Genomic DNA, 144,179 nt, shown 5'->3' on the forward strand with positions numbered 1-144,179 from the left:
GGGTAACACTGTAGAAATGTATCGAATAAAACATAGGGGGTAACACTGTTGTTTTTATCAAATGAAACATCAGGGGTGACACTGTCTTTTTTCTTTGGTCGTCATGAAAAAAAACATAAGGGGTATCACTGTTGTTTTTTATTGGTCGTCATGAAAAAATCCATAAAGGGTAACACTGTCGATATTTATCCATTAAATCCTAGGGGGTAACACTGTCGTTTTTATCAAATGAAACATGAGGGGTGACACTGTCGTTTTTCTTTGGTCGTCATGAAAAGAACCATAAGAGGTAACACTGTTGTTTTTTATTTGTCGTCATGAAAAAAAACATAAGGGGTAACACCGTCATTAATTATTGGTCGTCATGAAAAAAAACATAAGGGGTAACACTGTCGATATTTATCAATTAAAACATAGGGGGTAACACTGTCGTTTTTATCAAATGAAACATGAGGGGTGACACTGTTGTTTTTCTTTGGTCGTCATGAAAAAAACCATAAGGGGTAACACTGTTGTTTTTTATTGGTCGTCATGAAAAAAAACATAAGGGGTAACACTGTTGTTTTTTTATTGGTCGTCATGAATAAAAACATAAGGGGTAACACTGTTGTTTTTTATTGGTCGTCATGAAAAAAACATAAGGGGTAACACTGTTGTCTTTTTCAAATAAAATATAAGGGGTAACACTGTCGTATTTTGTTGGTCGTCATGAAAAAAAACATATTTGAAAATATAAATAAATTGTCCTTGTCAAATAAAATATAGAGGGGTAACACTGTTGTTTTTTATTGGTCGTCATGAAAAAAACATAAGGGGTAACACTGTTGTCTTTGTCAAATAAAATATAAGGGGTAACACTGTCGTATTTTATTGGTCGTCATGAAAAAAAACATATTTGAAAAAAAAAGAAAAATTGTCCTTGTCAAATAAAATATAAGGGGTAACACTGTTGTTTTTCATCAGTCATCATGGGAAAAAAACATAAGGGGTAAAACTGTCGTTTTTATCAAAAGATACGTAAAGGGTAACACTGTCGTTCTTTATCTGTCTTCATGAAAAACCCATAAGAGGTAACACTGTCGAAATGTATCGAATAAAACATAGGGGGTAACACTGTCGTTTTTATCAAATGAAACATGAGGGGTGACACTGTTGTTTTTTATTAGTCTAAATGAAAAAAACATAAGGGGTAACACTGTCGTTTTTTATTGGTCGTTATGAAAAAAAACATAAGGGGTAACACTGTTGTTTTTTATTGGTCGTCATGAAAAAAACATAAGGGAAATAATAGAAACACACACATACATTTTAATGTCATGTATATCCTCTTTATTGATGATTGATTATTGTGTATTGTCATCGCCTCAGTGGTGCAGTGGAGTGCACTCTGCCTAACCCACTGGAGACCGCGGCTCAATTTCTGTGGAAAACACAATATCTTTAATTTTAAACGTGATGCTTTCATGTCTATTGCACTGTCAAGTATAACCTCAAACACAACTAAATTGCAAATCTCAGTGGGATGTGGAGAGAGCTGTGAGCTAACCCCCTGGTGACCGGGGTTCAAGTCCGGTTGATGTCCTCTGTTGGAAGACTCTTATTTCTATTTCATGCGAATTATAAAGTCAAGTATAACCATTGTGATGAATTTTTTTGGTGTCTTGATGGTGCATTGATTAGTACGGAGGTTAAAACTCTAAACAGCTCAGGTTCGGATCCCCGCAAAGACGTAGACAGGGGTATAACTGTTTTTTTTTATTGGTCGTCAGTCATGAAAAAAAACATAAAGGGTAACACTGTTGTCTTTGTCAAATAAAATATAAGGGGTAACACTGTCGTTTTTTATTGGTCGTCATGAAAAAAAACACAAGGGGTAACCCTTTTGTTTTTTATTGGTCGTCATGAAAAAAAACGTAAGGGGTAACACAATAAAATATAAGGGGTAACACTGTCGTTTTTTATTGATCGTCATGAAAAAAAACATAAGGGGTAACACTGTTGTTTTTTATTGGTCGTCATGAAAAAAAACACAAGGGGTAACACTGTTGTCTTTGTCAAATGAAACGTAAGGGTAACACTGTCGTTTTTTATTGTTCGTCATGAAAAAAATCATAAGGGGTAACACTGTTGTTTTTTATTGGTCGTCATGAAAAAAAACACAAGGGGTAACACTGTCGTTTTTACCAAATGAAACATGAAGGGTGACACTGTCGTTTTTTATTGGTCGTCATGAAAAAAAACAGAAGGGGTAACACTGTTGTTTTTTATTGGTCGTCATGAAAAAAAACAAGGTGTAACACTGTTGTTTTTTATTGGTCGTCATGAAAAAAACATAAGGGGTAGCACTGTCGTTTTTTACTGGTCATCATGAAAAAAAACACAAGGGGTAACACTGCTGTTTTTTATTGGTCGTCATGAATAAAACACAAGGGGTAACACTGTTGTCTTTGTCAAATAAAATATAAGGGGTAACACTGTTGTTTTTTATTGGTCGTCATGAAAAAAACATAAGGGGTAACAATGTTTTTTTTTATTGGTCGTCATGAAAAAAAACATGAGGGAAATAATAGAAATACACACATACATTTTAATGTCATGTATATCCTCTTTATTGGATATACATGACATTAAACATTGACACATGACATTATTTATTATTCATGTCTATTGCACTGTCATGTATAACCTCAAACTTAATTAAATTACAAATCTCAGTGGGAAGTGGAGAGTGCTGTGAGCTAACCCCCTGGAGACCGGGGTTCAAGTCCGGTTGATGTCCTCTGTTGGACTACTCTTATTTCTATTTCATGTGAATTATAAAGTCAAGTATAACCATTGTGATGATTTAATTCGGTGTCTTGTTGGTGTATTGATTAGTGCAGAGGTTAACACTCTAAACAGCTGGTGTTCGGATCCCCGCAAAAACATTGACAGGGGTACAACTGTTGTTTTTTATTGGTCGTCATGAAAAAAACCACAAGGGGTAACACTGTTGTTTTTTATTGGTCGTCATGAAAAAAAACATAAGGGGTAACACAATAAAATATAAGGGGTAACACTGTCGTTTTTTATTGATCGTCATGAAAAAAAACATAAGGGGTAACACTGTTGTTTTTTATTGGTCATCATGAAAAAAAACTCAAGGGGTAACACTGTTGTTTTTTATTGGTCGTCATGAAAAAAAACACAAGGGGTAACACTGTTGTTTTTATCAAATGAAACGTAAGGGTAACACTGTCGTTTTTTATCCGTCGTCATGAAAAACCCATAAGGGGTAACACTGTCAAAATGTATCGAATAAAACATAGGGGGTAACACTGTCGTTTTTACCAAATGAAACATGAAGGGTGACACTGTCGTTTTTTATTGGTCGTCATAAAAAAAACATAAGGGGTAACACTGTTGTTTTTTATTGGTCGTCATGAAAAAAAACACAAGGGGTAACACTGTTGTTTTTTATTGGTCGTCATGAAAAAAAACATAAGGGGTAACACTGTTGTCTTAGTCAAATAAAATATAAGGGGCAACACTGTTGTTTTTTATTGATCGTCATGAAAAAAAACAAAAGGGGTAAGACTGTAGTTTTTTATTGGTCATCATGAAAAAAAACACAAGGGGTAACACTGCTGTTTTTTATTGGTCGTCATGAAAAAAAACACAAGGGGTAACACTGTTGTCTTTGTCAAATAAAATATAAGGGGTAACACTGTTGTTTTTTATTGGTCGTCATGAAAAAAAACATGAGGGAAATATTAGAAATACACACATACATTTTAATGTCATGTATATCCTCTTTATTGGATATACATGAAATTAAACATTGACACATGACATTATTTATTATTCATGTCTATTGCACTGTCATGTATAACCTCAAACACAATTAAAATACAAATCTCAGTGGGAAGTGGGGAGTGCTGTGAGCTAACCCCCTGGAGACCGGGGTTCAAGTCTGGTTGATGTCCTCTGATCGAATACTCTTATTTCTATTTCATGCGAATTATAAAGTCAAGTATAACCATTGTGATGAATTTAATCCGTGTCTTGTTGATGCATTGATTAGTTCAGAGGATAACACTCTAAACAGCTCAGGTTTGGATCCCCGCCAAAACGTTGACAGGGGTACAACTGTTGTTTTTTATTGGTCGTCATGAAAAAAAACACAAGGGGTAACACTGTTGTTTTTTATTGGTCGTCATGAAAAAAAACATAAGGGGTAACACAATAAAATATAAGGGGCAACACTGTCGTTTTTTATTGATCGTCATGAAAAAAAACATAAGGGGTAACACTGTCGTTTTTTATTGGTCGCCATGAAAAAAAACATAAGGGGTAACACTGTTGTTTTTTATTGGTCATCATAAAAAAAAACTCAAGGGGTAACACTGTTGTTTTTTATTGGTCGTCATGAAAAAAAACACAAGGGGTAACACTGTTGTTTTTATCAAATGAAACGTAAGGGTAACACTGTCGTTTTTTATCCGTCGTCATGAAAAACCCATAAGGGGTAACACTGTCGAAATGTATCGAATAAAACATAGGGGGTAACACTGTCGTTTTTACCAAATGAAACATGAAGGGTGACACTGTCGTTTTTCTTTGGTCGTCATGAAAAAAAACGTAAGGGGTAACACTGTCGTTTTTTATTGGTCGTCATAAAAAAAAACATAAGGGGTAACACTGTTGTTTTTTATTGGTCGTCATGAAAAAAAACACAAGGGGTAACACTGTTGTTTTTTATTGGTCGTCATGAAAAAAAACATATGGGGTAACACTGTTGTCTTGGTCAAATAAAATATAAGGGGTAACACTGCTGTTTTTTATTGGTCGTCATGAAAAAAAACACAAGGGGTAACACTGTTGTTTTTTATTGGTCGTCATGAAAAAAAACATAAGGGGCAACACTGTTGTTTTTTATTGGTCGTCATGAAAAAAAACATAAGGGGTAACACTGTTGTCTTTATCAAATAAAATATAAGGGGTAACACTGTCATATTTTATTGGTCGTCATAAAAAAAACATAAGGGGTAACACTGTTGTTTTTTATTGGTCGTCATGAAAAAAAACACAAGGGGCAACACTGTTGTTTTTTATTGGTCGTCATGAAAAAAAACATAAGGGGTAACACTGTTGTTTTTTATTGGTAGTCATGAAAAAAAACATAAGGGGTAAAACTGTTGTCTTTATCAAATAAAATATAAGGGGTAACACTGTCGTATTTTATTGGTCGTCATAAAAAAAAACATAAGGGGTAACACTGTTGTTTTTTATTGGTCGTCATGAAAAAAAACACAAGGGGTAACACTGTTGTTTTTTATTGGTAGTCATGAAAAAAAACATAAGGGGTAACACTGTTGTTTTTTATTGGTCGTCATGAAAAAAAACATAAGGGGTAACACTGTTGTCTTTGTCAAATAAAATATAAGGGGTAACACTGTCGTTTTTTATTGATCGTCATGAAAAAAAACATAAGGGGTAACACTGTTGTTTTTTATTGGTAGTCATGAAAAAAAACATAAGGGGTAACACTGTTGTCTTTATCAAATAAAATATAAGGGGTAACACTGTCGTATTTTATTGGTCATCATAAAAAAAACATAAGGGGTAACACTGTTGTTTTTTATTGGTTGTCATGAAAAAAAACACAAGGGGTAACACTGTTGTTTTTTATTGGTAGTCATGAAAAAAAACATACGGGGTAACACTGTTGTCTTTATCAAATAAAATAAAAGGGGTAACACTGTCGTATTTTATTGGTCGTCATAAAAAAAAACATAATGGGGTAACACTGTTGTTTTTTATTGGTCGTCATGAAAAAAAACATAAGGGGTTACACTGTTGTTTTTTATTGGTCATCATGAAAAAAACCACAAGGGGTAACACTGTTGTTTTTTATTGGTAGTCATGAAAAAAAACATAAGGGGTAACACTGTTGTCTTTATCAAATAAAATATAAGGGGTAACACTGTCGTATTTTATTGGTCGTTATAAAAAAAAACATAAGGGGCAACACTGTTGTTTTTTATTGGTCGTCATGAAAAAAAACACAAGGGGTAACACTGTTGTTTTTTATTGGTCGTCATGAAAAAAAACACAAGGGGTAACACTGTTGTTTTTTTATTGGTCGTCATGAAAAAAACATAAGGGGTAACACTGTTGTTATTTATTGGTCGTCATGAAAAAAAACACAAGGGGGAACACTGTTGTTTTTTATTGGTCGTCATCAGTTTTTCTTATTTTTTTTGACCTGTATTCGTGAATGTATTTTCTTTGTTGTAAAAAACTGTTGTAAAAAACTGTTGTTTTATTGGTCGTCATGAAAAAAACCACAAGGGGTAACACTGTTGTTTTTTATCGGTCTTCATGAAAAAAAACATAATGGGTAACATTGTTGTCTTTGTCAAATAAAATATAAGGGGTAACACTGTCGTTTTTTATTGATCGTCATGAAAAAAAACATAAGGGGTAACACTGTTGTTTTTTATTGGTCATCCTGAAAAAAACCACAAGGGGTAACACTGTTGTTTTTTATTGGTCGTCATGAAAAAAAACACAAGGGGTAAGACTGTTGTTTTTTATTGGTAGTCATGAAAAAAACCACAAGGGGTAACACTGTTGTTTTTTATTGGTCGTCATGAAAAAAAACACAAGGGGTAACACTGTTGTTTTTTATTGGTAGTCATGAAAAAACACATAAGGGGTAACACTGTTGTCTTTATGAAATAAAATATAAGGGGTAACACTGTCGTATTTTATTGGTCGTCATGAAAAAAAAACATATTTGAAAAAAAAACGGTTCCCGGGCCATTCATTCATTCGTTCAGGGGGCCCGTCGGGAGTCGCGGGAGACGCGGGAGTGCCGTGTCCACGGCCGCGGTGCCCAAGGTCACGGTGCCCGGGCACGACGGGGCAGCTGGGAGTCGCGGGAGTGCCAGCGCCGCGGTCACGGTGAATGAATGTTCAATCCAACCATATCTTCCTCAACTCTTTCTTCTTGGCCAATAGATCGAGAGATATCTCTGTCAAAGTTCAAGTTGCAGTAGGCCTACCTAGCACATGATGTCACCGCTTATCTGATCAAATCTGTAGTCTGTAATCTGAATGCCACTAAATCCTACACAGTGCATCTTTGACCAAAGTATTTTAATCTCTAAATAAAATAAATAAATATGGGACTCTCTGGGACATTGGAATGACTAGGGATGAATTTAAATAGCATAAACAAACGCAAAACAAAATAAAAAAAAATGCCACATCGTTTTAGTCGGTTGTAATGTAATGTGTGTGTTTATTGCTGGATATTTCATTTTTTCATTAAATATAGCTGCTAGGTGAACCTTCAGAATTCCATGTAATAGTAACTGGTGATCCGTTTGGCTGGCTCGGACACACATGGCTGGCAAGAGGAGCAGCTGGGTGAGCCGGGCTGCCAGGTGTAAACACAGGGAGAATTTAGGGCCAACACAGAACAGCACAATCCACCATACTAAACAAATCATTGTGTTTGTCTCTGGTATTTTATATATTTATAATTTACCAAAAATTACAATGATGTCAGCAACTTGAATTGAATAAGACAATGTCGTTTTGTCCCCAGAGCACCGCTAAGGCGTCAGAGTGTGACCTTGCAGTAGCGTGGAAGGCTACTATGGGCACAAATGGGTGTAGTGATTGCCGTTTCATTTTTCATTAAAATAATAATACAGCCTAAAACACTTCATCGTTATAAACGTCTCTTGGTGACACATCCCAGGTCCTTTTAATCATGATCAGAACCCTTCGCGGTCGCTAAGTCCCTCGACGAAGATTTACACTACAAATCTCACAACCATACAACATTTAAAATGTAAACAGTTGTTTTTTGCGAAATATATCTATAAAGTTTAAAACATAACACACACACATATACAAAAAAATCAAAATAAAAGAAATGACAAACAAATAATAATAATAAAATATATGTATATCCAAAGAAAACACATACTTTTATCAGCCTACTATATTAAATGCACATTTTATATAAAATATCTTTCCTCTTTTTTCGTATGTAGAAATGTAAATATATGCGACTTTAAGACTGACATTTAGAGAGTGTATTAGAATTTAAGAAGGTAATCAGGAATCTACTTAATGCATATATTTTTTAAGCAGGCTCATTTATCTAATCCTGTTTGTTCAGGAAGTCGTGGCAGACTAGCCATTAATGTTTCAGGACAGCAAATTGAGTTTCTGCAATTCATTAGTAGTTTCACGTCCCCTCTGCCTTTGGTAGGCCTACTGCATATTTCGCACGGCGGCCATTTGGAGAGCAGGTGGCCGTACCCTACGCCTAGGGTACGATACTTGTTGACCCAGATAAATGGAGCTGCAGCTGCACGCAGGTGGAGCAGTGCCAATACGTCATTTGCCTGTATGTTGTGTAAGGATTACAGACATATATTTAGGGGGGAGTTTTAAAACAATCAAACACAATTTATTGATAAAATCCAACTGCATCAATCTGTTGGATTGATAATCTATTGAACCTTTCTCCTTTGTTTTTATCACAAGGTGAGGTTTGGCAACCCACAGAGCCACTCTTGTCTATTTACATACCTGAATTGCAGGAAGTATAATCATGCCTCCAACTGTATAATATCCTGCCTCAGAGCTCTTTGACAAACACATTAGAGGGAAAAAAAAGAGTGATATCTGATAAAACATTTGCATCAGGAATCTTTGATGGTCATCAATCATAAAGGATTGATATTTGACTCATAAATCAAGTACTGGTCGGGCTACAATAATTGTATAACAATCCTTAGTGTTCTAGTCTTAAACAGCTTTAATCTGAACAAAATAGTATGCCATATAACAGCACTGTAATGTGTATGCACCCTTAGGAAGGCTTTTTCCTGGAAACGTATTTTTTCTTGTTTTGTTTGTAAAGGTAAAATAATTCAATGTCAGAACATGAAGGTTGCAGAAATACTAGTTATACGGTTTCTTCATTTTTCATTGTTGGTGAATTGGCAATGTGAGAACTACGACATTAGACGGATGCGTTTGCCTCTGGAAAGCTTTAAGTGGCTTCATCATGGAGAAAAACAATGACAGGACGCTGTGGGAGGCCCAGCGAGGCTCGGCTGAAGTTCCAGAGACAAACTCCAGGATAATTTCCAGTGTCAAAGCTCTTCATTCTCCTTCTACACAGAAACAAAACTATTACTAGATCAATTCTCTTAAGGAACAGACGCCGTCTCTTACTACCACGGGCTGAGAAGTAAAACTCAAACAAAGTTGACATATCTTTCGCCTCCAGTGGTTTCAGTACATTGGTGAACCTCAACGATTTCAGGGTGAGCCCTGTCAAGGGAACCAAGAACTCTGCCTCAAACCTTAAGAGAAACACACACATAATAAAACAATACAAATCAAATGTTTTATGGATGAGTTCACCCTTCCCCCACCTCAGGTTTTCCCTGATATATAAATTCATAACTGACCCAATGCCGGGTGCATTTGTCCATCTGTAAAGTAATCTGCTGCAGACTGGACCAGGAATATCCACTCCAAGGAGTAGATGTACCTCCGAGTTCCTATCTTACTCAAGCTGTTCTGCATCTGTGATAACATAGTGGACAGTCTCAGCTCCATGTTTCTAAAAAATAAAAGTATGCCAATAGTCAAAGCAATAGGCTATACATTCAAACTTGTTGCCAGCAAGCATTGCAGGAGGCTGGTTCAAATATCCAATATCTCCCAAAAACTACAAATCTGGTGTGAAAACTTTTTGAATGCATGGCTTAGTGACAAGGCTTCTAAAAAAACAACATGGCCTTTAAGTTGCAATGCAATAACTTTTCAATGAAGAATCTGTCTCTGTTTCCATCCCATGAGGCAGGAGGTTGAGTTTTACCTCAAAGCTCAAGAAACAGACGCGTGGATAAGAAAAGAAAAGAAGCGTGGATCAACTCCACCATGAATTATGCACACGGTCAGCATCCTCCTTTCCAAACCATAAAGGACACAGAAGGGCAGACGAAGGACACACTGGCCACAATCTACACACCTGTTAATCAATACTATGCATTGGTTAAACCAGCCATGATCACACACACACACACACACACACACACACACACACACACACACACACACACACACACACACACACACACACACACACACTCTGAGTAATCTCCGACATGGCAGCATGGATCACCATCCTAATGTTCAATTTTCCTTCAATCTCTAGAATAAACTGGTCTCCAACGTCATCATCATGTGTCCTGGTTATAGAGGAGCACCGAAAGCAACCTAGGTTGAGTGTGGCATCCACCTAGGCAGCAACATCAACAGCCTATTATTCTCGGGCCTGTCAAATATATTTGAGAGCTGTATAGCAATCATGAGCAGCCACAGGTATTACCTGGTATTACCTCACTGTCTAAATAAAAAATCCCATCCAGTTTTGCTCCTTTGTCATTTAATTTCTCTTTCAATAAGAGATGAGATCCACTTTGCTGAGAATCTTCAAGACAGTTTAGTTTTTTATAAAAACACATTTTAAAATTTCAATAAATAAAGAGAACTTGAAGGTTTCCGGATAAATATTCAAATGAAAGATAAATAACAAGGATTTACATTCCTCAAGTGTTCTCAAAATTTGTTGAAGAGGATATGTTGCAGGGGACCGGTGATGAAGAGATGAAGAGATGGTATAGGGGACCAGTGATGAGGTAATGACACAGGGGACCAGTGATGAGGTGATGATGCAGGGGACCAGTGATGAGGTGATGGTGCAGGCAGGGGACCTGGGATGAGGTATCGGTGCAAAATACACACAAACAGATAAACAAGTTAATATACATGATAACTGAAATATTTTTTAACTAGTTACAGATAATGAAATTGTTCTATATTACTTTTCTAGTAACCTGTCCCACTAGTGTTGCCATCAGGACAACATTGAGGGTTGAAACCCCTTCGATGTTGTGGTCCTCAATGGACCCCGACAGTGTGCTTCAAGTGCTTTTGGTTGAAACTGCTTCAAGACCAGAACCAGTCTGGCCATTGTAAGAATAGAGACAGGAACTGTAACTGTCAACATATTCTTCACAAAGGGCAACCTCAGAGCAAAACCTTGTCAGATATCAACTTCTCAGAGTCAAAGGTGAATACCCGAACAGATTCAAACAACAAGAATGTCCTCTGTCTTGTTGATGCTGTAAAGTTTGCCATTTTTTGCAAGGTCTGAAAAAATTATATTACAACAGAGCGACATAAGGAGAATAGAAATGATCTAGAATGATCTCTAAAATGATCTAGTCTTAGCCTACTGCTCAATTGGAGGTGAGAGAGGTGGTGAGAGACCACCAAGCCAAAGCAGCAGGGACAGAAGAGAGCTGTTCAGACTTAGGGGTTAAGGACACTGGTCCTAAACAGTTAAAGCTGACTCAATACCCTCATACTCAGTTTGGCACACAAAAAAGACAACAGTGGTTCAAAAGTTTCAGATGGCTGGAATACTCAGCTAGACAAAATGCTGCTTTCTGCTTTCCTTGTAGGGTCTTTGGCAAAAATGTCAGAAAGGATGCACTTGTTGATGATCAAATTTCAAAAACATGAAACAACACAGTCACAAACATAAGGACAGTATGGTTTGTTGGAACAGCTACAAAGCAAGCCTGTCAAAAGGTAATGTTGTAGAGCAGATAGAGGCAGCAAGTGCCACTGAAATCAGTGAAAGAAGGGAGTACCTAGAGCGTATTTTGGCAGTAACCTGCTTCTTGGGGATGCAAGGCATAGCATTCAGAGGTCATGATGAAGCGGATGAGAGTCACAACAAAGGCAATTTCCTAGAGTCCATGGCACTTTTGGCCAAATTTGATCCCTTCTTGCAGTGATACACAGCCCCTTCAAACACCACATACCTCTCATCTGATAGCCAAAAAGAGATGATAGAGTGCTGTTCACAAGAACTAACAGAAAATATCATCAGTGAGATAAAGGGAGCCAATATGTATGCCATTATGGCTGATGAGGCCAGGGATGGAAAGACAGAACAGTTGGCACTCTGTGTTAGGTACGTATCTGTTGAGGGTGCTGTCAAAGAAAGGTTCCTAGCCCTTACAGAGGTGTCACAGTTTAATGCTACTTCGATAACAGCTGCAATTGAAAATCAGTTGGTAAAGAAGAGAATTCATCAGTTGAAATGTGTGGCACAGACCTACGATGGGGCAGCTGTCATGAGTGGGGATGTTGGGGGTGTACAAGCCCATTTAAAAAAAAAGCACCCTGAGGCAATTTATGTGCATTGCTATGCACATGAGTTAAATCTTGTTTTATGCCACACATGCAAAGCTGTCTCTGAAGCCACAGCGTGCTTCAACATGCTGGAAAGTCTCTATTCTTTCTTTAGTGTCTCCCTTGTAAACCACCATAAGTTTGTAGACACTCAAAAGAAGTTAGGGTTGCAGCCAAAATAACTTGTGCAGTTGTCAACTACACGCTGGGCATGCCAGCTTCATTCTGTGACTGCAGTGATTGATAATTTGCCTGCTATCATTGAGTGCCTCTCCACAATCAAGACACCTACAGCAGTTGGTCAATTCTCCTCAGTGTATTTGCTGATGGTTTTCCACACTCTCCTGTCAGTAACAGCAGGATTACACAGATACCTACAGAAGGAGACCATTGACATTGCCCAAGCAGTGACATACAAAAATGCAGTGACTGACACCATGAAGCAGAAACGCAGTGATACCACTGCTGCAGATCTTTACTCCAGAACAAAAGCTATGTGTGAGGCAAACTAGATAGCAGTCTTAGAATCATCCTCAGGACAGAGGCGCAAGACAAAAATAATGGATATGTTGTTGAGTCAACTTGTGGGGTAGGCAGTGAAACCTATGGCTCCTCAGAGTCTGAAGATCTCAAGAGGAAACTTTTGTTTCCTTGTCTGGACCGATTGATCTGTTAACTTGAGAGGCGTTTTTCTGGTGTGAATGAGGAGGTACTCAATGGAATTCAGGCATGCAGTCCAACCTCAGGCCACTTCTTGTCTGAGCCTCATCTGACAGCACTGGCTCTGCATTACCATATTGAACTTAAGTCAGAGGAAGTGATAATTGCAAAAAACTTTCTGAAAAAAACTTGCCTTGACAATACGAGCTAGCAGCTGTACATGTGAGCGGTCTTTTAGTGCCTTGCGTCGGCTCCATACATGGCTCAGGAGGACCACAGGCCAAAGCAGACTCCAGCACCTAGCTGTGATGTCCATTGAGAAGGAGTTGCTTGAAAGAATTGAACACCAAAGGGTCATTGACAGGTTTGCCACCCTCAAAGTTCGGCGACATAGATTAACTCTCCCAAAGTAGAGTGTACAGTATTACCTGCATACATGGAAGAGCCAAATGGGGATTCAGGGGAAGTACTATCAAAGATTTCCCTCTCTTTCTTTTTTTATATCTTTAATATCTAAGTATTTTCAAGACCTGGGTAAAGTAGATTTTTTTTACTTTTTGGGTTTACCTTCTTTTTTTTGTTCTTGATGTGAAGCTTGTTTTATGAAAGTTCAGACAGGTGTGCAACCAAGTAGATTAGAGATGGCCATTTGTAAATAATTTGCAGAAGATGACTTACATTTTGTTGTCCAAGTACCTGTTACTTTGTTCAATGACATAAAGTTGAATCTAATCTAATGACTGTTGATACAGAAGGAGGCACATGGAGTTAACGGTCAGTAAAACCAGCTGAATGAAGAGGGTTTTGTGTTTGTTACAGGCGGCTGTGTGAACTGTCACAATAAAGCTGGTTTTCTGGAAAGGGCTCCAAAAAAAGAAAAAAATCTTTTGAGTTAGTTGAACCAATGTTAAAATGATAAAGTTATTTTTCAATAGACACATTTTTTGTTTTTGTGAGAAAAAAGGGTGGGTGGTGTTGCAGTGGGGCTCATTGAGTGCTCAGCACCCCTAAAGCTCTGACCCTAGAATCGCCCCTGGTTTGAACGAAACCAAAAAAATCGCTGGTGTGGATAAAACCGTCAAACTCTGGTGCGGACCAACAGTCGGGCCGAGACCCAGCCGGAGAGTATTCTCGGTTCGCTTCCAAACGAACGCCTCGGTCCGATCCAGTGCTCAAAATCATACGCCTCTTTTGACGTAACAGTCACCCGCTCAGCTGTGCGCCTTATGGAAATCAGTGTTTGATGAGCGCCACGGTAATTCCGAGATTAATGTCGGACTGTCAGTTGGAAATTAGTCGTGACTCAATATGGGGCAAAGAGGAGACGTCTGATATCCAATAGACATTCCGTCTCCTCTTTGCTCCATGTTGAGCCACGACTAATTTTAACCCGACTGTCACGGCAGCAGGTAGTATGCAGGAAACACACTTACAAATTCCGATGCATTTAATACATTCTGAGTCAGGATGAGGGAGAAGGACTTCGACCGGTCTGCAGATCAATGTAGGCCTATATCACGCTGTATAACCATGTTTGATTACTTTCACCAGCGCTTCCCCCCACCCCCCTTTTTTTTATTTAACGCTTTACCCCGCCCCAGACCTTTTTGTCCAATGATTAAACGATCTTTGCACATATGTGGGTTTGTTGTCATTTCTGCAAAAATTGCAATGTGAAAAGGAACCGCACCAAACCAAAAAGAATATCATTTTATTTTGGTCCGGACCAAAGAGAGCGAACTAAAGGACTTTCCTGGTGTGAATACGCCCTTATTAAAGTACTTTCCTGGCGTGATTACGCCCTTAAATTACCATATTAATTTTGGATATGTCACCCAAATTACCATATTCATTTTGGATGTGTCATCACCAAAATGACCATATTCATTTTATATAAGCATTATTAATGATACACAATGACATTTGGAATTGTGTAAGTTGATTTAACAATGTGTTTCTAGAGTGGCCACTCTAATACAAAGGTTTGATTTTAAACCTTTAGAGAAATTTGTATAAGGTCGTTGTTGTCCAGACGTTTTATCTTGTTCCCATCAGCTACGGAACTTTCTGCCCAAAACGCGTTAAAATTAAATTTCATATTGTTCGAATCATTATCTAGCTGAAACAATAACTCACTAACCCTTCCACACCTAACCCTAACCCTAACCCTAACCCTAACCTGTAAACCTGTAAACCTTACCATAACCCTCCATAACTGGGTTGATTGGCTAGCAGAAAAACCCAGTCAGCTGGCCTAGGTCCAGAGAGGGGGAGCTGGACTAGGTCAAGCTCCGCCCATCTGGCTGAGTGAGCCCCACTTGGTTTTAGCGGAGGCGTAGTCTACTACCAGTACCGGAAGACTTGCGCTAGGTGAACACTTTGGCACTGACCTTGGTTGCAGAGATTCAGAACTACTAAAGATGCTTGCCTCAAGTTTTAGGGACTGCAAGGTAAGTTTTGTAGCAAATTGGGTAAAATGGCATGTGTGCAGATAACTTTTGAAACGAAACCCAACCTTCAACATCATTGGACTAACGTGTACAACTTCAGAACGAAACATAACTATAAAGAACGGGCAGTATTTGGATTCATATACTTTGTATAGTACTGCATAGAGCTAAGCAGATAGGAAATCGAGAAATGATCAGAAACTCTATGTGGGCTCATCAAGGTAAAGAAGTATTTCCTCTGCAACTGGAAACGACCCGACAAAATGAAAAACAAAATTAGTCAAATTAAGAAATTACTAAAATTACCCCATTCCTCCTTTTTCCCATGTAGGCTATGGATAGACCAGTGGTTCGCAAACTATGGTAGCCTACGCGTACCACTGGTACCACTTTCGATTAAAAACAATACTATCAAATACTAGTAGGCTACGATGGAAATACATGTACCAGGAGATCATGTTCTCACTTGATGTGTGTGTATGTGTATGTATTTCCTTGTCTCTGTTCTAGTTCTACGACTTTGTACAGCTGACAACAGCTAAAAATAAATAATATTTTTTTATTTATTTTTTGCTCTTATTAAACGGTCGATTATCAAACCAGGACGATATATGATGAGGTGCAGTTCTAGACGCCGAGCAGCATGCATGCGCGTTATTGATTGATGTTGGAGAAAGTTTGTACTTTACCCATGGTTGTATAATAACAGTGCTTTACAAGGCTGGTTATCACCAGCCTTGGGTAACAGCGAGGTAGAATGTCAACAATCCGCACGGTTGCCTTATATAGGTTGTTTACTGGATGAAACAAATGTCTAAATCCAAAACAATCGTTTGTGTGTGTGTGTGTGTGTGTGTGTGTGTGTGTGTGTGTGTGTGTGTGTGTGTGTGTGTGTGTGTGTGTGTGTGTGTGTGTGTGTGCTTGTTTATCCTGTGTAGCTTCATTACCCAATGAAGCCTCACCAAGCCAAAGGGTCTAAACAGTCTGACTGTCACACTCCAAAAATAAATCATAATGTAACATAATAACCATCCAGGATACATCATATTTAATATGGCCGAGGCCTACGGTCGACTCTATGTGTCATAATTTCAGTCTCCGAATAAACAGTGAACTTTGGAATTCAAACGTCGAGCAAATCATTGGCACAAACAGAAAAAAACAAAAAATGCTTTTACAAGTGGTAGTCTATTTTCTAGAGTCCACACACACACACACACACACACACACACACACACACACACACACACACACACACACACACACACACACACACACACACACACACACACACACACACACACATACATACAAGCACCCAGAGACCCCCTCTTAATGTGACCCCCCAGTATTTGTTTGAACAATCCCTCTGTAATAAACGATAATGACACACACATGGGGCTAGACATCCACCAGAAATCGCAATAGACCTAGTCCTGTATTTTTCTTACAGCGGAATTCTTTGTGCAAAAGGATAATCTCTGACCATCTCTGTTGGGACAGGCATGGAAGGATGAGGGTCTTCCATTGACAACAAGCAGCAATGAGGCCTGCAAAATGTATGACGCAATACTCTCTCAGGTATCCGATCTCCTTTCAGCCACTCATCCTTCTGACACACACACACACACACACTCACAGTTAATCAATGTCATTCTGTATCCAGTATGTGACCTGGCGTAATGATGAAACTTTGGGCGGAATATCAGGCTGCATGACTGCAATTAAGGAAGCCGATCCAAATTTTGGTATGTATAAATGCGTTGCAACATATGTGCAAAAAGAATCTGCAGGGTAAATTAATTCCTGGTGTCATTCCCTGTTTAAATCATCATCAGTCCACAGATGACTGGCCCGGAGATCTGACCCGGGACCGGGTCTGTTTGAGTAATCGGTTCTCTAACAACGGACCCTTTCCCCTGCAGTCATGGGCCATGTGATGACCACCGGTCTTCAGCTGGTGGGGACAGACAGCTCTATCAGGCTCAACCAACGCCTGGCCAGTGCCGTGAAGACCACGATGGAGCTGGCCGCAGCTCAGGACATCACGCCCCGGGAGAAGCTCCATGCCCAGGCTGTGGAGCACCTCTCCGTCGGGTAGGAACATGGCTAGGCTGTGAAGTTGGATGGTCGAATAAACGTGGTTCCACTTGTGATTTTTAGTTAATGCTGTTGGCAACACAATGCCAAACTAGCAGGAATCATTTTGAACATCTTCAGATGAGAGACAATGCTGATATTGTTCAATCTAGAGCGTTTGTATTGTGCACTGATACTTATGGAGAGGCCTTATATAATATTTTAGTAAATAAAGCATGGAATGGCAAGGATGTTTAAATGTCTTGCGCGGAAACAAATACGCTTGTGAGGAAAATACTTTGTGTATTGCTGACACAATTATTCTGAACACACAAACTATGTGTGTGTCTCTCTCTCTGTGTGTGTGGGAATGGTTTGGTGGATGTAACAATTACAATTTGGGGGGTTGTTGAACTTGAAATGGGACTGCAGCAAAGTATTTTAATGCAGGAACAATAAGGGGTGATGCTAGGAAGGCATCATTAACATACTGATTATCTTCAATGGCCATATTTAATTAGGAAAGCAGCCTCAGCAATTGGCAAATAGCGACTACAGTTAACAGTTAGCATAAGATGAATATAGATTTGGAATTAAATGTACAATACACTTATGCTAGGTTATCATACTTACAAATGATACACACAATAGAAGGCCAAACATCCGTTGTGCGGTATATCTAGCCCTGGGTCACATAGTGAGGTCGACTGCATATAGTCCAAACAGTTGCCCTTATCTCAGTTGTTAACTGGGTGAAACAAACATCTTAATCCAAAATAAAGCAATTTTTCCATTCTTGACTGCCGTACAAACATAGTGGTGCAACATGGCAGGGTCTGTAGAACGTAACGTTCTTATGAATAATATATAACATTTCGGCCAAGCCCGGTCCGCTATGACCCCAAATTCTACACACTGCACCTTTTAAACACATCAAACGTCTCCTATGCCTTTGCTCATTTTTTGAGATTGTGCCAACCGTAGCTGGGTGCATACCTGGAACCCGTAAGCGCTTAATGTCCTTTGTGTAAACATCTTCGTTCTTGAACAATGGAGGGACTTAAAGGCCGTCGCTTTCTCCTTACAGGAACTTTCCTAAAGCATGTAGTGTATGGGAAAGTATTCTGGTGGAGCACCCCACGGACCTGCTGGCCCTGAAGTTTGCTCATGACGGCTACTTCTTCATGGGTGCCCAGGTTCAGTTGAGAGACTCTGTGGCCCGGGTCCTGCCTCACTGGAAGCCACACATCCCTCTGTACAGGTATTCACTCACCTGAGGCTATCTACACCCAAGTGCTTCAAACGGGTGACGTAAATACAATGTCATCAGGTTATACGATGATGTCCAATTATTTAGAAGGCTGTAGTCCGATAGCACTACCGCCGCAGGACTTACGTGGAATTTTTTGTTTGTCTTGACAAGCCCTGCTTATAGAGGTTAACATCTATGACCAATTGTTGCTATAATAAGTTAATCATGTATGTGTATTGGCAAGGAGTCGCAAATGATGTAATCATGTATTGACACCAAATCCAATTCACACCTGGAAGACGGTGCTCAGTATGATGGAAAAGTCTGCAGGGAGACAAGGGGTGTGAGATGAAGCTCCTGCAGGTCGATTGTAATGTAATCATCATATTGACTAGTTAAAAATGAAAGCACGGCGCTGTTCATTCATTCGCTCTCATTCGCTCAATCAACATTGTGTTGCCTTAGGGCCGTGGTGCCCGGAAAAAATCGATATGCCCCCTAATTACCACAGAGTGAGCTCTCATGATGTCAGAAATTGAGGCGACGCATTGAGATTTCCGGTGCATAGTGTGTAATGCGATTGGGTTTCCTCTGTTTGTTAGCTACCTGAAAGGCCTGTACTCCTTCGGGTTGCTGGAGACTCATTTCTATGACGAAGCAGAGAAAGTTGCCAAAGAGGTAATCACTGTCCTCTTCATTAAATCCAATGTTTCCATCCCCACTTCGTTTCCCCCCATTATCATGTTAATTAAAAACATTAAATCGACTTCCTTCATGTAAGCTGTGCAGCATTAGCTTTAGCACTTGCTAACTTCCCTCTAGTGTACATTTCAAAAGTAGCAGATACTAAAAACTCTATTTTCAGCAAGCTGCACACTACAATATATTTTGTATAATTTCTAGTTATTTTCAGAAGAGCGTCTGCTAAACGAATTAATGCAAATGTGCTTGATCAGGGTCTGGAGATGACGAGAAACGACGCTTGGTGTGTCCACTCTATGGCCCACATTCATGAGATGAAGGGCGAGGTCGACAAGGGGCTCAAGTTCCTGGAGACCACCGAGACGGACTGGCAGGTGTGTTCCCCGCCCTTTCCTTCGTCCATCGCTTCCTTCTAATACTTCCTACTCCCCAACCCCGTGCTGAATAATATATCCTCCACATGGAGAAGATTTAATAACATCTTGTGTCAGGAATGTTTCCAAAGTGTACTTGTGTGTCGAAAAGTTATTCATCAGAGATATTTATTTGCTTATTTGTCCAGGGATGCGACATGCTGGCCTGTCATAACTACTGGCACTGGGCGTTGTACTATATCGAGAAGGTAATAAATATAATGAGTTTGCTCAGTCAAGCGAATAGATTGCACTCAAATGCATTGCAGGGTCTCTTGCTGATTGGCCCGGTGTCCCATTAGTCAGTTGAAAGGTACGGCGGATTGTCACTAATAGATCCAAACAAGCTATCTTAAAGGGGTGTGCCATGTATTTTATTGCGGCTAATTCCGATTTATTTATCATTTCTGAATTTCTCTCCTCATAGGGAGACTATGAAGCTGCACTGAGAGTGTTTGATAATAAGGTCAGTTATTCTTTATATTTTCTTTTTCTGTCTATGCACCTCTTTTTGCTCCACACCCATATCAACATCAACTTTGCTACGGATAAGAAATAAATGCTTAATGGTGTTTTATTTTTTCCTTGTTATTTTTTTCCTCGGTAAATGCTAGAATGTGTGTTTTTTTAGTATCCGTACATCGTGTGTCGTTAGTGGTTGGAGGCTCACATGGCCTTTTTCTTCATGGCAGGTGAACAAAAGCCTTCAATCTACTGGAAGCATGTTGGACAAGGTGGACGCCTGCTCTCTGCTCTACAGACTGCAGATGGAGGGTGAGGCCCAATCTGTTAAACCTGGTAATCATCTGTTAACCAGGTGTAACTGGTTACACCTGGTTAAACAGTCCACCTTAAGACGTCCTGTTGACCCTGGTTGTCATGGTGTCTGGTGCAGGTGTGTGTGTGAAGGACCGATGGCGTGAGGTGGTCCAGACCACGCTGTCTCACACCGACGACCACGTGACGGTGTTCAACGACGTCCACTTCCTCATGGCGTCTCTCGGGGCCAAGGAAGGCGACGCCTCCCAGCGCCTGCTCGACGGGCTCCGCGACCTGGCCCAGTAAGCTCTGCTCCATCATCTCCCCTCCCTTCCCCACCGCAAAACCGCCCCCCACCCCAACCACAACCACCACCACCACCCTTTACATAACTGGCCTTCTTTCTGCCTCCGCGCTGTAGACAGGAACGAGTGCTGGCGCGTGATGGATTAAGGCAAAAAAATCGTCCTGGATTCAGAGCTGCGTTCTGTCTCCCCCCCCCTACCGTGTCTGAACGGCGGCCGTTGTGCTCGCAGCCGCCGCTGGCCCATGTTGGTGTGCGTCTTGGTGCCTAAAATGTGTTCTGACACACTGACCACAGCCTGTCCGCCCCAGCTGTCCTGTTCCGTTCCCCACGGCGACAAGACTCTCGGAGAGAAAAGCTTGTTCTGTTATGTAATGTTACGGAAGGGGCAGGGCACAGGGGGGCAGGGCACGGGGGGGGCGGCGCTTCCAGGGAGTAGGACGTTTTTACAGTCATCAGGTAATGGGGGATTCCTGAAAATGGACTGCAGGGGCTCTGCATTCATTGAATGGTTTGTGTGCTAATAATACATTATATTTTTTATTCTATCCATAATATACCATGTTTTACTGTGGTAGCGTTCGATGTTGTAAAACTGTTTTATATAATCCACGTTTAGCTCTAATTTCACTTTACATATCCTTCTTTGCAGCCTTGGGATAGAGGCATCTTTGAATAGGGATAATCCTAAATGGCTTTCCAAGGCTGAATATTCAGCGTAATGCCAGAGATTCCATGCATCATCCTGCCTCTGTCACTGTCCTCTTTCAGTGCCTTTTTACGTGTGCCATGGTGTGATTCTCCTATCCTGACAAGCATGCAGACACCTTTTCTACTTTCTTTTTACTTACATTTTAGTTCTCTGAAACCTAAGAAATAGGGTCCTGAACAGCGGGCGTAACTGAAAAACGAATAAGACATTTCGGTCATTATTATATAAATTAAGGGATATTCCTTGCATAATAACAGCACAGCAAAATTTCAGAAACTAACATTAGCTTGCCAACGTTCTGCGAGCTACAATAACCCTGTTACCCTGTTAAGTAATAAGATACCCTCAGTTAACAAGATAGCAAAAATAAGAATTCTACTACAAAATACAAATAATAAATAATTTGCCTTCAAAAGTTATTTATTTACTTCTGCATTGACAAGGTGATACTAGCTTAAACATGTTTTGGAATTTCCTGGCTAATCTTGCATCTCTATGGAAAAAAAACAACAAGATTTAGCTCCCAGAGCATTCTATCCTGGGTTGTTCATAGAGTGTGGCTGACGCTACTCAGTTGTACTATGTTTGGAATGTGTTCCCATCCATTGCAATGAATTTACCTTTTTGCTGGAGTAGTAGGCCCTAAGGTTGTTTTCAGAAATTAGTCAAAGCAAAATATATGGTCAAACCCATAGTGTTTCCATTTTATTGCGGAGGCAAACAACTGCATCTTGCATTCTTCTCCGGTAACCAGACACCTAGTCGTGGATTATCCTTTGCATGCGAAAACGATAAAATGCGTATAAAGCTTTGTTTATCCTATAAGAAGCATCCAGCAGAGACTACACAGTACATATGTTTAAACAACATTGCTCCTGTGCTGAAACTACACCTAATTCTGTTGATGCTGTCCCCCCCTCCACAGAAACCCAGGGGACAGTTACCATCACCAGCTCTCCATGAAGCTGGGCGTCCCCATGTGCCAGGCCATGGTGGAGTATGACCAGGGCAACTACAGCCGCGCCGTGGAGCTGCTGCAGCCCATACGCTACCGCCTGAATGAAATAGGCGGCAGTGATGCACAGGTGAGGCGAAAGGCCAGGAGAACGAGCGGGATGGGTGTGTGTAGACCGAACCGCAGTCTGGGTCGTGCTAAAACATATTTTTTGTATTTGCGACCATTGAAATCGATTGTTTCGGTGCAGTCACCAGGTATTGTATGTTGAGGGGATTTTTATTCCCCCTAAGTGTACACACAGCTTACAAAACATATACAGTGCTCAAGGGAAAGGGAAAGGGTCTTGCCTTGTTTTGTTAATCTTCTCATGGAATTGTTTACTGTGGCTGCAGCGGGACGTGTTCAACCTGCTGCTCATTCAGGCAGCCATGAAGTCCAGCGACAAGCACCACAACAAACTGGCCAGGTAATGACTCCAGCACCATCTGCAATCGTTCCTCCTTTTAGATTCATGCACATAGTGACTCTTATCAGCGGCACGGTTTGTTTATAAGAGGCTGTCGAATATATAGGAAGCTTAAAGAGTCGTTGTTAATTTGCATACACACACACACATACACACGCACAGATAAAAAAGGGCTCGCGCTCAAACTCACACCCATTCCCTGTCATGTTGTATTCTCACATCGTGTCCACATAACCCCCATCGTCTCTCTGTAGTATTATTATATTTTATCCATCATTGAATGACATGTGCTTTTTTTTTGTTCTTCCATCCGGAAGGCCTCACAGGGGAAGGATTGAAGATGTCCATTGATCTCTGTGTACTCTCCCTCTCTTGCAGGTGCCTGCTGATGGAACGAGATGCTCAGAGAGATAGCTCCCCACTCACCACTCGTCTGATCCAGAGATCCCATGCACTTCACGGCTAGGATGCAACGCACATTCCCATCCCCATCCCAGCGCTCCTTTCAAAAGGCATCTACATTCCCTCCTATTAATTGCTATGAAGGAAGTAAACAAGGAAACCCTGATGTTGCCAGTGAACCCTATCATCATGCTTTTTCTCTCTTTGTTTTTTTTACTTCTATGATCATGAACATTGTAGTTTGTGTGGCACATTTCACATACAACGTCTGTCATTGTAACATTCAACGTCTGTCATTGTCGGCTCTCTGGCCTCTGTTTAGGCAGAGTCCTAATGTTGGGAATTGGTATTATATAACCAGGAAGGAGGGGAAATCAATTGAAATGTAACTAGATACAAAATACTCACACATCCTCACAAAATGTATCCAAATGAAATAAATCAATCATTGTCAGAGCAAATATAAAATGAATAGATGATCAATGTATTCTTACTAGAGCTGTCAGTTAAACGCGTTATTAACGGCGTTAACGCAAATCAAATTTAACGGCGTTAATTTTTTTATCGCGCGATTTTTTTCTTTGGCTCAAAACAAAGAAGCAGTAGCCTGACTGCTATGTTCAAATGACATTTGTTCAAAGCAGTCGTTTAATTGCACTATAGGCTCTTTTTTTGTATCGTCCTGTTTTGATCAGTGTATATGCCAATGTTGTTATCAATAAAAAATCATTTGCACAAGGCAAGCCGATGCACTTCACCATGTTGATAAGAGAATTAAAATGAGAAGAATTATGGGACAAAAAAATCAAGGGATATTTAGCATAGAAAAATAATTCGCGATTAATCGCGATTAATTAGAGTTAACTATGACATTAATGCGATTAATCACGATTAAATATTTTAATTGCTTGACAGCTCTAATTCTTACAATGCATACAATAATAATGTATCATTAAATTATAATTATTCTAGGAGTTTGTGTTGTTCAATTGTGCCTACAGGCTCCACTGTTATTTGCAAATATTATTTGGCAATAACAGTGGAACCTGTATGCCCAATTAAACAACACAAACACTCTGTATATCTGCGTTAATTATGTTGCTTGAAAAACAACATTTCAGATCGTGTTTATGTTCAACAGCAAAGGGACACAATGCCAATCCTACCCTGCGCACAGCGGGCAGTAACTGCTCTTCCTCTCTCATCCCCATCACCTGCCTCTTTCTTTTTATCTCATTTTCCTCAAAGCTGAGCTTTGATTGAAAGCTTCTGTTCATTTTCTTCTGTGTCAGTGACTAAAGTAAACAGGGGGTAAATTGATTTTTAAATGCAAATGTCGCCGTCCGCAGACTGAATAATCGTATAATGAAAATGCACATTTATATGGGTACCTCATTTTAACATGAATTTCCCACCTTTACACACACAGAACTGTAAGGAAAGCATGGTCCATCTTCAGGAAAGCAGGGGTCAATCTACCATTGGATGAAATTAATATTAATTCAGTGAAACTATTTAGCCGGCATCATGATGGACGGTCACCTTTTAAAGCAATGCGACTGCACAGGAGCTATTCCTCGGATAATGTCTGGGGAAGAATTACAGGTAGTCCACTCACTGCTAAAATTCTGAAGTTACTTCATCTGTATCAAGCATTGTATTGATTGAGCTACCTGTCCAATTTGTGGACATAATCAAGGAACTAGCTCCGTCATGAGTAATGATGACATCAAGATCATCCACTCCGCCTACTCACACACAAGATCCTTCATGCAGTCCATCCACCTACCCACGCACAAAATCATCAGAGGTATGCATCCCTATCCAGGAGTTGTTGAGCTTGTGCTCAATGGGATATGCTCTCAGTGTTTCCCCCAGTAAATGTCTTAGTCAAGGTGGTCAAGGAGCGGGGGGTGGGGTCTCCCTGGTTAAATTCAATTAAAAAAGCTTGATGTCACGACCATTGTTGTGAACACCGATGCATTATTGATCTTTATTTTTACACCTGATGGAAGTATGTTTTCTTTCCCTACGAGAGTTTTCTACTTTGTTAATGCATAATAATTTAAAAAAAAATAAAATAAAAAATAAATAAAAATATAGATATATATTTTTTATTTATTTTATATACATTGGTAGTCAAGGCGGGACCCTATTGTTGATAAGGCGGCCGCCTTAACAACACAGTGCTGGGGGAAACACTGGCTCTGTTTGCTAATAGTCCAATAGGAAGAGGGGGTCCCCTGTAGCTTTAAAGATAAAGTAAGGAAAACTATTAAGGTCTTGCCTCCCAAACATAATGGTATTTCACTGAACAAGTTATGATGAGTGATAACCTACAAAACTATTGAATTATGAATCATACCCATACAAATTAAATGTTTTCTCATATCATTTTCAATCACAATGTTCAAGTGGATTGAGATGGTCATTTGGATCATTCAACATGTCACAGTGGCGTACTTTACCTCTGCTACTGTTTGAAAAGTTGAAAGTGCTCCGACATCGCCAATATAATCTGCGTCTTGACAAGGGTCCAGTCTGTTTTGCATATTCGTCAAATTAGAAAAAATATAGCTACTTCAACCCATGTCTTTTGGTAAACCTAAGGTAAGTGGTATTTCTGTAATCCATAATACTACCATCCAAAGAGGTTGTTCTCTTAAGGGTTAAAGCTGTTAAGATGATGAGTAAACCACGTTTTCAGAGTAAGTTAATTCCCAGTGTCATTCTCTATTTAATCATCATCAGTACACAGGTCACAGGTGAGCATAGATTCCTTTGATCATATCCGTTTTTGCAATTGGCCTTTAAAACTGACCCTGTCCAGGAGTCATGGGCCATGTAAGCACTGGGCTGAAGCTGGAGAGAACGGGTAAGACCATCAGACCAACTACTGTTGTCTGAGAATCTAGAGCCTCCCAAGACACTCTTAGACAAGTGGACACGCTTTTGAAGAAAATACTGAATCCTGACACTATCCAGACACAATTTTTCTCAACATACAATCATCGGCCGGATCCAATCGTGTTCATAAAAAATAACTTACTTGAAAATAAATATCAATTTTGTATTGCGCATGAAGCTCTCTGCATGTGTCACTGAGTTTACAATGGGCCGCCTGGCTAACCCAGCTGCTCAGCCTCACTGGCAATGTGTGTCTCGGCAAGCCTGGCCAAATGGCTCCCCAGCTCACCGCCACATGGCCTTTCCCAACTTGACTTGGTTCCAGCCTCCCTCCCTCATACTCCCATAGTAAAACGTTAGTGTTGAAGAGAACCCAGACTGACATAATAGACGAGCATCGAGTCTATCTTTTATGACAGTTTGGCCATGGGATGCAAAGCTATACACACAAAGTGCATCTACAAGCATCTTGAAAGGGCAAGGCCTACCACAAGAACATATAGAACCAAGAGAGAAAGATCCCGGAGGAATTGTAAAACGAATAGCCATGCAGGCTGCAGGGGCGAGGAGGTACATTAGAGGTATTGGCCCTCAAGTGGGACTGCAGAAAATGTATTTGAATTAGAAAACAATAGAGGGTGATGCTAGGAAGGCTTTATTAATTAAGCATCAACAATGTTAAAATCAATAGGTTTGTTATACAGTTAACATAAGATGCACCAAGATTTACAATTCAATATCATTCAATTAACTTGCAATTATATTACTTATTCTGCACGACCAGTAATATGCTAACAGACTCTACCTAAAGACGTTTGTTTGATTCCTAGAATACTAATTTCTAATATTTAGGCTTTCGATTTTTGGTTAAAGGCAGGGCTACTCTGGTATCTCTCGGGGCATGGATCACCTGCTGGTTCCTTGGCTCCTCCCACTGGTTGAACTTGGCCCTCATGCTGTACGCAGCTCTTTTTGGTCGGCAAACGGTGCAGGCCTGACTGCTGGGCGTGGCTGAAGGGGAGGTCACACTAACATACTAGCCAAATATTTATCTGCCCTGCAATAAATCCTAGCAGGATATTCTACAGGAAGAAAATAATGGTCTATCAACTGTTCATCGCACTAAATATTAAAAGTTGAAGACCCCTTTCTACACCTACTGCATGTGTTTGAAATTAAATGAAATTTGTATAACACAGGAAAAGTGTGACTGCAACACAGAATTTTTGAATTCAGGCAGAAAACTTTTGGAAGTACCTTTTGTATTAGCAGCCGGGAGTCCGGGACAATACTTTGTATTATGGTGGTGTGGTTCTGTTTAGGGAAACTACCTTCAAACAACAACTCTGAACCAACATAGTTGCCATGACAGACTTACTGATAGCTTAACCAAGGTTTAAGTCAAATTAATTGGTCAGATTTAACATGCATTGGATATAAGGGTTACACCACATTATAATGTACATAACCTAGCAGATTTATCTTCACATATAGTGCCAGGGTTTCAGGACACATGCTGCGCTATGTTAGTAATCAATCAACGTCACATACTGCCTAGCCATCAGCAGGTTTCAGAAAATTGAGGCTTAACGAGCCATCAGCACGGTTCAGTTGAGCGTGCGGCTTTGTTCTGAAACTTTTTCCTGGGATATACTGATCGCGTCCTGTGGACTCTCTCCGGTTCTTGAAGCTCAATATATGAATCGGCAAAGAGTTATGTATTATGTAGAATTGAGCGCACCTTATGTAGAATAAAGCACACCTGATGGTGTTCAATGTGATGTACAAGCCAGCGGGGATACGAAGGGTGTGGACATGCACCTCCAGCAGATCGATTGTAATGTCATCATCAAATTGACTCGCTTTAAATAAAAGCACAGCTATCATCACTCGTCCACTCTCATCCGCTCAATCAGCGTTGTGTTGCCTTAGGCAACGTCGACCCAAAAATAATACATCGATACACCTCTGTGCCAAAAATTGTGGAGGCGCATTTGAATCTCATAAACATTGTGTTACGCGATTATATTTTGTGTTCGTGTTTGTTCTAAGCTACCTGTTGCAGACTCATTACTATGCCTGAGCAGAGAATGTTTCCCTTAAATTTTTCTGTAATTAGTTGACATTTACCTTATCTCTGGATGAAATAATGAATTCTAAAGTAATTAATTTGCGGTTGAGGTTGCACAATGGGCCGCTCACTCGCACTACTTTGGTTGGAACATTCATTGTGCCGTTGTTATTCTGGTGGGTCCATTACTGTCAGTCAGCATTAGAAAAGTTAGGTCGAGTCAATTAGAAGTGGTAAGAAGCACATCTAAACTGGGGAATAATGGCCAAGGCCTGATGAGATGACAAACTTGAATCATTTATTAAATTGCCACTGTTTTCCTGTAGTCCACTTTGTCTCTTTTCCCTGCATTTGCCAGCGCTTCTGACCCCTAAAGTTTTTGCGTCCAGTTTTGACCTCTTTTTTAAACTTTTGTTTAAAATAACTTTTGTTTTCTTTGTAGTCACTACTGGTCGTCAGCCTTGAATGTTCTCTGCCTCAATTGTAAATGGATTTTACTGAAAGTGTCTGCTAACGGACTAGATGGAAAGGTGTCTCATCTCTCCCCTCCCAAGAGTCTGGCGAGCAGGATCGAAGCTTGGTGTGTACAATAATTGTTTATAATAAATAATCTGCCCTCAAAAGTTATTTCTTGACCATTTGGTGTGTACAATATTGTGTATACATCAAGTATTGTATACAGTGAATACTATGTATATATATTATATACAGGTTCACCTTCTCCACTATGTGCCCACGTTCATGAGATGAAGGTCAAGGTGGACAAGTTTCCTGGAGAGTCTCTGGAGACCACAGAGACGGACTGGCAAGTGTATTCCCCACCCTTTCCTTTGTCTATCACTTCCTTCTTCTAATACTTCCTATGCCTCACCTCCTCGCCGAATAGATCCTCATGATGACACAATTAAACAACAATTTGTCAGGAAGGTCTCCAAAGTGTCCCTGTGTTTGGAAAAATTATTCATCAGATATATTTATTTGCTTATTTGTCCAGGGATGTGACATGCTGGCCTGTCATAACTGCTGGCACTGGGCGTTGTACTTTATGAAGAAGGTAATAAATATAATGAGTTTGTTCAGTCAAGCAAACATCTTGCAGTCAATTGCATGGCAGGGTCTATTTCGGATTGGCCCGTTGTGCCATTAGTCAGTTTAAAGAGACAGCATACATTTATAACAGATTCAACTTATTTTAAAGGGACGTGCCGTGTATGTTATTGCTGATTAATCCCTCGTTTCTTTCTTTCTCTCTCTTAACAGGGAGACTATATGGATCTGCACTAAGAACAGGGTAGCAAGGCCAATAGCGGTATAGTTTCAACTCCAAACGCCTGGGGTATCACCGTTCTCTGTCTAAAGAATGAACGCGGCTGCCAATCTAACGGCCGCATGAAGACTTGTGCAAACATGCCCTGCATGTGTGTGGGTCAAGTGCATGTTAAAAGTGCACATGTAAGAGGCATGAACACTCTGTTTGCTGAGGTCTGTCATGATTTTTTAATCTGGCCGTTGTCTTAAAATAGAGCCATGGACAGATGGTAGCCCTGCCCATGTCTTTTTTTCGAAATCCTTCAGGAACATTTCATTATTTCGTGGATGCACTCATATGTGCTCCGCCCACATGTAAACTCGCCTCTTGAATTTTTCAGGACAGTTATTTTCCTTGGTAAATGCCACAATGTGTGGGTTTTAGTATACATACAGTGTGTGTGTGTGTTATTTGTGGTTGGAGGCTCACATGCCCTTTTATTCATGTCAGGTGTCCAGAAGCTGTAAATCTACTGGAGGCATATTGGACACGGTGGACGCCTGCTCTCTGCTCTAGAGACTGCAGATGGAGGGTGAGGCCCCGGTCTCTTCTGGTCTCCCACGGGCCCTTTAGAGAAAAGACACAATGGAGACTTCTGTTCTTTCTTTCCTACTTCCAAGCCTACTGTTAAACCTGGTTATCATCTGTTAACCAGGTGTAACGGGTTAAACCTTGATAAACAGTCCACCTTAAGGCAACTGTTAAACCTGGTTATCGTCTGACAACAAGACGTAACTGGTTAAACCAGGTTAAACAGTCCACCTTAAGGCATCCAGTTGAACATGGTTGTCATGGTTTCTGGTGCAGGTGTGTGTGTGTGAAGGACTGATGGTGGTCCTTCACACACACACACACACACACACACACTGGTCAAGGCCACGCCGTTTACCAAGGTCAGATTCCTCAAGGGGTCTCCTGTCACCTGCAGGAGGGGCTCCATCATCTGTCCCATCACCTCACCCCTTCTCCGCCGCAACCCCCACCCTTTAGCTAACTGGCCTCGTTTCAGCCTCCGCGCCGAAGTCAAGAAAGAGTGCTGGTGTGTGATTGAGGCTCCCTTCAGATTAATGAAAAAAATAACTCCCAGTCTAGGCCCTCGACCCCCCCTACCTACCATGTCTGAGAGGCAGGCATTTGGCTCTCAGCCGCTGCCCATGTTGGTGTTCGTCTCGAGGCTTCAAACGTGTTCTGACACGCTGACCACAGCCCCCCAGCCCCCAGCAGTCCTGTTCTACTTCCCACAGCGACAGGACTCCAAGAGAATAAAGCTTGGAATGTTATGTAATGTGTTTGGTACGGACGATTCCAGGGAAATTAGTCCGTGGGCGAAACGTGGGCCATCCAGGGAAACCCAAAAAAGACTAGGATATTTTTAGTGTCATCGTGTAATAGCAGGTTGCTGATAGATTGACTGCCTTTATTGAACGGAATTCTATCATATGCTTAAACCATACTACTACATACTTAAACTCACAAATCAGACAAATATAAAGTCAAATCGTTCAAAAGGGCGTTTCACTTTATTCGTTGTATTTGTTTGCATGGATCTTGGTGGGGAGGTGCGCAATTGACTTTGAGCAAACAAACTTTTTACACACTTAAAAAAAATGTATTTTTCAGACACCGACACACTGACACAAAAATAGTGTTAAGGTTTCAAACAACACTTGAAAAACGCTTATCAAAATCCCCTTTTGAAACTTCATTCATTCATGCGTATGAGTTTCTCTTTTCGAAAGAATATGCCGATAACCAGTGGCGGCTGGTGGAATTTATTTGAGGGGGGGCTGAACGTTTGCATTCCAAACCCCTGTAGGGGGGTCTGGGGGCATCCTCACCCACAAGATTTTTTTGTGATTTTCACAAACAAACGAAGCATTCTGGTGCATTCTGACAAAATAGTAAAGGCAAAAAAAGAACATTTACTTACAAAGACGAATGGGGCCAGGGAACTAAGTTTTAAGTTAATTTGCCTTGTAGAAATCAGCAACATTAAGAGTGCAGATATATCAACAATAACTTTGAATTACACACAAGGTAACATTCTCTCTCTCTCTCTCTGTGTGAGAGAGAGAGAGAGAGAGAGAGAGAGAGAGAGAGAGAGAGAGAGAGAGAGAGAGAGAGAGAGAGAGAGAGAGAGAGAGAGAGAGAGAGAGAGAGAGAGAGAGAGAGAGATAATGGTGTTATTATCTCTGTGAGTGTGTTACGGCCAAGCCATTGTGTTGGTAAACGTCACTCATAAATATATCTACAGTCTGCATTAGTATGCATTTAGACAAATACAATGAAATATGAATTCCACAAAATTCATGTAAATGTGCAAACTTTTGTTTGTGGTTGTTGAAGACACACTTAAGGCATGATACCAACATAGGTTTGCAGAGGACTACAAACAGTACAATATGCACACTGAAGGCCTGATGCGACAATAGGTTTGCAGAGGACTATATACAGTGTGTACACTGAATATGTTTGCAAAGGACTATATACAATATGAACACTGAAGGCCTGAAGCAATCATAGGTTTGCAGAGAACTATATACAGTATGTACACTGAATAGGTTACAGAGGACTATGTACAATATGCACACTGAAGGCCTTATGCCACCATGTTTGCAGAGAACTATATACAGTATGTACACTGAATAGGTTTGCAGAGGACTAATATACAATATGCACAATGAAGGCCTGGTCCCACCATAGGTTTGCAGAGAACTATATACAGTATGTACACTGAATAGGTTTGCAGAGGACTATATACAATATGCACAATGAAGGCCTGGTCCCTCCATAGGTTTGCAGAGAACTATATACAGTACACTTGAAAGGGGTGGGGGGAGGATGTGAGGGTCTGCAACCAGTGTCTATCTCAAGGGAAATACATATAGGCTAGTGGAATAAATAGAAGTTGCTTACCTCTAGCATGGCTAGCTTCACACAGTTGTTCATGTGCACTCTTGCTCGCTTGTGTTTTTTTTATCCGTTCTGACAGATGTTTCAGGTCTGTCAACCCTGTCTGTGTCCACGAACTATCACACACACTTGTTTTAAAAAGTATACAAGGAAAGCAAAAAATTGCATTGGCATACCCACAGTTAGCCAAGCCTGAACCATACTCTGGAAAAACTTCTCTTGTAGGCTCTATCCTTTTCTCTTGCTTGTTGGGTTATGTTCACTTCTGGCTTTTCTGCTCCGAGTTCTTTTACTTGCAATTTTTCTGCAAATGTTCTTCTTTCGAAGGGATTCATAAGCTAAGACTTAACTGAATTTGGGGCTAGCTGAACTCACAGGGAAACATTGGTAGCAGTACTCAAAGTCGCCATCTTGCTGATCTCTGAGGTAATGGCAAATCCGCGGTTACGCGCAGTGGACGGTGCACTGCGCTTGTGGCTATATCTTGAGCGCCCCAAAGCCATACAATTCGACGACGCTGATTGGCGAAATTATGTACTTTTCTGCCTAGCATCGGGGGAACCATTGGCTAATAATTCAGGCATGTGGGGCTGAGCAAACTGCGCCCCACGGAAGACATCTACTTCACCAAAATGAACGTTGAACATGTAAGTGAATGAAGATTTAATTATGGGGGATTCTAAAGATATTCTAAAGTAAATGCATTATTCGAATGCAATTAAAATAGATTAATTCTCAAAATGAGAAGATTATAAAAAAAATATAGGCCTATATAAATATATTTTAAAAAGAAAAGATGGCCGGTCGGCGGGAGGGCGGCGACCCAGCGCCCTCTATAGGCGAGCCGCCACTGCCGATAACGAAAGAGGAAACAAAGTGTAACTGCATCTCTCGGTCTTTGGTTTCCTTGTTTTTTTCTACCCTTAGAAGTTCTGCTATAGCAAAGTTAGACTGCTCAATCCCAGATTAATACCATATATACCATGGTTTACTATAGTTGCCTTTGGTGTGATGAAACATTTAAACGTTTTACATAATCCACTTTGAGTTATAATTTCACTTAACATATATTTTATTGCAGCCTTGGGAAGAGGTATCTTTAAATAGGGATAATCCCAAATTTCTTTACAATTTCATGGAATATTTAGCCCGAAGATCTACATTAACAGTTTATCACTATGTAAATGCAGCCTATGTACGATGATAATAAATATAACATTGCATGGAATTATAGTAAATCACGGCCGTGCAATGCATCGCGGGTTGTTGGCCTACTCACACTAAGCTATACTTCTGCCCAGCGCTACAACCAGTCAATTAAAATCAATCAATAAAGCAACTAATCACACAATGACATTAAAAGGGCTGTGAACCCAAAATCGTTGTATTGTTTTAAACATGGTTATAAGTCTTATTTGATCAAGTATCACAGTAATGTATGCCATTTTGTCACCGTTACTAAAATTAGACCTTTATTTTGAAAAAAATTGAGCACAATTTCTGTCAACCAGTTTGTGAAAATCTTCTCTGCTCCAAACTCAGTGACGTCGGATTGCATTTTCTTATACACCTTGACACTGGCAGTGAGGTGTGTGGAGCTCCGTCTGAGCAACAGTGGATTTTTTTGTCGGTGTTCGAGATAGGGTTAAACTTCTCTGACATTTATAGGATGACAGCACATTATGTGGCACGTTTCATATAGGCTATCCTAAGTAAAGGCAGTTTGGTCGAAATTCAGACACTGATATTGCGTTTATGAGTAGTATATAGCAGCCAATGTTGTGTTACAGTCCATAAATCTGTACACATATTCAATAAAAAAGGACTTTCTGAACCCTGGCCACGGCCCGGGTTACATATTTAATACATATTACTCTCAGAACAATGTTCACGAATCAAATCAAGTATTAGCTATATATATTGCCTTTCTTAGCTTAAGTAACGTAGATCTCTCGTAAAAAGAGAAGACCATTCAGACTGGGTGACTAAATTACATAGCAGTACGGGAGTCTAATCCAACAATATATTTGCATATGCATATAATTGCATATTTGACCAAAAAGATTTATAACATACTTAGCCTACATGTGAACTTATTAGCAAAGTGATTGTATTTGAGTCAAATGTACCTTTCCAGCACATGAATATATTTATCATCATAATCTATCACTGTTAATTAAAGTGATATATTTATTTATTCATTATATGTTTGTATATGTCACTCAAGTCAAATAAATACCCTTTAAAAAAAGACCCATATTAGATGGCAACCAAACCCCTCAACAGAGACCAAGGGGACCCCCACCCTCCCTCCAAGACCCTGGGTGTCCCCTTGAGCCAGGCCATGGTGGAGTATGAGCAGGGCGACTACAGCCGCGCCCTGGAGCTGCTGCAGCCCCTACGATACGGCCGGATGGAAACGGGGGGCCTGGATTGACAGGGGAGGGGAGAAGGCATGCTGTGTGCTTTGCAGTTTTCTTTAACCGCTCCTCTGTCGAGGTGGTGTTAACACATGTATATATAATGGTGGTGCACCGGCTCTGTCGGTGCTAACACGTGTTTGGGTTTTGTGTGCGTTGAGATCCTTGATGTCAAACTAATGTTTATTTGCTGTGCAGTTTCAACCTGCTTGTACAGGGACAGCATAGACGTTGGGCCATCTATGAAAAAGGTTGTGTTGCATAATGACAACTAGAGCCATTCAGACCCATCGGTATACACACACACACACACACACACACACACACACACACACACACACACACACACACACACACACACACACACACACACACACACACACACACACACACACACACACATATACACACATACATACACACGCATACACACATACATACACACATGCAACGCACCAAAATATGAATTATGGATCTGTATCCTGGAAGCTGATGGAATCCAGGTATTGTGTGTCGAGAGGAAACTATTCCCCTCAGTGTACATACAGAATGCAAGGCATGTCCTAAAGCGCTAAAGGGAATGGGAGAGGGTCTATTTGCAATATTTTCTTATTTTTCTAATTTTGTTTTCCATTTACTGGCTCCCATCATACGCTTCAAGGTTGGTTAAGCTCAGAGAGGCATTGTGCACCTGCAGACACAAACACAAACACCCCCCCCCCCCCCCCCCCCCCCCCCCCCCCCACACACACACACACACACACACACACACACACACACGCACACGCACACGCATGCGCGCGCACGCGCGCGCACACACACACACACACACACATTAATACATCCTGCCACTCGCACGCAGCCACACTCTCACTCCGACTATCTTCAAAGATCTGTATATATATTATAATTAGTAGTACCGGTATATTATTATAGTAGTCTTGTATATTGATTGTTTTTTTTCTGTTCTCCCCTATAAGGCCTGACAGGGGAAGGATTGAAGATGTCCATTGATCTCTGTGTTCTCTCCCTCTCCTGCAGGTGTCTGCTGACGGAAAGAAATGCTCAGAGAGATAACTCCCCACTCATCTGATCCAGAGAGCACTCCACGGCTAGAATGCAACATTGCACATTCCAACCCCATCCCCTTCCCGAAGGCATCTACATTCCCCGCATTAATTACTATGAAGGAAGGTTTGCTGGATGACAGCTGGTCTATGCAGCGAAATATGTAATCACACAAACCCCATGTTGCCCATTGCATTTTTAATACCTCTTAAAGCTATGGTAAGACATTCATTTTAGAAGTATTTTTTACATATTTGCAGGAATTCCACAAACAATAAATGAAAATGCTCTGACAAAAATAAATGTACCTGTACTGTGTCCACCATAATGCTAGGATGTTATTAACCCCAAAACAATGTTTCAAAAAAACTTATTTCTTAAAAGAACAAATGTGTGCCGCTCAAATAAATCACATGAACAATTAAATACTTCCCAGGTAAAAAAAAAAAGATAAGTTCTGAAAATACATTGAAAACCAATCGATACCAAATACCAATACCAAATCAATAAAGCCAAACGTTTTCACCTTCCGCTCTATGGACTCACAGTTGTAGCTTCTTCCCACTGCTCATGACCCGTACCATCCGGTGTCCCCACGGCAACAGCACAATAAACAAGGAGAGATTGTACTTGAAAGCGGTTAGCGGTGGGGGTGACAGGGGAAAACAAGACTTCCTCTACAGATGTCACCGGTTGCTGTCAGGTCTGCGCTCCTCCCTTTATCCCGCCTTCCTCCCCGGTGTCCGGGGGCGGGGCCTCACAACACAGCGCTGATCTCGTCCTGGATCTGGGTGATCAGGATCTGGGACAGCACAATGCCCGCGATCTGAGGGTGGGAAGATGGCATGGCAGAAAACACGCCAATCAATGGTTTGTACTAAGAATCAAGCATCTTTTTTGAAATGGGTTTGCTCAGGTCTGGCTGCGAATCTTGCACAACGCAAAACACATACAATAATAATACATAGTAATACAGTAATACATTAATACAATAGTAATGCAAAATTATAATTCAGTTTATATTTACCATATCAAGTTATGGGGTGTCATATTGTCTTATTTTTGGCGTATCAAAGTGCGATTTGGTACTGCCAAAGTATTAACCTCTAAAGTGTGCAAGAATGATTGGATTCTATTTGGAGCAGGAATTTGGAGCAGGTTTTGCTTCCGCACAGTATGCAAGAGTCCTATCCGAAATGTACAAAATGCAATTTGTCACAAAGAGCAGCGCATTTACATTAAATGTGTTTATTTCTCAAGCCTTGACAACATTTTAAATCAGAGGTTGCTCGGAAAATGGAACCTGAAGCTGGATGTCTGATTAACGAGAACTCCATTCTCTTTACGTTCTTGTGAAGAGTGTATTTCCGTTTCCACGTAAAGTTGATGATGAAGCAATAGAAAACGTGAAGAGCCTCCCCATCCGATTTACTCAACATCAAAGCGATTGCAATTGTAGCGCGATTGTTTTGACGGGGGCTCATGGGTAATTTACCGTCTCTCTCTCCTTTTCTCTCTCTCCTTTTCTCTCTCTCTCTCTCTCTCTCTCTCTCTCTCTCTCTCTCTCTCTCTCTCTCTCTCTCTCTCTCTCTCTCTCTCTCTCTCTCTCTCTCTCTCTCTCTCTCTCCCATCAGTATTCTAGGGGCACCAATCAGCAGGATATGATGAAGGATGACTGCATTTCATAAGAGCCTCAAGCTGCATGGGAAGACTAGGAGACTCCTCGGAGGTAGTGCTCGGTAACAGCACACACACAAATATTCAGTGGACGCTCCCTGCTGCCCTCACTGGCCAATCACAAATTAATCAATGACTTGCAATAAAAGAAAGACGAGACAGTACAAGCAAAGAGCGAGCTATTGCACGTACTGTTTGCTCTGGGAGTGGATGAGATGTGATGAATTAATTATGAACACATATACAGCGAATGTGAACACAAAATGTTGCAGGCGTTATAACACATCGTCCCTCATCGAATGTCTCTGTAAAATATTCAATGATGTTTAGTAGGACTCGAATCTCAAACTGCTTTATCTCCTAAATTAAGCTCCTGAAGAGGTTTTGGGGTGCTTCCCTGAACAGTGGTACCCAAGTGACTGCCGAGGTCCTAGTCTGACCAGGGAGCTGGGAGGCAAGAGGCAGGTCAGTGCTGACTGACGCTTGCGGTATCTCACTGGGCTGGCTGACACTGTGTGTAAGGTGAGAGCTAAGGCCACAGGGTGCAACGATAGGTCGATGGCTACAGAGACAATTGGGCGGAATCTCGGTATGGGCCATATGTCGGTCTTACCGACTGTAAACCATGTCATCAAGGGCCACTGGGGGTTCTCAGTTAGACAGAAGCCTGTTAAAGCTAAAGAAAAAAGGAAAGCATTTCTGGCGAAAAGATGGAAAGGATTAGAGCCTCTTAAATGAAAATGGCAAGCAAGCACAAGGTAAATGCTGAAAGAAAATATGTAAAAGTTGCCATTTTAAAGGACAACAAAAGTAAGTCTGTGAACTGGGTAGTAGTTAGTAGCAATGACATAAGAGCAGCTGTCGCCTACAACAGAGACATCCAGCCTGACCTTAAACATCTTTGGACGCTGGAAGGAGACTTTGGGCTTGTGTCTGGGTATGGCAGCTGCTAAAAAGCTCATTCTTGAAAAATGGAAATCTGACTCAGCACATCGTTCAAAAGAACTTGCATAATGAGATGTTGTTCCGATGGAACAACAACATTTAATCAAATCAACACAGGGAACAAATGTCTAAACATTTGGGGACCAGAAGAACGTGAATAACACAAAGCAGTAACACTACAATATGTGACACCTGCTCTTGATGATTTTTTTTTTAATGGATTTACAATGTGTCTGTTGGAAATTACTGTTATTAGTAAACATGCCACAAATGATACCTCGCATCTGGGTTGGCAGCTATTTTTCATTTTTCTCTTTATGTTTTTTCCTTTGTTCCTGTTTTCATGTTAACGTGTCTCTTTATGAATGTTATGAATAATTGAAAAACCTCTCAATAGAATACATAAAAAAATAAACGGTTTTGTAAATACCAATTATACTGCTATTCATCACCAACGAAGCACCTTGATGGCTTATGATCTCTGTTCATATGTTTTTAAAGAGTAGAAGGAGCTCTTTCAGATATTTTGAAAGCGTGCCTGCATTTTATTAACCAGACTGGGAAAATTATTACCATCATCGACTAACACACACCAATTCAATTTAATTTGGATTCCTTCGGGGCTCCTACTGATCAGATCCGATAAATCATCTTAGCGATATTTTGAATCCAACCATCAAAGAACGCTAGGATGTTTCTAGAAAACAAGGCCTGCATTTGATCAGCAGACACCAACATCATCCAGACCCTGCAGATAAAGCCCCTGCATGTCCTGTTCTCACACACACACGCAAGAAATTACCTTTGGTAGGAAAGGTCCAACTTATCCCGAGCGCAGCACCTTGAGTTTTGACTTGCACCGAGAACAACAACCGCATCCCACGTGCCTTTAATCTGTCATGTTTTCATACATCTCTCAGTGGCTCGGCTCACTAATACAATGTAGACAGGGTTCTGTTTCACAAGCTCACCGGCACTTTATATCGTCCAATGGGTCTCAGTCCGTTCGGTTCAAATTCGTCCAAACTGCTTGAATCAATCTGAACCCGGCGTTGCGTCCAACCTTCCAGATACTCCCAGACTCATGCATTCTTTAACAGAACGTTCTTAACCCTCCAAACTCTCGGCCAGTGATGTTGCATCATGCTTCCAACAGGGGGTTTGTACTCCATCCTTGACATCTTAAATGTACATACTTTACGCCGCGCTTTATGCTTGCGGATGATTTCCACGGTGTCTACACATGTAGTCCTATTTGTATTATTTCACGGCTAGCTCCTGTATTGATTCAGGGCCCTCTGTCCTTCATGTTCTATTTCCCATCTTACAGTTTTAAACAGGCAACCTTGAGGTTTGCTTTGAAATTTGAATGTTTGTGACACACCAACAGTGAAGTTGCACCTCACATATCAATGGAGTTGGGCTTTTGGGTCTATGAGCTGGGATGGAGTTACCTGGGGGAGGGCTAGACCCAGGGTAAGAGCTCCCACCAGCAGCAGGTGGGACTCGATCCAAACCACGGCTCTGTCTGCACAGCCGACGGGGTAGATGGACCTATCGGCCTCCAAGGAGTTCTGCGCCTGGACGCCGAAGCCACACATGGTGTTGATCACGGCCTGCGAGCAAGGAAAGCATCTGTTGTGCTATTCAGCCAGCTTATTTCCATGATCCAATTCATCATTGGCCAATACGATCACGGCACGGCATCCCTAACTTTTGGGTTACAATAAAACATTTCACGTCTGTAAAAGAGTTGTGGTCAATAGGTCAGAACATGGCCTCCGCTCATGTTATGGCCAATTAGCCCCCCCCCCCCACCGCACCTACGACACATACCATCAGCTGTGAGTAGTAAAGAAAGGTCGCCCTGTGATCTGCCCTCTCCGTCCAACAGGATATAAAGTCGATATGAGCGCAGAACGAGACCAACAAGTCGCCTTTAGTATTCTACTCCTCTCTGTGCACTTGTGAAATAATCAAGGTTCCCCAAAGAGTCTTCCAACATTCATCAGCGATAAACAGGTCATGACCCTACACTCTACAATGCGGTTTGTGTGTGTATGTGTGTGTGTGTGTGTGTGTGTGTGTGTGTGTGTGTCTGTCCCAGCGACCCACCTCTCCTGGGATGGGGGTGCAGCAGGAGAAGGGCACGGCACAGCGCTCCGTGCTCGGGTTCCCCTCTGTACAGTTGAAGTAGAGGTTCCACGACCAGTCGGTGTAGTCGTTCCACCCGCAGCATTTAAACTAACACACACACACACACACACACACACACACACACACACACACACATTCACAAACAAATTAATATTACAAAAGGATCAAAGGAGAGGAAGTATACATTAAGCGATCAGTTGCACAGTGTTCTGTACATTGTGGTGGGGCTGATTCCAAAGGGGGAAGTCCCTGTTGGACGCACCATTGCATTTGTGAGTATACAGATGGCAGAGGGAAATCACATGAAGAGAGCCTGAACTACAGTGCTATTTATAGATTAGGAAATTCCTAATAGGGGCCAACCTACACAAACACACGCGCACACACACGCACACACACACAAACAGATAGAAAATAATTCTGCAGGCTTGCTAAGGCAACTGGAGCACCTCTTTCTGTATGTAATCCATCAGGTTCTGTAGATCCAAGTCATCTCTGTAGTGTACTATGGCCTTCTTCACAAATTTCCCCACAGCATGGCGCGTCTTGGGCAGAAGGGGAACAGAGGGTATTTCCATCAGTACATGTTTGAGGGGCTTATTGTAAGATGTTAATACGAAGTGAGCGGACCCCAGGGACTTGTCTCAACAAGGCGAACTCTGGATTACAGCCGGAGCGCCTGATGCACCATGATGGCTTTCATAATGTTGACTTTAAAAAGAGTAATGAAACAACCTACGCCCCCCCCTACCCCCCGCTTCCCCCGAGAGATCCATTCAAACACACAGTACACACTTTCCCTACACTCAACACACACACACACACACACACACACACACACACACACACACACACACACACACACACACACACACACACACACACACACACACACACACACACACACACACACACACTGCTATTTTAGGTCCATGTTGAGTTACAGCCGATTAGAATCTCTCCAGATTTAAATAATGAAGTCATATAAATTCACTACACCCGAGACAGCAGATGGAATCTGCCAATCATAAACAAGTTTGATTTACGTCGCCTCGATTTATGATATCGAGGCGACGAATGGGGGCTCGCCCTCTTTGGCAGGCCCTGCTGAAGAACCCCTTGAATAAAAGTATCCGCCGTTCTTTACTACCCCGGCCATGTCAGTTGGAGTAACCCTCAAATTAAGTATTTTTATCTCCTCCTAACACAGCATGGAGTTCGATAATTAAAGAATTTTACGAACAGTAGTGTTCCATAAGGCAGTCTTGTGAGATAGGGATTAGCTGTATCCACTGGGGGTTTCTCTTAAGTGGAGGACATCCATTAGCTCTTGCAGGGCTAAAATCTTTACATTAAAACACGGAGGGCTATGGGGAGCAATACTAAAGCTTAGCATAGGCTACACTGGCGTGTGTTGCTGCTGTTGCTACCAAAAAAAGTTTAAAAATAAAGTTGCTTTTTGAGTTATCCTTTCTAGTCCACATTAAACTAACTACAGATAGAATAAGCAAGTGTGGTAAGTTCAAACCCCGACAAAACTAATATATTTAATTTGTCGTACCAACTAGGGAATGTGTTATGAATCCCTAAGCACTCTCTGGCAGAACTCTTTCCTCTCCAACCCGTCCGACCCTCACGTCAATATATACATATGTATCAATATAATATATATATAAATGTACGCCATTGCTGCCCCCATCCAATGCCTGTGCGTTCCTGCCACTCAGCCAATGCCCCACCTCCACATGTCGTTAGCAACATGGATATCCTTGAAGGGGGTAGCTGTGGAAATGGAACAACTTGGCTCCACTTTGAAGTGCCGTGGCGGCGTTTTAATCATTTAGCGCGGAGGGGAGAGGATGCCAGGAGGGGATGTTAGGCTGCTCTGTATAGCAGCAGGTGGCGGGACGGAAGACACAGGGGGGGGCAGGCAGCTGGGGGGGGGAATGGAGGCATCATGGGGCTGATGCAGAGGTGCCCCCATCGCGGATCACATTTGTGTTATTATTATTTATTTATTATTATTATTCGTTTTATTCTTTTTTTTTATGTGGAGGCATTCTCTGTGGCGTACTGGGGAATATTATTGTGCCTTTGGAGGAAAATAATGGTATTTTGTTATTGATGTGTAGGTTGTTATTATTTGTGTGTCTCCACACACACACGCACACGCACGCACGCACGCACGCACGCACGCACGCACGCACGCACGCACGCACACACACACACTAACACACACACACACATACACACACACACACACACACACACACACACACACACACACACACACAGAAACACACACGCAAGCACTACGTAACAATTCTGACTAGACATTGATACATTGAACATGCAATTAAAAAAATACAGAGTAGGCCTGATCCTGGGATGAGTAGGATCCCTATCATACAGAGTAGTCCTACCTGATCCGAGTAAAAGAACCCCAGGACTGCTATGGACAGCTGGGTGAGGAAGACCAGGGTCAGACTGAAGGAGAACTGGAAGAGAAAGGGAGAGGGCGTACGCAGATATTGATTCAGACACAAAGAATGAATCATATTGCAGTCGCACACACACAAGTGCCCCCTAGAAGGCATAGGAGAGCCTCTACAACAGAGGTTGGGCCCACTGTCGATGGGTCACTATGGTCTAGGGGTGTAACCATACATGTAGGCCTATTCGTATTGAACCGAATCAGTACGGACGTCACGGTTCGGTGCATGGATTTACATAGAGAATACACAGCATAAAATTAAATAAAATTGGTGTGCGAATTAATTAATGTAATGCGGAACTAATCTTAGATACGCGAGTTCTTCAGGGACAACTGAAGAACCGTTTCCACCGGAGGGTGTGGGTCGGTTCAGTTCGCTAGGGTGTGGCACGGATCGCGTTTCCACCGCCAAAAGTGGCCGTGACCCGGACTGAGCCGCATTGAGCCGCACTCGTCCGTGGGGGTACCCCTGAAAGGCTGGCGCCAAGTTCGAGCTACACAAGCCGCCCGTTGATTGGTCGACAGAATCGCACTTCCGTGAGACACTTACTTCTTACTTAGGCCTTTAAGTTCCCAAAGGAACATAGGCCATCGACAAAACCCCTCCATCCTCTCCTGTCTTGGGCCCTCCGCTCCAGTTGAGGAGCACTTCCGTGAGACAGGGGGATAATAGCTAGCACATTATTTACACTTTATTGAAGAAAATGTCGCACAAATGTTTGCCCTCCTTCTTGGACGTCCTACATTGTTGAATGTTTTTTCATTGTGCGCGCTCCTCTTTCTCCTTGTATTTATTAGCAGCCTACACTGTGTAGGGCTGCTTTGAGGTCACAATGCTTACGTACCTGCCGCGGCTGTTGCCATCCGGTTTAACCCCCCCCCCCCTGCTGCGCCGAACCGCACCTTTCATAAATTTCATAAATAAGACATGTTGCATTTTCAGTTTTATAACTGATTGTCTTATTTTGTTTACAAGTTACGGACGGAGTCTGGAGGTGATGTGGGGTACTTATTGTTCACACAGTTCAGGCTGTTGCAGCTAGCTCAGGAGAGAGACTGTATGACACTAGGTGGTACAACCTGAGACATTGTACCGAACTCGTACCGAACCGTGCTGTCTGAACCGAGGTGTGAACCGAGCCGTGACCTCAGTGTACCGCTACACCCCCCCCTATGGTCGGACCAGCCTACCGCTCTCAGGAGACGGATGTTGTCCCGCAGAGCTCCGACGCAGCCGCAAAAGGTGATGAAGAACATGACCACCCCCACCGCGATGAGCACGACGGCCGGGTCGATGAGGAAGGTGTCCCTCACGGTGTCTGAAGACAGACAGGCAGATCAACAGATGTCCCGCAGGTCCAGGTGCATTATCCACTTCCACTTCACCGCTCTCGTTCTCCCTCCATCCCCCTCCCTCTTTCTATCTCTTATCCCTACATCCCCCTCCCTCTTTCTATCTCTTTCTCCCTACATCCCCCTCCCTCTTTCTATCTCTTTATCCCTCCATCTCGCTCTCTTTTTCACTTTCTCTCTGTCTCCTTCTCTTTTTCTGTCTCTCTTTCTCCCCCTCTTTTCCTCTCTCTCGTTATCCCTCTATTTCACGCTATTTTTCTCTCTCTCTTTCTCCCTCTCTCTCTTTTTCCCTCTCTCTCTCTCCCTCTGTTTGTATTGATTTGGTACTGTTTGCTGTCAATAGTTTTCCTTTTCGCCAGAAAGCCTGCGACTCTTCTGCTCTTTAACTCTCTCCCTTGATATCCCCTGTCTTCTCTAGGGCTATTGACCCAGCAACTATTTTACCCTGCGTTCTCCCTTCTTGTGTCAGTTGGTTAAAAACAACAAAACACACAAACAAACACATGATTTGAGATGAAATCACCAGTGTGATGATCACCTTTTCGATGACCATTCATTTCTATTGCACAGTAAAAGAGAGTAAACGTATAATTGTACCTTCCACCGTGTAATTAAGTTATAATAATTCCAATCTAAAATTAGCAGCACACGTATTTTCCTTTTTGTACATACCTGTTGCTTTCTGCACCTTGGCATACACACCTATCATGACAATCAACAAGGAGAAAACCTGCAGAGAAAATTAAATTTGAAAACGACTCAAATAAAATAATGTGAAAATAATGTGATACATTTAAAAATACTCCATCAATCTAGAGTGCCATAGGACTTGCACCATGACCACCATGGTGAAAAGAAAATATTAGATAAAGTAATCTCTTTAATTTTTTTAGGGAATTAAAACATAAAAAATTATAACTTAAATTTGCTAATGACCGTGAGACTGTAAAGCCCTTACGAATAAGTTTTAGAGTAGTGGTTAGTGGCCTTGACTCCCAGCAGAATTGTTGTAACTTTCATTCTCAATGTCTTCATAAGCCAGAATCGTACCAAAATGAATCAGTTATAATTATTTTAACATCATCTTTAGAAAATATATGACATAGTATTCGAAAGAAATGTGGAACTGACTTTATAGTCTAGTGCTCAATGTGCTTGACTCCCAGCACGAATTTGGGAGTAACAGATAGGAAATTGAAGGGCATTTCAAATTTAAGTGTACTGGTAATTATGGCTTTTAATGGAGGACACCTTTAAGCCCCTAAAAACAATGCTGTGTTGGCCACAGAAGAGAATAAAGAGGCGAAGATCTCAATAGAGGTAGCCAGCTGAGATGGCTCATTGGTAAACTCTCAAGCCTCTTAGGCTGTAGGCTCTGGGTTAAGAGATGAAGGCTTCAAGTAATTTCATTTCCTCGCAAAGTCCCAAATGTCTCCCTATATGTCGATTATTCTTATCGATAAAAGTGATCACTTGTCAATCTAAGTAAACGTTATCTTTTCAAAATATATGGAGCACAATATGCAGAATTGACTTGACCTGACTTCAGAATTGTTATGCCAATATCCCTGAGAGATAAACCACACAGCCATGCCTTTGCCCTAAATAAATCATGTTGACGATGTGCACCGCGGGCCGAGCTCAGTGCGCTCTGCTCTTTTTGGTGCGGCTGCAGTCGGACTCCAATAGGCTCTACAGTTTCCACCCCTAACCCTAACCCGGCTGGACGTTGGGTCCGTTAGAGAATTATCCCTTACCTCTAAAAGGCCAGTTCACCCCTGGTTTTTTGTGCATCATGGAATTAGGGTGAAACCATTTGCAATTCATTGGAAGCTGCATAGTCTGAGACTACACCAAAGCCTTATACCCTTTTAAGTGTACGGTTGTCTAATAGGGGAAGATGGGGGAAAACAAGCCTTAATAATAATGTAATTTTAATGTGAAATTTAAATATATTTGGATACCAGTTTAGCATGGATAGCACCATGTTGCCTAAAATAGGACATTTTTAGGGAAAATAAATCAAACCATAGCAAATTCATCCCATGAACTTGCATGTAAACAAGAAGACTAATTTCTCCTTTCATCCTTTGTAAAATTCACACTTATAATTATTATATTGTTATTGTTATAATTATGAGTAATCTTATTATAATATATCTTAGAATGATTAGATAAGGACATAATTTGGCCTAGGCCTAAATGAGACATGTAAGTCATTATTTTGAGTCATCATTGAGATACAAATTCGTCTTTATGAGGTACTTGGTAATCATTTCCACAAATGACACGTAGGGCTTCTAACACTCCAGGATTCAAGGAGACTGGGTCACCTTGAAAAGACAAACATATGACTCGGATGATGGATCATATCGTTGCAAGATAGCACACTAATTTAACATAAATTATAGCCTCCTACAACCTCATGTCCTTGTCTCGTCTCCATGGAAACCTGACATGATGATGTCCTTTTGGCAATCAAACGATTTCATGTGAATTGTAATGTAAATGATAACCTTCAACCGCAGCAACAATGGTGCTTGTTGGCGCAGAAGAGAGTTCTTGGTTATCAGTGCAGGAGACCTGAGATCCAGTCCCACCTAGGCTGCTCTGCATCAAAACCTAAAATATGCAGAAAATGACCCAAATGAGAAAGATAAATCCAATTTCAGAATAGTATTCTTGAGGTGGAAGAAAAAATCCCCAAAAAAATAAATCTAATTTCTCGTTTTCGGCCTCTTTTCCATTCCCTTTTTATTATTCTATTTTCACAATCTCTTCATCTTTTTTCAAGCCTTTCAAAAGCTGAAACCAAAGACATGCCATTGACTGCTACTCCCCATAAGAGACTCCATCTCAGCATTTATGAGTGCCCTCAAAGCTCTACCTTATTCAATTACTGACCAATTAGGTCTCTGTGTCCTTTCCTTAAACCTTCCCCGTAGAGTGTTCTTGAGTATTATCAAGGGCACTCCGAAGTTGAATGTTTTATATATGTAATTATTATTATTAATTAATCTTAAGTGCACCTAAAATGTAAGTACACTTCAAATTAAGTCGGCTTCCACTGTAATTGCACTTCATTTTAAACCACACTTCCTCTTGAGTACACTTCCTGATAAATACTTAGGGGATGGTGTGGAACTTTTTCCACTGCATTAAGGTTTTCTTCATCTTTTTTTAAATTAGTTTTAGCCGGAACTTGGTTTTTTTCATTTTTTACAAAGCTGAGAGGCAATGTAAAAATGTTTCAAGAACTCTTGCTTCTCCTCATAGCATGTCCCCAAGATGAAGTGTAACTGGTATGCATTTAAGCTAAGTCTGACTTTCACCAAGCCACATCAAGCACCGTTTTTTTTGGTAATGTTACCATACTTTCATACATAAAAGGAATCCCAGAGATGTCAATTCAATTTGTGTTCCCACTTTAAGCCCCTTTAAGCTTTTCCAAACTGAGCCTTTTAGGCCAGAGGAAACAAAAAAATACATGTTGTCCCCATGATAAATAACCAATTCATGACCTAAGTGCAAACTTTCGTTCTTTCATTGTTTCTTTGAGTATTGAACAAAGTCCATAGCGTATTTTCAGGCTTGTGAGTTATTATCTTGCGCTTAGTGAAACTTTCTGACATTTTCAGTCTGCCATGTCTATCAAGTTGAACTTCAAACATTTCTTTTTTCAGATTTACTTTATTATAAAACCAAGGCAACATAAGGGTTTTCTTTGTGTAAGACACAGAAAATCCATTTTCTTGATAGAAAAAATGGAGAGAGAGAGAGAGAGAGAGAGAGAGAGAGAGAGAGAGAGAGAGAGAGAGAGAGAGAGAGAGAGAGAGAGAGAAAAAGAGAGAGAGAGGGAGAGAGAGAAAGAGAGAGAGAGAGAGAGAGAGAGAGAGAGAGAGAGAGAGAGAGAGAGAGAGAGAGAGAGAGAGAGAGAGAGAGAGAGAGAGAGCAAAGGGCACAAGAATTTGTCCATTGCAGCAAAGGTCTTGTGGATCTCTGAGCCCGGTTCATCCAGGGCTCGTTCTGTTTTTCAGAACATCCTTCCAGGCAATGCGGTAGGCAGCCACAAAAGTGCAAAGCCTGCATAATATCTAACACCAACAGACTGTTGACAATTCCCTTAGTACACGCAAAGGATGAGGCAAAGAGAAGAGCTAATGAGGTCTCTAGACAGAGAGGAGATACAGGTGAAGCAAAGAGCCCGCAGTGGAAAAGCAAGTGTTGCAGTCTTCATTAGTAACTGTTGCCGGATATCTCATTTACTGTGAGTAACCTTTATTGTATGTATTTGAATATATAACAGCAAAGGTATCTATTAAGGTGGAGTGAGTTGAGAAAAAACTAACATATCGAACGTCAGACAGACGGACATATTCATTCAGAGTATCCATCCGCTGTCCTGATGGGCCTTCCTTGACAAGGCTCAAGGCTGGAGGTTTTTTTTGAGTAATGACACCGGTACCCCATGTGTTTACATGTGTGTTATGTGCGGTTGATGTGTGCAAAGTCAGTGCAGCATCCAGGATAGGAGCCGAGAAACAGTGAAAACATTTCAGCAATGTTTTGTAGGCTTCGCAACAAAGGAGGAGAGGGAGAGCGCATGATAGAGAGGAATAGAGTGTGAGAGAGAGTGTTTGATAGAGCGAAAGAGATTTAGTGTGAGAGAGAGAGCGAGAGAGAGAAAGAGAGAGAGAAACAGAGTGAGAGAGAGAGCTTTTGAGGGAGAGCAAAAGAGATAGAGAGCATGCGCAAGACAGAGAGTGCGATAGAGAGAGATTGCGAGCGAGAGAGAGAGAGAGCACAAGAGAGAGATAGAATGAGAGAGAGAGAGAGAGCAAGAGGGAAAGCGCAAGAGATAGAGAGAGCGAGAGAGAGAGAGGGATGGCGGTAGAGATACTGAGAGGTGAAAGCCAACTGTGTTGAGCCATAGGGATGGGGGACAAAAGGGGCCTAATGGATTATAGATGGAGCGTCCGCTTCTGGTCCTGTCTCTGCTAAACAAGCATAACACGACCAGGGTCAACGGGTGCTGACTTCCCCCACCCCCCAGGGGGGGGGGGGGGGGGGGGGGGGGGGGGGGGGGAGATAGGGTGTGCAGGGATAAGATGGAAGTGTGGTCAAATAAATGGCTTTGGGCTTGTTCCTTGACAGCAGAAAATGATTACTGAAGTGGGAAACGGGTAGGAAGACAGGGTGCACTGGTGTTTGTGCGTGTGTGTGTGTGTGTGTGTGTGTGTGTGTGTGTGTGTGTGTGTGTGTGTGTGTCTGTGTGTGTGTGTGTGTGTGTGTGTGTGTGTGAGTTTGTGTATGAGAGAGAGAGAGCATTACCGCCGACAAACTTCAGCGCCTCGTCCTGTTCCAGTGGTTGTACTGACACCCACTCCTAATGAACTGATTCACATCGATGGACTCTACAATCTTTTCTAATTGACTTCATAATTCAAATAAATAGCATATTCAGCACATTCCGCAAGTACAATGTTTTTGCTGGCTTTGAAGTTTCACTGGTCCACTTGGGAGTCTTTTTTTTTCATTCAATTGAACAAGGATTCATTGGAAGTCAAGCAAAACACCCCACAGGTTGGTTAAATGTGCTGGTTTTAAATACGGCGGGAGGGGAGGAGTGAAATGAGGAGATAAGTACTGCTGGACCTCTACTCCCACAACAACGGCCGCGCCTCGGTTGCCGGAGGCTGGGTATTACGGTTGTAAATCAGCCCTCCACTCACCAGCAGAGAAGCTAATGTCCCCCCCCCCCCCCTCAAATAGCAGCCCCGCTACTTCAATTATTTACACGGTTTCTTTAGCTTTCTCTGCCTGCGACTGCATGGGAAGAAAGAGTCCTCTATCTGTGGACCGAGCGGTCAGTATAAACGTGGTCACTGGAACAACACAGCACGGCGGTCCTCACGGCAGGCATGGACTCTGAGTCGCTAACTGACTCAGGTGGTCTGCCCTTCTAGGAATAGATCACTCTGCGGGAAGGCTGGAGAGCCGGCTTACCCAGAACAACAAGCTGAAGAAGAAGAGGAAGTATCTAATCCAGGGGTTGATGTAGGAGAAGGTTTCCGCGCGGTTTAGGTTCTGGATCCTGTCCATGCTGAGCTATTGTTTTTTTTATGTATTTTTTCCAGTTCTTGGCAAATATCTACAACCGGGAGCAGTTTCTCTCTTGCCACCGTGGGAATCAGCTGCTGTAAAAAAAAAGAAAAAAAAAAGAGTTGAGGGGTTGGGTTGCAAAGGGCGACGGGCATCCTAAAAGAGAGAGAGAGAGTGAGAGGGGTGTGTTGCATTGGTGGGCTGGGGGGGTGTGTGTGGGGGGCAGAGCTTTGACGCTGCCGGTGGAGAGGCCGAGAACCGTCGCGTGACAGCATGGGTCGGGTTGCAGAGAAAGAGAGGACCTGTGGGTCTGGTGACTGCAGGCTGGTGGCCTCCCCCCAGGGCAACAGGTCTGCTGGGCTAGCTTTGGAGTGCCGGGGCCCTTGTTGCGCTGAACCCTGCTCTATCCGCAGCCCCCGTGGAAGTGCACACAGAAGAGATTTATTTTACTCCCCCCTCAGCGGGTCGTTCTCGCACCGTCCCCCCTCTCCCTGCTGCGCCCGAGAATAAGGAAAGCGTTAGATCTCAGAGGGTCCGGTGGGCCCCTGTGGTGCATGGAACTCAGGAGGAGACCCTGTTTTCGTAGGGGTAATAATGGTGGGGTTCACTTGCGCCATTCTAAGTAAACTTTGAGAAAACAAACAACCTGAAAGCATCGCACTGGAACAACAAGTGCCGCACTTCTCCCATAGCGTCCAATTATTGGGGATTGAAGATTTTACCTTGGTTGCCAATTGTCGAATTATACGAAGATGGGAGAGCCGGCCATGAAATAGATATTCTGAGGACGTTTCTGATGTGAACAAAAGCACAGAGACAACCCTTCAATGTCTGTATTATTGATCGTTCAGCTCAGTGATTCTGTTTTTGGGAAATATGGGAATTGGATGACAAAATGCAACGCACAATTTAATGAACGGTGCAAAATGGAAACCACACAAACATAGCGTGGTAAAATGAAGACTTGCAAGAAAATAACACAGATCCGTCTAGACAGAAATGTCTGTCTGCTGAAGTTTAGCGTCTCCATCCCCATAACCAGCGATCACGGTGAACCGAGGAGTGAAAGAGAAAGGGTAAGATTGTCAGGCTGGCTAGGATCTATTCTTGCGTTCAGATGTCACGGTTACGGACGAGTGATGTCTGTCATTTCATAGAGTAACCAGCACTACTGGTGTACGCTCAAATGTGTCTGACTGTGGAAAAGGAAATAAAATTAAAAGGTGCCTTATTCAGAAGGCCTCCGAACTGTTCTTGACAGCAAGAATACCTTAATCTGTGGGGTTTTCCGGTCAATCACAACACTCCTGTAAAATCACAGCTTGTCCCTCAGGTGACATGTCATCGTCTGTCTGCCCCGGAAACGATTTCACACCCTTGACTTATCTTTAACGCTAGATACTAGGAGACAGCTGTCAAACAGGGCACAGGAAATGTCAAGAGTCGGAAAGATTATCTGCCACGTTCTCACTATTCCAGACGAATACAATTGACTTGGCTACTAATTTGAATGCACAGATTCTAGGTAACTGAATCAATCCTGACCATTGTGAAACATTCAAGATTTTTCATCTTTTTGATGACATTTCCTGTGATCTGTTCTTTGGAATTTTGTAAAATGTAATGCATGAAGAATGACCGGTAGGTGTACTTGTGGTTTATTAAAAGTTCAAAAGCATTTATAAAATGTAACCTTCAAAAGCAGAGCAAAAGACAAAATGACGAGGCAGCAATGAGTTTCTGTACAGCTGAGCAGGTGGTGAGAGATATATGCTTTAAAAGATATTTGTGAGGTACATCTCAAAAGCCAGACTTCATCCACATACTCTGTTGCATGTGGATAAAGTTAAATGCCTCATTAAATATGCCAAAGACTTCCCATACTAGGTTAATGAAATGTCTGCTGCCACAGACGTATAAAACCAATGCAAAGACGCTGTAAAATAACTAGCATAAAACGTGTCGGCACCATTGATTCTATTCATTTTATTTGAGTTCATGATACCAATACAAAGTACTGTGTACAAAGACTAAAATAGGTCATGTGTTTGTTGGTCTTTATCTTTTTTCGTGATGTTGCATAGAAGGAACAGTGAAGGAAAGCCAGGATGGAATGGTGCAAGGGGCCAGGTCAAGTACAGAAACACTCTGCTGCTAACACCACCAGATAGACAGTTGTCAAATTGGTCAACTACAACTTTTACCCCATTGTGAAAACCCTATCAGTGCAAACCTCATTGTCCAATCGGGACGGGACTGTGTTATAAATTAATCATCTTTCTCAAAAGGCGAGCAAAGTGTCCCGCTGGTTTTTTTGTGAACCTAAAAGAGGAACTCCATTTAGTCAGGGTTCGCATCTCTCGTATGACACAATTTCCCAAACCCTCAAGGGGAACTCCAAGTGCTATCTAATCCCCCCCCGCCCAACCCACCCCGAATAATTTAACAAACGACTCGGCTTCAAACACGATCCAAAATACAACCTCGGTAATTGTCAGCGCCAAGAATAAGGGACTAGGCCAAACGCAGAGAAGTGACGAAACATGAAAGGCAAGCAGTGTAGGGTATCATTGGTTTTCTCAACACTTTTTTCTTCTTTATTTAAAAAATATGTTTGTTTTAGAGATTGAAGCATGGAGTGCACCCACCTAATATAGATATTCTGAGTGCTTTTACATATAGCAAGGAGAAAAAAAAAAGAAAAAGGAGAAGTCAAAACCTAAACGATACCTGACAGGTATCAGACGGTGTTGCCACCTACCATAACACAACAGCTATCATCACAGGAAGCTGTGGAGCTTACAACTCCACTACTCAGAGTCAGGTATAGCACTAGGGAAAGATTAGCAGGTTTGTTGGAAAAAAAAAATGGAGAAAACGTAACATAATGATTGGCTTACGTTGCCTTACAGTAGACAGAAGACAGGGAGAGCGTGTACATTCTGGCTCCTTCCGTCTCGGTGCGGTACAGACAGTGTTTTAGATGAGAGGGAATACTTATAACTCCTTCTGAAAATGTTTTGCTCGGTACACGCTGCAAACACTTACTTATAGATGAACACTGATGAATAAACACAATTACAAATCATTTACAATGCGTAAAGTTCTAATGTGTAAAAGGAAAAGGAACACAACTCCTTAACAAATGAAACGGATGATGAATTAGGGATGTAATTCCTTCATTGAACCAAGTGGAAAAAGGCAAACCTGTTTAAAAAAAGTTCTCCAATACCAGAGTATGTCAACATGATGCTAACTCAGAAGCAATCGCCACCAGCGGATTTGCAATAAAGACATTAAACGGTAAATCCCTTGTAAAATTAGCATATTTACATCCAAGAATAAGTAGTGGAGTGATATACTGAGACAAGCTATGTTATACAATGCCATCTGCTAGATTAGAAGAAAAAAGATTGTTGGTATTCCCATTATAGGCTTTTCACAGGCTGCTTTCAAAAACACCTCAGATGTCACTTGCACATGATGAAAAAACAAAAAGCAAATCAAAAAAACAAAATCATATAAAGGATGATAACCGTAAGGCCATTATCTCTGTTCATAATGACCAACACTTGACTATAATCAGATCTAGAATGTACTATCACTTTTAATGCCTGTGGCATGTGTTAGGTCAGAGAGACAATTGCATTTTGGTGATGCCCAACCCAATGTCTGTTGTTCTATTTGAAAGCTGTCCTAGCTTATAAAATGAGTGACTTTAAGCCCCTGTCATGTAACAAAAAGACAACACCAACTGCATATTTAAAAAAAATAAATGCACATGAAATAGCCAATATACAAAAATAGCATCATTAATCAATATTTGTTAAAATAATAGTTTTTCATTCCCATATTCTAACCTGTGATGCAGGATGAAATACTTTCTTTAACAGGTAACAACCAATGGAAAATGTTAAACTAACACTTAAACATCCTTGTCTGGAACACCTTCCTAATAATGGCCCAGACCAGCACAGTTGGTATAATATAATCTGTTTTCTATCGGTGCTGCATGTCCATTCTGCTTCGCCCTTGCATACAAAAAAAAACCAAGAAGAAATTAAAAGAGTAATTGAGTGGTATATAGTTTCACAATCACATTATGGTGTAATAGGATTTACGATGTAAGTGTAAGTGGTGGGTCAAAAAGGTTGAAAATGCAATTTCTTTGAGCGGTCCATCCCTATGACATAGGCGGACAATAAATCTATTAAAAGTCAAATCACTACGCCAGTGATGTTAACAAACAAAAGATGTTCAAATGAGATATGCCATGTTTCACTTCATGTCGGTTTCGTCTTGCCTGGGTCTGCAAACTCATCTACCCAAACCCCAAGTTTCCCGCAGATTTCTCCGGCTATTTGAGACAGGTCTTGTCATTTCAAGAAAAAAATAGAAAGCAAAGGGCTTTTTGTGCGAGTTGCTGGATGTTCCCATCTGGCGGATTCCCGTGTGACAAACAAAGACACACATGACCACCCTCACATCCTGTTCTCTTACTTCCTGTGTCAACTGTTCCTGTTGATAGCAGCACTGCTTGGTGTCTCATCACCTCTGACCTCCTCCAAAGCCTTACGAAACATGGGATTCACGTAGTTTAAAACTAACACACAGACACACACACTCACACACACACGCACACACACGCTCTCCTGGTCCCCAAATGATACCTGTAGCAGGTTTTCCCACCTGGCGATTCGTGAAACGACACAGACCTTTTCTCCCCATATCCACGCCCATTACTGTTAAAAGCCATTAAGGATTCGTCCAATTAGCTTGCTCCGATCTCTTCAGCCACACGTGTGCCTTCACAGAGCGAGCTCACGCACAGCCGAGCGCAGGAGCAGTCCGCTACCCCGGCGCGTAGAGTTCATTACCGCTCCTACCCTTCAGCGGATTTCTTCCTGTCGACGCTGGGGCCTCCCGCCGTGCACTATGGGTAACCCAGATGTACCACTCACAGCACGGTACAGTACGCGTTCCTGCTTTTTGATCTGCGAGGCATTAAACACACCTTTCCTCCCCCACACACACATTCTCATGTGAATACACAGCCACCCAAACACACACACACACACACATATACACACACACACACACACACACACACACAACGTGGACGCACACGCAGTGAGCCGCTGCAGAGAGAGGAACCGTCTACAGCTAACTAGAGCGTGTTGTGTGGATGTTCAACAGCCCGTGGCGGGCGGGCGGCGGTTGAGCAACAGCGTTGGCGCGGGCATGTGCGGCGACACGGTGTGCAAATTGGTTTTCTAGCTCACCGGGACAGCACGAAAAAGGGTGTGAAATAGGAGGGAAGGAAAGCACAGAGGAAAATATAGTTGCTTCGTTGGGGATAATTGAAGAGGAGTAACACTGTTGTTCTTATTTCTACTGGATATGATTTGATGACTTGATAGCAGCATTGGTGCCTGCTCTGGTTCTGCCCAGCGTGGGTTTGATAAAACACACACACACATAAACAACAGTTACCCGGGATGCTCGAAGTAGGGAGAGACGGGTGAGACTCCATAGATCTCCATCTGACAGGTCTGTTTAGGGATATTGAAACCCTTTAACAATATATGTTGCTTTTGACAAGAAATACTAGTGATGCTGAACAGTGTTAGTGTTTGTGTGTGTGTGTGTGTGTTGGTGTGTGTGTGTGTGTAGTGCACGTTCATTAGCAAAGACTAGCAAGGGGAAGAAGATATTCAACCCCTCGCCAAACAGGGGCAAGAGATGACACAGCTATAATGAATCCTCCCGGATCTAGATACATAAACATGAACCATGAACCGTGAAATTAATTACTTTGCGAAGTCTCAGTGAAAACCTTGAAGAAATAAACAACATTTGAACTGACTGTTAAAAGATAATAAAATGTGCCAACGAGATATCACACAACACTGGTCACACCCGTCCTGTGTCGCGGTGCACAACCCCTGTATGTCCCTCTGTCATCATGCCCCACAGCCAATCCCGTTGCTCGGTTGAATTGCCCCGACCTCGCCGACCGCTTACATTCCACGGGCGCGACGAGGGGTGAAGGTAACACGAGGAGAATACAACGGGCAACATCTCTTTAAATAAAAGACATTCGACACCAACCATGTTCACTCTGGGGAGGTACAAAAGAAGCATGCTATGTTTCGGAGTTTGTTATCGTCCATTTACAGGAGTGAAAGCGGGGAAAATACGTTAAATCGACCTGTGTCATCCTCCATGACAAGGGTCTTCAGTTTTGTCAAGCCTGATGTCTGTCTTTTTGCACTGGTCAAGGGCATGAGCGCTCGAAATAACACTCATTGTCTTAGAGTCCTTCCTTCCGGCAAACCAGTTAGTCGAAGCGAAAGTGAGATAACACCGGAACACACACCAAACAGGAGTGAACACCAAAATGGCTTCCTCTCTTGCAAAAAATGTTGAGCTCCATTTTCTTCCAGTAGCGATACTCTTTGGCAAAATGAGGCGGAGGGGTAAGAGAGAGAAAGGGGGGGGGGGTGGGGGGGGGGGGGGGGGGGGGGGGGGGGGGGGGGGGGGGGGGGGGGGGGGGGGGGGGGGGGGGGGGGGGGGGGGGGGGGGGGGGGGGGGGCGTCGGGACGGACCGGCTTGAATCTGAGCAGACATTTTCCAGGAGAGGGTTGATGGGACTGGATACAAAGCAATGGCGGGCAGGGGTGGCCTATCCAGAGTCTGTACCCTCAGGCAGTGATGAGGCGTGAGACCGCTCTCCACCGGGCTCCTTCCAAAGGCTATGCGTCGTACTTCTTCCCCGTTCTGTAGGATGTGGTGGAAGAGCGTCATGGAGAACGCCAAGGCCAAGAAGCTGCGAGACACAAGAGGAAGACATGAGGAGATGGTGAATACAGATCAACAGAACAACTTAGAACCTAGAGCCTAATTTCCTTCTTTTCTCCCTCTGTTTCTCACCTTCTTTCCTCTTACCTACCTCCCTATCTTTCGCGTGTACTCCATACAATGTGTGATGTACAGTGTGTGCAGGCATGATGAGGTAAATTGAGATACCACTGAATCAAAGTAGCTGGCTCACCCTTTGAAGTTTCCATTACCCCTTATGCGTCAAACATCAACATAGTCTCCAGGATGATCCAAAACCCTATTATCTGCATTGGCCAGGGAGCTGACAGACGTGAAATACAGCAGATAGTCTTTGATTTTAAAGAAGGACGCTGAAACTCCTGAAAACGACAACCGGCTCCAATGCTATACTTTTAGGGATATGATTATTGTAGGGAAGGCCTGCTGACTCACTCCTTTGAGTTAAAGTCCAAACCTCGGTTGTGAATATCCATTTGAAAGTAAAATGCGAGCCTAAGCTGCTGTCATCAGAGTGCAACACAATAGCAAAAAGAGATAAACAGTGTGGCAGTAAAATACAAGCTTAGGCCCAGACCAATGTGGACTTTCTCAATACCTTCTTGAATTGAAGTATAAACTCAATTATCTACACATGCCACATCTGTGACACACTTGACAGCCACACATTTTGTTGTGTTAGCTGTACATCCTTTTTGACTTTATTCTCTCTGAATACTGTGAGCATTGCAGCTGTCCCCAGAGGACTCTGGTCCACATCGTGTCTGGTTATGAAACATCCATCCGTCTTGATATGCAACACTATTTGTACAATTAGTGAAGAGGTTTTTCCAAACCAAGAATACATTGGGACATTTTTATTTTGTCCTTGCCAATGTCTTACAAACGTCAACTGCTAATTGAAATCATCCCCAATAGAGTACTTCACACATTGTTTGAATATTGTGTCTACATTGGATCTGGTTTGATGAAACAGAGGCTGATGCTGTCTATTCTTTCTCAAAGTCTACCTGCTAGCCTCTACTCCTCTCTGCTCTTCCAACCTTTCTCAAATAGATATGTGTGTTGGTCTCTGTCTGTGTTTGTGTGTCTGGTTGTGTGGGTGTGCATGTGTGTGTGAGCATAAGAGCGTGAAAAACCAATGATTGATGTACTGAAACGCTTGAATGTGGGTGCGGGTTTGCCTGTGTGCGTGTTTGCTTTCATGTGCTTTTCCTATGCATGTGTGCCTGTTTGTATGTTCTTCTGCGTGAATGTGCCTGGGTTTATCGTGTGCTTTTCGTAAGTGAGTGTGGGTGTGTGCGTGTGTGTATATGAGCGTGTGTTTGCTAATATGTGCATCTGTTTGTGTGTGTGTTTGTACGTGCTTCGGTTGTGTGTGTGTGTGTGTGTGTGTGTGTGTGTGTGTGTTTGTATGTGCTTCTCTGTGTGAGCGTGAGAGTGTCGCATGAAAGGACATAAGTAATAAGTGGGCAATTTGGATATCAAGCACTCAATTATGGAGTGGTTAACAGGATCGACCCGAGATGGAGAAAGTAAGTGAGACACCCTTGTGACATTTCTCATTTCAAATTGGATGGAAAAGAACAGAACGAGGCGTGTCGTCTGAATACTGCACTAATGTATGTGACCTAGGTCGTGTTGTACCGGCTACGGGCTGGTGACACACGCAAGTCTATAACAGGAAATAGGAAGAGAATAACCGCACACTGATATGAGAGAGAGAGAGAGAGAGAGAGAGAGAGAAGAGAGAAGAGAGAGAGATAGAGAGAGAGAGAGAGAAGAGAGGGGAGAGAGATAGGGAAAGAGATAGGGTACGAGAGAGAAAGGGGAAGAGAGAGAGAGAAAGAGAGAGAGGGGCGAGCTGCAGTCAGGATGGCTGAAAGATGCGTGATTACATATGACACAAGGGAGCGAGGGAGAGCGTGAACACCATGGTAACCCCACCACCACAGAGGAAGTCATGCGGAAGCCGGCAAACAAAACAACAGAGTAACTAACACTGTGCAGCATGTAAAATGTCAAAAGTGTGAGAGAATTTTTTTTTGATCAAATTGATAACATAAAAATAACCAACAGCGATGGGAAAGAGAAGGCTTATCTCCACTCAATTTCACACACTTCTTCACTTCATTTCCTGCCCTCTCTCCCGCTCCCACTCTCTCTCCCTCTCCCTGACTTTCTTGCTCAATCTCGCTCGCTCTCTCGCTCTCTCCCACTCAATCCCTCACTCTCTCTGTCTCTCTTTCTCTCCCACTCAATCTCTCAGCTATTCTCAGTATCTCTCAGTGTCTCCCATATCTCCTAAGGGCAGTTGAGCCACTGCAGTGACCTACTGGCCCTGAGGCTTTCATTCTGCCAGACAGGATTGGAGAGGGTGGGGGGGCGTGCAGTCAACAAAACGCTTCAATATTTAAATTCACGTGGGTGTTACACACACATTCACACAAGCCCGTACACACACACACACACACACACACACACACACACACACACACACACACACACACACACACACCCACACACACACACACACACACACACACACACACACACACAAAGCCAAAACACAACCCATTTATAAATATTGACGAAGAGGCCGTTGCCAGTACCGGCGACGCCTACGCACCCGATGCAGGCGAAGAACACCTTCTTCGAGGAGGAGGAAGAGAGACGAGTTGTGAGGAGGAAATGGAGGAAGACTAAACAAGGCAGCTTCTTTACCTGCACTACCAAGATCACCATGGCGACGGTTCCCATGAGGTGCTTGTTGTCGTCCAGCCACTCCTCCACCTTCTCAAAGCAGCCCTGATGGTAGAACAAATATATATATATATATATATATATATATATTATATATATATATTATAATAGAACTATGTTCACATAATTAAACAATTGTTGAATCAGTAGCCGAACAGCATTCCTCTCCAATCTATGTACACCATGGTCGAATCTGAGCCAGAAAAGAACGGATGAATCACCGCAGTGTGTATGAATACACACTGCTTGTTTGTCCTTGGGCGTGTTCAGTAATCGGCGTCTGCCTGGATAAACATATTTTTGTTTACTTTTATACTCCTACTAGAAAATGCGGCTTATTATTTTTTCTGTGTGGCCGCATTTTCTTGTTAAGCCCGAAAACTATGAACACAGTTATGGTCAAGGGTACAGAATTCATCGCCTGAGTCAAGGCCTGTTGTGGACTTTGTGTGCGTGTGCGTTTGTGTGTTGTGTGTGTGTGTGTGTGTGTGTGTGTGTGTGTGTGTGTGGTGTGTGTGTGTGTGTGTGTGTGTGTGTGTGTGTGTGTGCATGCCGTGTGTATCTTGTTTATTGTGTTTATCTGGTTTAGTGGTTCAGGGATGCTAAAGTCAAGATGGTGGTGTCTGTCTGTTCTCCTATTGGCAGGATTACAAACATACACGCTTTCCAAAGTAACCTTTAGGTATTTATCAATGTTGTCCATGATTTTAAAGCTCTTAATTTGGAGAGTATTCGAGAAACAGACCACAGGGCAGGAAACAGATGAGACTGGACCATATAAACAGGTCACGACTGGTGAAAACTTTAGTGCAGTGAAAAGGAGTTATTTAAGCAAAGAGATCAAGTTATCTTGTGCATCAAGTGAGTACAAGTTAAATCTTCCAAAGCACAGAGAGGTCTAGAGGAGAGGACTAACCTTTTAGTACGTTTATAGGTTATATAATCCAAATGTCATATTAAAATGTATATATATATATTATATATATATAATATATATATAAGGTATATGTAATGTTTGCATGCCAATAAATATAAATAAATACAAAAACAGCCCTTAAAAAAAACGCCATTAGGAAATCGAACCAAACAGTTTGTCAACAAGCTCTTTGATAGCCGAACAATAGAGGAGAGGAAGGCAATGAGCTTTCAAATGAAAAACGCCCCCTTGGAGAATGGAGATGAAGTCTCTCCTCCAGAGCGGATGGTGAATTTGCTTCCACCTCTCCTGCAGTGTAGCATCTTTATGTTACCCAAGGGGGGGGGTTGTCCAGGGCTAGCAGGCAGAGCCAGGGGGATGATTGAGGGGGGTAGGGGGGGCGGGGACCCACCCTGCTCCAGAACATGTTGGTGGAGTTGCGACCACACTCCTGGTAGTGCTCCTGGCAGCAGCGGTCCGGCACAAACTTGTCCTTCAGCGCGTCGTGCCAGTCGCTGTAGGCAGTCACACCGCAGCACTTCCACTGAGGAGGTGCAACACACACACACACGCACACGCACACACACACACACACACACACACACACACACACACACACACACACACACACATCAGAAAGCCACACAGACAAACACACTAGACACACACACACACACAAGCAGATGAGGAGAAAGTACCTTCTGAATGCGTGCTCAACAAGATGTTATTAAATATACCAGATTTGCATGATTAAAGCACTATTCTTTTCCAGCGTGATTGCAATAATGGATAAAACCCTTGTTCCGCGGCTGGAGATATGGTACAGATGCCTTGAGAGTAGCATTGACAATACATCTGCCAGCCTATGAATATATTTACATACAATATTATTTTACACTGAACATCCAGCATTAGCATATAGGCAGGGAAAACTAATTAAGTTACCGTTAAATGGATTCCTCAAAAATATGAATGCATTAATAATGCATCCCTGTGTTCGTTCCAACATTCTGCAGTGTGGGAAAGACACTGAGTTCACCATAGCACTGCTGTTGATGCACATGTGTTTGCGATGGTGGTTGTGATAGCGTTGGTGCGCGCGTGTCTGGGTGCGTTTGTGATGGTGGCTGTGTGAGAGTTGGTGAGCGCGTGTCTGGGTGTGTTTGAGCTGGTCTTTCACCTCCGCTTGAATGATGTTCCAGGCGTTGCGTAATCCCACGTTGTTGTCTGTGTTGTAGAGCGCCAGTCCGTCCTTTAGATCCTGCTTGGCGTTCTCTCGCACCTGCACATCAACACACAACACACTCTTTGAGTCACATGCTAACTCGCTTGGAGACGTGGGAATATCGAATGGGAATTAGCATAAATTTCACTATTGCACACTTTTATCCTAAAGATAGATAGTATAGGTCAAAGCTAGGGCAGGAAATCCTAGAAGGATGTTTTTCATGTGCGTTGAAATTCCCTTCACATCCGGCAATCAACAAATCAGGAAATCATAATAAAAAACACTAGATTCTGTTGCGGACCCAATGAAATGATTGGATAGCCTACCTATCTGTGTTATGGCAACCTGGCTACATGTGTGCACCATGCCCTTGGACTCATTCTGCATTACCAGAGTCTTCCATGAGGCTAGGCAGACCTATGGCTAGTCGAGCTAGTCGTGTGTTTTATGGCGGATTTGCAAGCAGGCCTTGAGGCCTGAAGGCCATCAAAAATAAATTCTTACAAAATCAAGCTCACTCTGGCCGGTTTCTCCAGATTGCCCACCCTACCTTCAAGGAGCAGGTAGGGGGCGGGTAAGGCATACCAATGAGCCTCAAACTCCATGGCCACAATGATGCTGTGATAAGACCTCGAACACATAAAAGGGCAGCGGAGTACAGCCACAGGTTCCTACATCGACCCACGGGGGCCATCTTCCCTCAGAGTTATTTTAAAGTGGTGATGATTCACCAGAATACATATTGACGTTCCGCTCTTTTTGAAATAAAGCCTCACATGCGACTTGGAAGCACAGCAGGTGCATCATGCCCTTCGCTTTCCAGAGCCGACAGATCATTGGCTCACTTGATCAGGAGGCTGGGTGAGTCTGTGCTCTGGCTAATATTTCCTATTTGGATGTGTTAATGAGAAATACAATCGGTGCTTTAGTCCTGCCCACAGGGGCTTTGCTGTGTGCCAGTGCAGCAGCTTTGATACGTGCCAGTACAGATTGGGCCAGACTTCCAGAGACGTCGGTAATTATATTGGAAAACATGATGCCACTGACTGCCAGGACTGTGTTCCACATCGTTATAAAGGCGTGGAAGTTATTTCTGGAATGCATTGCTTTCACATCTGAAGTGCAAGGGATTAGTGCAGTGTTTGCTATCCCCCCCCCCCCCCCCCCCCCCCCACACACACACACACACACACGCAACCCTGTTGTAGAGACATGCATATACAGATGATTACATAGATGATCACGCTCCCACGCGGACGCGCGCCTACATAGACGCAGACACACGCAAACGCACACATACAAATAAGATGCATTGTATCAGGAAGCTCACTGAAAACAGGAGAGGATGATAACCAATAAATACCTATTGAAAGATGTTCATTCACCGGGGTAAAGCTGTGAACTACATTAACCCCTGTGTTTATTATTCCCTAGAGGAGGAAAGCATCACTGCAGGAGTAGTACTTTTTCTAGTTGGCCTACGTACAACTTTGCGTCCTAGACTGATCTCCCCATATCCATTATAATGCGAAGTGCAATATACAGGCCAACATAAGAGCAAGTGGCCTCATCATCTAGCCTCTCACATGATGGAGACCGTCCGTTCAGGCCTAGTGCCACATCCTTCACCAGGTGCCTCTCTTGCCATCAGGGAACACGGCGGATCTAGGGGAGAAGACCCCAATAAAAAACCCAACATATGGTTGGCGGGCAGAGAGGTCTGGTGTCCCCTGTCTGTAAAAGCTATAGAAAGGAATCATGATGGCACAGACCTTTTTGGCCCGCCAGCACCCACAGATATCCCAGGGAGACTTGACATGACTGACTGACTGATTCCCTCCTAGATCCTGTATGAGGACCAAACAGTAATAACTCTACTATCATGGTATAGGATCCTGGTTTGGTCCTGAATTACGGTTGTTTCAGTTCTTACTTAGCAGCGTATAAACCTGAAGATCAAGATTTCTTCCAGGCTTGGAGGAATGAGTCAATTATTTCCGGGAATAAACCCACGTCCTCCACCCCAACACTGAGCAATGGAAGCCTCCCCAAGAATAAACAACTTTCTCATTAGTCATATATGAAACAGCCCTGAAAAAAAATGAATCCACAAACTCTGAAACAACATCAATATGATTACAGATTCCTTCCTCTTGGTTGTGGTTGTTGCTAGCACTGTCTATGCAGATGAGTGCCGTTGCAGCAGACGCTGTACAGTACACTCCGGGCTGCTGTAATATCGCTCTCTGTAGTGGTAAGAACTCTCTCTCTTTCTCTCTCTCTCTCTCTCTCTCTCCCCCTCTCCCTCACTGTCTCTCTCTCCCGCCGTCTCTCACTTTCTTCCACCCTCTCCCTCCCACCCTCTCTCTCTCCCTCTCTACCCTTCTCTCACTGTCTTTCTCTCTCTCTCTCTCTCTCTCTCTCTCTCTCTCCCTCTCACTCTCTCCCTCACTGTCTCTCTCTCTCCTGCCCTCTCACTCCCCCCTCTCTCTCTCTCTCCCTCTCACTCTCTCCCCCTCTCTCACTGTCTCTCTCTCCTGCCCTCTCACTCCCCCCCCTATCTCTCTCTCTCTCTCTCTCTTTCTCTCTTTCCCCCTCTCTCACTGTCTCTCTCTCTCCTGCCCTCTCACTCCCCCCCTCTCTCTCATTCTCTCTCACACCCCATCTCTCTCCCGCCCTCTCTCTCTCCCGCCCTCTCTCTCTCGTTCTCTCTCTCGCTCCCTCTCTCTCACTCTCCCTCACTGTCTCTCTCTCCCGCCGTCTATCACTTTTTCCACCCTCTCTCTCCCTATCACTGTCTTTCACTCTCTCCTCTCTCATACTGTCTCTCTTTCTCTCCCGCCTCCTTCTCACTCTCTCTCTCTCTCCCCTTCTCTCCCTCTCTCTCCCTTCTCTCACTGTCTTTCTCTCTCTCTCTCTCCCCCTCTCTCTCTCTCTCTCTCTCTCTCTCTCTCTCTCTCTCTCTCTCCCTCACTCTCTCCCCCTCTCTCACTGTCTCTCTCTCTATCTCGCCCTCTCACTCTCTCCCCCTCTCTCACTGTCTCTCTCTCTCTCCCGCCCTCTCTCACTGTATCTCTCTCTCTCCCTCTCACTCCCTCTCCCTCTCCTGCCCTCTCTCCCTCCATCTCTCTCTCTCTTTCTGCTCTGCATTCTACTGCTATTTCTTCTTTGCTGTTCGCAGGGTGAAAATTTCCCCGGCTCATTATTACCCAGACTTCCCCGCGGTGGTTACGCGTTCAACATTGTACCCCCGCCACCCCCCCATGCCGTCAGTGACAACGCAAAAAACAAAAAGATCAACGACATTTTCATCCAACACAGTTGGATTGTGGTGTGCCTTGCCATTATGTGCAGAGCAAGTCTTTGCTAGTGCCTGGGATGGAGGCAGCTAACGATCCAGATGGAGCGCTAACAAGAGGCAGACAAATGACTGCAGAGCAAATGTGGCTCTGACCCATTTCCCCCCCATCAAAAGAAGAGGAACAGATACCCAAACATTGTTGGTGTGTTAGACGATTCTTCTCATAAAAAACACCCCCCCCCACACACCCCATGTCTCCTCCATTTTAATCTGATTTCAGTAAAACGCCTCAGTAGTACATCACAGGCATGAAGCACCAGTCTGCTGCTCACACCTCCTCAGCCACCAAGAATGACTTAAAAAAACCTTCTGCCCAACATGTGAGTGAGTGAGTGAGTGAGTTAGTGAGTGACGAGAGAGAGGAAGGGACAGAGACAGAGAGCGAGAGAGAGAGAGAGAGAGAGAGAAAGACAGAGAGTGAGCAAGAGTGTGAGCGAGAGAAGAGAGAGAGCGAGAGAGAGAAACAGAAACAGAAAGAGAGTGAGAGTAGGCAAGGCAAGGCAAGGCAAGGCAACTTTATTTATATAGCACTTTTCATACACAAGGCAGACTCAAAGTGCTTCACATATAAACATTGTCATACAATAAAATAAAATAAATAATAGATAAGTAAAAGAAAAACATATGCAAAGAAATGGTTAATATAGAAAAAGGCATTTAGTATTAAAAAAATAAAGAAAATAAAGCAAAGTTAAAAAAGCTTTTTAGAAAGTGCAATGTATTTAAGATTTTAGCAGAAAGCTATAGCAAACATAAAGTCTTCAGTCTTGTTTTAAAGGTGCTCAGAGTTGGGGCAAGTCTTAAATCCTCTGGGAGTTTATTCCAGCTATTTGTTGCATAGTAACTAAATCCTGCTTTCCCATGTTTTTGTGTTTACTCTGGGATAATTAACAGATTGGTCTCAGAGGATCTTAGTGGTCTAGAAGGCTGATGTAGTGGAAGCATATCAGTTAAATATTTTGGGCCTAAACCATGTAGGGATTTATAGGTTAGCAACATGATTTTAAAATCAATTCTCTGACCTACAGGAAGCCAATGTAACGATTTCAGAATTGGTGTATATGATCAAATCTTTTGGTCTTTGTTAGAACTCTAGCAGCAGCATTCTGAACAAGCTGAAGCTTCCTCAGAGTTTGTTTTGGAAGACCTGTGAGGAGACCATTGCAGTAATCAAGCTTACTAGTGATAAAGGCATGTACAAGTTTTTGTAAGTCTTCGGTGGACATGAGCCCTCTAAGTCTTGCTACATTTTTAAGGTGATAATATGCCGATTTTGTAACTGATTTGATGTGACTGTCAAAATGTAAATCTGAATCCATGATAACCCCTAGATTTCTGGCTTTGATTGAGGTTTTCAGGGACAGAGAGTGAAGGTGTTGGGTTACTTTAAGCCTTTCCGTTTTAGGACCAAATACAATTATCTCTGTTTTGTCCTCATTTAGTTGAAGGAAATTTCGGCACATCCTTCCTTCACTTGCTCAATGCACTGGCACAGCAGATCTATGGGCCGATAGTCATTTGGTGATAGCGATACATAGATTTGCGTGTCATCAGCATAGCAATGATGGTCAATATTGTTATTTTGCATGATTTGCCCTAGTGGGAGCATGTAGATGTTGAATAAAGAGGGTCCTAAGATCGAACCTTGTGGGACTCCACATGTCACGTTGGTTGATTCTGATACAAAGTCGCCAATGGAAACAAAGTAGTTCCTATTTTGTAGGTAGGACCTGAACCAATTTAAGACAGTGCCTGAAAGCCCCACCCAGTTTTCTAACCTTTCCAGAAGTAATGTATGGTCTACAGTGTCGAATGCAGCACTGAGGTCAAGTAGCATTAGTATTGAGGTTTTGCCAGAGTCTGTGTTAAGACGGATGTCGTTTACAACTTTAATAAGGGCGGTCTCAGTGCTGTGCAGGGGTCGAAATCCTGATTGGAAGGTGTCATAGCAACCAGTTGATGCCAGGAAGTGATTTAGTTGCTGGAGGACAACTTTCTCAATGATTTTACTTATGAAGGGTAGATTTGATATTGGTCTGTAGTTGTTAATAATAGAGCATCTAGGCTCCGCTTTTTTAAAAGGGGTTTAATAACTGCAGTTTTCAAAGCTTTTGGGAACTTGCCTGACTGAGAGAGTTGTTAACTATCTGCATATGTCTACTGCTAGGCAGTCGAAACATTCTTAAAGAGGTTGGTAGGTATAGTATCAAGGCAACAGGTGGATGGCTTTAGTTGTGTCACAATTTCCACAAGATTTTGAGAGTCTATAACATTAAAGCATGCCATCCTTGCCACGTAATTTTTGCCTGAACAGGGTGGTAGTCCAACATTTTTGTTTGACGTGGAGTATTGATGGCGCGTCTGATACCTTCAATTTTATCAATATAAAAAGCTGCAAACTCATTGCATTTCTGCGTGGAATGGAGATCAGGTGGAATTTCTGTTGGGGGGTTGGTCAGTCTGTCACAGTTGCAAATAGGGTTTTTGCATTATTAGTGTTGGTTTTAATGATATTGGAGAAAAATGTTTCTCTAGCATTTTTTAAGTCTAAATTGTAGGCACGGAGGCTCTCTTTATAGATATCATGGTGAATATGAAGTTTTGTTTTACGCCAGATGCGTTCAACCTTCCTGCATTCCTTTTTCTGTGCTGTTACAGAAGCAGCTTTTCTCCAGGGTGCCTTTTGCTTTCCAGAAATCGTTTTAACCTTATAAGGTGCAATGACATCTATGACTTTCAAAATTTTCAAATTAAAGTTTTCTACAAGATCATCAGCAGTACATGGGTTTAGAGTGGTAGCAAGGAGATGGCCTTTTTAAAAAGTATATTAGAATCTTCATTGATATACCGTTTTTTGACAGTGTTTGATTTTGTCTGTATGTCGGGAATAAAAGATATGTTAAAGAAAACACAAAAGTGGTCAGACAAGGAAGGATCAGTCACAGAGAGATCAGAAACATTGAGGCCCTTTGTGATAACCAGGTCTAGAGTGTGCCCCTTGCAATGATAGCCTCTTTCACATGTTGAGACAGTTCAAATGTGTCCAAAATGGTAAAAAGTTTTTTTGCACACTTGTCATTCAAATCATCAGTATGAAAATTGAAGTCACCAGTTATAACTAGACAGTCAAATTCTGTGGAGATGCTAGACAATAATTCTGTGAATTCATCGAAAAATTTGCAGAATATGTGGGTGGCCTGTAAATAATTAATAGGAGAACTCTGGGGGAGCATTTCAATACAGCACTAAGGTATTCGAACGATGGAAAATCCCCAAATAACATCTGTTTCCCCTGAAATACATTTTTAAATATAGCAGCAACCCTCCACCTCTTTTTCCAGATCTACATGCATCAAAAAAGTTATAGTCGGGGGAGCTGTCTCTATCAGAACGGTTGCACTGTTATTTTGTTCCAGCCATGTTTCAGTTAAAACATAAAATCCAGTTTGGAAGTGTTAATAAAATCATTAACTAAAAATGATTTGTTATTAAGAGACCTCACATTAAGTAGAGCCATCCTGATGGTGCTGTTGATAGGCTTTAAGGTTGTTTTTTGTTTGGAGGCAATAGATATGAGATTTGTGAGGTTAGCAGTGTGTCTAAGTTTCCCTTTGTTTACTCTCTTAGTGGTGACAGCATGAATGCGAAAGTTGCCCTGCTTTGACGTAGGCAACCTTGGGTTCAGCAGATTATGAGAAACTTCCTTTATACTGTGTCTACGGCTGAACCCTTTTTTGTCTCAGTAATACTCAGGACTACTATCAGTACGGTGGTGGGGGTGGGGCGCCATCCTCCTGGGTGTTAGCAGCCTGCGGCCATGACGTGGCGATGCTATCATTGACACAGATGCAAGTTTGATGCCAGCATGTTCCAGTTTCTTAAATTCGGCTGGAAAATCGCAAAGGGAGACATCGGAGCTGGAGTTGTTGTTGTGGCTATGGGAGAGATGAGGCTGGAGGTCATCATCGATGGGGGAATGCAGAGGAGGGGGGTGGCCGTTCCTCGCCAAGCCAGCATCAGCGATGGGGGAGGGCACAGTGTTGATGGCGTCGGGCAGGCTGTTGTCTCTCTTCAAGGTCTGTGGGCTGTCTGCTATCTGTGTGTCCGATAGTGGCAGAGTAGTTGTGTGGGGGAGGCTGTAGTCTCGCTTCTTCTCAACCTGTGCTCTGATTGTGGCCTGTGCGTCAGACCATGGCAAGATTGTGGCCTGTGCGTAAAGCGAGAAGAGTAGATTGTCACTCAACAGTTTTGAGCCTAACCTGTTTGGGTGTAGGCCATCTGCTCTGAAAAGATATTTGCGCCCCCAGAATAAGTTGAAATTGTCAATAAAGTCCCTTCCTCTTTCATTGCAGACTCTGGAAAGCCATGTATTCAGTGCAAGTAGACGACTGAATCTGTTTATTCCCCTGTCAACAGTTGGTATGGGTCCACTGATGGAAGACTTGATGTGTATTTTGTCCAGTGTATCCAATAGATCAGTGTAATCCCTCTTCAGAAGTTCTGACTGTTCTCTTTGAATATCATTAAATCCTGCATGCACAACAATCTGTGAGATTTTGGGGTTTTCCAATATGATTTTGGCTAGTTTATGGTTGATATTACTAACCATTCCATATGGGAAGATGCATGTTTTGATCTTCTTACCGGTTATATCCTTGATAGTTGAGTCTCCTATAATCAGAGTGTCTGGTTCATCTGCTTTCTCTGAGATGGGCCCTTGTTGGACGGTGGCAGACACATGCGCAGCCCGCCTCCGTGGCGACTGGTTGTTCCGTTTCTGTCCGCACTGTCCGTCCGGACGCATCTCGGGGCTCAGGGGTGCATCGGTGGCAGGCGCGTTCGTGGACTCTTGAAGTGGCAGGAACCGGTTCTTCAGTGGCAGGGTTGATTTGAGTAACGGGCTAATCCGGCTGATAACTTTAGCTTTGGGTAGCTTAGCATTTGGTGTTGAGTGAACTTGTTGATTTACTTTGGTATGTTGCTTTGGCTTAGCGCCGACTCTGTTCCAGTGAGACGCAGCTGGAACAGTCTCTCTCATGTCCAGCTTCGGGAAGGATACAGTGTAGCTTTGATCATCTTGCTGTATCTGAGTGAGCTCAGCGAACTCACCCATCGGCACTGTATCCTGTGATAGTCCTTTGCATTTTTCTACTGCTGCTAGTCTCGTTTCAATTAAAGCCAATGTCTGTTTCAGTTTGGAGATATCCGAATACAGAGGCATGTTGGCGATAGGAAAGTCCAAGGCTTTTTCTGCGGTCTGATCCGGGAGTAAAAAGTGCCAAAATGTATTGTTGAATCGAGCGATTGAGGACGACGGAAACAAACTATATACTGTTAGGTAAATAAATAAGATAAAGTAGATCTGAACAATGAATTAAGTAGTTCTTTCCAATGCCCAGCGGAGCTTCGGGAAACATGACCTCTCTCTCCAAAAGATTATGCCAAGGAGAGATGAGTAAGAGTAAGAGTGAGAGTAAGAGAGAGAGTGAGTGAGAGAGATAGAGAGAGAAATAGAGAGAGAGCGAGTGAGCACGTGCCACCGTGCATGCAGACAAAGCATGGAGACGCGGCTCCTCTGGGTTTCCTCCGGGCCGGCCAGATCTAAACTCAGCAAATCCCGACAGCACATTCATCACAGGCACCTAGCTGGCCGGCCGCAGCCTGGCCAGCTAGGTGAGTGGGCAGCAACACACGACACAATGGGAGAGAGAGCGAGAGAGAGAGAGAGGGAGTAGGGAGGGAGAGAGCGAGGGAGAGAGAGCGAGGTAGAGAACACATGGAGTGACGGAGAAAGACACAAGGAGAGAGGGAGAGAGAGAGACAGGGAGAGAGAGATAGGGAGAGAGGGAGTGAGAGAGAGTGAAAGAGAAGGACAGGAAGAGAGGGATTGAGAGAGAGACCGGGATACAGACAGGGATAGAGAGAGGGAGAGAGATAGAGAGAGAGAGAGAGAGAGAGAGAGAGAGAGAGAGAGAGAGAGAGAGAGAGAGAGAGAGAGAGAGAGAGAGAGAGAGAGAGAGAAGGAGAGAGAGAGAGAGAGAGAGAGAGAGAGAGAGAGAGAGAGAGAGAGAGAGGAGAGACTGGCAGTGAAACACGACTATGGATAATGGTGTCGTAGTAGAAGCCTCAGCGGAAGCAGAGGTGGTTGTTTACTTTCTGTCACACTGCGCAAACAGCAAAGGATTGTTTCTGCCTGTCTACCTATTTTCTGCCTGTTTACCTTTCTTTCTGCCTACATCTCTCATTGAATGATGGACTGCCTTTCTGTCTGTCTGCCAGCTGCATTGCTGTCTATTTGCATATCTTTCTATAACCCTCGCTCTGCATGTCTGAGTGCTGTGACTGCCTGCCTCTGTGTTTGTCTGCCAGCTAGTCTGTGTGTCTAGCTGTCTGTCAACTCTTCCTATCGGCTAGGAAGCTGTAATGAGCCAATGGAGAAGAACAGCAAGTGGTGATATAAGCACAGCAGGAGGCCTTCAGGTGTGTGCTCTTCAAAGTTGTTTCTACCTGTAAAGTTTATGTGCTTAAGGAAATACTAATAATAATAATAATAGATTCAATTTATATAGCGCTTTTCACGTACTCAAAGCGCTTCACATAGGGGCACAAAAATAGATAAACAAGAAAAAAAAAGTTGATGGGGCTAGAGATAGTGAGTGATCTAGGGGTAGGCAGAGGAGAAGAGATGAGTCTTGAGGCGGGACTGGAAGATGGTGAGGGACTCAGAGTCACGAATATGTTGGAGGAGGGAGTTCCAGAGCCTGGGAGATGTCCTGGAGAAGACTCTGTCACCTAGGCTGTGGAGTTTTGATGTGTGGGTGGAGAGGAAATACTGTCATATGACTGGGGCTTATTTTTCTAAATCTTCTCTATTTTACTCTGGCTCAATTTTCCTCAATAAAGCAGCCCACCGACCCTGACCAACACACACACACACACACCACACACACCACACACACACCACCACACACCACACACACACACACACACACACACACCACACACACACACACACACAAACACACACATGGTTTTATTCTTCTCTTTCAACCTGTTTGCCCTGTCCTGTAGGGAAGGCAATAATTCAGGGATCAGGACCCCGCCACTGGGGCCCAAGGCTGCTGTCAGCTCTGCGCTTTGGGCCTTGGGTACATCCCAACCTGGGGGACTAGTAGAGGGGAAGACACCGCATGCACCGTCAAGCAGCCTAGTGAAACGTGTCGGCTGTTTGGATCTGCTCTGGTGCACCGTTCTCCACGCATTCAGGTGGAGTGCTCACAGGAGAGAAGTTTCCTCTGGCTTCTGCTTGCACTAGTTGCAATTTGGCTGAAGGGTTAACAACAGGTGTGTTTTTATTTTTGGATCCGACCGCTAAACTGGGGCAAGCTCGAACAATGTACATTTTTGGAGGTTTTCTTTTGTAAGCTCACAAACGTCAAATAATGATGGAACGGCTCTATACTCTTTAGAAATACCAAGAATTGTGCTTGATTATGATGTATATACTGTTAATTAAAAATACAAGCTAATTTTGTCCCCATTTTGAATATTTCCCATACACTAAACCTTTAGATCTTGTTAATTTCTGATCCAGAGTGTCTTTCCCTCCCTGGAGCATCCTTGCAGGTACTCTCTGATAGCACAGTCCCCTGACAGTTTGGAGAGCAAAGAGCTAAACTGATCAGTACTAAGCTAGCAAGGAAGTTAGAAAAAAGGTCAATCACAGATACAACCTTTCAAAATGAATCTGTCCATGTAAAAACCCATGGCTGGAGGAACCATACACACAAGACCTATGGACTCCTTCACTGTGGTCTCTGTTGTGCTGTTGATTTAGAAGCAGTTCCTTTCTTCTGCCAAGGAGAACAAAGGTCCCATGTCAGATATGAGTCAGTGGGGGGGCTACGCTAGGGGGCGAGGGGCTGATGGTAACGGTGGATAAGGGAGCCAGTGGCTGTCGACCCCACAGGAACACAATACACAGAACAGAGGTGAACCGGATTGTTGTCGTTCTTTAGATGTCTCGAATTTTCACCACGGTTGAACTAAACTCCAGTGAACACAGCTTTTTTTCTTTTCATTCTCCACAGCGTGGGGAACAGGCAATAAAGAGGAGCATTACAGGAACCATTACTACCAGCGGATCAATCTTATACCCGTTTTCGCTGGTGTTGGAGCACATTGTTGCAGCTATTAAAACTTTGTGGTAGTAGTTGTTGGCAGTTGAGCGCTTGGGAGATACACTAGTTTGAGATGCATGGAATTAAATAATTAATCGTAAACACTAAACTGTGTGATGGAAATTTACACACACACACACACACCACACACACACAACACACACACACACACACACCACACATCACACACACACTCACACCAGACACACACACACAAACCCACAAACCCACAAACACCCAGCCACCAACACTCTTTAGCACCTTCCAGCATCATCTGTAAACTCATGCGGCCTTCCTCCTTGCTCATTCTCCCCCTCTATAATTCACCCCCCCCCCCTCCCCCCCCCCCCCCCCCCCCCCCCCCCCCCCCCCCCCCCCCCCCCCCCCCTCCCTGAACACTTGTACCAACTCCTCGCCGTTGCCCGGGCAGACAGTCGATCATTCCGGGGCTATTAAAGTGCTCGTTCAGCTCAGCCTCCACTCTCCTGGTGGTAGGTGTTGGGGGCCCCCCCCCAGCCCCCCCATGCTTCTGATGGCTGTAATCTAGTGTGTGACCAAGCCAGCCTCTTGAGAGATCCCTTTATCGATCCCCCCCTTCCTCCCTCCACCACTAGACGCGCACACACACACACACACCACACACAACACACACACACACACACACACACACACACACACACACACACACACACACACACACACACACACACAGACACACACATCGTGGTAATTGAGTTGGATAGCCTAGGCACATCAGCTTAAAAAAGTGTGTGTGTGTGCAAGTGAGCGAACAATCATACATTTTAGTAGCAACTCTGTTTAACTACCTGTGGGATACACAGACACAAGAACCTGATAGATCAGAATATTAGTGTGCTATGCTCTTACTGGACTAGAAAGATGGATGAAAGAGAAAGAGAGAAAGAGAGTGAGCGAGAGAGGGAGGGACAGAGATAGAGAGGAGAGAGAGAGAGAGAGAGAGAGAGAGGAGAGAGAGAGAGAGAGAGAGAGAGAGAGAGAGAGAGAGAGAGAGAGATAAAACTAAAGTTTTCTCAACAGGATATCACACAGCGGGATCACAGTTGACAGAGGCATCACTCATGACTAAATCATGTCGTGTTTGAAAGACTAAAATATCTACTTTGCAGGCCTCTGTCGATAGACTTTTAAAAGCTGCCAAGTGTTGTGTGTGTCTTCCAGACTTGTTAATAAATGCCTTGTGATTCTCGGATCAAATGGCAGTGGAGAATTAGGGATTCTTCTGATCAGGCAGCCGCATCGCATGAAGCGGCAAGGCCTCACACGGCATACGCAATTCCACTGGAGAACCGCGGGGCCGGGGGGTGAACATCACGAGATCCCCGGCCTAATAAACACCGAAACATCTGTCATCTGTTCTCTGTGTGTCCAGCCACACCGAATATCATTTTGTTTATATACAGCTGTACGGGTTCCTCAAACAGGGAAAAGCTCTACATTCGAAAGCTGGCCCCCCTCCCCCCCCCCTCCCCTGATTCCATTAGGCACAGAAACAACCCAATCTGCCACGACAAACCGCACGTGCCAATGACGATTGAAAGACCAACGACAAACCGCCCTGATCGCTGTACTCGCTGATTTATATCCGTGCGCGCGCGGGCTCGATGTTTAATGGGGAGCGACTGACGGAGGGGAGGGTTCCCGCGAGCCGGAGCGCTCATCGCTTGCTAATGCGATCCTTTTAATTCTCATTCCGAAAATCCGCCACCATCCTTATCTCGACTTTCCCTCGATTTTGATGGGAAGCCGCGGCGGTGCAGTCGAGAGGCACCGCATTAAGATTCCGCCCAAAGAATCGGAGTTTGGGCCTTCTCTTTTTTTTAAGAAGTTAAGCCCTTAGCGCGAGGGAGATAAGACAACAGACATATTTACCTCTGACAGGGGGCGCCTGCGAGATCCAGATGGGAATCTAAGAACGGATGGGCTTCTAAATGAATTCCTTTATCGGCCCTCGAGACGCGGGTTGAGCAATAACCTCAGAACAAAGAGCGGGAATTAGCCTATGTCCCCGGGAGAGGGGAATAGAACGAGCGTGAGTGTATAAATAGAGGATCCATCAACCGCTGTGTCATTGGAAGAGCCCCCCCGAGCCTTTCATCATCGGGTTCCCCGGAGGCTGCGTGAGAACACCTGTTGGCTGGATGGGTGCAGCAGGGTGGGAATGAGCTGAGGTGGAGGTGCTGGTCGGGCGTCAAACCGTCTCACGTAGGCCGAGGGATTTCTCTCTCGCTCTGTATACCGCAACGACTCTGCCCGGTCAGAACTGTCCATATGTCCGTACGTTCATTCCTTCAGTCCAACACCGAACGGCTCACATAAAGACCCGCAGCGCCGGCCCACGTAGACGTCATGAGAAAAAACGCTCACACCGACGCACAATCGCACACGGACACAGTCACATGCTAAAGTGATGAGGAGGAACCAACTGTCTGGGTGTGGAGTCGCGCCCTACGGTGTGACCATGGACAGCTGAGGTGAAAGGGGGGGGAGGACTTCTGACCACCAGAAATAACTAATACATCTCAAGCCCAACTCGACTACCTCTGTAAGGTTATGAGGGCCTCTTCGTCATGTGTCTGTCTATTAGTGTCGTTTTCTAAACTATAGAAAAGATGAAGATTTGTGTACAATGCCATTGGTATGTATTCACATCTACAGAATAGGAGCATATTGAAATAGTGTTGATGTTAATGGGTGGTAAAACCTACCTTGTCGGAGTACACAAAGAACAGGATGAGCAGAATGAGTTCCGCCAGGAGAATTATCAACAGGACAATGAAGAACTGCAGAGAGAGAGAGATACAGAGAGAGAGAGAGAAAGAGAGATGGAGAGTCAACAATTTGTGCCTCAGTGAGATTGCAAACGCAACCATGCCAGGAAACATTTAAAATTTGCGTTTGATAGATGACAGCCATTTTAAGACATCCTGACTCAGCCACGAAACAAACAACACAAACAATAATCGCATCAAATTTGAATGTCAGATGGGCATCTCGTCTCTAATTTTCCGCTCCTCTCTTTGTCTCTAGAAATTGACCTCTTATTACATCTTTTGGGAGAAATCTTATAAAAGAGAAGGACTTTTGCTATTGGTATGAGGAAAAACCATTTCATCAACTGCAATGTCCTGCAAGAGCATAAAAGTATGCAGCTTCACTGTGTGCCACATTATCTTTCTCACTGAAAATGTTATCTTAACCAAAGTACCAGATGCAGCAACTTTTTTTCTTTATGACCAGACTTTTATTCATATGAATGAATGTTCTCCGTCTCTTTCCTTCCCTTATTAGGCTGTAAACAAGTATATAATATAATATAACAAACCCACACGTACACATTACACAAGGATTTGGCTGGCCTCCCAGATGACAGTATTCTAAAAGATATCACAGATGGTAAGTAATCTTAACTCTGAGTTAATGTCAACAAGTTTGGCAAAGAAACCCAAACCAACTGGTTGTGCAAGGTAACGAGACAAATTTACTTCCCCTCAGACTCAAGCGAGGGATGAGAACCGCTTGAATAACCTGAGTCATAATTACAGGTCTAGTCAGAAGGTTTCTTGTATTGTATAGACTATTCCTCATCTCTTTTAAGCCAGAGAGTAGCAACTGCCATTAGTTCTCCGGCATAATTCAACCATGTAACAGACATGAAAGCCCTCCGTCTCTCAATTGTTTCATTAAGTCGTGACCAAATCCGTGTAAAAATAGACAAGATTGTTTGGTCTTTATTCACAGAACGGTAAAACTCTTTGACTTTAATTTCCCCCCCACTTCCCCGCCCAGCAGGTTTAATACAAAACGTTTCCATGACTGAACAGGTTTTTAAACTTTCCATTTTTGAAGGACATAGATGTGTGTATTAAACTGTGCACGTACATACATCTTTCTCTCGCAATATTTCTCCCTGAATGCATCTCTCTGTAACTAACAATCAGGGCTTTCCTTCCAACCATTAGGTTAATTGGGAACCCTTAAAGTTGTTCTCAGTGCCAATCTTTGTCGTAGGTGCCACTCACGCCCTCTGTGTTATGAATTAAGTGACAAGGTGAATGTCACGAGTCACGGCTTACTCTGAGAGACGTATTTCATAGCTTTTCAACTTTTTATGTAAAATCAAATCAAAGAAATTTTACAGAAAAGTCGATATGTGAATAAATTGCACATATCTGGGCTTCATATACATATATCATGAATATGTATTCAGATACATTCATGTTATTTTGGTCGTAGAAATAGTAGCAATGGTAGTACGACAAACATAGTAATGATTTATTCCATTATATTGTGCTTTTCTAGGTACCCAGAGTTTGTGTGTGTGGGGGGATATGAGGTGAACCTCATCCACTACCAGTAATAGTACAGTTATTTTGTGGTATTAGGTGTTATGTAGTATTATTAGGTGTAAGAAGACGTTTTTCTAAGTAACAAAAATAAACATGGACGGAGGGAGAGAGAAAAGAGAGAGAGAGAGAGAGAGAGAGAGAGAGAGAGAGAGAGGAGAGAGAGAGAGAGAGAGAGAGAGAGAAGAGGGAGAGAGAGAGAGGGAGAGAGAGAGAGAGAGAGAGAGAGAGAGAGAGAGAGGGAGAGAGAGAGAGAGAGAGAGAGAGAGAGAGAGAGGGAGAAAAGAGAGAGGGAGAGAGAGAGAGAGAGGAGAGAGAGAGAGAGAGAGGAAGAGAGAGAGAGAGAGAGAGAGAGAGAGAGAGAGGGAGAGAGAGAGAGAGAGAGAGAGAGAGAGAGAGAGAGAGGGAGAGAAAGAGAGAGGAGAGAGAAGAGAGAGAGAGAGAGAGAGAGAGAGAGAGAGAGAGAGAGAGAGAGAGAGAGAGATAACAGAAGAATCATGGTCAATCCTTTAGGCACGCTGATGGGCCAACTCACGCTCAGAAGCAGGCACTTGTTCTCCTTGATGGATCCCAGGCAACCGAGGAAGCCCGTTACCATGACGTGGCGCCGATGGCGATGACCATGTTGGCAGCGGAGAGCGCGGGAAGGAAGGCGAGAAGGTGGCGAAGCTGCCCTGAGACACCGAGAGCCAGATGCCCACTCCCAGGAGCCCACAGCCGCATAGCTGCAGAGCACAGAGAGAGAAGAGCAGACAGCAGGGTTACATCAAACCCGACGCCAGACACCAGACAATATCACTCCCGGAAGACCTTCCACGCACTGAGCAACATCAAGTGAATCTCGACGTGCAACACATTTTTTTTCCAGGCACCATCGCTTGGGGGAGTTTGAGTACACACACACACGCTACAGTGCACATTAAAACAGCTAAGTCAGGAGTTAATAAGACGTTTGATTTCAAAGTCAGCGGTAAACAAACCAAAATAAAAAGTCCTCCAAGAAATCCCCCGGAAAGATACACTGGGCTCGCTTCATCCATCACCTAAAAAAAGTCCCCCAGAATGCAGAGCCATTTACACTAATTAGCAGGCATTAGGCCCACTCTGATGGTTACAACTCTGTGGGAGATTAATAGAGGAGTCAGACCTAAAATGCGTTGAGTACACACACGGCACAGAGCAAACTGTGATAAAAAAAAGAAATGAAATGGTCCCCAGCTTTAAAATCCCCCATCTCCCCTCCACCCCCCACCCCCCCCCCCCCCCACCCCCCCACCCCGAATGGGAATTAAATCCTCATCTTGGGGAGCACTTTCAATCTGCACTTTCACACTTGTTACCTTTATAAGGCGTTTTACGCGTGCTGAGAGACGCACTGGTAACTCCATTAATGCGGCCATGTTTAAGGTGGGAGTGAGGGGTGGCGAGGGGAGGCGGGCGGCTGGATATAACGATACGAGCGTGCTCCCTGCCCATGTGTCCGCCCCTTCAGGCTGAGATAGGAGCCCGGGAGCCAGGCGGTGGAACAGAACAACCAGAGGTAAGTGCTGCCAAGTGGGTCTGCTGCTCCAAACGCAGTGGAATCCACCCAGCAAAGTGCCAAATCGAATTGAGGTATGTCTGGACGTCGCCTTTTGTTCGACGCAGCGCATTGTCACACGCACGCACGCACACGCACAGGCACAGGCACACACGTACGCACGCATACACACACGTGAGCGAACACACACGCACAGTACTATGAAATGACTGAAAGAAGAATTGGCGGCGAAGGAATTTGTTTTTAATTTGGTTGTCACATTCAAAGCTAATTACTAATGAACTGACAAATAGGTTGATTCAGCACCTAAAAGAAATTCATTGTAGACCCGAGACCAAAGGCTTTCAGTATGAAAAATGATATTTCGGCTTCCAAGGTAATTCGCAAATAACTCAGCAACAGCAACAAATGTTCTCTGTTTATGCTACTATGAAATGAGAAAATAGGATCTCTACAATGATGAGTGGATCTCTTGATGGATGTGTGTGTGTGTCTGTGTGTGTGTGTGTGTTGGCGTGAGTATGTGAGTGTGGAAAAGAGTAAGAGAGAGAGAGAGAGAGAGAGAGAGAGAGAGAGAGAGAGAGACAGAGAGAGAGAAGTGCATGTCCGTGTGTGTATTATAGAGGCCTAGCAAAGAGGAAGATCTTTGGCCCGATCGAGGGCGAGAGATGGTACAGCCATAATGAATCCGGTGGGATCTATATGCATAAACCATTAGCCTATAGTCTAGCCAGTTCATGGAAGTTGACTTTATGGCCTCTGCTTTGCTTCAGAGGGAAGGGGGATGCTGGTGATAGAGCATATTTTAAACATGGAAAGAGAAATAAAAAAAAGCCTTTTGTCTATAAGTTTGGGACTCGGGAAAGATAAAAACAGCTTCTTATGGAAGCAGATAGAATACTAAGGTTGAGGCTAACGAACACCCTCAGTGCTGTCCCGGCCCTGTATCTCCACCAAAGAACAGCCTGTGAAGGCCTTCCTTCCCCTGTATCTCCACCAAAGAACAGCCTGTGAAGGCCTTCCGTCAAGGTCAACGGCACTGAATATCAAACAGGGGTGTAACTGCCAACCCCGGCCCCCAGAAAGCCTCACGCGCTTCATCATGCTAGCACCGGAGTCTCAAATATAACACAATAATTATCTTTGTCATTTGAATATAAGTATTTCAAAGGCCCCCTTCCAATTGAGCCGTCATCTGCGAATATTGAGTTTATTTTTTGAGGCCTGCTTAATTTAGCATGCTAATCCAAAGTGATGTTCTTAACCAGGCCAAGTCCTCTGCCGCTGTTCAGAGGGGGTTGTTGTACTGCATGGAGAGTCGGGGGTTCCAATCAGAACCAAGAGGGCTCATCCCAGTGGGGGGGGGGGATCAACAGAGTCACGGCACCACCGGCGATAAGCAGAGGGGGGAGATGGGACGAGCCCCAGCGGGGTGGAACTCCACGGTGCACTGCCTTTCACCTAATGGTGATTAACACCCACTCACGGGAGCTCTGCCAAGTGTGTCATTCACTTATTAGGTGAGAATGTGAAACCGCCACGGGCAACTCACTCTCTCTCTCCATCTCTCTGCCTCTCTCTCTCCATCTCTCTCTCTCTCTGCCTCTCTCTCTCCATCTCTCTCTCTCTCTCCATCTCTCTCTCTCTCTCTCTCTCTCTCTCTCTCCTCCTCTCTCCTCTCTCTCTCTGTATGTGTCCCTGGTGTCTCTCTCTCTCCTCTCTCTCTCTCTCTCTCTCTCTCTCTCTCTCTCCTCTCTCTCTCTCTCTCTCTCTCTCTGTCTCTGTCTCTCTCTTCTCTCTCTCTCTCTTTCTCTCTCTCTTTCTCTCTCTCTCTCTCTCTCTCTCTCTCTCTCTCTCTCTCCATCTCTCTCTGTCTCTGTCTCTCTCTCTCTCTCTCTCCTCTCTCCGTCTCTCTCCGTCTCTCTGTCTCTGTCTCTGTCTCTCTCTGTCTCTGTCTCTATCTCTCTCTCGCTCTTCAACTTAGTGCACTCCCGTCTTAAAGGAGCTGCCAGGCGCAAATCCTTAATCTCCGCCCCCCCCCCCCACATCACATCATGCACGACCAACAGGGCGTCCGTCGGTGTCGGACCGACAAAGCGAGAGCGAGAGAGCGAGGGAGCGACAGAGCGATAGAGCGAAATGGAGAGAGAGGCCTGTAAGGACAGATCCCACTGGATGGTTGGACATTGGTTACCCGCTAGGCCATGGCTGGAAGGCTGCAGCAGGAGTCCTCCCTGCTGAGCCTGGTATCCAGCTCTTAATGAGTGGGTCGTGGTGCTGCGTCCCATCTGCCACAGAGGATCAAGGAACCCCTGTCCATTCAACATAACCTAGGAGGGCTTAACTGCTTAGTTTGACGTTGCATATTCATGATCATAGCATAGCTTCATATATATTTTTTTGGGGTATATATGTATAATATTGGTAAGCTTTTGGTAAATATATATTTTCCAAATTCCTTTAAAAAGTGATTTTGTACTAAGCTACGTCTTCTCATGCTTCCATGGAAACGCAGCGTGTGCTATGTTCCTTGCAAAATAAAGAGTGAATAAAAAGTCTCAAATAAGGGAAATCAACAACAGCAGCAACGTGAAAGGCAGAAGAAATCCCTGCACAACAAATCCCTGCAAAACAAACCCAAGCAAACAAGCGGGGAAATGTTCAATGTTTTAAACATATTACAGACCGGGGGGACTTAAAGCAACTCTTTAAACAACACCAATAGCCTGTTTTGCTGAAACGTTTGTGGGGGGGTCATTTTGTTATTCATTATTGCGGGGAGAACGACTCCTTTGCCTGCATAGGGGGCACTGAAATGTAACAGAGAGGTAGATAATATAGATAGATGGAATATGGCTGACCGTCGACGCTGCATTATTGAGCCCCCCTCTCTCTCATGGAGTGAGGGGGCGAAGGGGTATGAAGGATGGGGGCATCGCACCAGGCCCATTATAGGGCTGCTTCTTCCCGTTAGGAGCAGTGACGGTGGGAGAACTTGACGGAAACCTTGAGGACGAAAACCGGGGGCAGTATAGGCTACCTTTCGTTTCATCGGGAGCGTTCGAGCTCGGTTGCCGCGGGAAAGGGATGTCACCATTAGAAGTGCCATCACACGGCTGTTAGTGGGGAGTTGGCACTGTGGGTGTTTGTGGGAACGTCTCCCTTAAAATTGCACTTCGGGCGGGAAATAGAGAGGAGAGGGGTTTGGAGCGCAGTGAGGTCACAGGGCGGAGCGCAGGACGCGGAGTGCCGGGAAACGACTGCTCTCCGCCGATGGACCTTTACCCATTAATACAACCACAGACATCTATCACTTCGAATGAGTCGAAATAGCCAGGAAGCGTATGTGTGTGTGTGTGTGTGTGTGTGCGTGTGTGTGCGTGTGTGTGTGCGTGTGTATGCGTGTGTGTGTGTGTGTATATATGCATGATGATCCCGTATGATGCTCCAGGGCCTTGCCTATTGGTTTTACTTAAGAAGACTCAGAAGGCCGTGAGTGAATAACTGGTCAACAAGGGAAACCTTATTTCCCTGCTGAAATACACTGGCTGCACTGAACTTTGCAGTGCATAGTACTAACCTTTCCTTTAAAAATACCATAAAAGACCATCCCTTAATCGGTGATATCACACTTCATATAGTTATATCGCAAGAAATCTCTCATTCATTGGTTTATTTATGTTTTTTCCAAAGTGCCTTTAAAAGGGGAGCAGTTAGCGTGTATTGATTTTGTAGTGAATTGCTCCAATGAAGATGTAGGATGTGCTGTACCTTACGCAGTGACCCAATAAAACACTAGTCTCTTAACGGAAATACCAATACAGAAAATAGACCAAACACCAATCTTTGACTAATTCGTAGCACGTCGACCTATAAAGCTGAATAAATGATACTGCAATGATCTTAAGAAAATAGAAAAGCTCTAAAACATAATGTGCAATCCGATTTTGAAAGGATTGTAAAGCCTCCTTTATTTATATGTTAACTAATAAAACAAACAATCTAAAAAGAATAGTTAAATAATTCATGAGCACACTTTGAATCAGAAATGATTAATTCCTGGTTCAATCAGAGCCTAATGAAACCAAACTTCTGTATGCAATTCCTCACTTGATTTCAGCTTATTGTCATTTTCATTTTATTTTAGAAGGATTGTTTAATCTTAAGGACTTTGGCAATGGATTAATTAGCTTTATGAAAGTGAAGGCCATGCATCAAAAACACAATTCCTGCCAGAGCACTGAGAAATTAGTCATTAATGAACGCTTGCATGGCAGCATAATGCCATAAGCATTTTCGACATGACACAAAATACCAAAATTATCCCTAATAATGTCTGTTCCCCTGGCATCAAGAAGAATCCTCGACCGCATGATGAGAACCGAGATTTTCTCAATTGAATGCACAATTGTCTTTAATTGGGCTATTCATCCCCTCCTTGTGACAGGCAATTCGTTTTTTTCTTTATTCTAAATAGAGCAGGCAATTGCGTACACAGTCAAAAACAAATGCCTTTTAGTATCAATGCCACATTATTCAAATGGTAGTCTGAGGTGTCATCCATCCAGTTTTCAGGAGTTAGGGCGTTAAAACACACTACAACCTACATTCTTTACTTCTATCCCTAGATCTACCCAGATTTAGAGCACAGCCCAGGCCAAGCCACAAGAAGAATAAAACACGAGTTCCTGTGACAGGGCAGTACAGCACGGCCCATTTCATGCCTTCCATTAAATGGCACCCTTACCCTATCCTCCATCCTTCCCCGAGCCTCCTCGTCGCCCCCCTTTATGAATATTGTATAACCAATGTGACTTAATAGCCAGTAAATTATTCACTGGATCTAGTGTGGTGGTGGGCTTTGTGGAGCAGGCCAGGCGAACATGAACATGGCACCGTAAGGACTGGATAACGGCTGAATGGAGGCCTAAAAAAAATAAGCTATATCCAACTGTTTTAAAGTTTAATTCTCCCACTAGGGGAACCCACAGACCCTCACAATGTGTGAGATTTAACCGAAAAACCCTAACGACTGAGATAAGCTCGCCCCAGAACAAGCGGGGGCATCTAACTTGCTAGGAAAATAAATAAACAAACCAACAAATTCTGTTATTTGCTTTCATTGGGCAGAAGTGTGTGCCTCTTGCTCTCTCTCTCTCTCGTCTCTCTCTCTCGTCCTCTCTCTCTCTCTCTCTGATCTCTCCTCTCTCTCTCTCTCTCTCTCTCTCTCTCTCTCTCTCTCGAGAGAGAGAGAGAGAGAGAGAGAGAGAGAGAGAAACGTTTCTCTTCTTCCTCATTTACCCACATATGGCGCGTAGCTTGGAGCTGTAAAGCAGTTTCCCCCAGATAATTCTATGTAATTGTTGATTCAGAGTAGGTGTTCAGTCCCTCCATCAGAGGCTTAGGGAAACATCCAGGCGGCTGGGGATTCTGTTTACTATTGCAGTTCTGCCCGGATGGCTCGTTTTGAGCACTCTCCCGCCATCTAGATATTTCTTCCCTGAACCTGTTAGATACCCCTGTTAAGCGGTCTTTAGTGACGGCCCTTAACATGCTGCAGGGAGCATGAGCACAGCGTCTCTGTCTCTCTGTGTGTGTATGTGTGTGTGTGTGTGTGTGTGTGTGTGTGTGTGTGTGTGTGTGTGTGTGTGTGTGTGGCATGAGAAACATACATTTGCATTGCCAAGCAGGTGAACAATAAAATAAACAGCGTTATAAAATAAAAAGTAAAAAGGTAAGGTATGTATTATGATAATAAGTATGAACCCAAAATATCTGTACATTTCAAATGTTAAACTATAAAAGTACTTTAAAAAGTAAAAGGTGTGATATTATCTCTCTCTCTCCCTCCCTCCCTCCCTCCCTCCCTCCCTCTCTCTCTCTCTCTCTCTCTCTCTCTCTCTCTCTCTCTCTCTCTCTCTCTCTCTCTCTCTCTCTCTCTCTCTCTCTCTCTCTCTCTCTCTCTCTCTCTCTCTCTCTCTCTCTCTCTCTCTCTCTCTCTCTCTCTCTCTCTCTCTCTCTCTCTCTCTCTCTCTCTCTCTCTCTCTCTCTCTCTGGCTAAAAGGTCTACCCGGCGTAGAATGACTTTAAATCAATCGGCCCAGCAGGGATAAAAAGAAAAAGAAAAGGACGGCAGAGCCATTTTGCACATGTCCAAAGCGATCCCCGTGTCCCTTTGACACCCATTAGCCTTGAGTCTCTGCCTATGACAATGAGCAGCTCTGTAAGGAGGACCACACTAGGACAGACACCGCCGTGGCACAAAGGCAGACTTAAACCTAATAGCCTCCTCTGACTAATTGCACTGTCAGACCTGCAGCAGCCAGACAGCCTTTGGTTGATCAGCACACACAGGCCCTTTAGTGGCCCACAACACAAAGGGTGAGGGGTCACACCGCTATAGCACAACCACTCGCACTGTGATTAGGGCCTGACCGCTGGACAGATCGTCGTTCCCCCGTGCCTGGCATGACAACGGAGAGGGAAAAAGAGACAACCGAGTACATATCAAAGGTCATGTAGGTCAATGATCCAGCCAACGTGTGTGTGGATTCAGTCACCTAGTCATGTCCTCAGACTAGAGATAGAGGACTACCGGCTGTCCCCTTATTCCTGTAATGAGGGCAATCAGCAGAAACAAGAGCAAATAGAGAGAGGAGGTAGAAAGAGAGAGAGAGAGAGAGAGAGAGAGAGAGAGAGAGAGAGAGAGAGAGAGAGAGAGGACAGAGAGGAGAGAGAGAGAGAGAGAGAGGAGAGAGAGAGAGAGAGAGAGAGAGAGAGACGAGAGAGAGAGAGAGGACACAGAGAGAGAGAGAGAGAGAGAGACACAGAGAGAGAGAGAGAGAGAGAGAGAGAGAGAGAGAGAGAGATGAGAGATGAGAGAGGAGAGAGAGAGAGCGAGAGTTCGGTAATACAACGCGCTAATTAAATGTAAAATGTTCCGCATGCCATAAACATCGAAGCCGTTAATGAAGATACGCTTACAGAAATACTGTATGTGTGTACAATAAAAGAGTCTATCTTAAGAAAATAATAAAAATCGATTCTTGTTCACGCGAGAATAAAAAGACCATCCCCTAAACCGGTTATATCACACTTCTATTTTTCCCCACCGCATTAACAGCTCGTTTGTGAAATGCATAATATTTGGCCTGAATAATGGACCAAAAACCAACAGAAATATAATGTTCACGGGCCTACATGTGCATTCTGCTTCCCTCACGCCCTAAAACTGCCAGCCACGAGGAGAGCCTTCAACACGGCCCTGTAGGGCCTGAGGAGACGCCAGGCTCTCAGCGTACAGCTGCCTCATCCGATGTGAAGTACAGCCAGGGGGGCCCCACTGCGCACCGTTGTGTCCACAACAATTTGATGAAGAGGAGCAGGATGAAGGAGTCTTGTGTCGGGGGGGGGGGGGGGCACATGCCCACATGTGCAGCTCTGCAGTTTTCTGGTGCTGGGGAGGGGTTTAAATCTTGGCCTTGGTCAAAGATTCACTATGTACGCACAGTGTGTTTCCTGCCAGGTATTAGCCTCACCTTAGGGCTGTGGAGGAGCTATGGCGGGGCAGTGCGCTGTATGGAAGGGGGGGGGGGTCGGTCAACAGCATGGCGGAAAAATTGCTGACCGGGCATGTGGAGACTCAGAGGCACTGGGGTGCAGGGGCAGTTCTGTACACAAGTTATGCACATACAGAATGGGTGATGCCTCTTTGGGCTCGAAGCAAAGGGTTGGGCTGCCTGGAGAGGACATTGTGCACACAGTCACACTTGCAATGGGGTCATGTGGCTCCCCCCTCCACCATGGGCCCACATCGTCTGGAACGAGTTCTCATAGAGAGCTGTCTCTACGACTCTCAGCTATTTATCTAGCTCGGTTTAACTTGCAAGAGTAGCTTGTGTTGTAGCCATGTTGTTTGTTTTCCCAGTTATGCACAAGGGGCCTGAGCGGCAAATTACCTCGGCCTTGCAGTGGGTGTGTCTGCTTCTGAAAGGGCAACGATCCTCAGATATCTCCAATCCTCGCCTCCTGGAAATGCGCAGACCTATGCAGGGACCCGGTTTGTTGTGGTTTTATCTACATCACCAGTGTATGACCTTCTGCATAAAAGGAACTCATGTGTGAGTCCATGTGTGGATAAATGTGTGTGTGCCTGTGTGTGTGTGTGTGTGTATTAGTCTGTGTTTCGGTGTGTGTGGTTGTGTTCGTGCATGTACGTTTGCCTGCCTGTGTGTATGGTTGTATTTGTGTGTTTGTGTGTGTGTTTCTGTGGGCATGCCTGTGTGTATGGTTGTATTTGTGTGATGGTGTGTGTGTGTGTGCAGGTCTGTTTATGTGTGTGTGTATGCATGTCTGTTTGTGTGTGTGTGTGTGTGTTTGTGTGTGTGCGTGTGTGAGTATGAGTGTGTGCATGTCTGTTTGCCTGTGTAGTTGTGTACGTGTGTGTGTGTGTGTGTGTGTGTGTGTGTGTGTGTGTGTGTGTGTGTGTGAGTGTGCTTGTCTGCTTGTTTGTGTGCGTGTCGGTTTGTGTGTGTGTGTGTGTGTGCGTGTCTGTTTTTTTGTGTATGTGTGTCTGCATGCAATCCCCACTTCCAGTGCACAGAGGGGGTTGCTCGAGGTGGCCGCGGGCCCAGGTGAATGAGATAAGCTCTGAGTGCTGCTCGCTCCCCCCCCCGCCAGATAAAATAACAGCCGGCGAAGCACCGGGAAAAGAAAAAAAAGCACATTCATCGGCGAGGCGCCGAACGCGAGCGGGAAGGATTTCATTTTATTACAAGTACACGGTGAGCGATTGCGCCATGTGTACAGCACAGGGGATCTCAACTGCAGTGGGATCCCCGCCGCTGCCTTACACCCCCCAGACGAGCATCGCTGCTTATTTACCAGGTGATATGCAAAACAGCTTGAATTTATTATTATTTGGGGTTTTATAAGGAGAGGAGGCAGCCTTACGGCATGGGCTCGTCAGGGTGTTTATTCCTGGAGCGGAGACTGTGCATGGAAACACTTGGGTTATGCAACAACACGCGGGGCTTGATGCATCCCTGAGGGAAGGGGGGCTGAGAAGGGGAGGGGGGCTGGGGGGGGGGGGGGGGGGGGGGATGGAGGATTAGGACACAAAATATGCACATCCATTTAGGTTGGAAACAAGGCAGCAGTAGGAGGAGGCGCGGGTTCTCAGAGAGAGAGGGTTTTCACATTCATGGACATAGAGTCATCAACAGTTGTTTTGCGTTCCGTGCCAGAGGGGGTGAATCGGGAGGGGGAGGAGGGGACTGAGGACTTCATCTCCGTTTCTTTAATGCGGCTTGCTCCTCCAGAGTAAATTATTCACCACCGTATTAGAAGTGGAGAGGAACGGATGGAGCCAACAGGAGAGGAGTTTGCCGTTCACACTCCAGTCAGAGGCAGTGCGCACTCTTTCATGGAACGATGAGAGGTTCACTCTAACTTCCCTGGCCTCTAGTCTGGGTGTTTGTTGGTGGCCTGCTACTTTAGTTCTCATATTGAGCTGAGTCTGTACAGAACGATGGCTTCCCGCCCACCACGAGGGTGGCTTTACCTGTCATGACTACCTGCTTATTCAATTGTTGGAGTACCAAACAAGCTCTGGTAATACCACAGCAATAAAGTGGTGCACACCTGAAACCCGACCAGCAGACACACGCACTCACGCACGCACGCTCGCACGCACGCAGCCGCACACACACACACACACACAGCACGCACACACACACACCACACAACACAACACACACAACATACACCACACACAACACACACCACACACACCACACACAACACACACACACCACGAACAAAACACAAACGCACACCCTCTATTCGACACAAACACACACACCAGCCCTACTTGACACACAACACACCTGCCCTACTCGACCCATGGCCTAGCGCACACCCACACAAAAACAAATTGCATACTTACAGCTGGTGCAAAAACTCCAAACTAAATAAATAAATAAACGCCAGAAAATTGACCTCATTTTTTGTGTGTCTACGGCAACCGACTTCATTCTGTGGATAATACATTTAGAGTGTGAGCGAACACGGACGGAGAACAGTACCTTGTGTTAACCAATAATACACAAAGGCAATCTGTATTCATGGTGTGGCCGTGGACCGGTGAGCAGCTCTTGAATATTGATGGTGCTCTTGTCTATGTTCCTGTCTTCTCTAGGACAAAAAAGTCAGGTTATCTCTGCAACAGAGGCTGGACTGAAATACAGATGTCCCTCATCCATCATCACGAGAATCCACTCGGAGGTGTCGAAGCAGGGCATAAACAAAAAGCAGACGGCGTCGATCAAGGAACGCAGGCTCCGGCATTGGCAGACCATCAGTGCGGAGGATGGTAAAAGGAGGATGCTAAAAGTTGCCCGTGTTCTGGAAAAATAACATCATATTCGGGCGACAAGAGACATTCCCTTTTTAAACATGACTTGTTTGCAGCCTTCAGATAGTTTTTCAAACATGTTTCTTTTTGTGTTTCCATGTTTTGCTGTTTAGCACTGGTTCTTATTTTAAATGGTGACTCCTAATAACCCTAATCATACTCCATGTGTGGTGTTGGTGTGGAAGCCAAGATTCTTTAAACATCTCCTGAAACCTTATTACATCTTGGTATTCATTCTGCCGCTGATTAATAGGGCTGTGCTGTGTTGTGGTGGTAATGGTGGTGGAAGGGGGGGGTCTCACTAAGGATATTATAGTATGCATTGTGGGATGCCCCCAAGGAACTGACCTTCAGCATCGGCTTAAGTATCTGACCCAACAAACTAATGCAATTTGTTTCCCTGTTTTTTTTTTTCCAAGGTTATAATGAACATACATGCACATTTTCACACACACACACACACACACACACACACACAACACACACACACACACACACACACACACACACACACACACACACACACGTACACGCACACGCACACACACACACAGACACACGTTTGCACCACACACACACACACACACACACACACACACACACACACACACACACACACACACACACACACACACACACACACACACACCACACCACACACACACACACACAAATTATTCTCCCAGCCGGCAAGGTTTAATGCTAAAAGACAGGCCTTGTGGATCTGTTCTTTTCATACATACTTGCTTTTCCTCTCCCCCAAACCTCAACTGACCGGCTCATTAAACGGCAGCCCTTTACAGTTGACATGCTCATTAGCTCCGAAGGGAAATGACTTTGTAGCGAGGCTTTTGTGGTTCAGCTCAACCTTTGCGTCTCTATCAAGCCCTTATTCCAGTCGACCGAATAGGAGCCAGGGCCGAGTTGCAGTAGGCTAATGATCGATAGGGAGCACTGTGATGCTTTCTCCCGAGTGGTCAGACGGGTGGTTAGATCTGTGCCCACCACCGGCGCTCACGGAGGTCTTGAAAGAGAAAGTGAGACGACATTACTACCTAATCCTTTTGACGCTTATGTGTCGTCCCCCCCCCCCCCCCCCCCCCCCCCCCCCCCCCCCCCCCCCGCTGGCCTGATATTGTTATTTGTTATAATACGATATACGAAGCGATATGCTTTCTGTTCATGCCCTCTCCCTGGGCAGTCTCCTGGCAGAGTTGAAAGCAAAAGTCCACAATTTCCTCCGGAATAATATGAATAAATTCTGTCGGAAGAAGGAATGCGGAGCAGAATACATTTTCACAGCACGCACGGAAACAACTTCTGTGGACCGCATCGACCGAATCAGTATAAAAGGAGCATGAGATCAGTGTGGGAAGGGGGGCAGCCGAGGTGGACGCCCTGGGAGAACGGGTCAATACGGACACGGAGCGGGGAGAGGAGGCTTACGGATCAATGGCTGCTCTCTGGAAATTAGTGGAATAAATCAATGCTTATTAGATCAGCGAAAGAGGCCGCTGAAAAATCAACGCATCAGGTTTAAGTTATCGCATACCTTCCTTTTTGTTTTGGCCGGATCAGGTGCCAACGGTAATCTCGGTGAAATACAAACTTTAAAATTGTACGGGCCGTACTGGCGGTCACGGGGGCTAACATTTCAACACCCCCGCAACCTAACGCAGCACGCACCCATTCTTCACCACCACCCCCCTGCACACACACACACACACACACACACACACACACACACACACACACACACACACACACACACACACACACACACATTATATATCATGCACAGAGATATACAAAGAAATGTGCTTTATCATTCCCCCTATATTTCATCACGGTAATGAATCTCAGAAGGCGTGCTCCTCTGCGCAGCACCAAGAGGTACCCTTGTGTGGAAATCCTTTCAGTCACGCAAGAAACACAAGTCTGAAACAAGGCTGCTTTAAGGGCTGCCATGAGTGAGTGCGCCACGGCGTAAATTATGGATGTGTCCGTTGTACCACTGAGCCTCCATCCCTTAAAAAAAAGGAAATGGGAATGCCGAGTCGGGACGGCCGCCGAACACCGGAGACGGGTTCAAAGACAAAGCAGGGGGGGGGGGGTGGGGGATCGGATTGCACAGGATATTGTGTATGGCTTCCCTTCATGACCGTGACACCAGCGTCGTATGGCAGTTATCTTGGAGCGGGGCCAGGCCTGAAGTAACACAGGGGGGGTAATGTGAACTGAATGCTGAATGCTCGCTGTTGATGCTTAAGTGTTGGATATCAGGTTGGCGGAGGGGCATTCCGTTTTAAGGTTCCGGCTGCGTCCTTATCGATAGTGCCTGTGAAACTCTTCTCCGCGAGTCCCTTTGGATCCAAGGAGCTGCGTGCGACTGAAAGCCGAGCCGTGGCGTCGCATACCGAATGTGACGACAGGTGCTTGTCGACACATCTGTCTCTCGCCGTCTCTTAAAGATTTTGTCTTTTTATATTCCAAGCGAAATCCGGAAGGGACAGACAAACGTGTAAAAGACCAAAATGAGATATGAGTTGTCCTTTCTTCCCCAATTCTCATACTGGCTAATACATATTGGACCAGGGCAACCATAACTTGTGTATAATATTGACGGATGTGTATACGGCCTGTGTGTTTGTTTGTTTGATGATTTCGTCCACATTTTTTCAATTGAATTAAGTTGAACTGATTACCCTGTGAGGCTTGACTTCTTTACAGAGGCTTTAAGCCGGTCATGGCACCGAGGTGTCAGTTGGGACTCTGCCACGAGCTTGTGCCCTTTTCAAATATGTACGAGTTTGGACAAATCCTGCAGCCCCATTTCTGTTATTTAGTTAGCCAGATAACTCAGCGCATTTACGCACCACAAACATCAAAAGGCAGCAGAAGGTTGAGTATCCAATCAGCGGGATGGGGGGGTATGTGGGGACTTTTCAGAGACGTGAATAATTTATTTTAATCCGCTTCAGAATAATATGATGATACATTTGGAAGACTCCCCTCTGACCCTGCTCACATGGGGCACCATCACTGGTAAATAGAGGCTTCTGGGTAGCCAGCCAGAAAAACATCCATTCCCATGAATATGATATTAACAAACAACGTGACTCGATAAAAGCCCTTCTTTATATTTCACGATGGCCCTGTTTACCCCATACGCGTATGAATCAATGTTAAAAAAAGAAAAAGAAAAGGGCACTGCACAATTTAAACACGCCCTTTGAAATCACATGCTAATATAGAAAATGTTTTGTAGGCTGAGCGTTCAGTGATGAAGGAACGTACACTATTTAATCCCCTCACTTTGTCTCATTGTGGCTTTTGGACGGATAATGACTTCAGTCAGCTCACCCTATTCGCGATTGAGGGGAGGTCGCCGATTGCCGTGACCTCAAATATGAGGGCAGGAAAAAAAGGAGCTAATCCTTACTCCACGGTGACAGCTCTCATTATGGCCTGCAATTTAGAAGGTGGAGGGGGGTTGTATGCATTGAAGACAGTATATGTGTGCTTAACATCGTGTGTGTGTGTGTGTGTGTGTGTGTGTGTGTGTGTGTGTGCTTGTGTGTGTGTGTGTGCTAGCGTAGGTGTGTGCTGGTGTTGCAGCGCTTGCGTCTTCCTGGAATAGAGAGGTGTACGTGGCCGGGTTCTTTATAGACCCCCGGTTGCTTTTGTCCACCATGTCTCCCTGGGAACGCTCTGGTTTCCCTGACGGAGCTCGTCGACCCCGAGGTACCGGGGTCAGGGTCCGGGCTCCAGTTATTTCCTGACCCTCGGAGTGTTTTCGTGGAAACAACCGTGTACACGCGAGGTGAGCGAGTGGGTTGAGGCACGGCCAACAGCCTAACGGTTCTTTACCCAGCGGACAAAGGACGTGACCCTCAGTTACAAAATACACGTTGAGAGTGTCAGCACAGCATGTTCTTTCGAAACGACGAGCTGACAAGTTATTACAGTTTTTCATTTGACATTCTTGGTTTCCATTTCTACGACGTTAGATTTACAAGTTCACGGGGCGAAGATTACGCCGATACTGTTACTAAGGAAGAGCGACTTGGGGCCGGAGAGGCCATAAGTTATCGTCTCTACGTTAGCTCTACCTGACAAAGATAGTGCATTAAGCTTACCTACCAACCCCATAAAACCCATGAACCCTTTTGGCCCATAAAAAGCAGAAGGTCAGCGGGGGTCCAACCAGCCAGCGAGCTGATTGAGGAGGGATATATATAGACGACGCACGAGCTAACTTACATAGAGGACCAAACGGGGTGCTGTGTCACAGGGCCCATTAGTAGGGGGGGGTCCTCATCTAACGCTGAAACGCAACCCCCCCCCGGCTTTCACCGCGAACATTCACCTACTGAAAATGGAGGATGATGATAGATATTCATTGCCCTGAGAGGTCAAAGCGAGCCCATGACATAATCAGGACAAAAATGGGCCAATCTACTCTTTAGCCGCCAGCAACCCTAGACAGAACGCGGCGCTGCCATTCGGGGCCACATGGTCTGGATAGTTTGATGTTGAGGAGCGATGTTACCGTGGTTCACAGTATGTAATGAGAGGGGGCTGGGGGACTCCTGCGCTTGAGTGCCTAGCCTCGGGGGCCTTGTGTTGATGTGAAGGACACGGCAAATAACTGCAGTTGTCTAGTTAAATCCATCTGTATTAGCCCTGGCTATAAAAAATTAACGGACATTTGGAGAGAGTTAATCATGGCATTAATTTTACATTAAAACACAACATCAGGAAATATTAAATGGGGCACATGTTCTCGTTGAAACACTAGTCATTACTGAACAGAGATAGTTGGCCCTGGGAACCTTTATAGAGCTGATTCCACTCCCATTCTTTCTAATGATTTGAACCAGAAGTAGCCTCTCTTTTTGATTGATCCATCGCAACGTCTTGCTGTGCGATGTGAGTAGACTAAGCATTTTATATGTTATTTTAAGTGCTTCCCCTTCCATCTCCGCACACATGCTCATTACCTTCCGAGTGAATGTAGAGGCACCAATGTTATTTGATGGAGGACTGTGAAATGAAACCCACTCGACGGTTGCACCCAGGCAGAGGCTTAGCGGAATGGGCTGATTTGCTGCAGTTCAACTGAAGACGAGAACAGCTTGGTATGGGGCAGACGTTATCCTCCATCCTCATGCATCAATTAAGCTTATTAAACACCACATGTGAGATATAACACTATCACCCCCCCCCCCCCCCCCCCGCCCCCACACACCACCATCCTGCAACCGATCAAGAGGGCAAAGTATATTTACCCCTGACCTGGATTCTCAGGAGTTCCTACACGTATAAGCCTGGTTAGGAAGGGAGGTAGAGCAAGTGATCGTGGCTCTCGCAGGGGCAGAGCTAATTAGCGCTTACAGCTGCCTTCCGTGGTCGTTTTCTGTGCCGACAGCACACTACGCAACTTTTTGCGATTCATTGTACGTTGCACATTATACGTCGCACATTATACGTCATGTTGTCGTATGATCTATCGTCTTGTCGACATGAAATAGGGCTACCAATATTTTCCTCCGAGCTCGACCGTGTGCTCTCGGAGAAAGAATTGGTTTCACCTTTATGGATTGCGGATAACCACATTTTTCACAACCACTCATGCACAGCATCAGACTACTGTCGACGTTTCAAGAGCCTAGAGTATGGCCCGAGAAGGCAGAGCAGTTTACTCGTCCATCGTTTCTGGGGAAAATCGGAAAAAGAAGATCGGACGATCACAGCATACAAAGGAGCCATTGGTTGAAGAGCGGCCACTTGTCACCTCTTGGGTGGCCATCGGCTGATCTCGATATATCAAGTCGTCTGAGCTGGGCTGGGGCTAATTGGCCCTCTGAAGGGCTATGACATTAATGCGTGGGTACAGGCCACATCTTACAGAAAAGCAGCTATCACAAAAAAATAACAAAATAAACCTTTGATGGTAATAGTTTATGGAAAGGTACAATTAAGGTAATTTGGGAAACAACAGGGCAGTTTTTTGTTTCTTGTGCGGACTGCATTTATACAGCACTTTTTTTGCAACCACAGTCCACCCAAAGCGCTTTACAAAGATTACATTCACCCATTCATGCACATTCGCACACCGACGGCGGCGTCAGCCATGCGAGGCAACAGCCAGCTCGTCGGGAGCTGATAGGGTGAGGTGCCTTGCTCAGGGACACCTCGACACTCGGTACGCTAGGAGGAGCCGGGGATCCAACTAGCAGCGTTGCGGTTACCAGCCAACCCGCTCCACCTCCTGAGATACTGCCGCCCTGTGATGCTTATCGTTTATGGAAAGGCACATTTAATGTCTTGTGGAAAACAAAAGAATGACAGGGCAGTTTTTTGTTTCTTGTTATTTATAGATTTTTGTGTGTACTCCTAATAATGAGGATTTAAGGATGACTGCTTAGAGTTTCTGTTCAAGTCCAGATGATCCTCGGGTAAGGCCTGCAACGCTGGAGGGCAAAGAAGGTCAGGGCACTAGAAAAGCGAATCTAATCCATCGACATCCAAGTCATGGGGCCAGCACTGCATGCGCTCAATGTTTAGCATGGACGCAGTAAGACTTTAAATGGGCTGATGGTCTCAGTGCAGCGTGATGAGATTGATAGCAAAGCAGGGTCGCAAAGTGTCTAGAGCACTTGGAACCTTATGTTTCCCTGTGGCATGTTGAGTCTAAATCCCACACACCCATACAAGCACACCTACCCACACATGCACACACACACACACACACACGCAAGCACACACACTTACACAACCTATCAGAAAATCCATCAAGCCAGCCAACAAACCAAAAAAACAATAAACCCACCAACCTACCTGCATTTCACCCATTAAGTTAGGAGTAAAATTAATACAAAAATCGAACCTAGGACTGGTGTCCCCTAGCACGGTTCCTGTTTGTCTTGACAATATGTGCTTCATTGATAATCACCTTGGACGAGTGGTTTCACAAATAGCCCTTGAACAGGTTTCCTCTATTCTCACCAGAGAGGACGGCTATCTATCAACCACATTCGACCATCTCTTTCACAGATCTGAGCCAACCTCCAGAGTAAAGTCTGAATGGACAAACAAATGCCAAAATGCTCCAATGCCAGATTACTAAAAGGACTGAGAATTTAGAATACATTTGGTGACAAAGAGAGAAACTAATGAAGCAGGCCTAGTACCAGTCGTCTGGGCCTGATGTTATAATGGACTCACAGAGGAACTGAGTTCAATCAGATCAATGTTGAATCGGCTGTTTTGGTTAACTCACCACACAAGATAAATGTATTAGGAGAAGCAAAGACATTGTCTGTTCTCCATGCTTCATGGAAAATAATTTCCATGTCATTTTGAGTTAGGAATAACGAGAATAATTTAAAAGCATGCCTGGCAACCACAAAAATGATGTAACCACCAGCTTTAGACAGATTAACATTATTCATTCCTGCAGATGATCTATTTGCAAATACAATTGTGATCACAGCCCCCAAATTGCATTATGTAAGTGCAAACAAAGGAAATCATTAAATACAAACAGAAGATCAAAGTTCATATCCAATTATTTCAAGTACTTAATCCCACCACTGTTATCTGCTGTCCCATGCTGCTACACAAAAACAACCCCCTGAAGATTGCTTTCGATTCCATGAAAGTGTGCTTTTCTTTGCTCTGTAACTTTTACAAGATGGCCAGGTCTAGCCGATGCATATCAACCCTAATCCATCTTTCTTAATGGCAAAGCAATGCTGATCTCCAGTAAAAACCAAGATGAGTCTATGTGAGCCTTTTTATGCATTCCGGCCCCCACCTAATCTAGCAAAATAGACAGATGAAATAAAACGGACAACAAACAGTGGGTTGCTTTGAGAACAGTTGGTTCAGGGCGGGTGTGCTTCAGGATGTTGAAACATGCCCTGAATGCCGAACCTCACGTCCATTTCAATTCATGGAGGATGATGTCTAAGGAAGCGGTCACAATGAGACCATGAACGCTCCGCACTCCTCACTCATAGCATTGGAGTGGATTGCGGTATTGTGTATGCGTGCACACATGTGTTGGTGTGCAAACATCCGACTCATGAGGCAATTTTTATGGGATGAAGAATAGTGCACCCATCCCTGGTGCACTGTCGGTGAAGTCCAGCTGACAGCGGTGCTTGTGGCTGGTGTTAGGACGCTGAATATGAGGACTCCTTTCTGCGTAGCGGTGGTCAATCGCTCTCTGTGGTCCCACATTGTGCCAGCGGAACAAAAATACCAAAGCCAAAAATAACGACATCCGCGGTTTCCACTTTGTGTTGAAAACTTGTTGGTGTAATCGGATAATGGCAAAATTGTATTTGCTGTTAAATCACTGGCATTCTGACACACAGAAGAGTAAAACCCTCTGCCACAAAGCAACTTGACCCATAATACATCTCCTGGGTGGCCAGCCTGGAAGTCATTTACTTTATTGATGCGACTTGGAGCGGGGATCATTCCTGGATGTATATTCGACCTACAGCCCTCCGCTGGAGTAAAGCTGTGGTGCTTCAATACTAAAGTGGTGTTAATGCTTAGGGCCGATGCGGAGCGCGGTGGCTTTTCACTTGATGATCGTAATGCGACCAGAGTGGCTTGACGCGCTGCATTCTACTATATGGCGGTGGGTCGATGGCAGCGGCTGCGAGTATAATGTCAAATGCTATCACCGGATTGATGGAGCACAAGGGTAGATAATTATGCAATTAGCAGCTGTCGCTGGCGTGGGCAGCACACACTGTTCGACTCCTTACGCTCCTTATTCAAAATGAAATCACATAAATATGGAATCTGGATTGGAGACGGTGTATCGTAGCCTCTGGCGCATCGGATGAGCTGATGGCTCCATGGCTGTTGTTGTGGGATTACTGGCAGGCTGCCTACCTGCATGTCAGGCAGTGGTCACCCTGGATTGCAGGATTCCCCCACCCCTTCTCCCCCAGGCAGGGGAAAATGCCTGATTTATTAAGAAGGAAAGCAGAGATCCTCGTGATTGACGAGCTGCTCTGCCCCATCCGTCAAGCATTGCTCGAGGGGGGGAGGCAGGGGGGGGTATTACTTGGCCGCACCACCGAGTTATATTAGCTGTGTGACATTAACGACCCGCTGCCCTTTTTAAACCTTCTTGAACATCTCAGCGTATTGCTACATTTCCCTCTCTCAATCTCTCTCTCTTGCCCTGAAAATTTGGGCAAAGTTGCAAATAGTAACACATGCAGGTTTAAGGATGATATAAAGTTCAAAATCCGTCAGAAGCCGTCTTGCCTATTTCCAACGCTGTCCTACCTCCTTCGTTAACGTATGCTTGGCTCTCGATCCATGCTATAATTTTAATTAAAACCCGCATTAAGCAGGCGCTTAAAATAGAGGGAAAAATAACAATTTTAACTATTTTTTCCTATGTTGCCTCGACAGAGGAAAAGAGAGAGAGAGAGAGAGAGAGAGAGAGAGAGAGAGAGAGAGAGAGAGAGAGAGAGAGAGAGGAAACTGCCTCTAGACAGCAGGGAGTCATGAATATTATTGGAAAAGACAACTTGATGTTGCTCTGCAATCAGGTCATGACTGAATCTGCGCAACTTTACACGTTTCCCAAAGTCCCTGGTTGTCCCATTTACCGCTCACACAGGGTTCAGAGAACACAGAGCTTATCCATCTCTGATCAACAGACAAATGGTCTGGGTGCACAACATTCCAACGCATGGTATAAGCGCATCGAGGAAGTTAAATAAAACACCAAAGCAGTAAGCTACGTGATAAAACAGGAAACGGGCCTTCTCTGGGTAGTGTTTTATAGATGGACATTAAGAAGCAGACAGCTGTAGGAGCAGCTTAGTCATGCTCATCCTTATCATGTTCAAATCCCCCACTAAGTGCTGCAGGAGGGACGTTCAGCCACACAACTGGGGACCCTTGCACTGGGGACCTGTGCACTGGGGACGCAGACACACTATAATTAAGGAAGACAACTTCACCCCGGTTGATTGAAAATATGCAGCCAGAGAGAACGAGGCAAAAGAGACAAGAGAGAGAGGGAGAGAGAGGGAGAGAGAGGGAGAGAGAGAGAAATGAACGGTCGCTTTGTGTGTAAAGGGGCGTCGCTAAAGACCTCTAATCAGGTTTGTTCTTCTTCTGTGAGCTGCTGCAGATCCAGTGCTAATTGCCAGCAGTGTTGACAGAGATGCTATCGTAATTGACGTGTTCCCACGCCGCGCCCTCCATGAACCTTTAGATTCATCAAGCCGCTCGTTAAAAGTTCTTTGGGAGAATAAGCAGAATGATCGCAACAACCCTGAGACGAAAATATGGGAGGATAAATACCTTTATTTTTTGATACACAACGCATCTTAAAAAACTCAAATGAAAGTGCATAGTGTAGGTCGATAAAACTGAACTCAACCCTTTTTAAACTCAACTGAAACACAAATAAATGAAGAATGTGAAGGCCAGATGATGTGAGTTTTTTGAACAACTGGTCAATGGCTCAGTGATAACCACATAATGCAAGTGGATTCTACAGCGCAAACTGCGTTGGCGAAAGCCCAGACAAAAGCAGTCCTCAATAAGCGGGTTCATGACTGGAGCCGTGCACTGAAGGCTTGTTTAAAGCCTTGTTCACTCCAGCAGAAAACATTGTCTATGTCACCCCGGCGTGGTCTTAGGGGTTGTGTCAGTATTGCACACCCTGCCTTTACTACTATTGTGTACATTATTTATGTTCATTTGTTCCCAGGGCTTGAGCCGTTATGATCTGTAGGAATGGAAACTCTTCCATATGGTATCGTAATAATTGTTGTATTATTTATGGTTTAAACCCATTTACGGTTTACATTTAACATAATTTTAAAAGTAATGCTATATTGAATTTATAGTAAAAACTTTTCTAACATTCGATTTCTTTACATCTATTTGTATGTCTTACGACCACTACCATTAACCACTATAAGTCTGCAACAATGCCATACAAACCATCCAAAGACGTCTTCGTACTGCACATATCGTTATCATCTTGTGTATATATCGTGCGCTCCCATCCCAGCTCGTGTTTTACCATGTCTGTGGGAAAAGGGGCCACTCAATTAGCATGTAGCGGAGTAGCAGTGACACGGGGACCCCAGAGTCCGTTCACACCTGAAGGTAGCCATCAGAGGCACCCCTGGAGGTGACCCATCCCTGCCTCCCCGTTCAGAGCAGCAGATGAGTCACTTCAAACGAACCCTCCAGGCGGAGGGCCGCCGGCCGGGGGAGTGCACACATGCGGCGGACAAAACGCTGCCAGCACATTGAAAACAATTAGGGAGAGGCACGTCCAGCCGCTTGAAACACTTTCACTCTGACAAGCCAGCGTAGCCGGAGCTGTCGGTTTCTCATTGATGCACATGTAGTCGATAGAGGGAGAGGGGCATTGCGGGAAAAACAACAACCTCAACGCACGACACAAATACAAAGTTTGATTATCAAAAACTGAAAAAAAAATAACGATTGTTTTTTCTAATATAAATTGCAGGGATTGTGCATGGATGTATTTGGCACAAAGACTGAATTGGGTCAAATACTGAATCCAGGGATTATTGTAACATGTACAATGATGTTAAATACCCTTTATATAATTCAAAAAGAGTATAAAAAACAAGGCCAAAAAACAAGAGAAGGAAGGAAACACAACATTGTGACCATAGTTAAAATGAATAACGACCACTTAATTATTTAATGCTATACCTCTTTACCTGTACAGTCATTAATGGGGTTTGAAACGCTCCATTCAACATTGTTGCGCTCATTTAATTTTCCTCTTGATTGAGCCTACCTTTAAGTGTATGTCATCCCCCATAAAACACACACACACACACACACACACACACATAATAGTTTGCAGTAAAACATGCACGGTATAACAATGCAGGCTAGGATGACTTGGAAAAATTGTCTTTGTATGAAAACTGGCACACATTTCATGGCTGGTACTACAGAGGGGATGTGAGCTCAGGAGATTACAGCACAAAGTGTAAAGCTGTGATTCGGGAACATGCCTTCCAGTCAGCCATCAGTCAGCATCACCTGCTGTTCGCTTCCAGTTGCTGCAATCCCTTTAACTACCCTGTTTAGCTGCTGAATACCATTGAATGCTGAGGCGGTGGAGGCTATCGGGGGCCTGCCAGACTCCTTGTAAATTCACACGTTAAAGTATGAAGGCTAAATTAAAACCTTGGGGCTGAAAGAAGTTAGTCTTCTTCTTTTTGGGATATACAGTAGAACAGCCTCAAAGGTAGGTTCTGTGCAACATATTGGTGAGGTAGCATGTGAGCCAGCGATGTGGAATCATGGTGGAAGAAAGAAAGAAAGAAAGAAAGAAAGAAAGAAAGAAAGAAAGAAAGAAAGAAAGAAAGAGTGTTTTAGCTGTTTAGATGAGCTGCTTAATGGCAGTCCTGCTGATGCATCCCGTTCTTAGCACTGTGGTGTTTCCCGCTAGATGTCCAGCTGATTTCCTTCATAGACCAAACCATCATAATGAAACGCTAGGAGACCGATAAAAACCAACACTTCCTGGAGTAACGCTGACATATCGCGGATGGATTCCCCCTTGAGGGTGCTCGTGTCGGAGAGATGATGGACTAAACTGGACTCTTTTTGGAACTCTTTTCGTTTTATCCCCGACAATCCTACGATGAAATATGGATAGTTTTTTACAGCGAAGAACGGTGAGGAACAGGCACAATTTGAAAATAACTACAAACTACTAAAATTGAAATACGTAAATATGTACACATCACCGACCATAAACACTGTCAAAGGGACACCTTTCCCCATGTGAACATAGGGAACATGAGGGACATTAGGAACAGGGAGAACATGAGGGACATGGACAAGATGGGGAACATGCAGAACATGGAGAACTTGGAGAACAGGAGGAACATGGAGACCATGCAGAACATGGAGAACATGAGGAACATGAGGAACATGAGGAACATGGAGAAGATGGGAAAAATGGAGAGCATGGGGAACATGAGGAACATGGAGAACGTTGAGCTGGACTCTAGACCTTGGTGCTCATGAGAATTTAAGTTCTGCATCATTGTGCCCAATACTGCGGCATGGGCAAAAATATGTAAACAGTGAATGTGCCATTGGATGCCTGCCATGAAATCATTAAGCCAACATGGACCAAGGGCATTTGAATCTGTGAACCTTAACTCACATGCATTTGTAAAAACTTTAAATTGGTCCTTAGACTGTATGTGTATGTGTGTGTGTGTTTGTGTTTTGGGGGAGAATGTGGGCTCCACCTGTGCACCAGTCCCCTTCGATCCACAATATAAATAATAATGATTTTACCTCTGCCCTGTCCTATTATATTCTGCTCATGGATGAGTATGACCATGAGTGGGGCAAAGCCAACGCCTGCGTGTACGCGAGGAGAGGGTTCCCCGGTGTGTCCCCCCATCCTGTTCCCTCCATTACAGCTCATTATGTTTACACGATGGGGAAGGGGGGGTCGAGCAACGCAAAACTCTGTTGAAGAAGTCTATCTGGTGTCTCAATTGCTTGGTTATTTCCAAGAGCAAAGTGATGGAAAAGGGGTATTTCTAGCAAAAAGATAGCATTGAGCGAAGGTGGTAAGTTCTCCTGAGAAAGCAATTGTCGCCTCCCTGCCTGGGAAAGCTGCGAGCAGGTGAAGCCCAACTCTCCTCTAACAATCAATACACTTCTATTTCACTATTTTCACTGCAGAGTTTAAGAAATCACTATTCCCCTGAGCCAACACATTGGGGGACAGTAAGCGAGGAATGGTTTCTGCTGGAAGTGTTTGATCCAATTATCACCCTGTCAAAGGCCATTTGCTATCTGTGCCACCATCATGTGGCCATACCAGGGGATAATTTTGGGCAACTAACTGAAAAGGTAACTGGGTTACGCTTACACTTGTGTCCATGAGCGATAACGAAATTTAAAACAAACAGAATGTTTATTATATTTTTTTTAATATTTTAATTGGATTAAAAATGTACATTTCAAAGTCTGCTAAAAGGTCAGATTCGAGATATATGAAAATATGATGAGGCGTGAACTTTTCGATGCTAATTTCTCAGAAAGGTTATTAGAGCCATTGTTTGGGCAATTTTCCGTCCTTTTCATTTTTTCAGCGTGGGCCCTGGTTCATTATCTGTGTGTGAGGTGAAATCAGTTATTATAACATATTTGGAGATGTTTTCTTAAGGAAACTGTCTGTAATGATAAAGTTAAGGAAATAACCAAAACAAATGGAAATTGTGCACCACACAGTTGCATTGAAAGGTAATGACACATACATTTGTAGTCAATATACTTTCTAATATGGATCTATGATCATTTTCCACGTGGATATCAGTTTTCGATCTTTCTCTTTCACTTTTGCTTGAGATTCTGTTTTACCCTTTGTAATGTAGACATTTGTTCTTTCAATATCTAACAGATACATCATGCTTATTTATGGTGGCCTAGAAATAAACTTTGCTGTTTCTTCCTCATCTGGCTTTTTCAAATACGGACTCTGGCAATCAAACAAAACAATTTCAACAGCATGTAAATATCGCTTTGTCTCCGCCGAGTACAGAAAGAAGACTCTCGGGGAGAGTCAAATAGAGGTCACGGAAACAACAGATGTAATAATGCATGAGGATGATGATGATGATGATGATGATGATGATGATGATGATGATGATGATGACAATGTTTGCGTGGATTCCAAATCGAAAGTTCAGGTCTAGGTCATCCATTATGAGGAGAGTCTTCAATATTTACTCGTTTTTCACGTGAAAAAACCCACAGTGGAGATTTATGGACGAGTTCTACATGGGATAGAGGACAATGCCACGGTAAACACTATGTCCCAGCGGGGCCAGCGTCTTCAGCCAACATTTAAACCGTAAACACCCACCCCCTTGTCTACTCTGCTGTGTTCTTTGCGAGCGGAGAGTCTGACACTCTATTCTTGTGCTGGGTCAGCTATCGACGCGAGCAACACCTTTTATTCCAAGCAGACACACGCTTTGTAACGGTGAATGTGTTCTTGGTCTTGCATTTACTTTTGCCTCAAGCTCCAACCAAGGAGACGGGAATTGCTGCAGATGGAGATGTGAATCCTTCTTTTCGGATATATTATTAAGCTAGTTTGTCGAATCGCCGCCATTTGCAGGCTGAAACAAAAAAGGTGGCAACATGTGCCGCCGCCAGGCAGCACTTAACTACAGAAACAAATCTCCAGAAGCATGGCTTCTCTTCCGTCTGCACATTAAATGAAATTCCCTTCCCCCAATAGTTTACGTTATGGCCCTGACCCCTGGCACTCTTCATTTACAGCATAGTGGAATAGCCTGTGGTCTTGAGGAGCTGTGCAGGGATGTGGATGTTTTCCACCCATTAGCCACCGTGACTGGGCCCTGCGCCTTGCATTGGGATATTGCTTCCTCCTGGTAGTGGAAGGCCCAGGCTGCTGTACACACGACCACAGAGAAAGTATCAGACTTTACTTTGTTAGAGACATAGCCACTATTAACCCACAGTTAATAGGCTCTTATTGTGTAACCGCAAATATCATATCATAGCTTGATGGTACATATATATATATACATATATGTGTGTGTATACATATACAGTATGTATACTATATGACAACAATGTCAATAAATAACACATGGCTGATAACCTGGTATACGTATAGAATTAGGTTAGAATTAAAGAAACCTTGCATTCCCTCAATATCCTTCCCTTCTATTCAATTCTCTAACCCCCTACAGTTAACCTGAAGAGAAGATTGCTCATTCGAAGATACGGTCTTGTGCACTGCGTCGTTCGGAGAGTGCACGGTTCTGCCACAATTGTAGATATTTGTTATCACTTACCGTGCTTCTGTTTTCACGTCGCTGGATTGCATGTTCTTCCCTGTCAGTTCTTGATGTTTCTAGAATTTCTCTCCTGCCAACTTGCTATGTCATCTTAATGTTGCATGTTACCTGTCTGCGCCTCGGTCCAATTAAAATTGCTGAATGGGCTTATCATAAAAGGCAATAGGCATAAAGTGCACGTATGAATGTTGGTATAATTCTTAACTCATTTGCTTTAGAATAAATTAAGCTAATTAGACAATTGCACATTAGGTAAAGCAAAAACTGGCTAATTACACATTGACTGCTGTGTCAGTCACTCTCCCAGTCAAGCTTTATCTGTGGCTTTGTTCCACTGACTGTGCTCAGAGAAAAGGGGGAACGAAAAAGACAGTGAAATGTCCTTTGAAAATGGAAGAAAAACGACAAAATCCAAGGAAATAGCCCACATTTAAGCAGACAGTGTAATTTAATAAATTAGTGCACACTCTGATGCAATCTTTTCTTTTCTCTTCCTGTCTCTCTCTTGGGGTCTTTTAGGCCGAGCCATGCATAGACTAGGACCAGTAGGACTATACATTACTAACTCTACATCTAGGGATCCAGATGGGATCACCAACTTGAGAAAAGTCCTGGCTAAGATGCTTTGACAGCTGCCCACTAAGGAAAATAAAAAGTTTCAATGGAATCTATATTCATATACAACACCTCTCTCTACCCGGTTGAAGGTCATTCCAATGCCAAACCAGATAAACCACACCTTAAAGGCTTAAGCAACATCAGAGATCTCATAGTAATTGTTTTCGAGAGTCTTGACATTGTCTTCGACAACGACCGAAAACCAATAATAAAACAACATAAACAACAATGGTGTTTGGTCGTTGTTCTGTTCTGCGTTTTTTTTTCTTCTGTTGAGTGCTGCAGCTGAATGAGCCTGGATAATGGTATGGTGTAAGCTCTGTGCGCGTCTCTAATACCCACACATGTATGCATAGGCGGTGGCGTCTGCGAGAGTGTTGTCAACACAGTGCTGCTATAAACAAATCAGCAAAACCTCATCTGGGGGAGATAGCGACAAACGAGGCCGAGCACGTTGCATCTCACATGCTGTATATACGGTAGGCCTCGCACAGCCAATGGCAGTATTATGTTAAAAAAATGTACGAATACCTTGCGATTTCCAAATGCTAAACATGTGTGTAAAAGGCGTGTGAACATCTTTTTGAAATAATTAATCACTTTGGAGACTTGTGATTTCAGAAGCATTCAGCAGAGTTTAAAATTGTATTTTGGATTGTGTTTTATGGTTCTCAGTCTGACTTGTGGTGTTGCATTGGATACACTCGTCTGCTGCTGCTTAATGACTCAAAGTCAGAGGCATGTAACCCAGGGTATGCCATCTGTAATCCAATGCCCCACTATTCTGATTTACATAGGACAGGATGTGAGGAGAATGAGTTGCCACAGCTGCTGTCAGAGGACATTTGTTCCTAAAGTTATGCTTCGGTTACAATCCAGCGTTTGCTGCTCACAAAGTCCCTGATGCCGATGAATGTATATAACGAGCAGTGTTTATGAGATGGAAAAAAAGCTTGCATAGGTGTCAAACTTTTTTTTGCTAGCTGTCTGTAAAAAGCCCATCCCAGCAAGTACAACTAAAATATGCAATGTTGCTGATCTGGGAGAGACAGGCTTCAGAAATCACTGAATAGATTACGTTGCTCATGATAGTGTCGGGTAAAGGTGTGATCTCACCCACCATTTCTATTAAGCACAGACACTAGCAGTGAATACCGAAAGAGAGTTATCTCAAGGTATCTCTGAGTTACAGCCAGTGGCGTTTGTAACGACAACTTAATGGCAACATAATTTTAGGTTTGCCGTCACAGAAATACAAACAAAGGTAAGTACAAAGTATAAAGAAAGAAAATAAAAATATTATAAATCAATTTATATCTTATCCAAAATGAATCAGTGTTGTTATATGACAAGTCTATTTATATCTAGAAAAATACTGGATGGCAGAACTTTAGAATCAGTCATCAGCATCATTATACAAAAATGGCTAAACTCCATTTCAGAGCCTCTCTCTCTTCTCCGTGCTTCATTGCTTCTAGACCACCTGCTGGGATTTGTTCCGCCATAGGCTTCCCCGAATAATTGGTTCAAACGCCAAAAAAAGATAGAGACAACAGCTTTTGATTAAAATAGAAAACACATTCAGAACGGCTTGCTGAAACGTTCAGTACCTCCTCATCTCCTATACACAAAATGTCAACGAAAGACATTTTTATCACTGTGTGCCTGGACTTCTTCAAATGACTAGACTTTTGTGTTTTTTGCTGCATACCACACCAGTGGTACTTAGCATGGAAAACATCTTTATAAGTGAACAGTCAACCTGAGGTAGTATCGACAGGGTGAAGACTTCACTCCACCAACAGTCTCTATAAGGCAACAGCCCTGCACTTGAATCATGAGGATCCCGTCCACTTCACTCCATATGTCTCTGTAAACCAGCATTGATGGCTTGTCAGTACTTTATGTTTTGATTCCTTCCTCACCCAGGGCCCATCCTCTGCCGGTAAATGTTCTTCGGAGTGAAGGAAGTTCTTTTTACCATCACTCACTTAAGAACTTAAGAATTGATGAACTCTCTCTGAGGCATATTGGGTTGAGAAGCGTCAACAGCAAACACCACTTAACTGCAAACTGCCAGATTCTGTTGCCTGGGGATGTTCTACTCTGATATCGGACAATCAGCTACTCGTGATAACAGAACTAATCTATTCTATGCTTCTCACTGCTTCAAACCGTTGGACAGCCATCTGTCTCTCGATCCCTTTATTTATCTTCTATAAAGTGTAGTCACTTTAAGGCCTAAAGTCAATCAAATGAGTTCAACTCCCCCACTAAAAATACGTTCAACGTCTTTCAACTTAAATCACATGCTTCCATAAATTCCTCTTCTTATGCATTGCATGTCAAGCCGTCCAACTTGTAGACGATAACACGTTAATGTTAATCTAACAGCCATGGCAGCCATTTGTCAGGGAATTAAAGAAATCCAACTCTACATATCATAGAGAAACCAACCGACCCTAATCTCAGTCACCATGATATGTGAACATTAAAAAACATGCCTTGGGATACCACTTTTTCAGCTCATTTGGGAGGTAGTTCTTTGATGTAAAAAAAGAAGAAGCTAACACAGGCTTTGGAAGATGAGAGAAGCTAGGCTACCTGAGGCAGAAGTTATCTTGCGTGTACATGAAATTGGATGCACGTAAAATGATTCCCTTCCAACCAAAGTATACGTAGGTTTCACGCTTGAGCACTGTTAACCAACCTGTGGAGGAATTTCTTGTAATAAGCATCTGCAGTTGGTGCTCCATCTGTCTCTGTGTGTTTTTAGGGAGTTGCCATCATAACTTTTACTCCTCTGTTGTTTTAGGGGAGGAGTCGGGTTCAGGTTTGACTGATGCGAGTCTCAACAGAGCTAGTAAAACCATGACCAAGGTTATTGACTGGGATATCTACTGGCTAGTACCAATTGACTAAAGAACTGGTTTTAAGATGGCTGTAGATGCACACTAGTTCTATTTGTTGGTCGATTAGATAATTCATGTGGGATCAATCTGGTGCATTGCAGCCACAGAGTTCCATCCATAAACTATTTAGTACCAGAATAATTATGAAATCAAGATGCATGAAATATTGGTAATGTGGATTAATCAAAGAGAGAGCAACGAGCATGGTTAATGCATGTCACGTTAATTCTGACTCTGATTAGATTTTCCTTTGACTTCTTTTTTTTAATCTTTGTATTGAGAGATACTTTTTTTCATTAGCATATTTTTCGTGTGTTTTTGACCTAAGTAAGCTTATTAAATTTTATCCGCAGTTGGATGATAATCTAATGTGAACATTAATTTCAATGCATTGAATGAAAATGTTTAATTTGCAGTAAATCAAGGACAAATAGAAAAAGAAATTCTTCCTGAATAACTAGAATAATATTTTTTGATTTCTTCTTCCTGCAAGAATAATTCATATTATATTCATAGCTTTCTCATCTCTGCTGAGAACTTTTCAAGGTGTGTTCTCAAAATGGTCGAACAAAACAATTTGTTCAACAAGAGAAACACAAATGTTTGGATCCTTCTGAAATGCAGGGAGACTCACTTCTAAGATTGAAGTGCCATGTATCAGCGTTACACAGTCTGCCTCAGGGGATACTTTCTGGAGGTGAACTACCAACACAAAAACAAAAATCATATCGTCTAGGTAGTGATCCTAACCAAGATCTATTGTCTGCCTGTTTTTATGTGTGTGGTGTCAATGAAAAAGGTGAATCAGTGGCAGTGATATGATCAAAGCATATAAAAGCTGATAGAAAATGATAGCATCACAGATAAGATGGGCTTTGAATAGCGAGGTCGTTAATGGGCTGGCCTGTGACACTGGTGTCAGAGTCTCACGCCAAGCAGAGCGCAGAGCGGGATCGTGATGACTGGGTACGATGGCAACGGGGCCTGTGCTAATGAGACTACTCGCCCCCACTATGGATGCAACCCATTCATTGAAGATGGAGACAAGCTCAATCATGATGATAGACCACTTCAACTGAGCCCGTCACCAAAACACCGGTCGTCCACCATTAGCTGCAATGTGTCACTCCTCTGAGTCGACCCTGTGAGGTTCTCGGGAAAGAGGTTTACACAACAGAGATGAATGAAGTTGAGAGTAATGATTGCATATGGAAACCTATTTTAACCTTTGATAAGAAAAAGTTCAGTGTTGAAACGTTGCAGATTGCAAGATAGGATTGTGGGTCTTAAGAAGTCATTTGTAATGACTTATTGTTCTTGATTGATGCACCTCATCCTTAAAGGGTAAGGCTGAGGTGCATCAATAACCTAAGATATTATTATTAATATTTCTTTATTGATCTCACGCGGGGAGGGGGGGTTGTTGAATAGTATCCTTACTCTGGGTCTCTCATCATGAGTGAACCAGAGACTCTTATGAGCTCGGCAGTCAACCTGACCCTGTTGATTTACCAAGTGTTGGAACATAAAGTCCAGGTCTTCTTGCGAAAGAAGGGAAGGCTAGGTTGTTTGTGATAACTGCTGTAAAATAAAAGAGCAGCGAAAGCCAGAATGGAAATATGATAAGAATGGCAGGCAGAGTCTGTGAGTGTGTGTGTGTGTGTGTGTGTGTGTGTGTGTGTGTGTGTGTGTGTGTGTGTGTGTGTGTGTCTGTGTGTGTGTCTGTGTATGTCTGTGTGTGTGTAAAGCAAGTCACCCATGAGGTACATGCACAGAAACACTGCGGCAACTCAGGTGAACACAATCAGCATGGCAAGGTTCTTCTTATCCACTGTACGACTGGAGAATCATCTATGAATGTTTCATTTTCCTCTGTTGAACAAAAATCCCTCGTTTGCAATGTGCACACCTCGTGAGTACCAAATACAAATTGGGGGCGATATAAAAGTCATGAGAGTTCTGAGGAAGATCTAGGCTAGGCAAGGAAGACAACACCATAATAAGGACAACAACGACTCACTGGTTCCTGAAAAGAGCTGACACGGTTTTCAGGCTTGCAGACAATATCGTTAAAACCAAAATGTCCTCATTGACTGTTTTGTAGAGAAACAAAGTGTACATGAGGAGCCTCCCATCTAATGATATAAATATCGCTGTTGCTTCACACAGACGCTTTATGTAATAGGCTCAAATGAGCGTTGGGGATGGATTCTTCTGACCAAAGCCACAGGCTGCTCTTCGACTCCTTTCATCATGTTATAGTGGAAAACAAAACAAAACTGCAAAGCTAAGACTCCATTTTAATACTGGTGTTTCATTGGGGACTTCGTCAATAGGGAAAAAACCAAAGCCATGCCGCCTACTCTTTAATGATTCCATGGTTAAATTTGATGCAGCATTTACGACTGGAATAGAGACAGCGACGTTACTCTGGCAACTCATTGATACACATTTTTTACAGATTGTAGAGATCTTGCTTCAACTGCTTCTATGTGGTTCCCCCCCCCCCCCTTTCTTTCCCCAATAAAACCTCAGACAGCCCATATAAGCTCCTCTATATGTTCTGAAACGCGGCAAGGGAATTTGTTTCTGGGTCTGTTACAATTCAAGACAGTGAATGTAGGAGTTTATGAATAAAATGCACAATTACATATCACGTTAAGGTTGTTTGTGGCAGAAAGCGAGGAATTCAGCCTTCTTGGCTGGAGCAACAAAGGCAGATAGTTGCGGGGATCCCACCACCACTGAGGGTTTGAGATGTGCGCTTGTGGAGAATAAATCCCCATTGAGTCAATCAAGGCAGCTGTGAGGTGCTGGATTGGTAATGGGAGGGAGGGTCTTTACTCCCCCTTCAATGATCCACCTTGCTCAGACGCATGGGTTTCCCCCCCCAGCCCCCTGGATAACTTTGGCTCCGGGGGCATGGAAGCCTAGACAATAAAGTGCTATCTCCTTTTGGATTAAAGTTATTTACCAGAAAACCCCAAAAAAAAAAAAAAATTAAGGGGTATCCCATGGTGATTGCGAAGACACCACATCTAAGCTGTTGGCTGCATACATATCGAGCCAAATTGAGTTAAATAAAAAGCAGTGAGAAATAAGAAAAATGATTCATTTTCTCTAAGCAGACCAACAAGGAAATATTATTCTTCAAGCCTTTCAAACAGAGTTCGAGGAGCGAGGCGCTGAGCTAGAAGAATTGATTGAATCTTAGTTGCCTTTGGGTGAGAGTGAATTTGGGGCGCGGTGCAGCCAGCTAGCTTTAACATTGTACATTAATTTGCTGCTTAGTTGGAGCTTAGCATTGATCTTCTGGTCATAATAGTGGCTAGTTTATAGCTTGCTTTGAGGTTCTAGCCAGTGCTCAGACCTCAATTTCAATTAAAAGCACTGGATTTGCATACGATCTCCATCATCTTCCCCCGCATGGCTTAAAAGAATTGTGAGAGACTGCATATCCAACTTTTTTTACCACACATAACGCGAAGCGACACTTAGCATATAAGTTGAACACGTCATGTCCAGGGACGTAAGCCTTATTGAGCGTACATCGCTTCGGCCCACCTAACTTCTCTCAGGGGACACACTTTGACATGAAGTCATTACATCGGATCCTGATTATGTATGCAGAACTAATGATGCTACTCTCTTGTTGTCCTCAGCGTTTTTCTACACCACCCCTCCCTCTCCTTCCCAGAAAATGAGTAGTCTCCATACGTCGATAGTTCCCCTGGTCAGTGTTCAGGGGGTACGCTAGCCAGCACCACAAAGACTGAAATCCATAGACCATAAGTGATCTCTTGATTAATGTTCCCAAATGTACCATGAGTGGCGACTATTTGTGTAAATAACAGAAATTATGAAAAGTTAAGAAAGGGCAGCTGTGTCTATAATATCCGGTTCATGACTAATTGGGTCATGAATAATCAGGTGATAACCCTGTAAAAGTAAGTAAAAAATCAACTACTACTTTTAGATACGTCTTTGAAATCCAAAATAGGGCACTGGGCAGGGATTTAAAGGTTTCGCTGGGAATTATAAAATCCCATGTCATCCCCTTGCGTGAACGAATGTTTCCACTCCAACTGTGAGGGACCCAGATGATATTGTGGGAAAAAAAGGGGGTGAAGGGATATCTCCCAGCAAATGTCATCAGCGACTCAATGACATTTCGAGGCATTTCCACTTGCCTTTGATCTACATTATGCTCGTTATCATTATTCCCAAGATATTGCCTCGCAGTGTTTATGCATCTGCTCTTTCGGTGATTCAGCTGCCACCAAAACACTCCCGATACTTTGCTGCCCCCACTCGTTACCTGAGCTCTGCCTGCTTCCCGTGTTGGTTTTCACTCTAGCAATAACATTGTTTTCTATGCAGAAATCTTGGTTCGTGGAGGAAACCCAGAGAAACCCATATCAATGATTGATGGAAAAAAATGACACAACTTCAAGTGAAATTATGGTTGGATATTTGTTATATGTCTACATTTGGCTCCTTGGATTTATGCATCGCTCTACCTGAATGACGGCCTTCAATAGCGGTCCAATGTGTCCGATCTGGTCCACACGACACACCGCTACGGTGTGTCGTGTGGACCCTCACTGCTCAGAGAGGATCCAGCGAAGGTTAGCTTCACAATCCCAAAAACCAACACTCCAGCTCCATCATCTCACCTCTTGACACATCACCTGCTCTGTAAGCATCAAACCCCCTCAGGGGTTAGCCTACAGATACCCTACCCTCCCCGGTTCATCTGCTGTGGTTGCTAATGAGCAGCGTCAGAGAACACAAACCACAGACAGGGATCCACAGACAGGAAATGGGCGCAGTCTGGTGGAAATGTGGAAATTGGAGTGAGCTCCCCCCGGCGAGCCACCTGGCGGAGACGGACGGACCGAACCGATTTACGAAACTATTAGGTCCGTCGATTTCAAACCAAGGCTAAGCTTTCATAAGGGAATGCCAATCACTGGTTCGTGAATGCACATAAATAAAATATGATCCCAGTCGCTCCCTCTCTGTAAAATTAATGTTGGCGATTGCCCTCCGCCATGGCAACCTACCTGAATAATCGTAATAACTAATGAGTCTTTTTTTCTTTTGACTCGTCTCTGATGTAGCTGGCTACAGGTTCCTGGCAACGCTGAAGGGGATAAACTTTTCTATTTTTTTTGGTGTGTGCTTGCAACAACACACTGTAATGACATCCTAGGAGGCAACCATGCGTGGTCTTTATTGATGGAATCTAGTGATTGCCTTGAGCCTAAAACTATCACAGTCGCGAGGACTAATCAGGTGCATAAACAGACGCAGGCCTGGCACAGCATAAGAAGATTCACTGTGCTCTCGCCCGCATCCATGAAGACGGACCCGAATCAGACCGCACTCTGTACCGTGCAGTGAACGGCGTGCCTCGACGAACTCCCAGACGCCATGCTCACCTGGCATGGACTGATTGTGGCTGTATTACTGCCAATGAGGAAATGGGGGTGGAAAAAACGGCATGAAATAGGCTAGAATTGAGCTTTATGAAAAATGGCAAATTGTGAATTAAAACCAGGGTTGCATTTCATACTGGTCTTTAGAAAATATGAAAGAGATCCTGGACGGAATCCAGACAGATTGAGGCATCGCCGTGAATGATAAAAAGCACATGTACGTACATGCCCTTCCCATTTATTTTTCAGCACTATTCTTTATAGTGCCAGGGTATGAAATAAACTGTGGGAAAAGGTGACATGACATGACTGTGATTTAGTTCGCTAGTGAGACCTCTACTACCTCCATTACCGTTGACAATATGCAGCATTACCCTGCAGAACCTCATTCATGAGCTGGGCTACCACATTTTCACTTTTCTGACAAAAGTTCCTGCCTTGATATCAGCAGTGCCCTGCTTGTTATAGTTATGACAAGGATGCTAAGCTGTTGTACATATTTAAAATGTCAACGTCAAATGAGCCTTAGGTGTTTCCAAACTCACACGAATGCATTCGTTCACTGTGGCACGCGAGTGTTTGTGCGTGCGTCTGTCTGTGTAATTACACTTGCACTGAATATTTGTATTTTATTTTCTCTTTCGGGCTCCCACATTTATGTCCACCATAAGTAAACGACGATGCTAATCTTGAATGAAACGGATTAGCAATAGAATTAGAGCTAAGTAGAGGCTGAAAGGAGTAGAGCCAGTATCCATCAGAGCAAACGCGGAGCACAGATGAGTAGGGATGTGTGTGTGTGTGTGTGTTTGTGTGTGTGTGTGGGGGGGGATAAAGTCCTTGCTCACAGCAAGTGCATGAACACTGATCTGCTCTAAACACTAACACCGAAAGGGCTTAGCATCAGTCCCCCTTATCACAGTTGCCAATGTCACTGTCGCTGAAGTCCTATCGCTGTGTGAGTTTGTGTTTCTGTGTCTGTGTATGTGTATGGGTGAATGTGTCACTGCCGAATCCTCATCCCATATTGTCAATGCAGTGCACTTCCAATCAATAAAGGCCAGAAAAGGTGACTTCATGTTTGCAATCACACAATCCCGGATCTGAGGAAACCTTGATCTCAATCTGGGCCACGCCACCAACCCCCACCTCCACCTCCTCCGGGCTGAGACCTCCCTCTAATCCCCCTGTAAGACATACGGACCAGATGGTCCCGGACAACTGCTATGGGGGCTCTGAGGCCTGAGGATGAGCACTTACACGACGGAGATGCCTGGAGCTCCTGTCACTGTTTACCTTCTGCTTCAAGTTACCGCCACATACCCCCGCCACGGAAACAAACTTTTCCAGGATATTCCCGTAGAGCGGTGCATGTGTTCAATGGTTTGTGTGTGTGTGTGTGTGTGTGTGTGTTGGGGTGTGTGTGCGTGTGTGCGCCATAACGTGCACACTTCTGGGTGGCAGGCCGCCTAGCAAGGCCGAAAGGTACACCAGGGTTGGACCTTTCCTTTACTCAGAATGAATGGCGTAACTTCCAACACGTCAGACCACACCGCTCCAACCCGCCGGGTCCTGGAGCGTCCGACCGCCCTCTGCTCGGGGTGTCGGGATACAACGTTCCTCTCACCTTTCCCCCCCTCACTCACTGCTCCCACCATCGGGGCCACCTCTGACTTGCTGTGGCACCCGCTAGCCCACACACGCTGGCTAAGACGCACAGGCCCACGCACTCACACACACACATACAGAGCCGGTGACCACCGAGGAGCCCAGGGCCTGTCACAACGCTGACAGGTCCGGGGCTGCTGCCATAGGCACCCAGCGGCTGACAACACCGCTAGGGACAACGATTAAACTGTCATTCAGCGATGTGAGCAAAGGGTGGATCCTAGTCAGTGTCAACCTCCTCAGAACGGGAGGGGACGGACGGGGCAGGAGTACGAGAGAGAGGTGGGGGGGGGGGGGGGGGGGGACGTGCCATGGGGCCCGTGAAGGCAAACGGCACACACAGCTAGTTGGGGTTCTTGATCCTCCGCCAAGCAAACCCACACATTTGTATTCACGTACACTGATTCAAGATGGTAGTAATACACACACAAACATGCATGCACACACACACACACACACACACACACACACACACACACACACACACACACACACACACACACACACAATAACAACATCCCTACACCCACACACACACAATAAAGCCACGTAGGGACTTTCTGCCAAGTCTGTTTTTCTAGATGGCACTTAATTGTACATCCTGCACCTTTAGAGGAATGTGGTTCAAAGGTTTATGGAGGGTCAGTCGACTCAACATGTTTTAGGAGGAGTCAGGGTAATAAAGTGACCAATCAACCAAATGTTCACCACAGTGAGCTCCCACCGGAGATGAACACAGCGCTCGTCGTCTAAGAATAAACCGTCCACTTCCATCTACCAAATATCCAGGCCAGCGGCCAGGGGGGCAAAGCGTACCCTACCACGACCGCTCCGACATCTCCCCTCTACCAGAGCACGGCACGGCTTGCCAATCACTGTTAATAATGGCTGCAAGGGACTCTGACTCGATTAATCATCGTGCTCTATTGCCCTAAAGCAGTGCAGCGTAATGAGGGCCTTTTACAGCAACGAGCCGTCGGAATGGTTATCAGCCATCGCGATCAATCGTATTAGAAGTTGCGGGAGTACATGAGTATGTAATTGTGCCGGCATCTGTGCAATGCAAATTGTGTTTGTGTGTTTGTCTGTGTGTGTGTGTGTGTGTGTGTGTGTGTGTGTGTGTGTGTGTGTGTGTGTGTGTGTGTGTGTGTGTGTGTGTCTGTGTGTGTGTGTGTGTGTGTGTGTCTGTGTGTGTGTGTGTGTGTGTGTGTGTGTGTGTGTGTGTGTGTGTGTGTGTGTGTGTGTAAACTCTGCTCTCTCTGCTCTCGGCACAGCTGCGCTCCTTCTAGCGCTCTCTCCCCTACCTCTCATTTGCCCCAGTTAGCAGAGCGCACCCTGTAGTAACATGGAGGGCACCGCCGGGCAGAACCCACCGATGTTGTGCTTTTTCTCCCATTTCCCATTTTCCTCCACACAAAAGGCTTGGCGTCGTAAATGTTAAGACCCACCTAATCCACTGTGTCAATAGTCAGGGAATGCCCAGACTCAAGACAAACGACAACTCACCACACGAAATGGCGAGCTTTCAATAGCCTGGAGGAAACTCAAAGCCCAAAATAAAAAATAAAACGAAGCTAACCCATGTTCTGAATCAATGCATTTTAAAGCGGGGTTTGTATCGCTGCCACTGTTGGAAAAATATAATCTATTTTTGGCATTGATTATTAACAATGTGGTATTCAATTATATTGTATAGAACAGATCAAATATGAACCCAGCATCCAAAACACTTTGCCAGCAACCAATCTCCGTATCTCAACATTGGTGTTTCCAACTTCTATATATGCATACACATATGCAAAAATGCCCCCCGCAACCACCCACACACACGCACCCACACACACACACACACACACACACACACACACACACACACACACACACGCACACACACACACACAGCCAGTCCATTTGGGATGGAGACAGGGATGTGGCATGATGAGAACCCAAGAATAGAACGGAGCACATGTACCATGAAAGAGAATGCCGTAACACCCTGATGTAATGATTAGAAACAGACGACTGCACCAACAACCAACACTTTAAATCACACCGTCTCATGTTTAGTGCTTTATAAAGCATTTCATCAGGTAATTAACAAGCTGCTGCCGTTCACACTCTCACACACACACCCACACACACACACAGCCTTCAGGCAGACATACGGTAAGGTGTGCTCAAACAAGATCAAGTGTGCGTGTAGGCAGCGCGGCGTCTTGGAAGTCAATCACAGGAGAAAAGAAAAGAAGCAGTGGCGAGGGGCTGCATGTACGATAGAAACAGAGCAACAAAAAGCAAATGAAAATCAGCACACAGCACTTACCCAGAAGATGAGGTTGAAGAGGAACATCAAATACTTGAGACAGCAAAGGCAGCCGCGTGCCATGTTGCACTTCTTGAACTCTAGAAGAAACACAAAGGATAGATCCAGGTAAAACACCACGTATTTGCTGCCCTTGGGCGATCCGCACTTCTTCCCGCTCTTGTCCGCTCCCGCCGGACCGCCGGCGCTGGCGTCGGTGGCGGCGTTGGCGGCGGCGCCTCCGGACGCGGCGCCTTGCTGAGCGCCGGCCGATGTGTTGTTGTTGTGCTTCCGCGTGGAGCCGTAGAAGGCACCGGCCGTGAAGCCTCGGCCTCCGAACGGGCAGCCGGAGCTGGAGGCTCGAGCAAAGTCGGACTCGTGGCTGTCCAGGGACGGGCTGCGGTGGATGGCTGACTCGTCACTGCTGGACTTCTCCATGCTCTGGGGCTGTGGCGCTGGATAGAAGGCTGCCTGACACACTGTCTACCATAGTCTCAAGAGAGGACGGCACGCACAGTGCAGCCCTGCCGCCTGCAAAGGGTCTCGTCTTCTAAGGAAAGTCCAAAAAATGCAACTCAACAAAATGGATATATTTCAGTTTGGATTAGGGGGAGGGGGAGTGGCGAAACAGAGCAATGAAAAAGCAAAAGAAAATCCACTCCGAGTTCCAGTGCTGAGGGCTAAGTTGAGTCGATTCAAAGCCCGGATAAGTGAATCTCCAGGGGGGTGAAGTGAGAAGGTCTGAGCTGGATAGGCACCTCTGCCAGGCTTATGTGTCCTCCGCTCTTGGCTTGTCGCGCCCTGATAGTCCTAAATTAGCCGCACAGCGTGGTCCTCTAAGAAGCCTTTTCCCAACGCGGGACGTCCTTGTGGGAGGAAGTTTAAAAACGTGTCCCTCTGCCTCTCCTGTAATGTCACCGCGTGCTCCTCTCTCTCTCTCCTTCTCTCTCTCTCTCTCTCTCGTGGCACGCTGCTCCGCACAGTGCCAACTTATTCCAGCAGGGACTCCGACCCCCTGAGGACCTCCAGCGCTCAGCTGCTTCACTTCCACACTCTCCCCCCCCCCTCTGCTGAGCTCAGCACTAATTTCTGTGGAAGAGACGCGTTACAACCAAGAGAGACGCTGACTCTCTCTCTCTCTATCCCTCTCTCTTCTGGTCTCTTACCACTACTCTCTGCCGTGCCTCTCTCTCCTCTCTACCGCCGTAGCCTTCAGCATCCCATATGAGCTCTGATGCGCGTGTGCTCTCTCTCTCTCACTCTCCTCCACCCACAGTCACTCTCCTCTTCCTTCCCTGCCTTTTTTTTTTGTTGCCTTTTCTGCTTGAGAGCCCCTGCTTTCCTCCAGCACTCCAGTGCGCTCAGTCCTTTTTGAAACACGGGCAAGACACACGGTGTTCAGCTCTCCCTGGTAGCAGCGCTGTGGCTGATGTGCTATTACCGGCAGACGCATCTAACAGGCATTCCCTCTCTCTCTTACTCCCCCTCCCCTATCTCTCCCTCTCTCTCTCTTCCTCTCTCTCTCTACCTCTCTCTCTCTCTCTCTCTCTCTCTCTCTCTCTCTCTCTCTCTCTCTTCCTCTCTCTCTCTCTCTCTCTCTCTCTCTCTCTCTCTCTCTCTCTCTCTCTCTCTCTCTCTCCTTAAGCCCCTCCCCACTAAGCCCACCAACCAATGCAGCAGCTGTAGTTAGAACTGAGCTCCTCCTACCGACTCCCACATGGTCGTCACTTGGAATTGCCTTGGCTTTACATGTTCTGCTATTTCATGTGTGGTCTACAGGGATTTGGGAGAGGAACATTTGTAATTTAATGAGATTAAGGAAGGTAAATGCACCCTGCTATACGTGCTTATTGGCTAATCCTTTGCCAGTGTAATAAAATTGACAAGGGAATTAGGCTTTTCAGAAAAGGTCAATGGTCAACAGGAGAGATGGCCAGCATGGGTGTGTGTGTGTGTGTGTGTGTGTGTATGTGTTTTTGTATATTATGCATGTGTGTGTTTGTGTGTATGTGTTTGTGTATGTGTTTGAATATGCGTGTGGATGTTTATATGTGTGTGTTTTTGGATGCGTGTTTGATTATGCGTGTGCGTGTGCGTGTGTGTGTGTGTGTGTGTGTGTGTGTGCGACCGACCTTGCAGTACAGATAATGAAGGCAGCCATAAATATACTGAGTTTCACTCTGTCGTCACAGTGGTTTATTTCCGTTTGTGTATTCTGTCCTTAACATCTGCGCACTATTACAAGAGTGATTACTGCATCTGATGGGGCTCTGTGCGCGCGACAACGATGATGATGATGATTCACAACTCTGGCGTTGTCATGCTGTGCGCTGCAGCCATTCGTACCAAGTAAGGAGGGGGAGATTAATGGGCAGGGGTTCAGAGTTTGGAATCACTGCACCAATCGAAGGAGTGGAGGAAGATGAGAGGCTCTGACGTCAGCTTCATTGGTTTAACTACCAGTGCCCTAGTCTATCCAGACATTGTGTTGGCATAGGAGCTGTGGTTCAGCTTATTGATCGCAAAGAAAAGCAAAGGCTGGCCTAGTTCAGTCAAACATTGAAAACCATACTTTAACTTAGAATACTTCAGCCCTCTACCACACAAAGCTAACCTATTTCTATTGAACTTTTATTATATCAGCTGTACTTTCCTAACATTGTGGGCAAGAGAAAGTGAAGGTATGAGGTGACTGCAGACATACTGCATTAACTGAAGGTCTGGCTTGAAGCTAAATCAAGTTATGCCGCAGAGAAATGTCAAGCAAACAGGAAAATAAGAACCTAGAACACTGCCCTGACAAGTAAAAAAATCTGCAGAGCGACTACAAAGAATGTGGCCTACACCAATGAACTCAACACAAATCTAAGTCCTTTTACCAAGGGTTACATTTTCCAAACTACAATCGAACATAGTACCAATAAATTGACCTTTACTCCCATACGATGATTAAGGATTGGCTTCCCAAAGACAAAATGTTTAAATTTACAAAAGCAGTTACTTTACTTTTAATTTGTCCTGTTGAAAGCTAGTGAGTTCTCAGCAGGATAAATCGTTTTTTAGTTGTACCCAAAAGTTGCAACAGTTAAGCATATTTTCTGTAAGATATCCCACCCAGGTCTACATCAAAGAATCGTATTCCTTATGGTAATCCTTTCAGACAAAAGTATTAATCAGACAAATGTATTATGCAAGCATTCTTTTTAAAACTAAAACTACTTCGGGAAAAAGTTGTTCGGTTTTCGACAAGCTTTCAAATAACTAACCGACTGAACCGACTTGCAATAAATTCCTCTGATACATATTAATGCCTGCATAGATTCTTTGAATCCTCCAGATATCTATTAGACAGTGTTCACGTCCATTCCTAGGAGGCAATGCAAGACAAGGGGCGGCGGGCCTGGGATAGGATGTGAGGAAAGAGGGGATGTTATTCAAACATTCCCTCTGATGTTTGGTAAATCCGGAAGCTTTGCCGCATACGTTGTGGAGGCGACCGACCGAGATTAGAGTTCAAAGGAGACAGAACCCACAGGGACCCACAGATTCACCCCCGGGCCTGTCGACACAATGCTTTTCTAATTGTATTACAAAAGCTAATGTAATGCTGGCTCTCGACACTAAGACCCCAGAGATGGATATTAAGACCAGCGTTGGAGACACATGATATGAAAAATCACAGTTTCTCCCTGGGCCAAGTTTTCCTGGGCGAAGAATATGCTAGGTGGACTTATCAGAGCAATAAAAAAACGCAGTTAGCCATGCATCAACTCTTGCAGTGTAGTTAAAATATTTTGTTTTACGAACAGTGTGAGATCAAGATGGGCATGTATGAGCCGTGGAAAACCATTTCAACATGCTTGTGGCTGGTGTTACACAATTTTGCCTCCTGTATGCACTAAGAAAGCTTTTTACTTTATTCTTAGTGACTTTTCTGAAGTGAATGATATCTCATCAGGGCTTGATATAGACACCAGTGACATGTCTCTGTGAATGTGCTGATGCCAGGCTATGAGTTCAAGGTGAAAATACCATTTTCAGTTTCTCTGGACACCGGAGAAAACGCGAATATAGATGGAAAACAGCTTACACAAATAAATGATTATTCTTTTTAATATTAACTGCCGTGGGGGGGGGGGGGGGGTCACAGCCTAAATCTTTAGGTTCTGAAGATCTTTGCTGGCGGTTTGTAATAGTACTAGATAAGAAACATAACACACAACTTTGCTAAGGCAGTAGCTAACAGGCAACTTTTACTTTTGAAACCAAATATAAATGAGTACTTGCGTGTGCAAGATGTCTGTATTTATGGTCTATCTTATTATTATGGATTATTATTATGTGTAACCACAGAATCAAATAAATCCAGAGTTTTTCTGGTAGCCTATTTGATTTTTAATGCATTCCCTTGATTATGGCTCTGGGATTAAAGCATTCAATCTACAGTACAAAGGAAAAGTGCAATGGAATTGTGCGCGAGATTGTGTATTTTACTGAATACACGCCAGTAAAACATAGTACAGTGGATAAAAAAGGTTTTAGTCAGCCACATCTTGTTATGCCATATGCAGCATGAAACCCATACACCATGGGCGGTTAAACATATTCATACTTCAAAGAAGTAGCACAACATGTGCTTTCTAAAATGTTCATTCCACAGTACATCCAGCATACATTTCTCTGTAGCTGACTTTGGGAACAGCAGTCATAAAGTGCATGAAGGGCATATGATTTGAATTTAGTACAAGACCTACTTGATCTACCGATTGGGCATTTATTTTATGCATTATATATATTATGTATATTATTTATATTGAGCTCAGCATGTTATGTGTGTCACTCACTAACTATACGTGTATTGTTAGTTAGTAAAACTGAAACCAAGAGTTTTAGCCCTGGCTGCCAGCAATTGACTCTAATTTGTTGGTTCTATTCAATTTATCTGTGAGGACACCAGCAATGTCACAAGTCTCTTGGGCATAATTAAATCATCTTGGATCGGGGACCTACTCAAGATTCCCACTCAAATTCTACCTTCACCATGATGAACCCACAGGACGAATATCTCTGAAAAGCCTTTATTTAGTAAAAGCAATGCGATGTAGGAGAAAGAATATCGATAATGTAAAAAAAAAACCTGAATCGAACAACAAAATCTGACAGAATATACTCACTCATTGCACATTACTTTCAATTTCAAGGTTTTGTTCCATTCAGGCATAGGATTATTATATATATATTTTTTCTAATAATTCGTCTCATTCATTTTGCATACTTTTGTTATTCACACGCATGGCAACGAAGGACGGTATTTAATTGTCCAAACTAACCAAACAAACAAAAAGTTTGAAATTCAAAGAAACGTATCGACCCCAACCAAATAAAGTCACACATCTACAAGCTATTTTTACATCCATCTTGCCCTTTTGCGATGTTAAGGAAAGAGAATGGCATGACTGCACTGCTTTTCTCTGGTATTTCTCTGTCATTTGCAGCAACACAAAAGTCAATAAATGTGTCTGGAAATGGTGTTAATTAGGAACTCATCAGTGAAAGTTCCTTTGACACGCTAATGGATTTGTGGGTAATGAGTCGGGTTCAGAATATGGCATTAAATGTTCTCTTCAAGGAGAATACCAGTCCGGTGATGAAACCATCAGAACTTTCCTCTGCCATGACCTGGCTTTACTAAAACATCTGTTAAAAAACCTAATGAGTAAAAATTACTTAAAATAACAGATTTATCCAAAGCCTATTTAGCTTGAGTTTGCCACTTGCTAGACATGTAAGCAATAGCATTAGCATTTGGTATCAGTAGCCCAAACAAGTAGCAGCCTCATCCGTAGGATGTCAGACAGTGTAGCGCCACTTTAGTGCTACTGCTACATATTTCAGCTAATGCTACAAAAGTGCAACTGCATTGTTCACATTCATGTACGCACGCTCACTGCTCATTGGCAGAATAGGAAAAAACAAAGTCATCCTGACAACTTATATTGGTCAAGGATGTTTCAGTGAAGCCAGAAGAGAGGGTTACTATGTGCTCTGGAATTTTCCTTTAAGATTTGAGGAGGATGCCAGAATTTATGAGCTGTAAACTAAAAACCACAGTCGAGGGTTACTGAATTAGTGGTGAGTTTAAATGCATGGTGATGTTTCACACCAGCCTCCCCCACATCGTTACAATGCCGTTGTATTGCTTCAACTCAAAAGGAAGGAAAATAAAAGTGGAAAAAAACCCACCCTTTGCCAGGGAAAGAACAGCTGTTGAGAACAGGAGACACATGTTTGTGGCTCTTGTCAGGTTTTGAGTGAAAAAGCAGCAGCCATGTCGGATCACTTAGACCACACACACGCACGTGCACACGCACACACTCACACACACACACACACAGACACACACACACACACACACACAGACACACACACAAACACACACGGACACACCGTAAACCCCCCCAAAGCTAAGCTTGGTCTTACATGGCGGCCCTGATCTAAACTCCAGTCCTACAGGCACGTCCATCACAGCGGCAGCAGTTTGGCAAGGGTAGACAGATGCGCTGTAACCTACAGGAACAACAAATAAACTCCTGACTACTAGATCCTGGAAGGGCAATCAGAATGAAATGAATACATGGAAATAAACAAAATAAACTGGAAATGGCTTACAAAGTTAAATAGCGTCGATAGATAAAGTTGTACGGGGGGAAAGCGCAGGCAGCAGGATCTCTGGGATGAAGGTGTGAACTATATGCGAGATGAAAGTGTTACGATAATGTTGATCAAAAGAGGAGGAATAGCTAAATCCCTCAGTGATTGCAATGTCTGAGAGAGCATGAGTGTGCGAACAAATGGGACACAGTAATATGAATCTTATACAGTTCTCTTGGAACTGGAGTCCGGCCCTTATTGATTCATTGGCTGTGAGTTAATTAAAGCTTGCTGGGACGTCTTTGAAAAGTATGCTGCTGATTCTTTTTTTTTTGCTATTCCCATTCAGGCTGTAATTTTGCGCAAGATTTATGCCCAATATTCTCAGTGAATGCTCTCCACAAAAATCGTAACACGTTTGCAACGACCAAATTGACACTGACACAGCTTTACTTAAATGAACCGAGACAATGAAAACGCTAAAACCGCTGGCTAAACACTTTTTCAGATGTGTTTTTTATCCTATTTAATCAAACTGCTTGACATACTGCTAGATCATATCATTGAATTCAAAAACCTCCTTGTTGTTCTGACTTATTATGACGCAGTGAAAATAAGTGACCAGCTTGTATACAGACTAGATCTTTATCAAGAACCTTCCCAAGAATCCTTGCTCGTAAAACCGCACATTTATCCCTCACGCCTTGTACTCATTTAAGCATCAGGGGAATTCTCACAGGTCCCACAAAGAGGATCATGAGGAATGGCCGGGAAAACAACTTCTCCCAGCGTAATAAACAAACAAACAAACAAACCGAAAACAGCCCCACAACAGGGAGAGTCTAACCCAGGCATCTCGAGGTGAAAAACATGCTGGTTTTTCAAAGCTGCGCCATTAGACAAATACTCCAGGTAAATACTGGAACAGAACAACTAAATACCCACAGTCATTCTGGATTAGGTACAAACTTCTCAACCGACAAAAGCGCACTCCCTACGGCACACATGTCTCTGCAAATATGCAAACCGCAGCAATAATTAGCATGGCGTCCAGTCCGCCATACATAAGTACTTCCTATTCTATAGTTAGTCCCGGAGGTTGTGTTCCTGGCACCGAACAACAGCGCGGAAAAGCATGGAGGAGCAGATGTCAGGGATCTGGTGCCCCTGTCAGAAAGGGGGCGAGCGGGGGATGGAAAAGGATGGAGTTCCTTTCGAGCAGCAGGCCTGGCGGAAGAGCTCTCGACCACAAAGCGAGCCGTGCCAACGTGGGTATGTTTCCATAACCTGCGGATGATCTGGACGGACACCAAGCTACTATTTATGGGGATGTGGGACATAGGGGTTGGTACCGCATAACCTGGAGGTGGGACCTTTGCTGGCCCCTGTCCGTGTCACCAGGGATACGCTTGTTGAGTGTATTAAGGGGGTGGCGCCGCGGCGGGGCGGTGAATGTTTTTGCTTGTGTTTCACGAGATGGGTTACAGGGTCCGTGTGGCCGGGTAGGGGTGTAGTGGGCGGGAGGGTGGTGGGGGCGGGATTATAAATAGATATGTTTTCATGGCTGCGGCTCTAGGGGCTGCAGTAAATAGAGCCATGGGAGGCGTGAAGAAGTGGCGTGATGTGACGTTGGGGGGGGGGGGGGGGGGGTCGTTGAAGGCTCGGGAGGGCTTCGTGTTCGCCTGTCGGTCGTTAAGCGCGGTCGTCACGCCACGTGCTCCTTACGGGGTTGTCAGCGCCGCTGCCAACGGCGTGCCGTCGTTGGCATGGCGATATTAACGCCGACGTGGTGATTAAAGCGAGCGCCGACGTGGAAGAAGAACAATTCTGAAAATCTGTGTGGTGATCTCTCTCGTCAGGGGAGGGGGGGGGGGGCTGACGATGACGACGAAAGGGGTCAATGATAGGCCTCCGTGGCTGAGAAGAGCAGTCGCCCGCCTAGCGCCGCCCGTGTCATCACAGCGTGACATCTGTGTTAGAGAGAGAGGGGGGACAGGGGGGCTCACAGAGCAGAAACCACGGCGCAGACATGCTACCTCTAAATATCCGCTGACACAGAGGTCAGGTGGGATGCATCATCAATATTTAATTTGTCTGTTTTGCAGAGATGCAAACAAGAAGGGGAGTATGGCGGGCCCTGGCCTGGGTGGGGCTGCTGCAGGAGTTCAGAGGGGGAGGGAGAGAGAGGTGAGGAGGAGAGAGAGGGAGAGGGAGGGAGAGAGAGGTGAGGAGGAGAGACGGAGAGGGAGGGAGGGAGAGAGAGGTGAGGAGGAGAGAGACGGAGAGGGAGGGAGAGAGAGGTGAGGAGGAGAGAGAGGGAGAGGGAGGGAGAGAGAGGTGAGGAGGAGAGAGACGGGGAGGGAGGGAGAGAGGTGAGGAGGAGAGAGACGGAGAGGGAGGGAGGGAGAGAGAGGTGAGGAGGAGAGACGGAGAGGGAGGGAGAGAGAGGTGAGGAGGAGAGACGGAGAGGGAGGGAGAGAGAGGTGAGGAGGAGAGACGGAGAGGGAGGGAGAGAGAGGTGAGGAGGAGAGAGATGGGGAGGGAGGGAGAGAGAGGTGAGGAGGAGAGAGACGGAGAGGGAGGGAGGGAGAGAGGTGAGGAGGAGAGAGATGGGGAGGGAGGGAGAGAGAGGGAGAGGTGAGGGGGCGGGAGAGACACAAAGGCTTTAATAAAGAAAGAGGAGACAGAGAGCGCAAGAGAGACAGAGAGGGAGAGAGAGGATTAGCGAGAAAGAGAGCGCAAGAGAGAGAGAGAGAGAGAGAGAGAGAGAGAGAGAGAGAGAGAGAGAGAGAGAGAGAGAGAGAGAGAGAGAGAGAGAGAGAAGGTACAGCAGCAGTGAATATGCACCCATCCATCTACGGCGCCCGCTCTATTCATGCTCCGCTCAGTGCTATCGCTCCTGGCTGTGGATTCAGAAGGCAAGGATGGATTAAAGGTATTGTAGGGAGCCCGAGGAGCTTCAGCGTCGCGCGCAGCACAAAGACCACTCATCTCTCCTGCAGAATCCTGGTTTTCTTTTTATTCTTTTTCTGTTTACCTCAAGGTCATCAAACGGCGCATAAGCATAATCTGTCTCTGACATCCCCCTTCTTTTTTCTCATTAGCATAAACTGAATGTGCACATAAACACACTCCTTTAATGTGTCCACAGTCCTTTAATGTGAGGCGGGAAGAGAAACACGAGAGAAAAAAGTGTGTTGGCTGCCCAAGGATGGAGCTGCGAGGTGAGTGGGCAGAAAGGGAAAGGCAAGAGAAAGAAGTTAGCTGTGGCTACAAACAACAGTCAACAGTGGAAGAAAGGATAAGAACATATGTGTATTTTTCCCCTCGGCAGAGCTTCTCGCTCAGTATCGAGGCGGAAAAAAACAGAGGAGAGATCAAGCCACACTAAGACCCCCCCCCCCACCCCCGTGATATGGTATTGCCACGCCCTGGGCGGCCCCTCATACACGCTGGACCCAGCGAGCGTTTTGAATCGGGGCCATGACGTTCTCTCCCCTTTTGGCACAGGCGACCCTGCTTATTATTCCGGCCCTGGGTTCTCCACGAGGAGTGGCTCTGCCCTTCACTACCACTACCCCCCCCCCCCCCCCCCGCCGCACCCCCATAGGCGAGAGCCGAGCAGCCCCCAGCACCTGCCTCCGCAGGTCCCTGGCAGGCCGAGGCCGCAGCGCAGCGAGCTGATTGTCCCCCCCTGTGTACTCTAGCGTACATCCCACTGCAACCAGATGGCAGAGGGCGGAGGAGGACGGGAGGGGAAAGGGCAGAACTAGAGAGAATTTTTGAGAAAACACATGGAGGAGAAAATAGTGGAGATGGAGGAGACATACGGAGGAGGCAGACTGGCCGGAATCCCTGAATCCCTGTCACTCCGGATTAGAAGAAAAGCCCCCGGTGGTGTAGTATTAAGGGCCACCTCCAGAGAGGCAGATGTCACACCCAAAGAGGAGGATTTCAGATATATGGATCAAATACATAACTGCATATTTTAGCCATTTGCTGTGTTTACAATGGATGATATGTAGTGGCATCTTCTCAGCAAGGATTGCATATTCTCATACAGGGAATGGAGGGACAAATCACAATGTGATGATGAAAGGACACTGGTAATACTTAAGGGAACATTAATTAAACATGAATTAACATTTGTTGATGAGTATAACTATATAGCATGAGCACAGGGTGAAAGGTTTGTGTAAGGGTTAACCCTAACTCTATGGAATAATGAATACATTAGTACCAAAGTTAACATGAACACTCTTACTATAGTTGTACATGAACACCATTAGTACATAATTGCTGCAACATTAACTAACTATTAATTAACTGTTGGTTAATGTGTATAACTGCATTAACAAATGTTAATAAAGGGTTAATTAGTTTATCCCTTAAACTTAAAGGGACACTGTGTAGCGTTTAAGGTAATGTATTAGGTAGATAAAATCAATGGCTTCCATGTCCTTCCGGACTATGAACCACTATAACGGCCGGAGGGACATAAAGCACTAGGTGGTACTAGCTAAGGCTAGACGTGTTTTCGCTTAGAGCCAGCGGGACTGAAACGTAGAAGGATCACAGCGTGACGCGCTGAAAGCCTGCACTGCACTTTAATTCATAATGCAAGATCATACTTATTCAACGTCATAGGGGAAGGAATCATTGTCACCAAAAATGCTAAAAAGGGAATTAAAATGGCAACGTGACCGGCATATTCAAAAAACGTGCCATATTGTCATAGGTTCTTGGCAAATACCGCCTACTATAGCAGCAACCAGGTTCCAATCGGCGTTTGAAAATGCGAGGCACTGGAGAGCACCATTCGTTTGATTGCAAAATAAGATTTTACCAAAATTCATACACAGTTTCCCTTTAAAGTGTATTGTAGCTTATTGGAGAAGAAAAAGGCAAGGAATTTGCCTGTGCCACTAGCCTGGTTTCTCTGGCAATTAAGGAGAATCCCAGTGATGAACTCCAGATCGTCATAATCATCGAAGGGAACTGAGGTCAACGCAGCTCGCGACTTGTCAAAGTGCTGAAGCAAGACCTCTTTGAAATATTATAGCCTTCGAAGATTCCTAATCTGAAGGGATCCCAATAAAACATAAACCACAGTCAACAAGTGTGTGCATCTGACAAACAAAACATGGAATCTATCATGACTCAAATTGAGGCATGTATTTATGTGAAGGGGAGCAGATGATAGTCTGATATACATAAACGACAACAAACCCTTTGAAGCTAATAGTTTTATGGTGGCCATCGTGTTGAAACTAGAGACATTCAAACAGGCCAGATTTACAGTGTTTGTTTACACACATGTTTCGAGTAAAAACATCACAGACAAAGACGCACACACACAGACACAGAGGCTGGACCCTGCTGCAATCTATAATATAGATGCACGTTGCATACTTGCCCCACTTCAAATAATCTTAATTAAAGTCTGCAGACATGTATACCCGATAGACCCAGAGTTTAATTTAGCTCTATCAACTCGATCCTGTCATAACTAACTTAAACTCAAGCTACAAATGCTCCCCGTTCTGCAAATTTGCCTTTGAGGATTCGTGTTTATAAATGTCCTGCCTACTCTGTATATGTATTACACACCATTTTAACAGAATGCTACTGGAACATTTTTTCCTGGTCAGGCATTTTCTTTAATATATATATATATATATATATATATATATATATATATATAAATAAATAAATATTATTTATTTATTTATATATTTGTCATTGACATGAATCCTGTCTCACATGAAGGAAGTACAGTAATGACCAACAATGTATTGCAAGATGCATTTGTATTAACATAAGACGAAATTAACATCTTGTTCTGTCCAAAAATGGGTGAAAATGTCATTTTTCACCCATGAGAAGAATTCCTGACATAAATCTGTGACAATAGCCAGATAACAGCATGTGCTACTTCACAATGTATCCTGGAACCCAACCCACATTGTCATTGAGCATGAAGTAAGGATACAACATGAAGAAGTAAATGTGTTTAATGTCATGGAAACCAATGTGCTCCTTGTGACTGGGGCTGGTTCTAAGCAGTCCCAAAATAGACATAATACATTAATGGACACAAGGAGATACATAAGCCTGCATTTCACATACATTCTACAACACATTCAGACATATATAGAAGCGTACACACACACACACACACACACACACACACACACACACACACACACACACACACACACACACACACACACACACACACACACACACACACACACACACACGCACGCACACACACACACACACACACACACACACACACACACACACACACACACACACACGGTGGGGGGGGGGATGTAATGCATGCTTTGAAGCACTGCAAGATTGTTATTGTGATCGTGTGGGGCTACACAAATAAAGTAGCCAATTTATGGATTTATTCCGTAGTACGCACGCAAAACAGGCGGGCGGCCATTCCTCCTCTGCTCAGGTAAGGATGATACTCTGCAGCTGTTCCTGACAGCGATGTGACCCCCATATCAAGAGGCCATCTCTCTCTCATCCCACCAAGAGAGGCATGAAGAGGGCAGCTTTGATCTCTACCCGCATCATGGAAGAAATGAGATCCAGGTCTACGACACACAGCCTCCATGCCGGCGCTCCAGCAGCGCTGCACAAACACTTAATGCATCAACGCAAAACCCTCCGTCACCGTCACTCCGTCCACATCAACAAGTGTCTTTGAATGCAGCTATCTCTCCCGGTCTCTCTCTCCCGGTCTCTCTCTCTCTCTCTCTCTCTCTCTACTCTCTCTCTACTCTCTCTTACACTCAGGCATACACACAATCTCCTCCGCTGTTTTCGATTTAGAAAATGACTTTCAAAAAGAATACCTTGCAGCAATGATTCTCCACCATGGACAATGTTTGAGTATTCATAACAAACCGCGGAACACCACTGACACCGTGATGCGGCATTGGCAGAGCATACTTTCCAGCTTCTCAGTAAACACTGGCCTGACCTGTCAGAATTTTGACTGTTTAAACTTTTGGATCTCATTTCTTATAAATAATTCTAAGCAATCAATAATAATGTGTGTTCTTTTGTCTGGTGTGTGTGTGTGTGTGTGTGTGTGTGTGTGTGTGTGTGTGTGTGTGTGTGTGTGTGTGTGTGTGGGGGTGGCTGGTGCTTGTGCGCGTGGTGTGTGAGTGTGCGTGTGCGCGTGGTGTGTGTATGTGTGCGTGTGTGTGTGGGCCGCGTGTCTGTGGGTATAAATAATCTTCGGCTATGTCCTTCCCTATCCGCCTGTGTGTGTGTGTGTGTGTGTGTGTGTGTGTGTGTGTGTGTGTGTGTGTGTGTGTGTGTGTGTGTGTGTGTGTCTCTGTATCTGTGTCTGTGTGTGGTAGGAGCCGGGCTGTAAGATGCCGGAATCTGAAGGAGCTAGGTCAGTCGTTCCCGATCGGAATCATCCAGGGTTTATTTCCCCCAGTAAAGAGTGCTCCTGGCTCCGTCCCGTCTCAGAATGTGGTATTCCTGCTGCTTCACAGGTGGAGTAAGACGGAGTGGGGGGGGGAGCAACTGCCCAGAATGTCTAAGCAGAGGAAAACACACATTCGAGGAACAGGAGGGGGGGAGGTCTGTACCCTCTGCCCATTATAATGACCACCCAACACTCGCACAGCAACACTGTGGTGCAAATGAGCCTGAGAGAGAGCTACACAATGCATATTTCGCCCACACACTGGATGATCTTTCAGTGATAACGCAGAATGGGGTATGCAGCGGTCGGTGGTGGTCATGTGACGATTTCGCCCGAGGTTGCTTTTCACTCGTTTTTTATTCATACGATGCAGCATGTACAACCTATAAGTCAGGACAGGCGCCCGCATCGAATCGTGCTGCCGTCAATGTCTCCCCGTGGCTGTTCGTCGAGCTGCGGTGGAACCAACAGCAAAGCAAAGGGAAAAGGTCTCCCTGGCCTTTACCTGAAACTCCTAGGGCTGTGTGGAGCGGACAGCGCGCCTTTGACGAAACAGTGCTTTTTGTTTTTTTGATGGGTTTCACACCGAAGCCGGCCATTAATATTCATACGCCCGGCCGTACATTTCGTACAGCAGCATGTAACTCAGGAGGGTCCACTGCTCAAGGTCACCGCCACACACACTGAACCGTGAACACAGCCTGGGTTTTGTTTCAACAAACACCGCTTTTGGTGCGGTTTATTTATCCAATAAAAAAACCGAGTAACAAGTAACATCTGTGGTGTCATTATTGTGTCCCTGCCGTTTATTAACTTGTTCCCAACCACCACGGTAAAACTTTTTCTGCGTTTACAGAGAGTCTGCGGTTTGCTTCGTAGAATTCATAACACGTCACTGTGAATAAGCAAATCCAACAGGTTCACGTGCAAAAAGTGGCATTCATCTGTAACACATCGTATACACATGCATAAATATATACCCACAGGCACACGCGCCTCGACGCCTTGAGTCGAGAACCGGCTAAGAATAGCAGAGAAGGTTCTGGTTGAGTGGCCAGGGTCGCATGCTTGCATTAACTTTACTGCAGGATATCTAATATGAATCTGTCCTAGGAGCGCATTCCAGGATCTGCCGACGCTTTGAAGGTAGAGAATGACATTGGATGTTTGCGGCGTCTGTCTCCGGCCGACAAGCTCAAGCCCATTGGGTGTCGACATCTCCGTCAGCTAGGGAAATAGAGGTCAGGGCTCTGCCCTAAATTTGGTACACAACTGCTGTGAGGTCTGCAGCACTTCCATGCTGTATTCTGACGGAACAATTGGCATGTCTTTCTTCATCGCTCACACTTGCACTCTGCGTAACAGTTTGTAATTCTATTCTTTGTCCTTAGTTATTTCCAATAAAAAGCATGAATTATGTTTTCAAGCATCTCGTTAACATAAGGTACTGCTCTTTATTGTTCAAATAATGTGCATACGATGACCTCGAAAACTTGGAACTTTAAAATTGGCCAAAATAAAGAAAATTGCCAGGACAAACATTGGCAGGTGCCAAACATGAGCTTACTCATTTTCACTACAATACTATACTTTCAGACAAAACTAGTATTTCCCTTGGTACAAGACAGCTAGTCCATGTGTTACGTGAGATAAGATAATTATCTCACTTGTTTGATGAAATAAGGTGTACTTTAGTCATCCCTGATGGAACATTTGGATGTCCTATCAGACCTACAGGACAGTCATGAGACCGTGAATAGAGATTAACAAAAAGTTAAGAAACAAGAAGCGATGAAGAGCCGCGGAAACGGGCAAAAGTACGCTCGAAGCGCAGGTGATAATGAATGATTGTAGAGTTACCATTATCCCAGATAATTAAACAGTGGTATCGAGTGCTCTCGTGTTAATTTGCTCTCAACGTGGTGCTCTAAACCAAAGTCACACAGGAAGATCGGCACTGTCGGCGTGATGCGGTGCGTTGCGTAATGTTCCTCACCTTTGGAGAAACTCTAATATTATTTTTTTTTGGGTTACTTTTGATTGTGTGATTGTTTTTTTTCCCATAGCAGCTCTCTCCTGAGGGCTGTCATAACGTGGCAGGGTGTTGTTCATGTGCGCAGTGAGACTAGAAAATACACCTTATATTAGACTTCTGCTACAAGACAAGACATGAGAGGAGCCTTGAAGGAAATCTGGACAGAAAAATAGGTTCCTTTAACGGCAATGGTATTTTGAAGGCTCTAGAACACCCTCTATCTTTAACACATTTCTTTAATAAATATATTTTAATCTTTAGCCTTTGGAGCCCTTCACCACATATAAACAATGGATCATTAAAAAGCATATTTTACAATGACATTAAGCCGTAAATACAAATCATTTTTTTTATATTTTACAGCGACCGGATTGTCTTGAGGGTGATGGATGGAACATAACCAGCATTTGGCATTTATGATGCATTGCGGTTGGGACAGCCATTTCCCTACTTCCTTAACCTGCCAAAACCTATCAATGCACTTCCCCCACCAGCCTATATGTGCAAAAGAAAGAAAAATGCAAGGACTGCAAATGAAAAAATGAAAAATAAAGGCTCATTATTGGCTTCAAGAGTAAAAAATGAGGAGGATGACGTGGTGGTCTCTGGGTGGGCAGCGAATCAGAGAAGTCCTCTTAACTTCCCCCAGGGTCTCCCTCTCGGACGACTTTTTCTTTCTCTGTTTTGCCATATGTCGCACTCGATTAAGTGCTTAGGTGCCACGCGGGAGGATTAATGCATAGGTTTTAGCTGCCCCCCCCGCTGTGTTAAGAGAAACCCAAGCTCAGCATACTTCTCCTGCAAGGGCCAGAGATAGAGCGCGGTGATTACAGTATGGACTACAGTGCTCTGCCAGCCCCCCTCACCCCCCTGTTCATTCATCCTTGCCAGGGCCATGGCTGGGGTCCCATGCCCAAAAGATACCCAATAAAAAGGTTGGCATGCGGGTCTGGGGGACCTCACCGTCACCGGCCCCCGCCACCACGCCAAGGTACCCGCCATGTCGTCGGGGGCCATATGCAATCTGCCAGGCCGTTATACATCACACGGCAGTGTGGCTCGGTGACCTTTTTGGTTTATTACACATTAAGCCGTTACGAATCCGCGACGCGTTGTGGCCTAACAGGATTAGTTATTGCTCTCGTTGTGTGGCGAGCTTTTCCTCGTTTTCTGATATTTCACTCTCTGTGTGGTTCCGGAGATTATCTGGGGAAGTGGTTGGGATGGTTTGTTTGAGGAAAACAAACGGAATTGGAAGTTTATCAGTACAAGAACCAACACCCAACAACCTGCCTTTTTTTAATTAGTTATTTAATAACCCCCCCCAGCCCCGCCCGCAACCATTTATCCATCGAGTTTCCCACTGCATCCCTGACAACTGCAACCCCATCATCCAAGCCATATGAGGTCTTAAAAAAAAGGACCTGGTTGTCCTGGTTTGGCCCCAAAACACACAGCCGCGTCTCTCCCCCCCCCCCCACTCCCCCCGGAGGAGGGCAGGGTAAATGGGTTGTCACTTGTGATATCCTAAAGTAGCCACCACAGTACTGTCACTTAGTCCTCCCCATCTCACTGCTTCTCATCTCGTAACCTCGGCGACCTCCCTCAATATGTATCCACTTAAAGGCCTCCCCCTACTCTACTCCAGCCCATTCAATATGCAGTAGCGTCTCTTTGACGGACAAAGAGGCTTCCCTGGGCCCCCGTGTCTCTGAAGTGCTGCCATTTTCGCCGGCCTCCCCGCTTGCTCGCAGCACCTCTCTTGTGGTGGAGAGTGCTCTCCCCTTTGCGTTTCGCACGTGTGTCGGCTTTCGGCAGACGGGGGCCTTTTACCATAATGACAGGGGTCACTATGGTCGTGACCATGAGGTTCCGGCGGGGTTATACAGATGTGCCGGGCCCTTGCTATCCTGCAGCGTACGATGAGAGCAGTGATGTGAATAACAGCGTCGTCACAGGAGCGAGGTAAGAGGACAGCTCACCTGACACGTTATTTGAAGGGTTGGGAGAGTGTGTGTGTGTGTGTGTGTGTTGTGTGCTTGTGTTGTATGTTGATGTATGTGTGTGTCTGTGTGTGTGTGTGTGTGTGTGTGTAAGTGTGTGTGTGTGTGTGTGTGTGTGAGTGTGAGTGTTTGTGTGTATGCTTATGCTGTGTGTGAATGTATTAGTGTTTTGTGTGTGTGCATGGTTGAGTGGTGTGTGAAGGTATTAGTTTGTTTGTTGTGTGTTTGTTGGGTGTCTGTGTGTGGGTGTGTTTCGCACTTTCCCAGAAGTCTGAACACCACTCTGTATAATCCCCGTTGGGGCTGTATGTATTAACAAAATTGCGAGTGGGCGTGTTGCAGACGTGTTGGTTGACGATTCTATCATGCGGCTGGCACGCAACGAGGAAACACTTCACACCTGTATTTCGCTTTCCAACTTAAGTCCGCTTTCAACGCTTCTGTTAAAATTGCAGATCTGTCTAAATGTCGATGTCGATGCAGTGTCGATATCAGCATCACAGAGTTGGTACCCTCACACGCCATTTTCAATGTGTTGTGAACGTAACAATGCAACTTCTATTGAATGCGTTCTGCGTCACGTTCTGCCTCCTTTACGCGCTACCCAGGCGTGATCCCTCACGTAAAGTAAACACTCAGATACGATCTCCGCTTATCTCCGGTTGTGTATTGCATGCGTGAATGGGCAACTCCTGATCATCTGAGGCCTATTAGTGTGTGTTTGTGTGTGCATGTGTGTATGTGTATGATTGTGTTGAGTGTGGATATGTTAGTGTGTATGCTTGTATTGTGTGTGTGTGTGTGTGTGTGTGTGTGTGTGTGTGTGTGTGTGTGTGTGTGTGTGTGTGTGTGTGTGTGTGTGCGTGTATGCTTGTCTTGTGTGTGTGTGTGAGTGTATGTGTGTGTGTGTGTGTGTGTGTGTGTATGTGTGTGTGTGTGTTTGTGTGTGTTTGTGTGTGTGTGTGTGTGTGTGTGTGTGGGGAGGGGGTGAAAAATTATTGTGAATTGGTAATCCCAAATCGCAGCGAGGAGGCGGAAAGACAGGGGAGGTCATACACCATCAAACACTGTAGTTGTTCACCAGTTATGAGAACCACCAATACATTGGTGGCTGGAATTGGTCAACAACTGTCTGTTGAGCTACATAATACAGGGCGGTGTGTAAAGGCTATACATTTGATGTATTAAAACAATATTGTGCATGACAATAATGATAACTGAAAACAGTAGGCTTAAAAGGCTTACTGGTTTTCTCTTTCTTCGTCATGAGCACTGAAAAAAAGTATATATATACATATTAATAGCAAGAACCTTAATGTGTTTGTATAATTTTTGTGTATTCCTCGCTTTTCTCCACTGCAAACCCACTGCCAATACAGTAGACTGTGTGTTTTTGGCTTGGTTGTCCTCATTTATAATCTCTTGGATCCAGGGCAGCTCTTCCCCTGTGACTAGCGAGCTCTCCCATCTGGCGTGGGGCATCATTAAATAAACAGACCCGCAGTGTCAGCGAGGTCTACAGGCATCTTCTCCAAGCAACGCCTCAACTGCCTCCAAACTAAAGTGTACTGACACTGTCAGTAGACTTTCAGGGGAATGTAAGGACTGCTTCTTAATAAAGTTTGGAAGGAGGTGAAATAAACAACAATATATTGGCGCCAACCTCTCACAGCACTAAAGACAGGGTCAACCCACAAGTCTGACCTTGTGCGAAAGAAGAAAAGAAAAGAAAAACAGAAAGCAGGCTGAGATATACTCCCGCTAGAACTTTTGATGATCATAACCGACATTAGCGACCAGGCTGTTTCTTGACCTCAGAAATTAGCGTGATCGAGGTGTGAATGTGAGCAAGTATCTAATGAGACCTTCCCCCCTGCCTTGGAGGAGGCGAGGAGAGAAAGTGGCCTCAGATGAGCAACAGCCGGTCCTGTTGACCTTAGTGCCTTTAAAAAGTAAAACGATTTAATTATAATGTTAAGGTCACTGAACTCAAATATGATCACAGAGGACAATGCCATTGCTGATGCAATTCCCTCTGTCTCCCTCTCTTCCTCTCTCTCCCCCCACCTCATCCTCATCTCCCTCGCCTATCTTCAGTGGATCCCTTTTTTTTGTATTCTGAGCCATCCTTAACAATATGAGTCTCTTAAGCATTGCCCCTCCTCCACACGATCAGCTTCTCTGTTTCCTATGCATCCGGTGTGTCTTCATCAGGATGGGAGGCTGTTCATGCTGTTGGCTGTGTGGGAAGCCACTAATAGAGAAAGTCGGCACACAGCGTTGAGAGCTGGTAGAGTCCCGGCCTTATGATGGGGATGATTCATGCATTTGTTTTGCCACGAGCCCACTTAAAACAAATCTTGATGACTCTCTGGGAGACAATGTGTCCTACTGTGTAGAGTCTGAGGACGAGGGAGGGAGGGAGGGAGGGAGGGAGGAAGAAGGAGAGGGGGAGGGAGGGAATGAGGGAGGAAGAGGAAGAAGGAGAGCGAGACAGATTGTGTACTGTTCACTATGTGTGGTAACAGCTGTGGTTTATTTCTTAATGCATTTCTTATTTCTGCGGTTTATAAAAAAAAAGACCTTTTTTTTATACCCCTAAGACACCCCCTGTCACAACCGGAGGGCTCTACCATGGTGTACCTGTGTGAGCTCCCTACACACCATCACCCTGCACATTCTCATTCTCAAAGTCAATCACGCACACACACACACACACACACAGACACAGACACACACACACACACACACACACACGTCGAACACATATCAAAACAAGCCATCATACGCAACACCAAACACACACACACCATTACAGACGGACCCTTGCAGACACATCCTTGCCAAACCCAAAAGAAGAAGGATGCCTGGTTGGAGGCTAATGTTGAAGGAGTGTGAGACGGAGGTGGGGCCGGGGACTCGGCTGTGATTCCTAGTCATTGGCACAGTGATGACAGGATGCTCCCCTTGTTTGTACGCAGCTGTTTACGTCTTTGTCATCTAAATGAGCCTCCTTTCTAACGAGGCAGTTTGATTTGGCAGTATGTGAAGTGGAAGTGTCAAGACGATGAGCTGTATCACTAAAGGGGACGTATTTAAACATATTTAAGCCTCCTATCGCGCCAATGGATTGACACGTAAGGGTCGATTTCTCGAGAAAATTGGATCTCTTCGCGTTTGGTTTGGTTTCTGCCTAAAAAGGTCAGAGAGGGATGTATTGGGTAATGGGCATGCATGCCAAGGCTCAGCCTGGAGCCCGTGTCCTTATGTCATGACTCAAGGAGCTCCTACTGCATGTCCGTGGTGCATGGCCTGCTCTGCATGTACTGCGTGAGCACCACAAAGAGGGACTGGCCACACATTGTGTTCATACTCATGGCTTTAGGACTAGAATGCAGATTCTTTATCCTTCCCGTCGCAGAGCTTTCTGTTTGGAGAAGGCGGTCTGAATATCAATTCCATCCTCCAGGAAGGAGAATCATACTAGTCTATTAATTCCCGATTGGTATGGGAACTATTTTGCACTACGATATTTATTTAACCTCATCCACACCCTAATCCCCTTTCCCCCCCATTAAATAATAAAATGCTAATTTTGTATTCATATATTCATAATGTGATGACACGGTAAATGATATGGTTTCATTCAAGTGCTGCTGAACAGTACGATTCCATTTCACTCTCCAGCCCCATTTGTCTTGTGTCTCTCACTCTCTATTTAAAATGCCATCTAGCTCCCATGCTCTTCCTACACACCTGCCTCGAATTACAATGTCCTAATGCAGGGCTCTGGTGGGCCCCTGAACACGCTGTTGTGGTGTGGTTTAAGTCAAAGGCAACAGAGGAACACCACAGGTTCCGTTAAGCCTCGGTGACGAGGCACAGTCAGTGGTACAATGGGCTTTCTCTTCAGTGTTAATATGTAACATATGACACAATTCTTCCCTTCCCTGAGACGGAAACCTGCAAAGGGAGCGGACTTGTTCTGAGAAAGAGTGCGGGAAAGTTAAAATGTAACCTGTTATTAGGCTCTTTATTGATGAAGGGATTTAAGCAGGGGTGAACTGGGACGTCCTGTTGTTAAAGGGGGCGGTGGGGAGGACACAGGCGGCAATACGGCCTCGCGATGACCCAATCAGCTGTCAGAGCTGCAAAATAACCCAAAGAAATGAAACCACGGTGAGGCTTCAGAGGACCTAGAGATGCAGAAACGTTCATTTATCTTCCCTGGGACGGAGATGTTCTCCGCTGGTCCTTTTATTCAGTCGCACCGCCCCGGCTGTCAGCGGCTGCCTTCTCAAGGGTGAAATGGTTTTTGTAACATAGCCACAGACAGCCAGTGACATGATGAGTGCCCGTGCTGCCCATGCATGCACGCGTTCATTGCATGGGGCGCGCCCTCACGAAGACAGGTCCAGGTCACGTCTGGACAACACCGGAAAAAACCTCTTCACCGACAACTCGCTAAGCCAGCAGCATAATTGGGAAATCCGTTGTTTCCCTTGCTGCTTAAACAATCTTCCACTTACACACAGACATCTTCCGCACAGCTTGTTCTGCTTAGAATGTAAGTAAGGACTGCAAGTCACTCTAAAGACTAAGTAGTTATTCTCAAAGACCTGAGCTGAAGGCGTGATTCAGGCTGGAACACAAAACCTATGTGTGTGTGTGTGTGTGTGTGTATGTGTGTGTGTGTGTCCTACACCTAGGTGTAGGATTCTTCTTCAGCCTAGCGCACATCGTACATCGTGTTTTTCATGGACTTAATGTTTGCGGCAGTGGCGGCAAACATCACCGGTTGTTAAGGTGTTATGTTTGCAGTGCTGGAGACCTCGGAACAATCAATTCTTAATCAACTCCAGTACAGCGCTTGGATGTCCTCCACTTAGGTTGCTCAGGTTTTTCTCCAAGCCATCCTTGGCGGCTGCTAGGCGAGGCTAATTGGAGCATTTGAAATTGACCGTGGTTGTAAGTGTGTGACCCCGTGGTGACCTCGATGGCTATGAATAACAAATTATTCAGAACTGGTTCACTCTGTCTGTCCTGTTGACAGAAGCACAGGTGGAGGAAGGAGAACATAGGGACGAAAGCAATGCATAAACAATGGTAGAAAGAATGGTAGAAGAGAGAAGGAAAGAGAGAAGGGTTGAAATAAATAAGGAATAATAGAATGAAAGAAGGAGAGGTATGTAGAAAAAATAATAGTTGAAAAATAATGATAAAGAGACAGAAAGAAAAAATGAATACAATTTTTAAAAATAGTACAGAAAGAGTGGTAGAAACAAATAAAGAAAGGCCGAAAGGAAGAAAGAAAGAAGGAAAGAGAATGGAATAATGAAAGAGCGATGATCTCCTTCGTGGTGAAAGTTGTGCAGATGTGACTTGGGGAACAGTTTGAAAGGGAATCTTAAATGAGATCCCACCAATAAAGTGCGATGCAGTCACCAGATAGGGCCAGTGGAGAACACAATAGTACATTTATACGGCACCTCTGCCCACTACATTTTAAATTTAATTTGACTGAATCCGAAAAATTGACAAACACAAAACAGATAGGAAAGTTCCGTTATCACACAGCTTAATCAACCGACGCCAAATATAAATAGGCAATTAACATCCGCTATTGAGCAGTCGCAATGAAAAAAGAAATGCATCCATTTTCTAAATAATAGATGATCACCACTCTCACATCTTTCTAGTTTAGCCCATCCCATAAGCTAATTTAGATTCTGAAAATGTAGATTGAAAGTGGGCACCATCTGGAAATCGAAGTAAAATACTTCAATCCGATCGTGTTTTGTTTCGCCCATCTGTTTTATTGCACCTCATTTGAGTGAACACAACAATAAGCCAAGTGAAAAAAACGAAAATCATGCTTCCAAATAGATAGCACAGTGTTTGTTTCGCCCCACTAAGGTCACATGCTGGCCTTCCGGGAACAGCACAGAGCAGACAATAACGCTGAGACTAACTAAACCTAACCCTAACCCTAACCCTGTCTTTCTGAATTAGATGAAACTCTTTTCCCTCCACAGTTGGAGCATCCAGGGTGACTTGGAACCCCCGTTCACAGAGGCAGACCTCAGAGCGAGCCCACCATGACCGGGTTGTGTGCGTGTATGCGTGTTAATCGTCTTTCAAACTCAGCATGCTAGTCTTGCATTGCAAGACAAATTGCAAAGTGCAATTAGTCTGGACACTCTTTGTTCCCCTTCGATTTCCCAAGGGGCGTCACCAAGGGGAGTAGACCAAAATGCCTCTGAACGCGATTGGACAGGCTTACTACCAATCATTGCAGCACTGAACGATGACAAAGAGACATCTTTCTACTCAACAAAGGCTTTATGTGCAGTCGTTTTACATCAATGGCAGTCGGCTTTGTTGTTTTTGAAAAAGCCTCCACAGCGCTACTCTGCATCGTCATCATATTTATCACAACTCTTATTGGATAAACGGTTGGTCGGCCTATTTTCCTACCTAGCAGAAGTATTTTTCAATGGGAGGGGAGCCGGACCTTATTCAGAGAGCAGATGAAACATGAGCTTGAGAGGATGGAGGATCACTACCATGTCCTCTTGTCCACCACATCCGATGGGGATACAGATTATCATGATACAAGGTTGTGATGTTGTGTGTATTACCCAAAAATACACCTTTCCCATTGTTCCATGAGGAGGAACACGCT

The 144,179-nt window shown here is 44.2% G+C and overlaps 3 protein-coding genes and 1 long non-coding RNA gene across 4 annotated transcripts; 2 read left to right on the forward strand and 2 right to left on the reverse strand.

Moving 5' to 3' along the window:
• Positions 1 to 15,247: 15,247 nt before the first annotated feature.
• On the forward strand, positions 15,248 to 23,917 carry ttc38 (tetratricopeptide repeat domain 38). The gene is made up of 14 exons (XM_030365212.1): positions 15,248 to 15,398; positions 16,902 to 16,979; positions 17,065 to 17,146; positions 17,324 to 17,495; positions 18,565 to 18,738; positions 19,332 to 19,407; positions 19,686 to 19,805; positions 19,994 to 20,053; positions 20,272 to 20,310; positions 20,537 to 20,618; positions 20,740 to 20,905; positions 22,545 to 22,704; positions 22,970 to 23,043; positions 23,422 to 23,917. The coding sequence occupies exons 1-14, from the start codon at positions 15,369 to 15,371 to the stop codon at positions 23,507 to 23,509; spliced, it is 1,401 nt and encodes a 466-aa protein (XP_030221072.1). The 5' UTR covers positions 15,248 to 15,368; the 3' UTR covers positions 23,510 to 23,917.
• Positions 23,918 to 35,933: 12,016 nt separating this feature from the next.
• tspan33b (tetraspanin 33b) lies at positions 35,934 to 50,982 on the reverse strand. The gene is made up of 8 exons (XM_030365215.1): positions 50,766 to 50,982; positions 45,432 to 45,489; positions 44,598 to 44,725; positions 43,336 to 43,410; positions 41,362 to 41,457; positions 40,871 to 40,999; positions 40,210 to 40,371; positions 35,934 to 36,959 (listed from the first exon to the last, which is right to left on the reverse strand). The coding sequence occupies exons 1-8, from the start codon at positions 50,859 to 50,861 to the stop codon at positions 36,891 to 36,893; spliced, it is 813 nt and encodes a 270-aa protein (XP_030221075.1). The 5' UTR covers positions 50,862 to 50,982; the 3' UTR covers positions 35,934 to 36,890.
• On the forward strand, positions 36,895 to 38,474 carry LOC115550310 (uncharacterized). The gene is made up of 3 exons (XR_003977883.1): positions 36,895 to 37,003; positions 37,768 to 37,862; positions 38,181 to 38,474. It is a non-coding gene; the product is annotated as an uncharacterized LOC115550310 (long non-coding RNA).
• Positions 50,983 to 57,465: 6,483 nt separating the features above from the next.
• LOC115550309 (tetraspanin-9-like) lies at positions 57,466 to 120,861 on the reverse strand. Its single transcript, XM_030365216.1, is given in 10 exon segments — positions 57,466 to 57,646; positions 57,648 to 57,690; positions 60,418 to 60,509; positions 61,793 to 61,924; positions 62,561 to 62,662; positions 76,897 to 76,971; positions 79,070 to 79,137; positions 79,140 to 79,175; positions 79,178 to 79,259; positions 119,365 to 120,861. Coding segments are annotated over 10 exon segments (1,077 nt in total). The 5' UTR covers positions 119,782 to 120,861; the 3' UTR covers positions 57,466 to 57,616.
• Between the last annotated feature and the right edge of the window lie 23,318 nt (positions 120,862 to 144,179).

Source organism: Gadus morhua, chromosome 9 (assembly GCF_902167405.1).
Source record: "Gadus morhua chromosome 9, gadMor3.0, whole genome shotgun sequence".
NCBI classification, from domain to species: Eukaryota; Metazoa; Chordata; class Actinopteri; order Gadiformes; family Gadidae; genus Gadus; species Gadus morhua.

What these genes read in the sequence shown, in the direction of transcription:
- ttc38 (XM_030365212.1), top strand. Translation starts at nt 15,369, where the DNA reads ATGCTTGCCTCAAGTTTTAGGGACTGCAAG. An exon ending in GGAAGCCGATCCAAATTTTG is followed by an intron (nt 17,147 to 17,323) that starts GTATGTATAAAT and finishes TTTCCCCTGCAG; the next exon opens with TCATGGGCCATGTGATGACC. An exon ending in CCACACATCCCTCTGTACAG is followed by an intron (nt 18,739 to 19,331) that starts GTATTCACTCAC and finishes TCTGTTTGTTAG; the next exon opens with CTACCTGAAAGGCCTGTACT.
- tspan33b (XM_030365215.1), bottom strand. Translation starts at nt 50,861, where the DNA reads ATGGACAGGATCCAGAACCTAAACCGCGCGGAAACCTTCTCCTACATC. An exon ending in CAAGGTGCAGAAAGCAACAG is followed by an intron (nt 44,726 to 45,431) that starts GTATGTACAAAA and finishes GTCTGTCTTCAG; the next exon opens with ACACCGTGAGGGACACCTTC. An exon ending in GGTTCTTTTACTCGGATCAG is followed by an intron (nt 41,458 to 43,335) that starts GTAGGACTACTC and finishes CTTCTGCCCAAG; the next exon opens with ACGCGCCATGCTGTGGGGAA.